The 134,596-nt window shown below is 38.7% G+C and overlaps 2 protein-coding genes and 1 pseudogene across 3 annotated transcripts; 2 read left to right on the top strand and 1 right to left on the bottom strand.

Annotated features, from left to right (window-relative positions):
• Positions 1–16,535: 16,535 nt before the first annotated feature.
• Positions 16,536–29,098, top strand: otub2.S (OTU deubiquitinase, ubiquitin aldehyde binding 2 S homeolog). The gene is given in 6 exon segments (NM_001095000.1): positions 16,536–16,590; positions 19,771–19,857; positions 23,721–23,839; positions 25,078–25,162; positions 25,896–26,090; positions 27,714–29,098. Coding segments are annotated over 6 exon segments (726 nt in total). The 5' UTR covers positions 16,536–16,587; the 3' UTR covers positions 27,951–29,098.
• A 19,734-nt stretch (positions 29,099–48,832) lies between these two features.
• ppp4r4.S (protein phosphatase 4, regulatory subunit 4 S homeolog) lies at positions 48,833–120,406 on the top strand. Of its 2 annotated transcripts, none has more exons than XM_018232404.2 (25): positions 48,833–49,921; positions 51,477–51,550; positions 73,432–73,534; positions 74,716–74,863; positions 77,738–77,811; positions 81,047–81,153; positions 83,602–83,709; positions 91,180–91,301; positions 91,973–92,095; positions 93,595–93,758; positions 94,915–95,034; positions 95,910–95,987; positions 99,712–99,795; positions 100,616–100,798; positions 102,982–103,087; positions 104,610–104,757; positions 106,051–106,195; positions 106,925–106,966; positions 107,054–107,128; positions 108,596–108,665; positions 109,660–109,740; positions 111,489–111,588; positions 114,690–114,739; positions 118,032–118,176; positions 119,479–120,406. In XM_018232404.2, the coding sequence occupies exons 1-25, from the start codon at positions 49,775–49,777 to the stop codon at positions 119,501–119,503; spliced, it is 2,622 nt and encodes an 873-aa protein (XP_018087893.1). In that variant the 5' UTR covers positions 48,833–49,774; the 3' UTR covers positions 119,504–120,406. The 2 variants fall into 2 exon arrangements, with proteins under 2 accessions (XP_018087893.1, XP_018087892.1); XM_018232403.2 differs by having other exon boundaries at positions 49,091–49,921; positions 114,687–114,739.
• Positions 120,407–124,625: 4,219 nt separating this feature from the next.
• LOC108700631 lies at positions 124,626–129,500 on the bottom strand (annotated as a pseudogene).
• Positions 129,501–134,596: the final 5,096 nt, after the last annotated feature.

The following is a 134,596-nucleotide window of genomic DNA, read 5'->3' as shown; positions in this document are numbered from 1 at the left end:
AGCGCAGTGGAGCTAATGGGTGCTATATTCTGGCTCTTTGGTATTCTTCGGGTCCTTCAGCAATTTCCGGCACTTGGTGCATGTGCAGTTGCTACAAACGAGAAGACTGCTCCAACTGCACATGCGCCAATACGGTGTTCACTTCCCCAAGAATACACAAGAGCTGCAAGATGGTGACCATGAGCTCTGCTGCGCTTACTCTGTACCTATACGTGAGTAATGAATTAGGGCCACTTTCATGGGTAATCACCTATGCGGGGGGAAGCAGGGAAGGGGGACTATGTAGGGTAGTGGGTGAGGCTTTTTATGGGTTCTTTATTAAGACCATAGTGAACTTTAAAACTTTTAACTTTAAAAATTCAAACATATAAATAGCTACAAGCAAGAGGCACTTACTCAACAGCCTGCCTCACCTACACCCATTTATTCACAAAGTTTCTGCACACTTTCCTTAGGTACACTTGTGGCTGCTTGGTCAAATATTAAATATGCAGATTTCAAAGATGGACCGGCAGGTTGTGTTTCTTAAGCATGTAAACGTTAAATCATCACTTGTGCATCCAAAGTTTTGGATAAAGGCCCCAATGTGGGCCTTTGTACTTAAAGGAACGGTAACACCAAAAATTTAAAGTGTTTTAAAGTAATTAACATATATTATAGCGTTAGCTATGTGTGATTGCTTTAGAAAGACAACTATAGTTTATATAAACAAGCTGCTGTGTAGCTATGGGATCAGCCATTCAAGCACAGGATATTCAGTATATAACAGATACGTTCTGAAGGATCCCATTGTATGCTGCATAGCGTATCTGTTATCTGCTGTGTATCCTGTGCCTTTTCTAATTTTTTAGCTTTGAATGGCTGCCCCTATGGCTACACAGCAGCTTGTTTATATAAACTATAGTAGTGCTTCTGAAGTAAACACACAAGTTGTACCAGTACAGAATGGCAGTATAATATATTTTTATTATTTTAAAAGACTTTTCTTTTTTAATTCCTTTAATAAAGTATATAATGGTTTAATGATTCAAAGCTACAAGTTTTCTAATTGAGAAAAAGTTTCTCTTTGTAACCTCCTTGGCAATGGACCTTTAAATATGGATATCTTAATAATATATTTAGACCTGCAATTTGTATTGCTATTTTGTATTGTACATTTAGATTATACCTAAGGGTCGTCTCTTATTAAAGCACCTTTAGATCAGCCAGTTAGGTACCTATTTAGCAGTGCACCTGTCAGCTGACATACATACCTATTTGGTGTGCATATAGCTACTGTACTGATTTAGATCCATACAGGTTCCTCCTTTGCAGTTTACCTTTACATTGAAGACACACATAGCTACTTTGTCATGGCTAGAAAATAGACAATATTGATAATTGGCTTTGCTAAGACACTTCATGTGGCAATTCTCAGAATGGTCTATATCAGGGTGTTTTTTGGCATTTTGTAGCTACAGCAAGTAGCTGCTACTAGTAGCTCTGTGTCTTCATCCTTAGATACCCAATATGGGTACCTCCTGGTTAAGTGAACCTTTATATAAGCCACACTAAAAGAGTGCTCCTATAGGAGCATATTTTGATCTCCTATACATATTAATTTTGTAACTAAGAACATACTGTACATAAAATGACACCAGTAAGGTAATGTATGTTGGAGAAAAAGCTAATAAAACAGTAAAATTATATTGATAACCATTCATTTGAAGTGAATGTGCTTCAAAAGCGGATTAGGCTCCTTGCAGCCCTGAGTGCAAGCCGTACCCCCTGCCAGGGCAAAATATGCATTTATCAAATAAAGCAGCAGCACTCCGTTATTGTTGAAAATAGTGAAAAACTTTACTCAAATGCCACAGGCAACGTTTTTCACTATTTCCAACAATAACGGAGTGCTGCTGCTTTATTTGATACATTCATTTGAAGTGAAATACCAGCTATTTTTATGCGATACACATATATTTTATTTTGTATTTTATTTTAAAGCAGCTATCTTTGTTTTATTGCATGACGTTTGTCAATCCAGTTGCCTAAATAACAACCCATCTGGTCTTTTGTGTTCGGTAGAATAATGCATAGTCTATGGCTAGGGTCAAAAAGCCCTACAAAAGGAAATAAAAACACTTCTTGATCCTTGATGAAGGCTCCTTGTGGAGCTTCCAATTGTTGTTAATTAGAAGCTACTCGTGGCAATCCTCAGCATTTTGAATGCTTCTTCTGAGCAGCAGAGAACAAAAGACTACATGAACCATTGATCTTAAAGCTCATTAGTCAGTGGAGTAATTAAAATACAGATAACAACCATAGGCAGGAGAAATAAAATAGCAATATCTTGATTAACACATATCTAAACAACAACAGAGTTTGTGAAATTATTATAGTCCCTCTTAGGCTAAGGCCACACTAGGCGATAGCGCCGCGATTTGACTCGCGGCGACTTTTCGCCGCGACTTTTAAGCCGCAATCGCTGGGGAAACTTTTGCGCTGGCGTCTATGGGGAATCGCGAAAAATCGCCAGCGTAAAAACACACGCGGCGATCTTTTTTCTATTGTCGCTCGAAATCGCCTAGCGAGGCAATTTCGAGCGACAGTAGAGAAAAGATCGCCGCGTGTGTTTTTACGCTGGCGATTTTTCGCGATTCCCCATAGACGCCAGCGCAAAAGTTTCCCCAGCGATTGCGGCTTAAAAGTCGCGGCGAAAAGTCGCCGCGAGTCAAATCGCGGCGCTATCGCCTAGTGTGGCCTTAGCCTTATGCTTTTCTTCAAATCTTGATCCATTCACTGGAGTTGTAAATGTCACTTAGCCGCACAGTTAATTAAAAGTTGGATTCATCATGCCCTGAAAGCATTTGTGGACAGGTCTGTTGAAAGTCATCCACTGCTGCAAAAGAATCAGCTATTGTAAAAGAAACCTGACTCCGGCTAGAGATGGCAAAGAACAGCTGTACTCAACTAGGCAATGAAACTTGAATTCATTGACTCTGCTATGTAAAACTGATTAGAACTCTGCTATTTACATTCATTTTGGGTTAGAGCAGTGACTGAAAAATAACAAGGTATGGAAATATATAGTCACCATGGATTTAAAAAATCTCTCTCCTGCTTTTAATAGCAACTCTTATGGTGGCCATACACTGAGAGATCCGCTTGTTTGGTGACGAACGAGCGGATCTCTCCACCTTGAGGTGGGCAATATCGGGCTGATCCGATCGTAGGCCCTAGGGCCCAACGATCGGATCCTAATGGTGGCTTTACAGGCGGTCGGATCGCGGGACTGCATCAACGAACAGATGCGGCCGCGATCCGACGGGATTTTTAGTCCCATCCGATCGAGATCTGGCCCTTGATCGGGGAAGCCCATTGGGGGGCCCCATACACGGGCCAATAAGCTGACGGCTCGGTCTGTCGGCAGCTTTTATTGGCCCGTGTATGGCCACCTTTAGTCTGAAGAAAGCAGATTTGATCCAGTCATGGTCAGTTCTGTGAATTATATCTGAGATCACATGTAGTGAGTTCACCTGTAACCAGTTGTAAATAGTTTAAATAAGTCAGGTTCTAGATGTAGTTTTGCGGGGTTTTTGGATGTTCAAAATGAATTTGAAGAAAAGAACAAAATATGTCATAAACATTGATCTGCCAAAAGAATCCAAAATTGCTGATTGCACAAAAAACTTTTTCAACATAGCCTCAGGGGTTTATCATAGTCAACACCCAAGCCTTACAGTCTGATTCATACCAACAGTATAAATTAGGTAATAAATACTATAAATACTGGTTCTGCATGTTCACATTCTAATATTTGGGAGTTATTACGAGGGTTTCTTAAAAGTTAACATTTGGTCTGCAGAGCAAGTAATACAGCTGTCCTTACAACAGCCACAGGGGTAACTGTCTCTCTTTCCGTTTAATTCAGCCTTTTCTCTTTACAAAAAGACATAAAAACCCAAAAGAAACATGTGCAAGATGACACTAATTAAATATCAGCTTTTTAGTTGGACCATTTTAATGACTGTTAGAGAGAACCTACCATTAATGTGGGACTTACCAGACATACAAAATGGATTTCCGAAAGAACAAAAATAGCACATGTACTGTTATTGTGAAATCACAGGTTTGCATGTTTTTATAGATTTACAAGAGGCGCCACAGCCTGTATTTCACTTTCATTTACCCCCTTACATGCCAGAAGGATAGTTGGCCACACACACATATATTTTTGTGTGTATTTTTAGTTGTATTTATGCCCTAACTACAGTATACAGTCAAAACTCTTCCTGAACTCTAGCTACTGTATCTCGTGAGCAAATTGTGTACAGTGCAGTACAGTGTTGATATCTTACACCGCACGGGGTCAGCAGCAATGTCTAATTTTAGCCTAAGTGCAAGTAGATATCACATCAACAGAAAAGATGCCTGTTATACAAGGTCTATTGGACTGGGAATTCAAACTGGCTAAAAATAAACAGGAGTCTGGAAAGCCTCAAGTCGTGCAAAAATAAAGGACAATAGTTGCGGTGAGTCAAACAAATAACATGAAGGGCTTCTAAGACAGGATTCTGAAATTTTATTTTTAGAGTTTTATATTAGGGAATCGCCATGCACAATCTGGGCCAGTCTGATTTTTTTGTCTCAAAAATGCATCCTTGTCGAAAAACATTCACCTTTTAAAATGCAATTGTGACATATACTGTAGTTTGGGGAGGGGGGTTTACAGTGCTGCATTGACATGCATACTTCCAGTAACATGAACAGTAGACCTTCACTTAACCCCCTTAGCAAACTTGTTTGAGGATTTAGCACTTTCATGAACAGACCGGCTTTCATAAGTACATGTATCATTCAAACATTTGCAGATTAGTGTATCAGTCAGTTGCCCTTACATTAAAGCAACCCTTTTAGACTAAAGGAGAAATCTTCTTTTCAACCATCTTACTAGATGTCATTTGTCTCATGCATTGTTGCTAGGGTAAACTGCAAACTGTACTGCTGCTGAATAAAAAGCTTAATAACTCAAAAACCACAAACAATAAAAAATCTAAACCAGATGCAAATTATCTCAGAATATCACTCTCTATATCATACTAAAAGTTAATTTAAAGGTGAAAAACATCTTTAATTAAAAAAGAATATTTCCCAGATAATTTATGTGTTACTGTCACAACACTTGCTAACCTAAACAGCTGTCATTTACATGTATTTAAGTGTCAGTTCTAAAAAAACTGAGCTGAGATTTTTACGCAAGAGCCGCACATGTTCAGGAGTGGGGGGGATTTTGTACATTTGTATTGGCAGTTTGATTACAGTTTGATTACAGTTTGATTACAGTCTATCTGTGGATTCTGGCAAATGCCAGAGGGACTGCTGTAAGACATCATAGATAGTCACTATTTATTGAAGCTGTTGGGGGGGGGGTTTGGACCTCTGTGTACTTGGAATGGTAGGGTCTATTTTACATCCTAGTCTGGGCTTGGACATATGTATCTGTCATGTCCTGTGAATTTCCAAGTAGTTTATCCATTTGTTGGGTGAATTTCCAAGAAAGTTGGTCAAACAGCCCAGTAGCAACAGCATCCATAATCAAACCTTTACATGTAGGTATAATTACATTTCAAAATGAACTCATACTGTATGTGATAATACTTGCAACAACAAAAAGTTTTTAAAGATCTTATTTTCCGCACACTGTAGATTGCTTCATGTAATATATTAATCAAAATTAATAAATCCTCAGAGAACCCAAAAATTGTTGATTTGATTTTTTTAGGTTTTTTAATTCCAAGTACAAAAACAGTGAAAAATGCTATACAAATATCAATTTAATAAATACAATTAATTATACCACAATTCATGTATATATAGCACCATATATGGTTTGCACCATATTTTTAAAAGAATAATTTAACTGCTAATCTTTGATTATGCAGATAATGAGGCTTGGAGGAGACGTTTAAAAATGCATCATTTGGATCAGCATTCCTTGTTTGTCAAATTGACTTATGTCCATGGTATTAACCTGCTAAAGTAAAAGTCACAATGAAGCGCTTGTTAGAGGTTTTAAACATTGTATGCAGGACATATTCACTTCGTTGATGATAATAAGAAACAATGTAGCAGAGTGTGGAAATATATTCAAAACACTTGCAGCCGTAGATACGAAGAGCTGTGCCTTTTGAAATACTGCGCTGAAAATCCAGATAGATAAGTAGTATGACCGGCTCACATAAATTTCAGGTAGTAAGTATAGGGTTGACTGTCAGTCGGCTACACGCCAAGCATACATTACCACCTTATCGGTGTAGTCTCTGTGGCAGTTACGTTGCTCGCAGAGCTGTCCTAGCTTGCACTTCCAGAGCCGATCTGAAGAGCCAAAGATCCCAGTCACTCCTCGTTCCACATATCTGATTTCCAGATTGTTAAATGTGCTCAAATGATGGCGTTTCTCTCCTCCACATGGCCAACGCGCGTTTCACCTTGAGCGGCTTCGTCAGTATGTGATAATACTCCCAGATACAAAGAGCCACAGCTGAAGGGAGGGCCAGCAAGATAACTACAGCAGTCATGGGTACACATATTCCAAGAATAGAGATGCCAGGCAATAAATACAACAAGTCAAAAGTTAGTGCTGGATATGACTCAGATAAGGGATATGTGTTATTGAACAGACACTCTTAAAAATACTTAAACGGATAGTTTTCCCCCTCCCTATTTCAACATCATTTCAATTAATAGGGTTTTAGCTGAACATACTTTTGCTTATTGTTATAAATAGGAAATGTATGTTTTTATATTTCTTGCACTAAACAGGGCAAGATCTGTTTCTATTTTAGGAGCTGGGTAATAACAAGTCAGAAGTTCATCAAGAAGCCCTCTGTATAAATAAACCGTGCCCTTTCCCTATAGCAATTCACGGAGCACCAGTAGTGTGAAAAAATGTATAAACTTTAATAGTCCATTTAAAAGATATTTACCAGCATGTCAGCATGTCTTATTACGGATCATACGCTTAAGTTGACATATTGGTAAATATCTTTTAAATGGACTATTAAAGTTTATACATTTTTTCACACTACTCCTGGTGCTCCGTGACTTGCTCTTGGGTATATGAATATTCTACGATGTGGGATGGAAGGTACTAGTAGCACAGAAGATAGTGTTGGAGAGGTGATGTGCTCCCCAATTTTGGACTTACTTGCCCTTTCCCTAGTATGGGCCAGCGGGGCCCATGATAAAGTATGGCTTATAATTATGGGAGTGGCTTATATTTAGCAATTCAAACACTGCATTAGGGCCAATTAAATCATTATCATATGTACAGTGTTCAGGGTCTCAAGAATTACTGTCTCTGTGCATCGTCCCCTCTTGATGGCTGCCATTGACAGATTAGTTCCATCCATACTCAGATTTCATGGGTGAGAACCAAGAGAGACACTTTGGGGGTTATTTTTTCTGGTCAGAGTTTTAAAGGGGAAAACCACAATTATTTTCAGAGAAAAAACCTTAAATTAGTCATGATTTATTAAACCCAGATGCTGCTAAAAGTCTGAGTAAAAAAGTACTCCATCTCAAACCTTCCAAGTTCATGTAGAAGTCAATGGCAGATGTCCTGTTTGCAATTGGAAGATATTGTGATCTGCACTGGGTTTCTTACAATAATCTGATTAATTTGTGGTTTTCAGGCAATAATCTGAAAAAATTGCACAATTTGGATTTCATGATTTTATTTCCCGCACCATCTTTTTTTTACGTTAATCTGCACTCAACCCATTATCAATATATTGCACCCCCGCCTAATGGTTTTAAAAATTAGTGGTGAGCAACTTTTCCTTGTTTCTTATAATCAAACTACCATTTAGACATACCATGCATCCACTATAGACATTTAAAGGAGAGCTAAACCCTAAAAATGAATATGGATAAAAATGCCATATTTTATATACTGAACTTATTGAACCAGCCTAAAGTTTCAGCTTGTCAATAGCAGCAATGATCCAGGACTTCAAACTTGTCACAGGGGGTCACCATCTTGGAAAGTGTCTGTGACACTCACAGTGGGCAGCTGTTGAGGAGCTAAGCTTAGGGTTGTTGCAAATTATCCAGCAGAAAATTAAGTTTGTCTGTAATATAAGATGATGCTACAGGGCTGATTATTACATTCTGATGCTAGTTGCACTGGTTTCTGTGCTGCCCTGTAGTAATTATCTGTATTAATTACTAATCAGTCTTATATTGTGACATTTATATTCTGAATATTGTGAGTGGGTCCCTAAGCTCAGTAAGTGACAGCAGCACAGATAGGGTTGACACTTGACCCGGACAGCCCAGTAATTTGAAGGGCTGCCCGGGTCAAAACTTCCTGCCCGGTTTTCCTAAGTAGGAAAACCAGGCAGGCTTCCCCATGATTGACACAACGATCGGCAAATCGCGGAGTTATGGCCCTCCCTGATGTCACAGCCCGCCCCTGCCGCATCATGGCCCTGCCCCCTGCCTGTTCTACACTGGCAGAAAAGGTGGCAACCTTAAGCACATGTACAGAGCATGTGCAGTGAATCAGCAGAAAAGAAGATGGGGAGCTACAGGGGCATCTTTGGAGACACAGATCTTTACTGCTGAAGGGCTGTGGTTGACTTGGGCTGGTACAGAAGCCCCAAATATAATGTACAATATTTCTAGCCTATTTCTTTAGTTAAGTTTTAGTTCTCCTTTAACAGGAAAAACCTGCCTTTGGTCTCTGGCCTTGCAATAAACACAAGGAATAATTGTCATTTTTGCCACCAGAGAAATAACCTTATTTCCAGTGAAACATGCTGCCACTGCAGCAGAACTTCTTATTGTTTGGAATAACAGCCTCTCCTCAGTTCTCTCTAATACAACTGTTGCTGGAGACCTGAGAATAGTTTTGGGCATACAAAAGAGTACTTGCACTCAGTACTGGCAGCACTAGGACGTGCAATTTTCCAGTAGCGTGGGCAGCGTCTCACTGTGGTGGCGAGACAGTCAGGCCTAGTGTGGTGGCAGGAAGGTGTTTGGCTGTTGCCAGGAGTAGCGCAGCTATGATTAGTACAATGTCCGCGTTGTTATAGAAATGGAACGCTGGCCGCGATCTCCCTTTTACTCCAGATCAGGCTGGCACGATGGCAGAATGTGAGCCCGGAGTAGCCACCAGAGACAAGGGCAGATATGAGCTTCCCCTGGACATCAGGAAGAGAAACGTGTTTGTCACCCAGTTAGGAGAAGCGAGGTGGGTTCAGGCAGGACCGCCATCAGAAATTGCAGGGCCCCATACGCCAAAATTTCCTGGGCCCCCTGGGCTGCACCCACCGCAAGCCCCACCTACAGGTCCGCCTTCCCCACCCCACAGGTCCACCACACAGTAAAAAAACAAAAAAAATATTGGTGGCTAGGGTTCCCACATGTTAATAAAAAGATATTGGTGGTCAGGGCCCCCCATAAAAAACATTTGTGGCCAGGGCCCGACCATTAAAAAATATTGGTGGCTAGGACCCCACATTAGAAAAAAAAATTGGTGGCCAGGGCCCCTTAAACGTCCATGCCTTCCCGAAGTCAGCAGCTCTCAGAGAAATGGGGGGCCCGGCTAATCAAGTAAGTGTGGCGTGGCCGGCCCCCCTTATCCTCGGGGCCCCCTACAACTCTCCCCCCTGTCCCCCCCCTGATGGCTGCCCTGGGTTCAGGACAAGCAGAGACTTTACTATATCTTACTTCCTAAGCCTGCTGTTCCTGGTGCGCTTTTGTCGCTGAAGTTCCAGCTGCTGCTGCAGAACCTCTTAGAAAGAAGTGTGTATCGGCTGCTAATAACTATAGGGAAAAAATTAGACAGAGATGGAGAAGCCAGAAATCAGTCCTTTAAATAACCTACTTCATATTCTTCTACTGTCGAAGGCCTGTCTCTGCTGGACCCTCCTGCAGTATAGTATCTAGACATATCCATCTGTATGAAATCTGCAAATATTTTATCAATGTGTTAGATGCCATAAACTGGCTGTAAAATCTCCAAATTCCTCTTCCAGATATAATGCTTTGATGCAGAGCCTTTAATGTTGTCTCAGAGATGTCACCCTGGAGAAGTAGGGGGTCAGGAATTCTTTGCAAAACTCACAAAAAATAGTGTGTTGCCTAGTTAGCATGAGGGGGGTTGCACTAATACCATCATTATACATGCGCACATCTTAAACCTGCCCGTTCTCATGACACAAATTGTGTACTGATCACAGACTCTTAAAAAAGGTAACTCCCAGCTAGTCCAGAACAGTTGACATGTACAATATGTTGTCTGCAGAAGTAACATCATTAAAAGGTCAGTATACCAATGTTGTTAACATGAATTCAGTGAATAGGATTTCTGATGAACATACTTGAACTTGCATCAGTTTTTAGCATAACATCAGGTTTTCCTTGTGTTCTGACTCCAGTTGCTGTAGTAGTGTAAGTATGACCTTGGTCACTAGGTGGCATTATAACAAAATCCAAACGTAAGAGAAATGCAATAGATATAAACATAGTTAACAGATTATATAAACTGCTAACTGCTGGTTCAGCATGATTTGGTTTACAGATAACAGTGAGAAAGCCTGCCTGTGCTGTGTATTTTCAGTGCATGGATGCTTGCCAGCAATATCAGAAGTTTATATTTTACAGGGTAAATGCCTTCAATTAAAGGACCAGTAACAGCAAAAAAACTTTTTTTTTTTTTTTTTAAAAAAATTTGTTTGTATGTTACAAAAAAAAGACACCAACACATATTAAACTTGTCTTTATTAAGAAATAACTTACCGAAACTTCGCTTGTGCTCCTCTTCAGAAAAGGCGATCCATCGTGCGGCACTCCATTTCTCCTCCCTGCCTTCCTTATAGGAGATAGCCAGGGAGGAGAAATCGAGCACAGTGCGATGGATTGTCGCCGTTTCTGAAGAGGAGCGCAAGCAGAGTTTTTAAAGATTAATGTGTTGGCGTCTTTTTTTCTCTCAGCATGCTAATGTTTTTTATTTTTAGAAAATTTTTGCTGTTACTGGTCCTTTAAAGGATTATTAAATGCTCATTCTTGTCTGGGCATAGGGTTGCCACCTGGCCGGTAAAAATTATGGTTGATCCCAATGTTATTCATAGGGAAAAAAGAGAAATATATAGGAAGGCCGGTATTTATATTTCCAGAAAAGGTGGCAACCCTATCTGGACAGTCTATCATTACAATAGATTTTTTTTTATACTTAAGTAATTAAATCCATGAAATACTGTTTTAGTTACGTAAAAGGTTATTAAAATAGCTTTGCCATTCACATTAACCTCTTTATAAGGAAGTTAATTTTTGCATTTCAAGAACTTTTACTGTAATTTACTGCTCGTTTACTTGAAAATATTGTGGACATATTTATGTGCTGGGATCAATTTGTAGTTGTTCGCAGCCTTCCAAACATTCGAGTGTTTGAAAAAAATCTAATTGAGTTTTTAAAATTTATATCAAATTAGATTTGAATTCCATTTGAGTTTTTGGATCAATCCTATTCACTTGAGTTTAGAAAATTACATTTTTATTTCTTAATAAAAATATTGTGGACATATTTACGTCCTGGGATCAATTTGTAGTTGTTCGCAGCCTTCCAAACATTCGAGTGTTTTTCAGATGAAAAAATCTAATTGAGTTTTTAAAATTAGATTTGAATTCCATTTCAGCTTTTGGATCAATCCTATTCACCCGAGTTTAGAAAATTACATTTTTTAAATAAATTTCTATTGGTCAAATTTCGAGTTCATGGGAGTTTTAATAAACTCCCATGAACTCGAAATTCGACCATTGCTAAATCTGCCCCTTAGTGTATAAGCACAGATGATTATGTGCACGGAAAAGTAGTAAAACGCTCTCTAACTAAAGATTTTTGCAGTAAGAAATTAGAGATTTGGTGGTAAGTATACTATTTTTATATGTGCAGGTCCAATTAATCGGTTTAATTTTAACAGAATTGGCAGATCAAGTGATTTTGTGTTGGGTTTATTCAACATGAACATGTAAACTGTGTTACTCTAGGTTTCCTTGCGCATTTGATTATCCTGATTGATTGATTGGTCCTTGCTATTGAATATACAAGTGTGGTCAACAGCAGAGAACATTTTCATGTTTTGGGCCCATTATATTTAATCATTGGTATCGTAAGCTTGTCCTGAAAAGTAAAGGAAACCTTAGAATATGTTTTCTTCCAGGGGTGAATGATACATATTCAGATGCTGTTTGTATTCCTTAAAGCAAGTGATGCTCAACCTTTTGAAGCCGTGAGCAACATTCAGAATTAAAAGGAGTTGGGGAGCAACACTAGCATGAAAAATGTTCCTGGGGTACCAAATATGGGCTGTGATTGGCCATTTAGTAGCCCCTATGTGGATTGTCAACCTACATTGAGGCTCTGTTTGGCAGAGCACCTGGTTTTTATGCACCAAAACTTTCCTCCAAGTCTGGAATTCAAAAACAAGCACCTGCTTTGAGGACACAGAGAGCAACATCCAAGGGGTTGGAGAGCAACATGTTGCTCACGAGCTACTGGTTGGGGATCACTGCCTTAAAGCAATGTCATGAATGAAACACTGACCAAATAATGACTGGTAACAGTTTACAGTATTTAGTACAAAATAAACTGCAATGTTTTTTGAAGCTCCTTTTCGTAGCAGTGGGTTTCTGGTCAGCAATCGTGAAAACAATTGACTTCACACACAAGATTTACTCTGTTTAAGAGAGTCTTGGTGTCATCAAAACTTCTAATTATTTTATATTCCTTCAGATGATGACCAGTGAGCTATCTCAACTTCAGATGTACTATGATAGATTACTGGAGAAGAACAAACAGCTCGAGCTAAAGTTTAACCTGGACAAAGGTTATTTTAGGAACCAGGTAAATCTGCTATTTTTCATTATATCTTATGCCTAGTTTTTGTTATTGCTAAGTTTCATTCCCTGTATCTTGTGCTGTTAGCGCTACTGAAGTGTATGGAATACTTTTTTCATAGGAATAATTTTACTTCAGTTAAAAAAAAGCAAGCTGATTACACAGCATATCAAATTAGTAAATATTTTTTTTTTTTTAAAAAAAAGTATAACTGCAGTGTACACAATATGGCTAATTTAATCATCACAAGGTACAGCCAGTCAAAATGACATTTAGGGGCAAGTTTATTAAGGTTCGAATTTCAAACTCCCATGAACTCGATATTTGACCTAAATGTATTGAAAAAAAATAGAATATTCTAAACTCGGGTAAATAGGATCGACCTGAAAACTCGAATCAAATTCCTCCGAAACCCCCCCCCCGCATGTCAGGAAGGCTGCAAACAACTCCAAATTGATCCCAGGTCTCCCATTGACTAAATTGAGTTCTTAAAGGGCCAGAGTATGATTTTATGTATAAATTTATACATATTTATGTATATATTTTATGAATCTTCAAAAAAAACTTGAATCGAATTTTAAAGGGCAACTCAGGCTTCCAAACCAAAATATAATAAAGAGGCCCACATAACAAAGAAACCCCTAATTCACCCATCACAGTAACCTGTTTATTCAAAAAGTATTAATAAATGGGAGGGACTAAACACTGATGTTATAAATTGTATCAACTAATCCATAGCTTACAGACAGCATGCAGGAACTACATAACCCACAACGCATTGCACTGTGATGTTCCTTTCCTTATGGAAATCACGTGTGCAGGGAATTGTGGGGTTTGGAGGATGCAGGCTAAGGACAGCTGGCTGTTGATACAAAGTAACAGTAGTCAGCCAGCTCAGCAAAGTAGTCAAATAGATCAGCAGGGGGCTAGACTTAGAGAACTGTCAGAAACCATTACAAATGAAAAGTCTGCATTTTTTTTGATGTATTATGCAAAGTTGCTTGAAATTATGTTTATTTTTCACTTTTTTAAAGTCAGAGAGAGTGAGAAGAAAAAATGAAGACCAATTGAAAAGATGCTAACAAATCCATCACATACTAAAAGTTAACATAAAGGTGACCCAATCCTTTTAAACTTACATAAAAGCAGAAGCCATGTTAAAACAAAAGATCATTAGATCATTAGATCATTATTCCCAAAAAAGTCCCCAGTAATTGCAGTGCGGTTCAAGAGGTAGGGTTGTTGGGGATGGCCTGACTTGTCAGAGGTTTCATCTCCTTTCATATAACACTTGAGCAGATATTTTGATTTTATATGCCACAAATGTTTTTTCCCCCCATGTGCAATAAAATATTTGCCCTTTTATACTTGTGTTTTCCCATTCATCTGTTCCTTTTCATGTATGGTAGGTCTGGAACAATCTCAGGCTTGAGCACATGGTAAACAATCTAATGTACATGCTTGCACTAAAGACCCCTGCACAACCATACCTCCTAATTGTCCTGTTTTCAGCGGGACAGTCCCGCTTTTGACAGCTCAACCTGCAGTCTGAAAATGTCCTGACTTTCTCTGCACTGAACAGCCAGAAAAAGATACAAGGTTTCTAACTTAATTGGCTTTTGGCAAAGAGCTCAGAACAGCCACCAGGTGCAACTAAGATACTTTTGTAACAATCTTGAGATACGCAAATAAGTAGGGATGCACCGAATCCACCCTGAATTCTTTGCAAAATATTCGGCCAAATACCGAACCGAATCCTAATTTGCATAAGCAAATTAGGGGTGTGAAGGGGAAAACATTTTTCACTTCCTTGTTTTGTGACAAAAAGTCATGCCATTTCCCTCCCTGCCCCTAATTTTTATATGCAAATTAGAATTCGGTTCAGCCTGGCAGAAGGATTCGGCTGAATCCGAATCCTGCTGAAAAAGGCAGAATCCCGAACCGAATCCTGGATTCGGTGCATCCCTACAAATAAGTAATTGTAACAATTTAGACTGTCTCTTGGGAGAATTTAGACTCACAGCTTAAAGGAGAACTAAACCCTAAAGTTAAAAAACCCCTACCCTATATAGACCCCCAGCGTAGTTCACAGCAGCCATCTTCATCTCTTTGGAATGAGACTGGCAAAGCGGAGCATGTGCAGTTGGAGCAATTTTCTATTCCGCGACAACGGTGCATGCGCCGAAACTCACTAAAATTGCTGAAGCGCCGGTCTCATTCCAAAGATTACCGAAGAGATGAATATGGCTGCTGCGAACTCCGCTGGACACAATCCGCACGGAGGGGTAAGTAAAGAGTTAAGGGCATTTGCCCAGGGTAGCAACTAGCCTGGGGTGGAGGAGGGAGGTCTATGTAAGTTTTTTGACTTTAGGGTTTAGTTACTTCTTTAAGGGCAATTCACCTTCATTAGCAAAACTGTAATAACTGGGGGGAAAAAAACAGAAATATGTTTAAACTTTCATAGCCTGCCAAATTTTGTAAAATGAGCATGGTAATTAGAGGGTGTGGCCACAAAAAATGGACATGGTTAAAAAAAATCCCCCCCCCTTTATATTTCCAAAATGTCGGAAGGGAAGCACAACCTTCCTATACTCTTCACCATAAAACAACTTCCCTTATTTTCGCTTCATATTATTACATTTAACACAAGTCTACTAATGTAACAATAAACGTAAATACAGGGGGCATGTGCCTCGTACCTCGAAGGTAAAAAAGAAAAAAGTGTTTAAGGAGAAGGAACCCCCCTATGCACAAAAATCCCTCCCCCCCCCTCGGCCTTCCTGTCCCCGCAGGCAAATGCCCCTAACTTGTTACTCACCCCTCTGCGCAGGTCCTGTCCTTGGAGTTCACAGACGCCATCTTCTCCTGAGCGCTCTTCTTCCTGGATTAATCGGAATCTTCTGGCGCATGCGCAGTAGGAGCATTTACCGGTACGGATCTACTGCGCATGCGCCGAAAGTCACGTAACTTTCGACGCATGCACAGTTAGGGTTGCCACCTTTTCTGGAAAAATATACCGCCCTTCCTATATTCTTGCTGTTTTTTTCCTATTAATAACATTGGCATCAAGCATAAATTTTACCGGCCAGGCCGGTAAAATATCGGCCAGGTGGCAACCCTATGCGCAGTAGATCCGTATCGGTAAATGTTCCTACTGCACATGTGCCAAAACGCCAGTCAAAGCAGGAAGAAGACCACTCGGGAGAAGATGGCGTCTATGAACTCCGTGGACAGGACCTGCGCAGAGGGGTGAGTAACAAGTTAGGGGCATCTGCCCAGGGAGACAGGTAAGCCAGGGGGTAAGGAGGGGAGGGGCAACACAGGGGAGGGGTTTTTGCGCCTAGGGGGTTTCCTTCTCCTTTACGAAGCCAACATAGGATCCCTGGCCTGGGGACAAGGAGGATCCCTATGGTGTTTGGTGTACAAAAGGAACAGTCATTTACGTTAAGCGCCCGCCTCCAGCTCAAAGCACATTCCGTGCATTCCCAAAAACATCAATTGTTTAACCCAACAACGGGAAACAGCTTCTGCTGTTATTTAGGCGCTATTACTACGCATGGACCTGTCCTGCGCAGTGACGCACCGTCACGTAACGTTGAATCAGGCGACTTCAGCGTATGGAGGCGTGGTTAGTGTTGGGAGGGCGGGGCAGGAAAAGAGCAGCTGCCTGAGTGAGTGAATGAAGGAAACGCAACGGAGAAACCATGGTGAGTGTAGAGAGCGGCGCAGTCTGGCTGGAGTCTGGACACGTTATCGTTGGCGACTTTGCAGCGGAAGTAATTCTAGGAAGAGATGAAGCAAGTCTAAGCGTCCTTCTAATATTTTGTTAAATAATTGCGTGAAAATTATTTGTAGAACGTACACGAGGCTTAGAGCAGGGTCTGCCTGTTCTTTTCTAAACCTGGCGATTGAACCAATGCAGCTTAATAATACAGCTGATTAAATCGGTGTTTCCCCTAAATAGTTTCTCCAAAAGCCCTTCATTTTTTCTTTTTCTGGTTTTTGAATAATTATCCCTTCAACTGGGAGGGTCGCCGACTCCCATGTAAAAAGTGTAAGCCTGTATTGTTATTGGTACTTTCTATTACTCCTTTTTCTATTCAGAGCCTCTCCTAATCACATTTCAGTGTCTCCTTCATCTCAGGTTGTGGTTGCTAGGTTAATTGGTCCTTAGCAACCAGATTTTTTAATTGCAAACCGAAGAACTGCAGGATACAAAGCTTAAAGGAGTTGATAACTTTTCGTATGATGTAGCGGTAGTGATACTCTGAGACAATTTGCAATTGGTGTTAATTTTTTTTATTATTTAAGGATTTTGAGTTATTAACCTTTAATTCAGCAACTATTCAATTTGCATTTTAAGCAATATGTTTGCTAGGGTGCAAATTCTCTTAGCAACCATGCATTGATTTAAATTGAATAAAAGAGGGGCTGAATAGAAAGATGAGGAATACTAAGTAGCAAAAACAATACCTTTGTAGCCTTACGGAGCATCTGCTTTTTAGAAGGGGTCAGCGTTGACCGTTTGAAAGCTGCAAAGAGTCAGAAGAAAAAGGCAAATAACTTTAAAACTTTAATAAAATAAATAAAAGAAAACCAATTTAAAAGTTGCTTAGAATTGGCCATTCCATAGCCAAGGTAAAAGTTACCTTATTGGGGAACCACCCCTTTAAAGGAGAACTAAACCCAAACTAATGAAAACGCCTACCCTCCATAGTACCCCTCCCTGTTTCTCCCCCCCCACCCACATAGGTGTTAATACCTGTAAATGCCCCATAGTCTTTAATTACCCCTCAATGCAGAGTCAGTGCAGCAGAGCTCACAGACGCCTACTTCACCGCTTCGGGGTCTCCAGCAAATAAGCGGCACATGCGCAGTTGTAGCAGTTTTCCCAAACAACTGTTCGTTAGTGATGTGCGGGTCGGGTTTTTCCCAGCCCAATATCACCCTCCCTCCACCCGCAGAACTTCAAAGTTCCTTTAATAGTCCTGCGCAGACCCGACCCGCTGATGACGTCACAAATGGGGCGTGGCGAGCAGGCTCCAGGCTATAAAATCAGAAGCCGGCAGTGTAGAGGGGTGCAAGGTCGGGCCGAACCTGCTTGACCCACGGGTATCGGCCCGGCCCACACGTCACTACTGCAAATGCACCAACAACCACAGAAATTGGCAAAGGGACCCGAAGATTCTCGAAGCAGTGAAGATGGCGCCTATGAGCTTCGCTGCGCTGACTCTGCATCAAGGATTAATTAAAGACTTAGGGCCAGTAAATGTAGATAAAGTGTGCTTCAAAAGCGGACAAGGCTCCTTGCGGCCCCGGGTGCAAGCTATACCCCCTGCCAGGGCAATGTATACATGTAGCAAATAAAGCAGCAGCATTCCGGTATTTTTTGAAAAATTGCAAAATCTTTACTCAAATGCCATAGGCAACGTTTCGGGCTACACAGGCCCTTTGTCAAGCCTAAAGACTTAGGGGCATTTACAGGTATCAACACCTGTGCAGGGTGGAACAGGAAGGGGGGGGGGGCTATGGAGGGTAGGGGTTTTCATTAGTTTGGGGCTTTAGTTCTCCTTTAACAACCTAAAGAACACAATTAATAAAAAAAATTAAAAGCACATTGAAATCTCTCAGAATATAACTCTACATCATACTAATTGTAAAGTAAAAGGGAACCAATGCCTTTAATACCCCCTCTAGAAGAGCGACCTTTACTTGGGGTCCCCTAAGCCGAAAACAAGGTTACAGGTATTGGAAAATATTACACTACCAGTCATTCAGCTGTACTTTTGATTATATCTTCGATAATGTTAACCCCAAATTTCTCCATTTCTTAATGTCAAAGTAAGTCAAAGGGGCAAATTCACTAAGATTCATAGTTGGGCCAGCGTCCGCTTCGCCGCACTTCGCCAGGCTTATTTTCGCCAGCGCTATAGCAAATTCACTAAAATCAGAAGTTGCGCTCAGGGGAAGCCTAAGGTTGTGAAGTTGCACTGGCTTTAATTCGCCAAGCAAAGCGAAGTTACGCTAGCGATGGTTAATTTGCATACGGCGCCAAATTGAAGTTACAATGGAGGTATATGTAGCATCACTACACAAGCCTGGGAAACCTTCAAAACAGCAAATAAAATTTTTATTTTGCCCTACACATGTGCCCACTGTATAGTTAAGGTGCCATGAGTTAGGAAATGTAGGGGGGAAGGAGGTTAGCCCCAAAAATGTTTTCGATCTTTTTCAGCCTATCACCCATAAAAAAAAAGAAAAAACGCCAGCATTTTTTGGGACTTTTTTTGAAGCAATCCCCATCTAATCTATTACACTTCACCTGGTCTGAGGTGGCGAAGGAAGTCTGGCGTAAAATGTAGCGTTCAGAACAATGCGCGCATCAGTGAATTTGCGTAGGTACGTCCGTTGCGCAAATTCGCCAGGCGTAAGGGTGCGAAGTAACTAGCGAATTTACGCCAGTGTCCGTTAGTGAATCGGCGAATTAACGAAAATGCGCTACGCTAGCGAATTAACGCTAGCGAATTAACGCTAGCGTTAGGCGCTTCGTCCTTTAGTGAATTTGCCCCAAAGACTCTAAATGTCCCCTTTCGCAGAAACAACCTCAAGTAGGTGTTTCTTATAACTGTCTCTGACTTCATTTAGGAGAATGTTTTTCCACTCCTCTATGAATAGGTTTTTCTGGGTTAACAGATCCCATACCTGTACTTAGTTTTTAAGGGTGGTTTTATGTATCTTTTTATTATGCTGTAGACAATTACCAGAGGGCTTAACTGTTTATAGAGTAAATGCAACAATGAATTCTGCAAAATATCTTTTCACAGCATCAAATTGCTTTGGAAACTTCCTTTTATTTCCCCGGTAAGTCTTTATTTTATTTTTGACAGAATGAGGAATTCATATCTGAAAAGTATGATCTTGCCTTGCTCATCGAGGAAAACTCCAAAGTTCCAGTTTATCAGAGGAAATTAAAGGTACGCCATTATTTGGAGCAAGTAGTAGAACAACAGTAAATTTATAGAGTCCAATACCATCTAATTTTTAAAAGACAATTTTAGAATTTGGAATTGGATCTCAGTGGTTCCTTGAAGGAGCGTTGCATTTGATTTCCATGTTACTTCATGAAAATTAATGTGATTTTTGGTCTGAATTGTAAGAATATCCTGCCACTTGTTTTCACCAGTTACACTTGGATCACATGGTGGACATGTGGCATGCATGGGGATACTTTGACTAGTGAGATCCGAGTTCCATGAACACTACAGTGGTGCTTGAAAGTTTGTGAACCTTTTAAAATATTCTATATTTTTATATTATTGTTTGTGACCTAAAACAACATCTGATCCTAAAAGTACATGGAGAAAACCTAACTAAAAACCTAAAACCTAATTAAACAAATGAAACAACATTTTGGTCATGTATTTATTTAAAAAAAAACAAAAAACGTTCCAATAACATATCTGCATGTGGCGAAAGTAAGTGAATTGGTATTAACTTATTTTTGCTCAGTATTTGGTGTGACCCCCTTGTGCAGCAATAACTGCAACTAAATGCTGATCAGTCCTGAACATTGTTTCAGAGATAATTTAGCCCATTCCTCCATACAGAACAGCTTCAGCTCTGGGATGTTGGTGGGTTTCCTGACATGAACCGCTCGCTTTAGGTCTTTCCACAACATTTTGATTGGATTAAGGTCAGGACTTTGACTTTGCCATTCCAGAACATTAACCTTATTCTTGTTTAACCATTCTTTGGTGTGTTTAGGATCTGTCCACTGTCTCTTGAGATTCGGTTAAAGGACAGATATCTTGGAATTTCCTTTAGTAATCTCTGGTATAGTTCAGAATTCATTGTTCCATCAATGAAGGCAAGCTGTTAAGGCTCAGCAAAAAAGGTCCAAATCAGAACATTCCCACCATGTTTCACAGATGGGATAAGGTTCTTAGGGCTCTTACTGACGAGCGGTTGTAGCTGCGCTCCCCTGCGTTCCGTTTTTCTGCGTTCAGCCGCAGGGGAGCGCAGGAATAGATGCATTACGTTTTTTCCAATGGGGCTGTACTCACACAGGCGCTGTAGGCGCCGAACGCAGGAAAAATGCAGCATGTTGCATCTCAACCTGCGTTCGGCCCCATTGGAAACACAGCATACACACCATTGCTGCTCATTGTTCTCCTGATGGTGGACTCATGAACATCAACATTCGCCAATGCGAGACAGGCCTTCAGTTGCTTAGAAGTTACCCTGAGTTCTATTGTAACCTCCCGGACTATTAGATGCCTTGCAGTTGGAGTTATCTTTGATGGTCGACCACTTCTGGATAGTGTAACAGTTTTGAATTTACTTCACTTGTACATAATCTGTCTGACTGTTAATTGGGGCAGTCCAAACTCTTTAAAGATAGACTTTTCCAGCTTTATGAGCATTAAAATATCTTTTTTTGCTGTCCTCAGACACCTCTTTGGATCGAGCCATGATACACATCCATAAATGTGTTGATGTGTGTGATCAGGCTTTGCTGAATTCCTGTTCTTTAAATAAAACAGGATCTTTCACTCACACCTGATTAACACATTGGCTGAAAACACCAGACTCTGATATGTTATTGGATCTTTTTTTAATAACTACATGACCAAATGTAATAATTTTATATCATTCACATAAGTCACGTGTTAACTAGATTTTCTTCATCAAATGATGTTTTAGGGCACATTCATATAGAATATTTTAAATGGTTCACAAACTTTCAAGCACCACTGTATGTGTATGAGGCAATGCAACGGTCTTATTGCTACTCTTTATCCTCTCTGTAGCCTCAGTTGCATCTGCTTTTCTGCAGGTGCAAGTGCAACACTCCATGTGTTTAAAAAGGCGACAATGCAGAAAATAGGATCTTGAAATGTTTTTCTTGTTCTTTTGACTCTTTCACTGGATTTTCCCATGGAATCATACACAGGGAAGTAAAGAAGTATTATTAACCTGTTTGCTGAAGGGTTGAAGGAGAATTAACCCCCCCTACAGCTAAAAGCCCTCATTAGCCTTCTCCACTGGCTTCCTCCCCGCATAGTGTTCAAAAAGAATACATGCCCCATCCAGCAACACTAAATTTGCAGAGTAGCACAGTGGAGCTCAGGGGCGCCATGTCTGGACGCTTCGGTATCTTCGTGATGTTAGCGTCGTCACTTCAGCCATTGGCGCATGCACAATTGGAGTCAGAGAGCTTAGAAAATTACTGAAAAGAAAAGATTATCCGGAAGATAACAAAGCGTCCAACCATGGTGTCCCTGAGCTCTGCTACTCTGCAAATTTAGGTCAGTGTTGCTGGATGGGGCACATATTATTTTTGAACATTATGCAGGGAGGAAGTCAAAAGGGGATTTATAACTGTAGGGGAGGGGTAGTACCCCTTTGAAGGAGAAGGAAAGCCACAATCACTTGGGGGTGCCAAAAGTCACTGACAGAGCCCCAGGCCAAGGCAGTTTTCTGCTGATTGGAGCAGTAGCCCAGGGTGTGATTGTTGTCTTTCCATCTACTTAAAGGGGACCTGTCACACTAAGAAATAATTCCAAATTCTTTTCCATCATGTTAGTTGAGCAAATAAAATACAGTTTACTTACACGGTAATTATGATTTAAATTCTGTTTCCTTCGGTCTTGGAAATACACAATTACAGCAAGCAGGCAGCTACCATTTTGTGGATACGGTTATTAAAGGAAATTGTATATCACACCAGAATCTTGTGTATGCACCAGAATGGGAGACCTATTGTCCATGTGCAGTATCCAACGCAATTATAGAGCCTTAAGAGGGAAGAGAAAATTGGAGGAGGACAGTGACATCTAGGAAGTGCTGAATGAAAAGTGAAAGTAATTGACTGCCCCTCCTCTACGCATAGAGGCGGGGCAGGTAATATTTGATTGACAGCTCAGATATTTAAACACCTTTGTAACAGTAATGGTTGGTTTTAATGTAAAAAGAATTTGTGTTCCATGTTTAATTTCTGAAGGACTTTCATTATGCAGCTTTTTATGTGTAGGTGACGGGTCCGCTTTAAAAAAGCCCAGGGTATTGTTTCAATAGGCCAGACACATTTATGGATGTCTCCATTCAGGGCAATCCATCAGAAGGCACTATGTACAAAATAGGGCTAATTGTCACTGGATGCTGTAAAATGGTTTTCAGGTAATGCAATAAGGTTGTATAGTTTGCAGCAGATCTAGTGACTATTATCAAAGAACCAGCATTTACTGGTCAAGTATTTGAAAGCACACATCTGATTTGTTTCTTTGGGTTGTTAGTTGAAAAAATCTCTGCAAGGTTTGTATTAAGAAAGGGACACCTTTTTATTAAATACATTTATAGATCGCTCATCAGTTGCCTAGTACAACAGAGATAATACCCCCTGTAAGGCAAATGTGTATGATTTAGCATGTGACAAGGTGCACAGACCACAACCAAACAATTTCCCACTGAATTACTGCCATCTAGTGGCCTACTCCAATACTGCATCAAAGTGCAATAAAACATTACATTAAGGGACAGATTTACCAAAATGTGACATTAGATCTCACCACAAAAACCCACTTTCTATTTATTCCTGTGGGATTTTTAGAACCATATTTATCAATGGAGTTCACCATTTCATAAATACGTTTCTAAAAATCCCATAGGAGTGAATAGAAATTGGGTGAATTTTTCTGTGGTGAGCTCTAATCTCACATTTTGATAAATCTGCCCCTAAATTTCAGCTCATGGAAATAAAAAGCTTTCTAAATATGTAATAAAACTTTATAAAATGTTAAAACATATGTCATTTTAAAAATTTTCCAAAAAAACACAGGATCTTCAAAACCAGTACCACAGTGTAAGGAAGACACGGGCAGATGGGAGTTGTTTTTACAGAGGACTTTGCTTTGCTTATCTGGAATTTCTCCTGGGCAAAAAGCAAGAAATTCTTAGGTGTGTACAACATTGGGATTATTGTGTAGATAGTATGAAAGTATCTATATTATTTATTTTTTTTTGTATGTGTTGTATGTGCCTTTTACTGATTTCACTTGCTAAAAGTTAAAGGGATTCTGTCATGATTTTTATGATGTAGATTTTATTTCTAAATTACACTTTTTACACTGCAAATAATTCACTCTACAATATAAAATGTAATTCCTGAACCAGCAAGTGCATTTATTTGAGTTGTAATATTGGTGTGTAGGCAGCCATCTCAGGTCATTTTGCCTGGTCATGTGCTTTCAGAAAGAACCAGCACTTTATGATGGAACTGCTTTCTGGCAGTTGTTTCTCCTACTTAATGCAACTGCATGTGTTGCAGAGCACTAATCACATGACTGAGGGCAGCTGGGAAACTGACAATATGTCTAGCCCTATGTCAGATTTCAATTTTTAATATAAAAAAATGTTTGCTCTTTTGAGAGCTCCAGTGCAGAGTTCTGCTGGAGCAGCACTATTAACTGATGCATTTTGAAAAAAAAAACTGTTTTCCCATGACAGTATCCCTTTAAGTTCATCTAGTTAAGAGATGTCGACTTCTATCATGCCCATGTCATTAGGCAAACTTGTATGATTCAGAATGCGATATAATGTAGAATGATTTAGTTCTGGATTTTCTTGAATGCCTAATTACTCTTCACTCTGAATAGTAACAAGAAAAAGGCATTTAAACCATTTAATTGTAATTGGTTTTTTAATTAGGGATGCACCGAATCCAGGATTCGGTTCGGGATTCGGCCAGGATTCGGCCTTTTTCAGCAGGATTCGGATTCGGCCGAATCCTTCTGCCCGGCCGAACCGAATGTGAATCCTAATTTGCATATGCAAATTAGGGGCGGGGAGGGAAATCGGCCGAATCTTTCGCAAAGGATTTGGGGGTTCGGCCGAATCCAAAAAAGTGGATTCGGTGCATCCCTACTTTTAATCTATTGGATATGAGAAGTACAATGTATTCCTTTATTTGATACAGCACAGTGAAGAAAAATACAAACCATAGCTAGAAAGGCAAACGCTGGGTTCAGTGTTTGTCATTAGTGAGTCAAAGTTTTGGAATTTCCAATAAAGGCGCAATATAATAAAATTTGCACATCATCAAGTAACCTATCCTGGCAACTGACATCATTGGGATATTTTTATGGCCAAATCATGACTGAAATCATAATTCAATTGTGTTTCTTTTTTTTCATTAGATTTAAACATCTTGTGGTCCAGAGTAAGAGTGAAGTCCTAATGGCTGGGTTTCAAGAACACTTGTTTAAACACCACTATGAAACTGTAAGTAATGTAAAAGCAAAACAGAAATGGTCACAAGGACTGACTCTGCTTAGTTTTTCTTTGCAAATAGGTATTTGGGTGTCACTATTCATTTTACTGAATGTGTGTAAGAATTTAGTACATACGTACAGGTATAATGATACAACTTTTGTTTCGGGAAAAATTAGTTCAGCATGGATTTAATGTACAATATATCGGCTTCATTAAAACCTATAGCTGTCACTGTTCCATGTTTATAACTTGCACCCTATACACGAGCAGATCTGGGGAGATTAGTCTTCCCAGTGACAAATCTCTTCTTTGGGGCAACAATCCCCCTGAACTGCCTTCCCCCTGCCCTCCGCCGGCTAAAATGAAAATCGCCTTCGGCAATGCACTAGCGGCGATGCGATTTCCGAAGTCGCCCGAAGTTTCCTTGTGAGGCAACTTCAGACGACTTCAGAAAACAAAGCGCCGTGAGTGCATTGCCGCTGGCGATTTTAATTTCAGCTGGCTGAGGGCAGGGCATTGTCGCCCCGAAGAAGAGATTTGTATCTGCTTGTGTGCCAGACCCTTAGTCAGAGCAAGGACGTTAGGACATTAAAGTTCATATATCCATGTTGAGCACATTATATATTGTGCCAGGTGCATGTTTTGCAAAAAATACAATAGCAGTAGTTAGAACAATAGCCTGATTTCAATCTTTCATGTCGTGCCAGTCTTTTGATTTTCAAGAGGATTGAACTGATCACAGTTTCTTAGCATTGTAGAGCTGGCAGAACTAGATGGGTCTATCTCCAGTCTTCTAAAAGCCTTCAACCAGCCGTGCTCCTCAGACAGCGTTGTGCTTTACGTGAGACTTGTAACATCTGCCTATCTTAGGAACCGCACCGAATTCTACCAGCACTTTATCAGAGAAGGAATGACTGTTGTGGATTTCTGTGCACAGGTTTGTTATGTATAGAATGACATTGTTTTCCTGTAACATTCTGTAGAATTTAGTATCTTGTATAACAGGAATGGATAAAGATCTAGTTATTTATTTGAATGATGTATTCATTCATTGGCTGTGCAGCAATATATAAAACTAGGGATGCACCAAATCCACTATTTTGGATTCGGCCGAACCCCTGAATCCTTCACGAAAGATTCGGCCGAGTACCGAACCGAATCCTTATTTACATATGCAAATTAGGGATTTGAAAACATTTTTTACTTCCTTCTTTTGTGACAAAAAGTCACGCGATTTCCCTCCCTGTTCTTAATTTGCATATGCAAATTCGGATTTGGTTTGACCGGGCAGAAGGATTCGTCCGAATCAGAGTCTTGCTGAAAAAGCCTGAACCGAATCCTGGATTCGATGCATCCCTATATAAAACATACAGGGAATATGTCTCTGCAAATATTTAAATATGCCTAATTTGTTTTACACTATTCATAATACAATCTGCAACAATTGTGTCATATAAATTTCTTCCAGTGATCTTGTGCGGACAGTTGCATGCCTTTTGAATTCAAAAGAGAAATCCATACTCCCACCTGACTGGTCAAGCTTTAAGTAAGATGTAGTGCTCATTTACAGTGGCCGAGCAGTTCTTTTGCACTTAGCCCACTGCATGGGGCACCTTTCACAAATGCAGTACAGGTATGGGACTTGTTATCCAGAATGCTCAGGGCCTGATGCTTTCCAGATACGGATAATTTGCATCTTCATAACTTAAGTCTTCTAGAAAATCACGTAAACCTAAATGAACCCAATAGGCTGGTTTTGCTTCCAATAAGGATTAATTATATCTTAGTTTGGATCAAGTACAAACTACTGTTTTATGATTACAGAGACAAAGGAAATCATTTTTAAAACTTTGGATAAAATAAAGTCTATGGGAGACAGCCTTTCCGTAATTTGGAGCATTCTGGATAATGGGTTTCCGGATAACTGTCATAGTCTGCACCTTATTAGTGAGGGGAGGCACGTAGGCATCCTTCCCGCCCTTATCTTGCACGTCATTGTGAGGTACAAGTTAGGAGTGGCAGGATTCATAGCCCACATTGTGGCCCTGTACTTACAGGGCCCTGACCTGACGTGTCCATGGTAATTCAGTCAGCTAAACAACCCAAACAAATTTGGCTATGTATTGCAATCTTAACTTCAAAACTTCGGGCAACTTCGGAAAACGAATCGCCACATGTGATTAGCGCCGGCAATTTTTCATTTTAGAGTGAGGGAAGGCGTTTGCCGCAAAGACGAGGCGATTAGTCGCTAGGCGACTAAATCTCCCCGAAACGCTCAGTGTGACCTTAACCCTTAGTGAATTTGCAGATTAACGATCATTCGCCTGAGTGAAAATTCGCCTGTCGACTGCACTAGCGACGGTCTCTTTCGCTAATGAATTGTCCTCTGCGCCTGTTAGTATATTGGCGATGTCCCTGCAGATTGGATTTCTGGCTAATTTTTGCTATTGACGGCCACTTCGCCCTTTAGTAAATCTGCCCCTTGCAGGAACATACAGGGGAGTGACAGGATTCTCAGTATATTTGTAATTTATCCGTAATTCCTGTGCTTGTCTTGCAGAACGTGGAACAAATGGCTACTGAGTGTGACCACATCCAGATTATTGCCCTAACGCAAGCTCTCGAAATTCCTCTTCAGGTGGAATATGTGGATAAAACAGATAACGTGATTAATCATCATATATTTCCTGAAGGACGTAGTCCCTCTGTTTTCATGTTGTTTCTGGAACATCACTTCAATATACTGTACAGAGAAGAGGTACAAAAAGAAGAGAATGCGGAGAGTTCAAAACATTAAGAAATGAATGAACTGAAATATTTTTATACATATAATGTAAATCATCTAAAAAATAAACAAATCAGTATTTTCTGTGTTTAACACAGTTCTCTACATAGCATACTTCTATAATTCTCTGAGGGAGTTATTTATCAAATAATGCAAAAAACTAAAGAAAATAAATATTTTTTTACTATAAAATCCAAATTTTTATTGGAAAAAAACCATAGAATTTTTCTAGATTTAATATTCCCCTGAAGTTGCTAAAAGTCAGAATCCAAAAATATTCCATCTTCAACCTGTCGAGGCCCTATAGAATTGATAATTTGGACATTTCTGGGTTTTCCGCGGATTTCATGAAAAATTCTGACTTTTCAGGCTTTTCTGACTTTTTTAATGATAAATAAGGGTAAATCGTGGATTCTAGTTTGGTCTGATTTTTTTTTTATTAATCAGAAATATTCGGATTTTAGTAAATAACCCCCTAAGTTAACTAGTTTGGTCATATAGAGAGATGGAAGCAGGACATTATAGACTGATTGAACTGAAACGCACAATCCATGGCTTTTGTACTGGCTCTGTACATTCTACTTAGTGCTCTTAAACAACCTAATAATTGTATGGAAAATAAAAAAAAGGCATATAAGCCATTATCGCATTCTGAAAAAGGTACCTTGACCAAAAGACTAAATTGATAAAAGTGCCTAGCTTTATTGCATACTAAAAACATAACAATTTAATGTGTCCTTCGCTAGAATGCCAACAAAATAATGATACAGTACCTGAATAAACAAACTGAATGCTGAAACTATAGTATCAGAAGTCTAAAATAACGAGGATGTATCAATACACAGAAAATTACGATAATGTGCTTGCAACAACATTATATAAGGGCCATATGCACTATAAATCTGCCCACTTATACCCAAATAACTATAATTTTGTCTTCTTTCTTTTCATCATTTACAGGTGCTACAGGGATGTTATTTACTGAGATGCTTTAGTTTTCATTGTCACTCTATATTTCTGCTGTTCTGTTGGTTTTTATGTCAGTTGTATGAATGTATCCCAACAGAGGGAAGGCTTTTTTTTTTTTAATGCATTTTGACATTTAAATTCATGGGCTAATTTTCGGCTTCCATTTCATAAACATATTTAAAGCACGAGCAGCCTGTTTCATGTTTGTGAGCTTTTTATTCTTGCTCCGATATGATAAATGTAACACTCTCTTTAACAAAGACAACATACTGTTGTCTGTATCAGATGTAACTTGTTTATGCTGTCTATTATTATACTGCTACGCTATCTTATGCCATCTAGGGTGCATATTAGTACTTGTATACTGCACTAGGCAAATCCATTATGGAATAGGACCTTGGAGTCCTTGTAGATGATAAACTTGGCTGTAGCAAGCAATGTCAGTCAGCAGCATCAAGGACAAATAAGATCTTGAGCTGTATTAAAAGGGGCATAGAGTCAAGGGAGGAGGGGGTCGTCATTCTTCCACTGAATAGAGCACTGGTAAGGCCCCATCTAGAATATGCCGTACAGTTTTGGTCTCCAGTGCTCAAACAGGACATTATTGAAATAGAGAGGGTAAAAGGTATGGAAAATCTTAGCTATGAGGAAAGACGGGCCACATTGGGGTTGTTCACGCTGGAGAAGAGGTGCTTAAGGGGTGATATGATAACTATGTATAAATATAAATACTATGTATAAATATATAAGGGGGTCATATAATAATCTCTCTAATGCTTTATTTACCAGCTGACACAAGGTCACCCATTCCGATTAGATGAAAAGAGTTTCTGCCTAAATATTCGGAAGGGTTTTTTTTTTTTTTTACAGTGAGAGCTGTGAAGATGTGGAATTCTCTCCCTGAATAAGTGGTACAGGCTGATACATTAGATAGCTTTAAAATTTGGTTGGAAGGCATTTTAGCAAGGGATGTAATACAGGTTTATGGGAGATAGCTCATAGTACAAGTTGATCCAGGGACTGGTCCGATTGCCATTTTGGAGTCAGGAAGGAATTGCTTTCCCCTCTGAGGCAAATTGGAGAGGCTTCAGATGGTTTTTTTGCCTTCCTTTGGATCAACTAGCAGGCAAGTTAAAAAAAAAAGTTAAAAGGTTGAACAATCATGTACCTAAACCAAGCATTATTGATTGGGTTTTAAAGTATATTTACACATTGTGACTACAAGCTATTTTTTCACCCTTAGTATAACTAAATGTAAACATACCCAGAGTGCTTATAGGAGCAATTTTGCAGTTTTAAAGTGGACCTGTCACCCAGACATAAAAATCTGTATAATAAAAGTCCTTTTCAAATTTAAAAGTTAAAGTTAATTGTGCTTGTCTAACATGATAAAATAGGACTTGGAATAATATTTTTGGGTGACAGGTCCCCTTTAATAAAGTTAATATCATGAGGTGCCCTCTGCTGCTCTGCCTAGATGCCAGACTGCTAATACCATAAAATACAGATGAAGAATGTAAAAGAACTCATAAGAACACTTCTATAGGCTATACAGTTGGGCCAGAAATTTTTTCTAATTTTGATTCTGTTCATTACCACAATGAATTTTAAATGAAACAACTCAGATGCAGTTGAACTGCAGACTTTCAGCTTTAATTCAGTGGGTTGAACAAAAAGATTGCATAAAAATGTGAGGAACTAAAGCCTTTTTTTAACACAATCACTTCATTTCAGGGGCTCAAAAGTAATTGGATAAATTAAAAAACTGAAAATAAAATGTTCATTTCTAATACTTGGTGGAAAACCCTTTTGCTGGCAATGACAGCCTGAAGTCTTGAACTCATGGACATCACCAGATTCTGGGTTTCCTTCTTTATTAATGCTCTGCCAGGCCTTTACTGCAGCAGCTTTCAGTTGCTGTTTGTTTGTGGGCCTTTCTATCCGAAGTTTAGTGAAATGCAACTCAATTGGGTTCAGATCAGGTGACTGACTTGGCCATTCAAGAATATTCCACTTCTTTGCTTAAATAAACTCCTGGGTTGCTTTGGCTGTATGTTCTGGGTCATTGTCCATCTGTATTATGAAACGCCTCCCAATTAAATTTGACTGCATTTAGCTTTTACACTTTTACAATGACCTCCAATTCAGCATAGGTTGGTAAATAAGAGGATAGCACAGAATTCTGTAAGTGGGCAGGTTGTGATGAGTTTACAGTAAAATTTGTAAGACATCCCACATCACTCAGCCTCCTGAATGCAAAGCATGTCATGAAATGGTAATGGCATACATTTCTTTTTTTTTTTAGAAATCTGCCTTTTGCTTCTCTGCCACATTAATCTCATTCTTCCCATCACTTGTTAGTTCCTCCTCGGTTTCCTCTTTTGCTGCATTTTATCCCAAATAGCTGAAGGCAGAGCTCGAGCTTGTATAGGAGTTGGACATGTGAACCCAAGGAAGCTCAGCGCCTTTAAAACAACCTTTGGTACATCCAAATTCTTTCAAGTAGAAACATCAGCATTTTTATAGACCTGTCATTTAAAGCATTTTCAGACCAGTTCTTGGATTTTTTTGCAGAGTGGGGTAGTGGAGCATCATCTTCAGCACCAGTATTGTTTTCCTACTTTTGCTTGTTTCGTTTCTTTTTACTTAATGACCGAGCTGGTCTTTCGCTACCTCTTTGCCATCATCTTCACTTTTAACAACATCATCATGTTCATCTTCAGGCTCAGGCAATGCATCCTCTGTTTTGGATACTTAGGGATCTGAGGCTGCTTTTGGATTTTTTCTTTTCTTGCTCTTTGAAATTCCTTCACTTTCCAGCTTTTCTTCCCCTGTGTGTTTTTTTACACCTTTCTTTAACTCTTTTGAAGACTTCACCAATTCATAATCTGTGAAACAGACAATATCATCTAGCTTCTCATCAGCAAAAAGATTTGGATCTAGCGCCACCGGTTTCCACTGTTCTTTTATATTGATTCCTTTCATTTCATGAAACCTGAAAACATAAATATTATTAGATTTCTTCCTCTGTCGCTGTTAGTGTTTAGTATAACGCAATCGCAAAACTGGGAATTATAATACGGGTTGGCAATAGAAGTTCCAAAGATGAGGCGTACCGAGATGGAGCAGAAATTCCTGCTGCCACCAAATGATCAGACTAGCAAACATAACTAAATATGTTCACCATGTCAACCTGTTCTATCTCTTACCAATTATCATACAGTAACGCGTACAGCCATACATTGATCTCCGCTGCTCAAACACATGTAGTTTGTCAGGAAGTCGCCATTACAGACTAACGTCATCCGCAGCGACAAGGAAAACTACTGACAAGGCGCATAACTACATACAAAAGATGATTTGCTCTGCTTACCTTCCTGGTTAGACAGATTACAGCTTCTATTTTTTGTTTATACTCCCCAAACTGTACTGGGGGCACTGAGCCAGTTATAGTGAGGGTTAGGCAGACTGTATATTCATACCTCCCAACATTTTGAAAGAGGGACAAAAATATTTGCCGCGCAGAGTGTGGCAATTTTTTGACCACGCCGATTGTGTGGCCACACCTCCTATTTACCATGTCTGTTTTACATAATTTGCCAGGATATTAAAGTTTGAACACATTTCCTTTTAAGCTGCAAATCAGTTTCACGAAGTGACCTCCTTATCTAAAACTATACAAAAGTATCTTAAGTAGCTATTCTGGGCTCTCTGCCAAAAGCCAATTAAGTTAAAAACTTATCTTTTTATAGGAGTGTCAACAATGCTGCACATGCTCAGGGAGCTCTGGGCTACATGGCTACTTAATTAATTACAAATTATACATATATGGAACCAGTATATGAAGTGTGTTAGATGAGCTTACCACTATGTACGGTGGGCCCGGGTGCACACGCCCCAGACCAGACCTTCAGCAAAGGGAGCAAACACTAAGAGAGGCCAGCACAAGCCTGAACCCACAAAGTATTAGAGCCAAAGTCAGATTGTAAAAGGTTAAAAGCTTACATTTTATCTCCATAATTAAGAACCAAGGCCTGACGCGTTTCATGTCTACCAAGGACATAAAATGTAAGCTTTTAACCTTTTACCAATCAGTCTTGTACATGTATATACTTGTGCCATTTATATGTGAAATATACAGCATTTTGTGAGTTAGTCATTTAGCTCCGGTAACTGACAGCAGCGTAGATAATGTGTTGTGAATGGGCTATCTCACTATTCAACCAGAGGCTTATGCAGAGGATTACTGTCATTTTGCAGTTCATGTGTGTGGCCAAAAATAATATTTAGGGATGCACCGAATCCAGGATTCGGCCGAATCCTTCTGGCCGATCTGAATACTAATTTGCATAGGGGTGGGGAGGGAAATCGCGTAACTTTTTGTCACAAAACAAGGAAGTAAAGAATGTTTTCTCCTTCCCACCCCTAATTTGCATATGCGAATTAGGGTTCGGTATTCGGCCAAATCTTTCGCGAAGGATTCAGGGGTTCGGCTGAATCCAAAATAGTGGATTCAGTGCATCCCTAATAATATTCAATCAAAATAATGGGACACATACTTCCTTTGGCAGATAATGCAGACATCACCTTTGGATCAACTAAGAATGATCACTTTGGATTTCCAAATTGATTTCCAGTGTCTGCTATTGGCAAAGTTTTCTATAAATGGGAAGTTAGTGCAGGTGGGAAATTTGCAGTCAAACTGGATGGTGTTCCATAGGACTTATGATCTGCAACTCTCCTCCTGTTGAAGTTTATAGGGAGACTCCCAGTGTAAGATATATAGCTTTAAAAAAATATGGTTGGGGCCTGCTACCACATGGTTCTTTCTTCTATGTAACAGGACAGATATTTCTAAAATGCGGAGACCATAGCAACCAGAGATGGACCTGGGAGCTAGGCTTGAAACATTGGTCATGCTTTTTAGGTCATTGGAACAACTCAGTGGAAGTGTGCTCATGCAAATCACCTATCATATTAGGGCTACTTTTATTTTACAATTCTTTCCATAAATATTCCCTTGAAGTCAGCAGAATCTATAATAGAATTAACAATCTCTTACTATTATACAACTGTCTGTTTAACAAATTACAGTGCTTCAGCTCTGTATTCATGCTTTATTGCCAAATGTTAGAGTATTATTATCTGTGGCTAGAACAGGTTTCCTTTTTCACATTGGAAAGTGCTTACAATAGGACATTGTTTTCTCCTGTGTTTGTATTCCTATCTGCAGTAATAATACAAGCGCCTTGTTAGTGAAGCTCACCAAGGAAACCAGAGCTGTGGGCCTGGCTCTGACTATCGCTGTAATTATATATACCCATTTTTTCAGCAATGGTCACGAGCACAGTGGTTTTGTAATTTAAAAACTGAACTACTGGGGTCAGCAATCAGTATTCAAGCTGAAAAGATATTGTTCCACTAATTCTTGAATACATTTCTTGCTAAAAGCTTACAAATGTCAGTAAGCATTCACAGAAATAATCTTTGCAGTATATACCCTTTCTACAGAGACTCATACTATTATTTAGCAGGCTTGTCATTTAATGTTTGCTGTTCTGTGCAAAATATCTTAATACATAACATTAGCTATTTCATAAGGCTTAAAATAATCAACTCATGCAGTTGAATATCATAAAACAATGTCTGCATAAGGAGGGACCAGGAACAAGGGTAAAATGGAAACTATTATCACAAAATCTCCTTATTGTATTTACATATTTCAGCCACAAAGGATGTCTGATTTTTACAGAAAATGAGTACATGTAAATAAACCTCTATTAAAGAAGAAGGAAAGGTTAAGGCTAAGGCCACACTAGGCGATAGCGCCGCGATTTGACTCGCCGCGACTTTTCGCCGCGACTTTTAATCCGCAATCGCTGGGGAAACTTTTGCGCTGGCGTCTATGGGAATCGCGACAAATCGCCAGCGTAAAAACACACGCGGCGATCTTTTTTCTATTGTCGCTCGAAATCGCCTAGCGAGGCAATTTCGAGCGACAGTAGAGAAAAGATCGCCGCGTGTGTTTTTACGCTGGCGATTTGTCACGATTCCCATAGACGCCAGCGCAAAAGTTTCCCCAGCGATTGCTTAAAAGTCGCGCCGAAAAGTCGCGCCGAAAAGTCGCCGCGAGTCAAATCGCCTAGTGTGGCCTTAGCCTAAAACTAAGTAAGCCTTATCAGAAAGGTCCATCTAAATATACCAGTAAACCCCCTAAGTAGTGCTGCTCTGAGTCCCCTGTCAAAAAAAACACTGCATTTCTTTCCTTCTATTGTGTACTCATGGGCTTCTGTATCAGACTTCCTGCCTTCAGCTTAAACCTCATTGCCCTGGGCAAGAGCATGCTCAGTTTGCTCCTCTTCCCCCGCCCCCTCCCTTCTCTACTGTAATCTGAGCCTAGAGCAGGGAGAGACTCAGGCAGGAAGTGATGTCACACCATGTTAATACTGCAGTTCCTATCCTAAACAAACAGAGAGTTTCTAGAGCTTTTTACTCAGGTATGGTAAAACATTCTACAGAATAAATTTAACATTCTAGCTTGCACTATTGCGGCTAATCTATTGGCAATAAAATGCCTCAGTAGCTTTCCTTCTCCTTTAAAGCACAAAGATGATTAACATTTTCCAACATTTGAATAAACATTGGGGCTTAGTTATTAAGAGGTTGCAGTATGCAAAGCTGCACCCCAGTTACCAAATATTTCCCCTGATAAATTATAGTGTCCTTTTGAGTTATAATTACTGTAATTATAACCTGTAGTCCTGCATAAAAGCAGGCAATAATTACAGCTCTCCTTTGACTCTCTTTAATACAAACAACAATGATATAGGGGTAGGAGTTTTGAACTAGTGGAGGCTGTAAAGGCACTTAACTGTGGTGCAAACATTTTGGCAAAAAGTGGGTGGACAATTGAAACTATTTTAGTCTAAATCCAATAAATAACAGGTTTGTACTCTGTAATAAAATGTCTGCCACTGAACTCATGGTCTTGAAAACCATTGCCTTGGTTTCTCACTTACTGCATCCCCTAGATTTATTTGCACATCTGATTGTGATGTCATGCTGTCACAAAGTGATGTGGCCGTATGCATGCAGGTTAAGCACCAAGTAGTTTGAAATGCGGTCAGTGAATGCTGCTGTACAGCTGTATACTGACTGTTGGTCTTCAGTGGAACAGTTACTTCATGGTTGCAGGCTTATTAACTACAGCATAGGGATACCGTAACTTCCTATAGGGATAGCAGTCACTTAGATAACTATTTGACAGAAAGATATACGTAGGTTGCCAAGAAAGATATAACACATTGATGTATGAGCTACAGGGCAATGCATAGGTGAAGTGCAACTACAGCAAGAGCCTGGCAGGTTATTAAAACTGTGTTAATGCTAAAGCACAGCAAATAAACATGGATGAAGGACATCCTATTCTCATTCACCATTTCTAGCCATGGTGTTCATCCTCTAGAACAGTAATCCCCAACCAGTAGCTCGTGAACGCTCTCCAACCCCCTTGGATTTTGCTCCCAGTGGCCACAAAGCAGGTGCTTATTTTTGAATTCCAGGCTCGAAGGCAAGTTTTGGTTGTATAAAAACCAGGTGTACTGCCAAACAGAGTCTCAATGTAGGTTGACAATCCACATAGGGACTACCAAATGGCCAATCACAGCACTTGTTTGGCACCCCAAGAACACTTTTTATCCTTGTGTTGCTCCCCAACTTCTTTTTCCACAGGTTCAAAAGGTTGGGGATCCCTGCTCTAGAAACTACCAGCCTACCGTTATGGTTAAATGGATTGCTTGTGGACAATGGAAATATCCTGAAGTGGAATGTCACCTTTCAACCCTATAGTTATACTGTTAAGATAAGCACTTTCACAGGCTACTTTGATCATACAGAGGTCCAAAAACAGTGGCGGAACTACCAGGTGTGCGATCGCACCACAGCCCACACCACCTCAGGGCCTGCAGGATGCTTACGCCAACGGGAATCCGGTGCCAAAATTTCATTCAGAGGGAGGGTGGGGGGGCCTGGCTGCCAGGCCTGAACCTGGGCCCCGGGTGCTCTAGTTTCGTTACTGTCCAAAAAAATTGAATGCTTGTGAGAAGAGAAGCTGCAGAGATGAGCTTTATACATGTTATAGCCAGCTCAGGTGATAAATGATAAGGTGTCAGCCCAATGTCTTACACTTCACCCAAAAAAATTATTCAAAATCCTATTTTATCACATTAGTCAAGCAAAATTGCTATATTACACTATATAAAATATTTAAATCTTGTTTCCTTCAATTCTGGGAGTTCATAATTACAGCAAGCAGGCAGGAGCCATTTTGTGGACACTGTTATTAAGACAAGCCTTGTATCATCTCAGAATCTTGTTTGTGCACCAGAATGGGGGACCTGATGTCCTGGTTACACAATTAAACAGTGAAGAGAACGGGGGAATGTGGGGAGAGCAGTGACATCTAGGAAGTGCTGAATGGAAAGTAATTGTCTGCCCCGCCTCTATGCCTAAGGCAAACATGAAACACGTAAGGTGTTACCTGTTGTGAAATAAAGACTTCTTCATTGATCTTACACTGCGTCCGAGAAGTTACTAGAGCGCGTGCCCAAGGTGGATTTGCAAAGCAAAGTGTTCTCCCCAAGCTACGGGTTCGGGGCGCAGCACCTCCAGCGGACATTGGTGAGTGCACCTGAATTTTAAGACTGTATCTAAGTTAAAGTTAGTGAGGGGTTCGGGGCAGCGGCACCCGAACCACATTCACTACTTGGTGAACGCTCGCAAAAATGTAAAAATTTAAAAAAGTATAAGCAACCAAGTGTTTAAGCAATTAAGCTAGCAGCACCTGCATCAATTTGGCATAGAGGAGGGGCAGACGATATTAAAATGACAGCTGAAAATGACAGCTGAGATTTTTAAATCAGTTTACAAAAGCTATGAATAGTTTAAAAAAAATAGAAATTGGGTTTCATGTTTAATTTGAAAAGGACTTTTATTATACAGCTTTTTGTGTCTGGGTGACAGGTCCACTTTAACATGTACCTCCTCAACCCATACATATTTGTCCAGACAGAAGGAAAGCAATTCCAAGGACACAATAAAACAGGTTTCCATAGCTAGCCTTTAACCTAGAATATATAATTATAGTCGCAGTGCACCTACTTTAAAAAAAAAAAACAGAATTTTGTCTTTGATAGCATGTCCCTTGATATCCCAGGGGATTACATGATTTCACTTTATTCTACATACAAAAGTAAACTGGTTACATAGCAGGATGAACAGTTGTATACAATGATAATTAAAGGATCAACATTTTACAGTGTAGGCGCCGAACGCAGGTTGAGACGCAACATGCTGCATTTTTCCTGCGTTCGGCGCCTACACGCGCCTGTGTGAGTACAGCCCCATTGGAAAAATGTAATGCGTCTATTCCTGCGCTCCCCTGCGGCTGAACGCAGAAAAACGGAACGCAGGGGAGCGCCGGTAAAATCGCTCGTCTGTAAGAGCCCTTAGAGTACATATAACTTGTTCTGCCCAGCACATACTGTACGTATAGACACCAAATATTACCACAATTATTTGTTTTAATGGCTTTTTTTTCCAGTTTTATCTCTCCCATGCCACATACGTTCTGACTGGACTTGGAAGTTGCTGCACATTGGCATGCTGGGTATACTGGCACTTAGTTTAAAAAAGGCATGACAAAGCTCTACATAGTATTTTTTAATTTCAGTGCTCCTCATCAGAGCACATTTTAAGATATATATTCATAAATATATATATATATATAAATAAGATTCAGAGAAGCAATTAATAAATGTATATGTGATGGACACTAAAATAATATGGCATTTTGGTAGGGTGTGAAGTTCAAGCCTATTTCTTATGGACATCAGATCAGAGTAAACCTAAGGTATTTCTGTAGCAAAGTAACAGTAGATTCTCATGTAGTGAGTCAGTGCTTCTAATGTTAGTTTATGGAGATGCCTGCACACTATCAGCCTTGATATTCTGCATAACGATAATAAAATAATTTATTATATAGACCTCTATTAAGCTGCTACCTGAAACTGATGCTAAACATAGATGTTCCAAATTAGGAAACACATGGGAGATGAGTAATTGGTTGTAACTGCTCTGCAGTAATCTTTGCTGCAGTAATCTTTACAGTATGTCAAAAAGAATGTAATCGATAAAATAATTGCCCTTATCTTGCAGAGATTTTAACCCTTTGGGTGCAACTAGCATTTTTTGTATGCACTGACTGTAACAATCAAAACTGTTGTTAATGTACTCTGAAAACAACTCTGTACATATCCTTACAAATGTATAGATCAATTATTTAATGTAATATTCAATAGACATTATAGTCAATCAAAATAATGGGGTATTTTTGTTATTCAGGCACATCCTTGTGAAAAATTCGCCATTTGGATAAATCTAAAAATGTTGGATTTGGTGCTTTCCTAGTTGGAATAGATACATAAGTATATCATGGGATAGTTTAGTTGGAGACCAGAAGGATTGGGAAACCAAAGTGAACCTGGATAGGACTGAACTACAAACTTCATGCTTATTATTGCATAATTAATGTGTCCTTTCTTAGGCATAGTTTTAATTTGTTTGTGTAAACTAACCCTATGAAATTATATGATTCCTAATCTGTGATTAATTGCTTATCATTTGAAATGCTGTAAATACAGCCTAAAAGTTTGCCAACACCTTATTAACAGCTCAAAAACCAAAGGCCATAACATATTTGAGACAGCAGGAAGGGAAATGGGATAACCCCCAACCCTGGTTAAACTGGTGAGATTAAAATCCTGTAATATCACAGCAACAAGAGCACATAAACACTGGGATTATAGCAAGGCTCAGGTGCAGGGAATCTAGAATCACTTTTTTAGATTCATATAATTAGCACTTCTGTATTTTCATATGGGTGGCACTGGTAGTTGCTATCAGAAACACTATGGATTGCTTCCAACTTAATTTTTTATGTAATCTCTTTATCCATATACAAACAGATACATGCAGAACATGCTGTCTACACAGTAGGCAAAATAGGTACTGGGTTGATTAAAGGGGTTGTTCACCGGCAAACAGCTTTTTCAGTGTTTATCTTTATTTCTGGTGAACAATCTGAAAGAAACTCAACTGAACTCTACTTTAAGCTTATCTTAAAGTCTTTGGAGCCAATTGGAAGCCCAGGGGCATTAAAATATCTACCCACCTCTTACCAGCCTATGTATAGTGAGATACAAAGGGTCCCTGGACCTTATAGACCTTGACATATTAATTGCTATGATGGAGCATCTATACACACCCTTCAATCTGCCCTCATAACTCTAATCCGTGTGATGCATTTTGCATCAAAGCAATTCTCCAGAAGGATTAACACAGACTGGTGGATTCCCTGCTATCTAACCCCTTAAGGGCTATTCCACACGGGGAGATAGCGACGCGTTTGCGGTCGGGGCGACAAAGCGCCGCGACCGGCGCAGGCGACAGTTTTGTATGGGCGCCTATGTAAAAACGCCTGTGCTAACCACACGAGGCGATGCGCTTTTCAACAGTCGCCTGAAAATGCCTCGCCAGGCTTTTTCAGGCGACTGTTGAAAAGCGCATCGCCTCGTGTGGTTAGCACAGGCGTTTTTACATAGGCGCCCATACAAAACTGTCGCCTGCGCCGGTCGCGGCGACTGTCCGCGACCGCAAACGCGCCGCTATCTCCCCGTGTGGACTAGCCCTAAATGCTGCAAAATACCTCCACCAGCATATGTAAGCAGAAATATTGATAAGAAGAACATTTTAAAGCTTAGCTAATTTCTTTGCAAAAGCAAGTAAAACAACTTGTTATTTTTATGCCTGGTTGTGCTGACTCTCCTTCCATGCAGAAGTGTGGGTGGGGAAATTCATCTTTAACGTGCACTTTTCTCACTTAGATGCCTGCATAGTAATTAATCTGCTTTGCTTAATGATTTAGATTCCAATCCCCACTTTTAATTAAAAAACCAAGGGATATACTCCTGGAAGTATTACTATTTTCAACAATTGTATGCAGTTGTGTCTTCTACTTTTAAGAGAGCAGAGGTTATATGGGCTTGGGTTTTAGAGAAGCCATCAAAGCTCCCCATGGTACCTAATGATTGTACACACAAGCAGTGGACCATTAGTGAGCAGCACCAGAAATCTAAGACTACATGATTTTATACCATCCCAGAAATCAGTGCAGTGAGTTGGGGAATGCCTAGGTGAACTCCGGAAGCACTGTATTAATGGAGGGAGCAGAGGTGTTTGCATTGCCCCCTGCCATGCTGCACAGTATGGGGAATTAATGCTGAAAAATATGGCATCTTTTGCAATTTGCCCTGCACTATATAAATGAGACTCTGGGGCAAATTTACTAAAGGGCGAAGTGGCTAACGCTGGCGAAATTCGCCAGCTTGACATCATTTTGTTACTTCGATGATTTACTAACGGGTGTTGGTGTAAATTTGCTAGTGAAGTGGACCTACTCTAGTGCTACTTCGCACTCTTACGTCAGGTGAAGTTGCGCTATGGGGAAAGGACGTAACTACGCTAATTCACTAACTTGCGCATTTTACTGAGCGTTACCTCTTGTGCCAGACTTGCCTTCGCCACCTCAGACCAGGCAAAGTGCAATAGAGTAGATAGGCTTCAAAAAAAGTCCTTGAAAATGCTGGCGTCTATTTTAAAGGTGATAGGCTGAACAAGATTGTTATTTTTTTGGGGGGGTACCCTCCTTCCCCCCCTACATTTCCTAATATATGGCACCTAAACTATACAGTGGGCACATGTATAGGACAAAATAACAAATCTATTTTATTCTATGAAGCTTGTATAGTGTAATGTATTTGCTGCTACATATACGTCTATTGTACTTTAACTTGGCGCCGTATGCAAATTAGGCATCGCTAGCATAACTTTGCTTTGCTTGACGAATTAACGCTAGTGCAACTTTGCTACCTTTCACCTCTCTGAGCGCAACTTCAGATTTTAGTGAATTAGCGGCGCCCTGGCGAAACTTCATCTGGCGAAATGCGGCAAAGCCAACGCTGGCACAACTTCGAAGGTAAGTAAATTTGCCCCTCTGTGTCTGGAACCTGCCCCCATTATTTTAAAGGGGTTGTTCACTTTCCAACACTTTTTCAGTTCACTTGGTTTCAGATAGTTCACCAGATATAAACATTTTTTCCATTCCTTTCTATTTGTAACCATTTTTCTAATATTGAGGTGTAACATTTCGTATTTTATCTTATTCTGTAAAGAGGAGGGAGGACGAATCTATAAACTTTGACCCTGCTGAGCAGAATCCCTGCTGAGAGTTTCATGAAACGGGAACTCCACAAAAACACAACTTAAGCTTTTTTCAAAAGTAAACATAATTTCAAGCAACTTTGCAACATGCATTATTTAAAAAATATGTGGACTTTTCATGACTTTTAATGCTTTCTGACAGTTCCCTAAGCCTAGCCCCTGCTTGCCTGCTGATCTTTCTGACTACTTTGCTGAGCTGGCTGACTACTGTTACTTTCTATCAACAGCCAGCTGTCCTCAGCCTGCATCCTCCAAACCCCACAATTCCCTGCACACATGATTTCAATAAGGAACGGAACATCATAGTGCAATGCATTGTGGGTTATGTAGTTCCTGCATGCTGTCTGTAAACTGTGGAGAAGTTGTTACAATTTGTAACATCAGTGTTTAGTCCCTCCTTCCCTGCCAGGATTTCAAATTATGCAGAAAGAGAAGAACTGTTGAACAGCTGGATTTCAGCATAGAAAATGGCATTTATTCATACTTTTTGATGAAACAGGTAACTGTGATGGGTATATTAGGGGTTTCTGTGTTATGTGGGCCTCTTTATCAAATTTTGGTTTGGAAGCCGGAGTTCCCCTTTAAAGTCAGCTGATGTAATTGATACAATAGTTGCTAATATTCCATAGATGCTGCTGAGAAATTAATCAATTAAAATGTAGCAACTAAGGGGCCGATTCACAAAAGGTCGAATATCGAGGGTTAATTAACCCTCAATATTCGACTGGGAATTAAAATCCTTCGACTTCGAATATCGAAGTCGAAGGATTTTAGCGCAAATAGTGTGTTCGAATGATAGAAGGATTATTCCTTCGATCGAACGTTTAAATCCTTCGAAACGAACGATTCGAAGGATTTAAATCCAACGATCGAAGGAATATCCTTTGATCAAAAAAACTTAGGAAAGCCTATGGGGACCTTCCCCATAGGCTAACATTGAGTTCGGTAGCTTTTAGATGGCGAACTAGGGGGTCGAAGTTTTTTCTTAAAGAGACAGTACTTCGACTATCGAATGGTCGAATAGTCTAACGATTTTTAGTACGAATCCTTCGATTCTAAGTCGTAGTCGAAGGTCGTAGTAGCCCATTCGATGGTCGAAGTTGCCCAAAAAACACTTCGAAATTCAACGTTTTTTTACTTCGAATCCTTCACTCGAAGTTAGTGAATCGGCCCCTAAATGTAGTAAATTGAAACAGTTCAGAATCTACACCTGGATCACTGAGCTGCCAGACTGAGACACCAGAGACAGGAAGATTCAACTTTAAGCTGTAATTTTTTAAAAACTGTAAAGAATAAAATTATAAAAACAATCTGAAAACAACTGAACTGAAAAAAGTGTTTGGAAGGTGAACAGGTTCTTAAATGCTCATGCAAACTTTGCCCATGCTGAAACAATTGAGGCCAGAGCCACTAATATTCATTTTAGTAAAACCATATTATTTATGTAATTAATCAGCCAAGTTCCTGTAGAAAGTAAAGTGACAATGCCAGTATATAAAATGCCATCAGTTGCAAGTTAATTTCACACATCAGTGAATAAATGCTGGTGTATAAAATGACTCAGTTCATTTACTGCTGATGTATTGAATAGACTTGGCTCCAGCTCCTAATTAGTTCACTATGCAATCACCGGGCCTCTCTTACATGTATTATTGTAAGAGCCTCATAAATGTCAAACTCCTTGAAATCCACCATGAGAAGCATTTCAGTTCATTATAATACCCACCAGTTTCCTGTCTGTGCACATGATATATGTACTGCCAATATTAAAGGGCATTTCATCTTCACAAAATGTAATATCTTCAAATAGTACTATTTTCTTAAAATTAGGGATGCACCGAATCCAGTATTTGGGATTCGGCTGAATCCCCGAATCCTTGGTGAAAGATTCGGCTGAATACCAATCCGAATCTTAATTTGCATATGCAAACTAGGGTCAGTAAAAGAAAAAATTCTTCTTTTGTGATGAAAAGTCACGTGATTTTCCTACCCACCCCCAATTTACATATGCAAATTAGGATTCAGATTCGGTTCGGCCAGGCACAAGGATTTGGCTGAATCTGAATCCTGCTGAAAAAGGCCGAATCCCGAACAGAATCCTGGATTTGGTGCATCCCTACTTAAAATACAAGTTTTACAAATTAAGTATGTTTGTGTACCTCTTCTCCTGTTTTTTATGTTGTTATGTTTCTCATTGGCAGCTCAGTAAGACCGATTGTTGACTTTCTGTTTGATATGTTACTTGCTACATTTATTAGCATGAGAGAAACAACTAATGCAGGGGTGCCCAAAAAGTAGATGGGGATCTACCAGTAGACCTTTAGTTGGTGATCAGTAGATCTCAAGACACTGTCAACAAACAGCTTGACTAAATCATCCTTCTGTTTTATTCTTTTCATTCAGATATTTATTCTGTTAAAGGGGTTGTTCACCTTTGAGTTAACTTTTAGTACAGCGTAGAGAGCAATATTCTGAGACAATTTGCAATTGGTTTTCATTTTTTATATTTTGTGGTTTTTGAGTTATTTGGCTTTTTATTCAGCAGCTCTCCAGTTTGCAATTTCAGCAATCTAGTTGCTAGGGTCCAAATTACCCTAGCAACCTTGCATTGATTTGAATAAGTATGAATAGGAGAGGCCTGAATAGAAAGGTGAGTAATAAAAAGTAACAATAACTATAAATTTGTAACCTTATAGAGTATTTGTTTTTAGATGGGGTCAGTGACCCCCATTTGAAAGTTGGAGAGAATCAGACGAAGAAGGCAAATATAAAAAATATATTATGAAAACCAATTGAGATGTTGCTTAGCATTGGTATAACATAAACAAAATTAACTTAAAGGTGAACCACCCCTTTAAAGCTACATAAGAAATAGTTGTTTTTTTAAATATAGTTATATAGATTCTCTTATAAATTAATATAATTAAGTAATATTTTCCATGGAATAGAATGCCAACAGTGATATTATGGATGTAGATCATAATGAGACAACATCACTAAAAGCAGACCCCACATTATTAGTATGTATAAGTATAAGTATGGGCACTCCTGAACTAATGTATCAAATATAACAGTTGCTTTGTAACAGAAGTTAGGAAATCCCAGGGAGCAAGCTCAATAGGAAAGTGTTTGTAGGTAAGAAAGAAACTCCACCATATTGACATAAGCGTTTGAGAAAGTTTCACAGTGTGAGGAGCGAAATGTGTCAGGCCCATGTCAGACCAGGCCCCTTCAAAATGATTGCTTGCATTTCTTCCTGCGCTGCCCTGCGGCTGAACGCTTTAAAGGACCAGCAACATCAAAATGTTTAAAAAAAATTTGTTTGTATACTACGAAAAAAAAAACACCAACACATATTAAACTTTAAAATCGCTAAGTCTTTATTTAGAAATAACTTACCGAATCTCCGCTTGCGCTCCTCTTCAGAAAAGGCGACAGGGCGACGATCCATCGTGTGGCGCTCGATTTCTCCTCCCTGGCTATCTCCTATAAGGAAGGCAGGGAGGAGAAATCGAGCACCCAATTGCCTTTTGTGTTGGTGTTTTTTTTTTCCGTAGTATACAAACACATTTTTTTGATATTACTGATCCTTTAAAACTGACCGCAGAGAAGCAAACTAATAAACACTAGTGTGTACGAGCTCTTAGCGAGAAGTAAAAGTTATGTTTTTACTTTGTGTCCCTGTGACGATCTGCATTAATTGTTGGGAAGGTGGGCTTTCTTTTCTATCCCTCTGTAGTGGGGTTTCTCTCTGCCTTAACAACACTTTCCTATTGATTCTACTTTGGGATAGTGTTGCACACAACTGTGACTTTTTGGGCTGTTAGTGCAAGAGATTTCTCTTGTTTTGTAGCATGCTCAGCAGGTCTGACATTTGTGCTGCCACAGATGTGCCAACTAATGTTGTCACAGTCATGTCTCCAGGGACAGTTCCTGGGGTAGGACACAGAATATGTATATGCCAGACTATGTGTAAAATAAGGACACTTGTATTTAAATATAGTTGGCACAGCCCAACAACTTGCATTAACTAAAACAGGGGTGTCCAACCTTTTGGTTTCCCTGGGCCACATTGGAAGAAGAAAAATGTTCTGGGGCCACACGCGAAATACACACAAACACTAATGCTAATTTTTGATTTATTTTATTGTAAATGAAAAGAGGGCAGCATAAACCTAGTGGGAATTTTGACATTGTGTTTGAGAAACGAATATAGCAATATCTGGTTGAATGGAAGTAGTTGCAATTCTCAAGGTGCTCATCAGATAATTTGGTTCTAATTTTACTTAGTGTGTTCATTCTTGAAAAAAGTTGCTCACAAATGTAGGCGCTGCATATATCCCTAGCAATGCAGGCGATGCCGCTGAAGAATGCTTAGCTGCCTTTGTAAGTAACCAAACTCTCACTTGTTAGCTGCTTTTCCTGCTCTAGGAAGCCACACACACTGCACACCCCATGTAAAATTTAAAGCACATATGCACACAATTAGCGACCGCGTACATACGCTCAATGTGCGTGACATTGCAACATGACATTTCCTGAATTGGCGGACGTTCAAGCTGTGCCACATTCAGATCCATCCTGGGCTGCATGCGGCCCTCGGGCCGCAGGTTGGACACCCCTGAACTAGAATTTGCCATGATAGCTAAGCCTTAGCAGAGAAGGAATTTGCCTAGGATTCTCATCAGTACAGGAGCCCCTTTAAAGGGATAGTGACACTTCTTAGATTTTAGCATAATTGAATTCTTCTTCAAAATATGCCTAAATGTCATTTAGACCATTTTCCGCAATGTGACCTCTTTCTATGTAAATTCGACATAGGTCACTTCTCCTTTAAGAGAGTGTCCAACTCCGACTCTTAAGGTCCCCATAGACGCAAAGATTACACTTGCCGAAGAACGATTTTAGCGAAGTCCGACCAATCTTTAGAAATTATCGTGCGGTTAGTGGGATTCGAACGATCGAACATCTTACGATTTTTCGGCCGACATCTGTCAGGAAATTGATTGGCCAGGTTAAAAAAATCTTTGTCGGTCCCAGTGCAATCTCTCTATGTTTGCAGGGCCAAGCAGGCAGCTACCCTTTGTTTTCCTGGCAAATTGGTCTTTTTAGTTGATGGGCAATTCGTACGATCGTTCCGAGATAACCGCGATCTCACGATGACGATCGGATCTTTTAAAAATCTCAACATCTTTGGCCAGCTTTATGGTCCTCTGGGGCTTGTCAATCAGAGCTGCAAGGTCGGAAGTTAAATGCCTGACTGAAAGGAAGAATCTGGCACAGTTAAATGGTGTTGGCCGCTTATACTACACAGCATCGGGATTTACACAGTGCTGCTGCTTCATTTCATGTTCAGATATGTGACTATACAATAACAATCCTCCTCCACCGGACTACAAAACTCCTCTTCTGCACTGCTCTGTGCTGCTAATTTCTTTAATGGTGCTTTTAACTTATTCTGCCTTAGTTAATTGTGTGGCCCTAGCCTGCCTTCTCTGCAGTACCAAGAACGATCTGTGCCAGGACTGCTTGCAAGATTAACCTTTTAACCCCCAGAGCTGGAGTAGATCATTAGTGCAGGAACAGTCAAGCAGGCAGGAAAGGAACACCATATAACCTAATAACACCATCTGAAAAAAAAACCAAACAAACCTGAGCAGTGGGGAGAGGAGATTTTCAGACAGAGGAGGCTTTTATTTTTTGTAGAAGTGGGTGTGAGATAAAAGAGGCTGAAAGGCAAGCAGTAGTACTCGCCCCCTACAGGAAGTAGTATCCTTCTCCATATGAGGAAGTGTAGTGTATATCTACAACAATATATTTTAATAACTTGTGGCTTTACATCAGTAATTTTGTGATTAATAATTATTATTGCCATCAAAGTAGAGATCTAAGCACAAAACTATAGGTGTCAATATCATTTTTAAGGGGAAATAAAGTCTAAAATAGAATAAGGCTAGAAATGGTGTATTTTGTATACTAAACATAAACATGAACTTACTGCACCACAAGCCTAATCAAACAAATGATTTATGCTTTTAAAGTTGGCCACAGGGGGTCACCATCTTGTAACTTTGTTAAACATCTTTGCAAGACCAAGACTGTGCACATGCTCAGTGTGGTCTGGGCTGCTTAGGGATCGTCATAAATTATCAAAACAGCACAAGTCAAATAATATCTGCCAGAAGCCGATACAGCAAGACTGATTAATAATCAGAATAGGCAGACTGCACTGGGTCCTGTGTTGTCATGTAATCTAATGTGGATTTTATAGTTTTTGTTTAATACAAACATTCTCCAACTCTGCAGAACCAGTGGCTGCAGCAAAATAATCCTCCAAATAGAATGCCAGTTTATCTGTTTAAATCTGGCTCCATGATCTTTGTCCCTGCAGCTGGAGTTGGAAACAGTAAAGGGGATGGAAAGGCAAAAATAAAATCCAATACAAAGTCGCCGACTGCTTTACAGGGAAACAAACAAAGCTGCTTGAGTTCTGCGTGGCTGGGAAGTACAAAATACATTATATTGTGTAGCTTGGGAGATAATTCCACCAGGATATAGAACTTGCTGCTGTCCAATCACGTTAAAATTTATAGGAGGATTATTAGTTTCTTATTCAGTCATTGTTTTTTAGACTGTAGGTGGTTAAACGACTCTGGAGCATTGGTTGCAATGTAAACTTGCACATAGAGGGAAGCACTTAAAGCTACAGGGGATTACTAGGAAGTTTAGATCAAATGAAGTCACCAGGGCTTGTACATGCACTCGTGTGACGTCGTTAGTAAAATAATAATAACAATGAGTGTGACTGGTGACAAGCAAGGGATAAGAAGTCTGTCAGAACACTTTAGCTTTAGCCTACAGGTGGGAGGGGAAAATCGAATCGCGCTTACTATGCTGACGTCACAGCGAGGAAGTTTGCGCCGCGGGGATCGCTGTAGCGCCGCGTTACTATGGGGACGGGAAGCACCGTAGCACGCGCTGCTCTCTGGCGTCTCATCCGCTTATACGAATCCGCCCTCAAAGCTTTCTGTGCTGCTCGCTGCCCCTGTAGTCGCGCTGCTGAACGCTACATACGCTGCTGAACGGATCCCATGTCCCTGGCACTGGGTGAAGGCGGCAGCCCACGGATCCCACGCGCAAGAGGAGGCGAAGGCGTCTGCCCACGCATGACAGCTCCAATGAACGGGTGAATGTTGAAGCCTACGGGACTCACGTCGGACTGGCATAGCTGTGGGCAGCCCACGCATGGCGCTCTTGTAAAGTCCACGTCCTTGCGGAGGCTGAAGCACGACGAGCATCACGGACAGGTGTAGCGGCAGAAGGGATCAGTTCTCTGCTTCTATCTTCCTCCTACACTGCACCAATACTGGTTGTGTCACTAGTGGGACCGACTGAGCCCGTGACAGTTACCCCGGTGGCGTCTCTCTGCTGCCGCTGATTTCCCCTCGCACCTTCTTTCTCCACCCCCCCCATTCCCCTGTTGGGATCTTCCTCGGGCGCTGCCATGTGAACGTCTCTTTGGCTCCTTCATGTTTTGCCCAGTCAGACTCGTGGATTCTCCCATGTATCCCACCGGTTTCTTCAGGATGGATTTCAGCCAGGGCAGCTTGTTTGGCTACATAGAGGACCTGGAGGGACTGACGATCATCGAGAGACCGGTCCGCAGAAGCCTCAAGGTATCGTATTTACAGGATGGTACTGCCTACGACAACCCGACTGGGGTGCACTGGATCTACTCCTTATAGGACACGGGCAGATGTAGTCGCCTGACAACTAATCGCCTCTTCTTCAGGGCGACAATCTCCCGAACTGCCTTCCGCCTGCTAAATGAAAAATCATCTGCGGCAATGCACTCGCGGCGCTTCGATTTCTGAAGTTTCCTCGTGAAGCAACTTCGGAAATCAAAACACCGCGAGTGCCATTGCGCTGGCGTTTTCTCATTATAGCAGGGAGAAGGCAGTTCTAAATCTCCCCGAATCTGCCCATGTGCTCCTGCCCATAAGCTGCTTCACTAGAATCTAAATTGCCAAGATGGCTCTCGGAGCGATTTCCGAAGTCGCCTGAAGTTTCCTCTTCAGGCAACGAAGCGCACCGATTGCCATCCCGCCGGTGATTTACATTCTTGCCAGCAGGAGGCAGTTCGGGGAAATAAGAAGAGGATATTTGTCGCTGGACGACTAATCTCCCCCAATCTGAGCATGTGTGTCTGCCCTTAAATTAGGGATGCACCGATTCCAGGATTCGGTCCGGGATTTGGCCAGGATTCGGCCTTTTTCAGCAGGATTTGTATTCGGCCGAATCCTTCTGCCCGGCCGAACCGAATCCTATTTTGCATATGTAAATTATGGGTAAGGAGGGAAATCTTGTGACTTTTTGTCACACAAAAAGGAAGTAAAAAATGTTTTCCCCTTCCCACCCCTAATTTGCATATGCAAATTAGGATTAGGATTTGGATTCAGTATTTGGCCGAATCTTTCGCAAAGGATTCGGGGGTTTGTCCGAATTCAAAATAGTGGATTAGGCGCATCCCTACCTTAAAGGGATACTGTCATGGGAAAAAAAAAAATATTTTCAGAATGAATCAGTTAATAGTGCTGCTCCAGCAGAATTATGCACTGAAATCCATTTCTCAAAAGAGCAAACAGATTTTTTTATATTTTTTTATATTTAATGTTGAAATCTGACATATTGTCAGTTTCCCAGCTGCCCCCGGTCATGTGACTTGTGCTTTGATAAACTTCTGTCACTCTTTAGGACAGAAACACACAGGAAGATTCGGGGAGATTTAGTCTTAGGCGGGTGGCTCTCGGAGCGCTTCGTTTTCTGAAGTTGCCTGACGAGAAAACTTTGGGCGACTTTGGGAAAACAAAGTGATCCAAGTGTCACCCCGCCGGCAATTTAGGTTCTAGTCAGCAGGAAGGCTTATCAGGGAAATTAGTCGTCTGAAGAAGAGCCGATTAGTTGCCGGGCGACTAAATCTCCCAGGATCTTCCCGTGTGTCTCTGCCTTTACTGCTGTACTGCAAGTTGGAGTGATATCACCCCCCTCTAGGGTTGGCTCCTGTCCGGTTTTGACCCGGACAGCCCGGTAATTTGAAGGGCTGCCCGGGACAAAACTGCCTGTCCGGTTTTCTTGATTTGGAAAACTGGCTAGGATTCTCTAAGACTGACATGGCGATTGGCCGATAGCCGCATTAGAGCCCTTTTTGAAACATGTTTTGTTACTTTTCAGACACCTGAAGAAATTGAAAGGTTAACAGTTGATGAAGAACTGAATGACATTGAAAGAGCTGTATTCCTTCTCAGGTATTTTCCACTGTAAAATATTTCAGCTTGGAAATTATAATTTTCAAATAAGGTGTTTTTAATTGAATTTACAAATTAAATAAAACAACCCTTATTTTTGGTTGCACAAGACCTGTTGAGTGCTGTACTTCACTATATTGTAGACAAAAAAGAGATCCTCTGCACTCAACCCATTATCAATATATTAAAGACATTGAGACATTTTGTACATACAGCTACTAAAAATGCCTTACCCTTTAAACAAAACAGGGATTGTTTGTCCATATATTACAATATATTTAAACTGGCCAACTACGTCAAAGTCATCCCATATCTGGCCAGTCCTACTCTCAAAATGCACCTGATTCATTAAGAATTCTATTGCTTCATTATACATTTTACAAAGGGACTAAGTTTTACCTGCAACTTACTTGCTGCTTTCAAAGTAAAACTCCCAAACTTGGTTGCCCTTTTATTAGCCACTAGAGGGATCACCTGACTATAGCTGGGAAGGGTGGGAGCTACAACATGGAGCTGGTCACTGCTCCTGTATAAACTATAACAAACAAGGAAAAGTTGTGCTCCCCATTCATTTTTAAAGCCATTAAGTTGGTGTGCAATGAGGCTGTGACCAGTTATAGTGTATATATCACACTTGTCTTTCAAGAACTTTAGGGGCAATGATAGACAGACATTTTGTCCATTGCTGTTTTCTATTGGATAACAAGAAGCAGTCAGTATCAAGCACACGGGCAAACATACATTGCGTGGCCATAGGCAGACCTCTGTGCCAAAATGCTTGTGCTGTTTTCTGCTGGAGCCCCAGACAACATGGTCAATTAGCCATTACCCAAGAATTACACTAAGAATATAAATACATAGTACCGTATTTTGAATATGTGCAATAGAGCTCTCAGAGAAAAATGAAATCACTTAAAAAAAATTGATATTATTTGGATAAAATGGAGTCTATGGGAGAAATCCTTTCCGAAATTAGGAGCATTCTGGATGATGGTTTTCCAGATAACGGATTGCATACCTGTACATGTAAAACATGACAACTATCAGCATAAAGGGTAACTATCGCGAAAATGAAAATTTAATAAAAGCTTCAGCACAATGAAATAAGAAACTTTCTAAATATATTCAATTAAGAATTCGGTACCGTTACTGAAATAATCAAGTTTATCTTCACTATTCCTCTCTCAGCATTTGTTTCTCTTCATTCTGTCTTCATTCAGGAGTTGGGTGTCAGATGAATGATCCAATATATCTTATAAGGGGGGCTACTTTTGCCTAGAAGATGTATTAGAGCTCACTCTATTAAAATCACCACAAATCCTGTCTCCCTACTTGCAGAATTTGTGCAAAAAATTTTTTTTTGTTAGATTTTGTTCGTTTGTCAAACAGTTGTTTGTCAAACAGTTGAATCAGTTATTTGAGTGGGCTCTAATACATCTGATAGGGAAGGGAGCCCCCACTACAAGATATATACATCTGACACCCAACTGCTGCAAGAAGACAGAATGAAGAGAAGCAGATGCTGAGAGAGGAATAGTGCATATAAACTTGATTATTTTAGAAACAATGCATAATTTTTCATTGATTGTATTTAGAAAGTTTCTTACTTCAATATGAGGAAGCCAGGGGCGTCACTACCGGGGGAGCAGGGGGTGCAAATGGGCCAGGGCCCGCACCCCTGCAGGGCCCCCCCGGAAGATCGTGCGCGCTGCAGCCGGCTGGAGACGGCTGCATCGGCACAATATAATCGCGCACATGAGGGTGGGGGCGGGCCCGTCTGCACGGCTTGCACCAGGGCCCGCCCCCACCAAGTTATGTTACTGGAGGAAGCTTATATTAAATTTTCATTTTCACAATAGTTCCCCTTTAAAGATAGGAAGTAAAGGCATATCTATCTTGATTTTATTGTTAATTATTTGGAGAAAATTGCATGGTTACTTTAAGATATTTATTGTTTCAAACTACAAAAGTTACTCTGCACACCACATCATTAATACAGACACTTGAAGGCACATTTATCAAAGGTCGAATTTCGAATTCATGTTCGTTTTTATAAACTCCCATGAACTCGAAATTGCAATTTGCAATTGGTTTTCATTTTTTATTATTTGTGGTTTTTGAGTTATTTAGTTTTTTATTCAGCAGCTCTTCATTTTTCATTTTAACCAATCTGGTAACTGGGGTCCAAATTACCCTAGCAGCCATGCATTGATTTGAATAATGAATAATGAATAAGAGAGGGACTGAATAGAAAGATGAGTAATGAAAAGTAGCAATAACAATACATTTGTAGCCTTACAGAGCATTTGTTTTTAGAAGGGGTCAGCAACGCCCATTTGAAAGCTGCAAAGAGCCAGAAGAAAAAGGCAAATAACTATAAAACTATAAAAAATAAATCATGAAGAATGGCTTAGAATTAGCCATTCTATAACATACTAAAAGTTACCCTAAAGGTGAACCCCTCCTTTAAGCTTTTCCCATCTTCTCTATGTTGTTCACCCTGTGGATTCTACACTGGACCAGTCCTGATCTTTTTGTGAGATTTTTCTGTTAAACTACTTTTTTTTCTTACATTTATCATTAAAAGTCACACTAAATTTATGACAGGACTGGGATATTGAGATACTGATAGCCCTCATAAAAGGGGCAGTATACACCTATATAGCTTTGTTCAACATGAGCACAAAAGCAAGAGCAAGTTGTGTTGAGAATGTATTCTGTACATTCTTTAATTTAAAAAAAATCATGTGTTTCAGAAAATTTAGCAAGTACTAAAGTAAGGAAGAACTTTGTAGTTGTACATTTATAAGCTGATGGCAGCACAGTTATAGTTGTTTATGATGTCGTTTTTCTTCAGACACTGTGATAATTAGCAGCCATTCTTTGTTAATCAAGGCTGTTTTTAGTAATTTTGCTCATATTCTACAACTTTGGAAAGGTGACAGAAATGTTCAACCTAAGTGTGCAACTCCCAGACTCCTCATAGCCTTTGGGGGGTAATGCAATAACATTCCAAATTTGCTGCTACTGTTCCAGTAGCCCATAGCAACAAATTAGCTGGTTAAATGTTTAGTTTGGTTAATTTTATTACATTAACATGTTTGCCTGTTATTTGGTGCTGGAAGCTGCAGTTCAAACAGAACTAAAAGGCCATAGGATGAGCAGGACTAATTGCTTATAGTCAGGCTAATTTATCAATACTGGACAATATTGCATCTGGGAAGTTACCTATATCAAGCAATCATATCTTTGCTTTTATTGTTCTGCTTGCAGCTGCCTGTAAGCCATAAATTGATTGGTTGTTATGAGTCACTTCCCATTTGCCCAGTGATGAGAAATGTCCCCCATTGTCTTTCTAATATGCTTTGACCTTTAGCTGCATTGTGAGGAGGCCACATTCTGTTTGTGGTCCAGGACATTTACCCATACTTGGTCCTTTCACAAATTGCAATTTTACGTATTTTATGAAAGGTCTTTTAACTTTGGGGTGCCACAAGTAAGACACCCCCAGGTGATCGCATGTACTTACCTGAAACCCTGGGCCGGTGCTCCTATCAGAAAAAAACAGCACCGGCCTGGGGTTCTTCCAGCGAGCATAACTTTTCGCATTACGAATAGTTTTTCCGTTAGCGATTTTTATTACATTCCCCCGTTTCTCTTTTAATGAGTATATATAGGTGTCATACAATACTTTAACAATGATTACCATCTTAAAGGAGAATTCAACTCCCTATATAATAAAACCCACTACCCCCCAGGGCTGGAACTAGGGGTAGGCACAGTAGGCCAGTAGTGGGACGCAAAAACTGGGGGGTGCCAGGCACGTAACTCCTCTGTCGCCTACACCATGTCCGGTCCCCTCTATCCGACTGTCTGTTATACCTTTTGTTTATTTGCGCTCCCGCAACCAGGCAGCTCCTCGACCAGCCAGGTTGCTTATGGCACCTGGCCGGCCTTGCCTGGCTTTGCTACCCCCTACCCTACATAGTCCCCCCTCCCTACTCCCATCCCCCCAGGTGATAACACCAGTAATTGCCCCTAATCCTGTAATTACCCCTCATTGCAGAGTAAGCGCAGCGGAGCTCACAGGCGCCATCTTCGGTAATTTTCAGAGAGAAGAAGATGGCGCCCTTGAGCTCTGCTGTGCTTACTCTGCAACGAGGGGTAATTACAGGATAAGGTGCAATTACCGGTGTTATCACCTGTGCGGGTGGGAGCAGGGAGGGGGGACTATGTAGGGTAGGGGGTAGTGGGTCTTATAATATGGGGGGACTGAATTCTCCTTTAAGAGAGAGGAAACAAATGACACTTAAGGATGTTGAAAACAACTGGGAATTCCTTATGGTATGTTGATTTCTGATGAATTAGATTGCATTAAATATATTTCTCTAAACATGTGGATAGTTATGCCAGTCCAGTAGGGATCATCATTGCATTTGATTCCACATAGTATCATTTTCTGCAGATTTTTCTAAAACAGTGTTACTTAACCTCTTTTTCAGGGGACCCAGATTAATTTGGGGAATCAGCTTTGAACCCGAAAGATGGGTTTATCACCATTTTCTGTTGTTGGAGGACCATTATAACTATGGTAAACAGCATGGGGAGCCAAATTTGGCTACCTAATCCCCGCATAGTGAGTGATGGTTTACCCAGGTATCTAATCTAAAAGAAATAGTGTTAGAGAAATGGTGTTAGAATAACTGTTTCAATTTTAGAGTATATACAGAAATATAGGTCAAGATAATGGTGCTCAGTCTGTGTAATGAAACACAGCATTGTAATATGTGTCTGTATAAGTGCTGAAAAAAATTATGGGAGGGAGATCTTACAGCGGTGAAAGTACTCCTATATTGCACAAACAACTGCTGCTGCCACAGTGCTCATTATATAAGATGCACTTGTTTTTAGCCCTGCAGAAACTATAATAGCCTGCAGTCAAAAGAGGATTTAATCAACACACAAGGCTTCTTCTGCTACAGAGTTTTTGTTCCATTGTCCTAGATGTGCTGTGCTATGTTCTGTTAATGATTTCAGTGCCGCAGAGAGCTGTAGTTATCCCCATTCCAGACAGTAGTAGGTTGGCCTTTCAGTGTAAGTGTTAAGCACTTAAATCTTTGGTTGCATAGGAACAGCAAACCATTCATACATTTTAGACAGATTTCTTAAAAGCAATGAACAGAAGAAAATTGGTGACCCCCCCCCTTCCTTGTTTCCAGAAATGATAAAATGTAGAATGGAGTTTCTTGGCGAGACACTAGAGAGGCATGTCATTCTGAAAACATACTGAACAGAAGTACCCTTTTCCCCTCATTCCAAAGTTCAGCCACTGCATGAGGCTGCCATCAAAACAGTCCATACCTGGACATGTGCACAAATAAATTATTTTGTCCGCCCCTTTTAAACTTGTGTTGTTAAAAATTGTATGCTTGGGTCAGAATTGATACAAAATGTTGTTTTTTCACATTTGTGTACATGTGCACAAGCGCATACCTTAGAGGGAACATTATGTCCCCATCCACTGTATCCCTGCTAGTTATGCAGCTAAGTACACATTGTGCCTCATGCACAGTACAGCACAGTACAGTTTGTGTTACAGGTGTAACACATACAGTGCTGCTGGTCCTCCAATAATCTAGCTCACAACTGTCCAACAGTTTCTTGGGCTAGATTATATCAAAATAATAATGTCATATAGAGCAGTCTGTGAATCTAGTTGTCTGGCATGGGGTATATAAAAATCTTGGAGGACCACATTTGGCTTTTGGGGCAGCCTTGTAAAGGATCATAACATGTGCGATATAGCCATACTTTGTGCGACCCTTTCTGTCTGCTTGGGCATTGGGGCAATCAGTTGGAGATCATAGCTGATACTAGGGTTGCCACTTGTCCGGTTTTGACCCAGACAGCCAGGTATTTTGAAGGGCTGCCTGGGTCAAAACGTCCTGCCTGGTTTTCCAAATAAGGAAAACCGGGCAGAATTCCCTTGATTGACACAGCGATTGCCAACCTCTGCGTCATAGCCCCACCCCTGACGGCATGGACACAGCCATCTATGTCACGACCCCGTCCCCTGACATCATGGCTCCACTTCCTGCCCAGTCTCCATCGTTTCAAAAGGTGGCAACCCTAGCTGATACCCCTTTGTATGGATGCATACAAGAGAAGGAAACATCAATAAGGGTTGCCAGTCACTAAGTTTTATTTCATTGGGTCAGTGCTCTTTTTCTTAAAAATGTAAAGGCCTGGGGAAAAAACAGTTCCATGCTACTTTTTTGTGCCTTATGCTGACTGACAATTGTGCATGCACAGAAGAATACATTTAGAAAATGTTACTCTATTCTACAAGTTAAAGTGAGGAGGTCGGGGAATACTGTAAGATAAGAGCTATAAGATTTTTTTCCTGGGTTGGTGCAGTGTTTAATTTACTGGGTGGTGCAGTCAAGACCCCCTACCTGTGAATTAGCCTTTTATTGTTAAAACAGAAGTACTGAAGCAACATAAAAAGGCACATGCAGTTATAGCCTCGAGTTAATTTAAAAATTAAGCATATTAGGCTTCCACTTAAGTATATAGTAATAACTTTTTACTGATGTTCAAAACATCTATGAATTGCTATTTATTTCAAATAATTGGTATTGATGTATGAGAATTCCAGAGGTTGATTCAGAGCTATCCAAGGGGTCAGTTCTTGGCCAGGAAAACTATTATATTCACCACAGGCAATAGCTCAGGGCTAAGGAACATACTTTTTACTGCTGGGCACCACAAGCAGGCAATGACAGACACTTCATAACCTGATCCTAATTAAAATCCAATTACAACTTACGGTAGGACACCTCTCCAAATGTTGGCAGCAGTGGATCATTAAATGCTAGCTGCAATTATTATCCATATTAAGTTGGCCATAGACACACAGATCCGATCGTACGAATCGAGGATTCGTACGATTTTCGGATCGTGTGTGGCGTGTGCCGACATCTTTCGTCCGGCGGAGATCGGTCGTTTGGTCGATCGGTCAGGTTTGATTTTGACCCGACCGATCCCGCCGGAGCTCATGGCACATCGTAATTTGATCAGATTACCCCCGATATAGCCATGCCTGTTAATGGCATATCGGGGAAAGATCCGCTCGTTTGGCAACATCGCCAACAAGCGGATATTTGCATCTATGGCCACCTTTAGTGACTGGTAATTGATGAATTGTGCAGAGGAAAGTCTGGTGTATAGTAGATTGCGATGGGAAATACCTAGGTGCAAAGGTGACCAGTTTTAGGGCTCTTACACACAGCTGATTTTGTTCAGCCACAGGGGAGCGCAGGAGTAGAAGCAGTCAATTATTTTGAAAGGGGCTGTACTCACACAGGCGCATGTATGCGCCGAATGCAGGTGAAATGCAACATGCATGCAACAAATCCGTAGAATGACCCGCACAATGCATTAATTGTATATTAATTGTAAGCATCATGAGATTTTCTATTGATTCACTGACACAGAGCAAGAGGAATGTGAGTATGTGAGGGATAAATGCATTGGCTGAAAGTCTGTAGCAGATTTTTATATGCCCTTGATATCAATATGATTAGTATTTATTTTGTAGACCTTTATTGCCTTTTAATATATCTTTTTAAAATGTTTACACATGAGAAATTATACTATTTTAAATAATGATTTTTTTGTTTGCAATTTGTGTAAAACAATTGTGTTTCTGGAAACTTCTGGAAACTTGCAGTGGGTATGTAGAAAGTCGATTTGAGTCCGCTCTTTAAGAGGAACATGACTATTTCCAAGGAAACATTTAGTTACACACAATGACCAATGTGACTTGCTGCAAGCACTATTGTTAAACATAATACATGAACTATTTTCAAAAGTGAGCAACAAGCAGGTAAAGAAGTTGCATTGTGTGGATAGACTGAACTCCACTTCATTATGGATAGTTACAAATGTAACTGCCAACCTCTTAAACAAATATTTTGAGAAACAGTAGTACAGTTCTATTGTATTGAGTTACATTTTAAAGAGCCCCATGGAAATATAGTGAGAAGTAGCACATTTATTGAAAGTACAATTGATAAACAGTGAATCTAGAGCAGTGATCACCACCAGTGATTTGCGAGCAACAGTTTGCTCACCACCACTTTTCATGTTGCTCCCATTGACATCAAAGCAGGTGCTTGTTTTTTTTTATTTTTGGCTTGGAGGCAAATTTTGGAGAAATAAAGACACTATTTTACTTCTAGAAAGAGCCCCTGAGGGCTACCAATTAATCAATCAAAGCACATTGTGTGACTCCCTAACAACTTAACAATTTAAATGTGGTTCATTGGTTAAAATTCTTGGGGGACCCTGGTCTAGATTTTAGATTTTCCTGCCCCTTTCTGCTTGTCACCTGCTTGTAAGGCTTTTGTCACCATCGTATGCCCTGAGTGTGAAGCCATCCCCATTTGCTCCACTGAGCAAATGAACTGTCATGTGCTCCTTCACGCATACACGAGCTGGCTGGGGCTGGTGAGCGATTTATGAAAACAATTCTGTAACTAGGGGATTACTTGAATTGCAGGGCATTGGTTCCACTAACACTATACCCTGGAACATATATAACATTATCTTTTTTCATAGAAAAGACAAAATGTGAATTCCAATATTGAGTAGATAGGGATCTTCCCAAGCAAAGGCAATCCCCTGCCCACTTGCTTGGTACACCCAACGAAGGGGTGTTGTACTTTTTGACCTGACACAATTAAACACGGGGTTATCCCCTTTTGCATTATACGTGTGCTGGAGTAAGTTTGCTCTATATTTATTGTGGAAGTGCCAACCTCCTATACCTCAAGCTTGTAATTGAACTGTTGGGGAGGGCATTTGTTGGAAGACTATAGTACAGCCAAGCCCAGCATGTGGATGGAAGCATCTGCATATACACATTCACATATGTAGCAAGTCCACAAGGTAGATGTAGGAAGGGCGGTACTGCTGTGTATAGCACTACCAACCTAATCCTTTGAGCCACTGAAGAATAATCACCTCTTCATTCCTAGATAGATAGGTAACATTAACCCTAATGTTCTCAATGCCTTAATGGGACTGCAGGCCAACAATATATTATACTTATTGAGTTAATAATTGTTTCCTGACCCCAGGTTGTAGGAAAATTATGTTAACACCCTGGGTATGCTTTATTACAGACAACAACTCTTATTACGGAAAGGGAGGTTAGCCGAGCTGCACGGGAAGCATCGTATCTTATTCCCTCCATATACAAAAGAACATATGGCAGCCACTTAACCTGAGAAGCTTTCACTCCTTTTTTCCATCTATGATGTGTTCAGGAACCTGATGGCTAAAATGCAATTTACTCTTCTTTTAAAGCCTTTTTTGTAATTTTTACCAATTATATGAAAACATTTAAAAAGAAAACTAAAAGGTTTTTGGATTTGTAATTGCGGTTCCTTTTGAGAAAAAAATAGTTAAGAAACCATGCTATGTTTGATTATTGCTTTCATGAATATTTACGCAGCAGTAAAGCAGCTGAATATGGAACTTTTCCTGGTTTCCCGTTGCAAGATTTCTCTCAAGTTCAGCGTAATATTGGCTAGAGATTATAGACTCTATGCAAACAACTTGTTTGAAAGTAACTCTGGTGGTTGGTAAAAGAATAGTGTCATACAAAATATAAAGGTTTAATGTGCACTTGGACTTTATGCTGTGGTAACGCTGATAATATTATAGACTATGTAACAGAATTTAATGGTAGAAAATAAAGTTAGTCTATCCTATCCATTAAATTAACACTGCAGTCAGAATTCTACAGGGTAGGGACCTCTTTCCTTTTGTCTCTGACACTTGGGGGCACATTTATTAATCCACAACTTTTTCAGGTCAGGCTTTTTGATGCAACAGATCCAAAAAAGGCTTTTCTGGGATTTATTATGTGACAAAACTGCAAAAATGCTGATGGCGAAAATACTCCAGCTAAAACAAAATCATGTAGAAGTCCATGACAGACCTTTTACAAGAAGATCTTGCTTGGATTCATGGTTTTAGAGGTTTTCAGGTGTTTTTTACTGGCTTTTGTGCAACAATATGAAAAAGTCGTAGTTATTGTGCGACAAGTCCCAAAAAGTTTCAGTTTTCGCAACTTTTCCCTATTGTGCTTTTTTAGTTCAGATCTTTAAATACATTTCATGACAATAATAGAGTAGAGAAAGTGAGTTTCAAAAACCTCTAAAACCACTAAAATGAGAATGTTGATAAATAGGCATCCACTCTTTACTGTCTTTTGTTCTGCTGGCAGAGAAAACAGCTCAACTGTCTTTAGTAGAAATAACTATTATATTTAAAGTAATGGCACATGGGTTATGACAGAACTGCTCTGCCATTGCCGGCAAAGTAAACCCTTCTGCCCATGAGTGAACCTTTCAAAGCAAGCAATTTCTCAGATGACAAAACAACCTGTGTGTCATTGCCTGCATTTTTTCAGGTTTAAAGAAGTGAATCTGCTCCATGCCCCAGTTTGGTTAATCTGTACAGATTTCACTTGTATGCTGGTACACGCGGTCGAGGTTGGCCCAAAATGCAAAAGAAGACATTTTTGTGTGCTTTCTATGCTGAAAGCATAGAAAGCACACAAATGTATTTCTTGTATGATGTAGAGAGTGATATACTGAGGCAGTGTGAAGTTGGTTTTTATTTTTACAAGTTTTGTTTTTTTAAGCTATTTATCTTTTTGTTGAGCAGCCCTGTCTGCACTTTGCAATTTCAACACTGATTTGAATATGAGACTGTAATATGAATAGTAAAGGGACTGAATAGAAAGATGAGTAATAAAAAGTAGCAATAACAGTACAGAACATTTGTTTTTCAGAAGCAAATAAATAAAAAAACGAAAAAGAAAAAATTAAGGCCAATTGAAAAGTTGCTTATAGTTAGGCATTCTATAACCAGGCACGTTTCAGGGGCTGCTGCCGCCTGAGGCAGCAGCCCCAATGCCGCCCCTCCTCCTGCTCCGCTTTTTGCCGCCCCTGGTAACTGGCCGCTCCGTGCCGCCTGAGGCAAGATTCTCACCTTGCCTCATGGCCGGAGCGGCCCTGTCTATAACAAACAAAAAGTTAACTTAAAGGTGTGAGTTCTGGCAAATGCCAGAGGGGCTGCTGTAAAATGCCATAGACAGTCACTGTGGAATGGGCTGGTGGGGGACTGGTTGGGCATCTGTGTACTTGAAATGCCAGGGCCTATTTTTACTCCCAGTCCAGACCTGGCCCTTTTCCCCCTTACATTTCCCTCAGTGATGATGTTTGCTTCAGGACTTGGGGTCCAGGGGCTAATTGCCTATTAAGGAGGACTTTCAAGCAGAAGCCTCATGTATTGGGTATTTTTCATCCACTTGATATGCTACTGCATCCCTGAATCAAACCCAGTGCTGTGCCACCAACTCCAGATACCCTCCAGGGCAGTAATTTGTCCATGTCAGAATGTTAAGTAGCCTTGCAAATGTTGTTTGTATAACAATGGCTTAAGGTATGGCTCAATTTCTTTGTAATATGTGAAAATCAATCGCTAAGAAAAAACACCCATAAATGCCTGCTTTTGTCTGTTTCGTATGTTCATCTTGATTGACTTTTTCTTAAGATTAGGAATCTCATATTCATAATGGCTTGTATTCTTAGTAACTTTGTTTATAAAGACCAGTTTGGTTAACTGAGAGTATATATTTGTGTTCTGCCTCAGTGGACACAAGTCAAAAGTAAACTGATCATCCTTAACTTATTCCATAGGAAATGACTAGCTTAACTTGAATGTTTGATACTTGATTCAATTGCACTGATATCATCAAGTGGAGTCTCAGTAGTAGCATTCTCCAGCATTTCCCATATTAATAGATTTTTTTTCCACACGTCCCTATAATGCATATCATGATGGCCAAAGTTACCAATAGGGAACCAACAGTCCCTTCTAAGGAATTGTTAGGTTATTTGTCTTCTTTTGTTTGTTTTCTTTTTCACATTTTGGGGTCTATTTATCTTGCTGTGTAAGGAGTCAAGAGAGACATTACCGGTGATGTTGCTCACAGCAACCAATCAGCAATTAGATTTCAACAGTTAGAAAACAAAAGCAAAGGTCTGATTGGTTGCTATGAGCAACATCACTGGTAATGTTTACCCCACTTTTTACACAGGATGATAAACATATTTGTGTTCTATTTCTACCCTCTGGTACTCTACCTTTTTTGGTGGTTAGGTTTCTGAGATGCTGTAAGTTGGGTTTCACCTGTAGGCAAGCACACCCATGTTTTAGTTAGACCGTTTTCTCCTTTATTTAGTATATTATGCAGAGTAGTTACTGTAGTCATGTGCTTTACTTGAAATTATATTCAAGTAAACCTGCACTCAAAACAGGTAACTCTTATATACCCTAAAAATTATATTCAAGTAAACCTGCACTCAAAACAGGTAACTCTTATATACCCTAAGGAAGATCTTTTAGACTTTTATGTGCATCAGTGATCTGTCTTTCTGTATGTTGTGATCACACTAATCTTCGAATCTTCACTCAAGAGAATTATGAACCTAAAACTTGCAACCTTGATACTAAGGGGCAGATTTACTAAAGGGTGAAGTGGCCGTTGCTAGCGAAAATTCACCAGAAATCCAATCCACAGTGACATCGCCAATTCACTAACAGGCGCAGACGACAATTCGCTAGCGAAAGAGACCGTGGCTAGCGTTTTTGCACACTCTATCACCAGGCGACTTTTCGTTCAGGGGAATGGTCGTTGTACTGCAAATTTTTACTGAACGTTACCTCTTTAGTCTGAGTTGTCTTCACCATCTCAGACCAGACAAACAGCTAAAATGAAGCTAGATCTTCATCTAAAATGAATCTAGATATCACTTACATCATATCCTTTCTGCCGGAAATGCATTAAAGTTGAAAAAACACTGGCAACTTTTTTTATTTTTTTAAGCAAAAGTCCTAACTTAAAGGGATGGTTCACCTTTCTGTTAACTTTTAGTATGTTATAGAATGGCCAATTCTAAGCAACTTTTCAATTAGTTTTCATTGTTTATTTTTTTATAGTTTTATAGTTATTTGCCTTTTTCTTCTGACTCTTTGCAGCTTTCAAATGGGCATTGCTGGCTCCCTTCTAAAAAAAACAAATGCTCTTTAAGGCTACAAATGTATTGTTATTGTAACTTTGTATTATTGATCCTTCTATTCAGTCCCTCTCCTATTCATATTTCAGTCTCTTATTTAAATCAATGCATGGTTGCTTAAGATGCAAATTGAAGAGCTGCGGAATAAAAAGCTAAATAACTCAAAAACCTTCAATAATAAAAAATCTCTACATCATACTAAAAGTTATCTCAAAGGTTATCTATAAACTTATTTGGGTTAAAAATTTTCCCCAGACATTTGAGGGCCATGGAACATTAATTTTACAGTGGGCTCATGTCTAGGGCGTGTCTTTTTTATGTCTTTTATTATTTATGTAATAAAAAGTGGCCACTTTAAGCATTTGCACCAACATATCTAATAAAGACGTCCATACAACTTTAATGTACCCTACCTATTCAAAATGACCTAAACGTAAGATCACTAACAACTTTTCGCTAGGCACATTGATCGCTACCGAATCTTCGCTATGAAATGCTCGCACTGAAGAAGTATCGATAGCAAAAAGTCGCCAGCATTCGACGCCCAGGACGCAACTTCTCATTTTAGTGAATTAGCATAGTTATAATGAATTTGCGCTTGGCAAAGTTTGCAAAGCGGTCACTGGCGATAGTTCGCCCTTTAGTAAATCTGCCCCTAAAAGAGGTATTTATTAAGGAGAAGAAAAGCCTAATTTTCACCTGTTGGCATAGATCAATAAAAATAAAAACCTTCCACTCTTTCTGTCTCTTTGAAACTATGTTCTGAGGTCTGCCATCCTAATTCTTGGAAGATGAATGTTCTCTCATTGGTACCACTATCCAGTAACAAGCTGGGTATCTACCTCAGTAGAATGTAAATTTTATTGATAGATATAGATAGAAATAAATAAAATGTTATTCCTTAGGTCTAAATAGGGAGGCGAATGCCTTTCTCTAAAAACTTCATCCGTCTTTTTTCATGTAGCAGTTCCTATGCATTGCTTATGTTGCTTTTCAACAGTTTCCCAACAGAAATAGATTGGCTTCACTAACTTGAAGTTAATGAATTGAGTGGCTGAATCACTGACATTGAATAAGTGTATTATTTTCATTTCAGAAACATTAGAAAGGTAGTGCAGGTTACTTTTAAATAGTGCAAAGTATGTAGTGCAAAGAAAGAGGTGAGGTTATACTAGCACATGTCATGACAAGGACAATGTGAGGGTGTACATAATGTGTAGCAGTGTCCCTTGCATTTCTGTATAAATTAGCAAATTTGTTGCCAACTTATACACCATGGTGGGTACATTGTGTATTAAGAGAATAAAACACTTTTTTCCCCGTAACATGGTTTTTAATTTTCCTAATGTTAAACAGAAGTGTGAACGTTCACGATTAGTAATACATCTTTCCAGAACATATTTTTTTTCACTTGAACAAATAAAAATTAGTCATATTTTGGAAAGCAATCATTCTCTGCCTCCCTCCCTATACTTCCTCTATTATGTGCAATGAGTAATTTGGTTAGATGCTAGAGCAGTTAGATTAAAAGGAAATACCGGTAATGATTTGGCTGCACCCTGCTGTTTTGGGGCACAATAAGAATACATTGCTTGGAAGAAACAAATATAGAACATGTCAATTTTAAACAAAGCTGGAAAAAATAGGTAAAGGCTAATTTGTTTAAAAGAAATGTTCTTCGCTTTTTATGAGCTATTCAGTGGAAAAAGCTGCATTCACTATTGCGTATTTTGTATTAAAGTATTTGTATAGATGCAAATACTTATCAGCAGGCCCAGACTTCAACCTTATAATACTCTTCATGTACAACTATTAATAGGCTTACCTGTCTCATCTTTAATCAACCATTAACCAAGAGACTTCAAGCTTATAGTGAATAGGGTATCCTAGTACAATACTGTATACTGTTTAAGTGATATAATATATTTTTAAAGGGGAAATTGTGAAAATGAAAATGTAATATAAGCTTCTTAACTGAAATAAGAAACTTTCTAAATACAATCAATTAAATATTCTGCATCATTTATGAAATAATCAAGCTTATGTTCACTATCCCTCTCTCAGCATCTGTTTCTCTTCATTCTGTCTTCATGCAGGAGTTGGGTGTCAGATAATCATTGTTAGATCCATTATATTTTATGGGGGGGGGTACTTTTGCCTAGAAAATGTATTAGAGCTCACTCTATTAAAATCACCAGACATTATGTCTCTCTACATGCAGGATTTGTGCATTAGGCAGTTAAAGTTTGTTTGCACTGGAATCAGTTATCTGAGTGAGCTTTAATACACCTGCTAGGAAAGGAAGCCAGCTTTTTGTTGCAAGTCACATCTTTTACTATTTTTATAGTAGTAGTAAAATACGTGACTTGCAACAAATAGCTGGCTGCTGCAATTTTTAAGGCAGCTTAAAAGGGAAGTATCACAAAAATGAAAATTTAATATAAGCTTCATCATACTGAAATAAGAAACTTTCTATATATAATCAATTAAATATTCATCATCGTTTCTGAAATAATCACGTATATCTCTTCACTATCCCTCTCCCAGCATTTGTTTCTCTTCATTCTGTCTTCATGCAGCAGTCGGGTGTCAGATATTCATTGACAGTTAGATCCAATATGTCTTATGAGGGGGCTTCCTTTCCTAGCAGATGTATTAGAGCTCACTCAAATAATTGGTCCTTTTGGTGTAAAAAATCTATAAGGGTGACCCATGCAGGGAGTACTTGGACCAACAGCATTAAAGGGTACAAAGTGCTTGCATCCATGGGAGCTTCGTTCTGCACATAGTAAATGGATTTTATTCCAGCAGTAATTAGACTGACAAATAATTGAACCCTCTTTAGTGTGAGGCTTAAGAGGAAATGGCATTGGTGTTTGCACATTCAGTTGATGATGGCGCCTAAGTGCCTGCCCCGTCTACCTCTATTTATACTTTGCTCACTGTGTGATAGAGTCCTGCACGGGTCCATTTTTTGGAACTCGTACCCGACCCATACCTGCAATCCGCAACCCGGACCCGCAACCCGCATTCTTACCCGCTTGGACCTGCTACCCGACCCGCAAGTACCTTATTCACAACCCGGACCCGCGACATGGACCCGCTGACCATCAAGAATCAGGAAGTGCGGTCATTGTAAACCGGAAGAAACATCATCAGAAGTAGGCGTGATCAGAAAAAAAGGAGTAAAGTAGAAAGTGCTGTCATTGTAAATCGGAAGTGACATCATCGGAAGTAGACGTGATCAGAAAAAAGGAGTTAAAAATCACTATTGAGAAGACCCGCAAACCCGCAGAACCTCCAACCTACATCTTTACCCGCACCCGGAACTTCTACCCGCAACCTGCAGGGTACCCCAGGTCTTTGCGGGTACCCGACCTGCTGCAGGACTCTACTGTGTGGGGCATTGTAAATGAGGGTTTTTTTTTATCTGTTTCATCTTGATCAGAAGTTCTTGAAAAGACCAAGACAATGAACTGAAGTGGAGTGCTAACTTCTTTACTTCAAGTTCTGGTGCTGTGCACCATTTTGTTTCCCAACATGCTGAGCAGTAGCTTTAGACTGCACTCTCTATGTAATGCCTATTAGACCACTGCAATGACACTGATGTGCAGTATTAATTGTTTCCCTGATAAATCAATTTACACTGTTTTCCTGTTAACTCGAATTACACTGGCCTCACCATATTCATATCTATCCACAGTACAGATGTAGATTACCTACTATCTAAAGGTCTTATCTGCCACAAGGCAGGTGAGTCCAGATGTTTCATCCAATAAAAGACTCAGATTTTGATTATTTTAACAAATGCTTGTATTTCATAGCTGAAGATGTTTTATGTTGCATAATCATAAAAATATAAATCTTGAGGTACATCATTTATATATATATATATATATATACACATATACATATACATATACATATATTTGCTTTAACAGAGTGTGAATTTTTTCTTAGAGAAAATGAATCAAGGATTCAGATTCCGCCTACTGTTAAGCAAAATTACAGTGCTCACTTTTGGTTGCTCTGCACTTTCTCTTAGCAAATGCCATGGTAACCTACTGTTACTAGACATTGGGACAATACAGTAACCGTCACCATGTGTTTTATGGCTCATCTAATTGTTCCTTAATTTAACTGATTAACGGCTGGAAACGGAGATGCAATAAATAGCTCAGTGCTTGGATTCTAGGGTTTGTATAATTAGCAGAGTGCTTTGGTAAACGTTTCTACATTATAGTAGAAACAAGTTCAAAAAACAAGTTTGATAACTTGCACCTGGCAATAATATAACATCATAAGCATGTCTTCAACTTCCTCAGTATTTATGGACACTTGTTATCTTGGATTCTTTTATAAAGAAATTTAGAAGTAGTTCTGGCACACTTGCAGTTAAATGTATGCCAAGGAAGAACTATGTACTATAACCTTTAAAACAACATTTGCTACTTATTTTTAAATATAATTGAGAGGCCATTATTATTACTATGCTTTATACAGTATAACACCAATATATTATGCAGAGCTTTACAGAGGTATATCAGTTCCTTTCCCATTAAAGCTTATAGTCTAAGTACTTCGGTAATTTTCATCAGGGTCTTATTAGCCTAAATGTTTTAGAATTTGGGTTATGGCAGGAAACTAGAGGACCTAGAGAAAACCCACACACAGGGAAGACATAAAAATGTCTTGCAAAAGGACAGAAAATGACAACAATAGATTTTAGGTGAACCACAGAGGGGAAGTAAAGAGGAGAAGTATTTTTAGATAAGGAAAGAAATTAGGTTCAAATAGTAGAGGCATATGTGAAATGTATCAGCGATAAAAATAATACATGCATAATTGTGGAAGTAGACAAATAATTAGGCCAAGTTAAAAAATTTCATTAATGGTGGCTTTAAAGGGGAAATCTTTATTTCATTTTATATTGTTTACATTAACAAAGCATTAGTGAAAATAAACTATGAGAAACATGTAAGTTACAAATTGGAAGCCTATAAGTTGGGTAATATGACTATGCCTCTTGCGTAACCACCTAGAATGATGAACAAGATCAAGCTGTTGTTGTGTGGAACGTATTGAAAAATTGTAAAACAGGCCATACTCTACTATTTGAATAAACTAAGTTGTTAAGGCACAAAATGTCTCTATGTCCTAAATATATTGATAATGGGTTGAGTGCAGAGGTCCTCTTGTATTTGTCTTTATGCTTTTGTGGTCACAGCCTCATTGCACCCCCGCTCAATGGTTTTAAAATTTTTCCCTAGTTTATACAGGAGCAGTGACCAGCTCCATGTTGAAGCTCCCACCCTTTCTAGCTATAGTCAGGTGATCCCAGTGGTGGCCAATAAAAGGGCAACCATGTTTGGGAGTTTTAACCTTCTCTTTAATAATAAAACAGTAGCTTGTAATATATATATATTTCATAGACAAACCAGCACTCCAGTTATGTGCGTTATTTTACTTCTATACTGCATCCAACGTTTCAGTCCCAAAAGACATTGCCAAGGATGTGCGGTTTCGAATAGTGATTGTTTGGAATCGTTCCTCATGTCCTTCTATTCTCAACCAATAGGTTGATGGCATTTTTCTGTTTTACATGGTACAAAAGAATCGGTGAAAACAAATGTAATTGTAAGGGTAACCTCTTACAAACTGTTTGGGATTTAATTCAGGTTTTTCTTAATTTCAAAGTAAAAGTACACATGTGTTTATGTCATTTGAGTACTTGAAAAATAGGTTACTTTGACACATTTTCCTAATTTTATATTTTCCAGGATTTAACACTTTTTATTCCTTGTCCCCTGAAAGACATAAAATGGGGGTTCTGCTGTATTAATTATCCAAAGCTGTATCCCCCTAGCAAAAGTCACTATGATTGGGCTCTCTAAGGTTTAATAACTATCTCAGTGGACGCAAAGGGTGTTTCAGTATCGCCACCTTCTTTTTGTACATTGGGAATTTTTGTTGGGCTGTCTTGATAGATGGTAAATTTCAATTTCAATTTTTGAAAAAAAATTTGGTCAAAACTCAATTTTGAATTCAAAATCACCATCTTGAATTTGAGATTTATCACAGCTCGACCCTGGAAACAGTTCTAATTTGATACTTCGCCACCTAAAACGTTCATTTAGAACCATTTGAAGATGTTGATTCTCTTCTTGACATTCAGGTTTTTTTTTCGGAGGAAAATTAGATTCAAATTCGATTCAAATTTGATTCGAATTTTTGGGTCGTTCCTATTCAATCCAATTAATCATAAATAACCTTCCATTCGAGTTGTGAGTACATTCAAATTTATTAGAGTTAAAAAAATTTCACATAACTTTCAAAATTTGAACTTTGATAAAAGGCCCCCTTAAAGGAATACTGTCATGGGGAAAAACATTTTTTTCAAAATGAATCAGTTAATAGTGCTGCTCCAGTAGAATTCTGCACTGAAATCCATTTCTCAAAAGAGCAAACAGATTTTATTATATTCAGTTTTGAAATCTGACATGGGGCTAGACATTTTGTCAATTTCCCAGCTGTCCCAAGTCAGATGACTTGTGCTCTGATAAATTTGAATCACTCTTTACTGCTGTACTGCAAGTTGGAGTGATATCACCCCCTCCTTTCCCCCCCCCCAGCAGCCAAACAAAAGAACAATGGGAAGGTAACCAGATAACAGTTCCCTAAAACAAGATAACAACTGCCTGGTAGATCTAAGAACAACACTCAATAGTAAAAACACATGTCTCACTGAGACACATTCAGTTACATTGAGAAGGAAAAACTGCAGCCTGCCAGAAAGCATTTCTCTCCTAAAGTGCAGGCACAAGTCGGGGCAGCTGGGAAATTCACAAAATGTCTAGCCCCATGTCAGATTTCAAAATTGAATATAAAAAAATCTGTTCGCTCTTTTGAGAAATGGATTTCAGTGCAGAATTCTGCTGGAGTAGCACTATTAACTGATGTGTTTTGAAAAAAACATGTTTTCCCATGACAGTATCCCTTTAAGTGTTTGATAAACCCTCATGTTTTTGCAGACAAATATAGATTTGATTTATTATACATTGAAAAAGGCCTGGCTGCAATAAGGTTATTTTAGAAACATTGTTACCTTGACAACTATTAAAAAATGCATTCTTTTTTTTTTTTTTTAAATTCTGATTTATTGAAAATTTTCAATAGGGTACAGAAAGAAGAAAAGGGGGGTAATACACACAGGGAAGCCACAAAAACAAAAAAAAAAAAAAAAACAGGAGAAGGCATAAAAAATGCATTCTTTTTGAAGAACCTGTAGATGAAAGTTCACCCATTTTGCAAACTAAGAATAAAATCACAAAATATAATCACAGATTATAAAAATGTATAATTTTACTTTTAAAAAAAGATTTTTTATTCTCCTATAAATAGATATTGTGTGTTTGGCTACTTAACCCTTACCTTTTATGCTACATGTTAGAAAATGTCATATTCCATTAAAGAGGTGGTTCACCTTTAAGGTAACTTTTATTATGTTATAGAAGGGCCAATTCTAAGCAACTTTTCAGTTGGTTTTCATTATTTATTTTTTTTAGTTTTATAGTTATTTGCCTTTTTCTTCTGACTCTTTGCATCTTTCAAATGGGCGTCGCTAACTCCCTTCTAAAAAACAAATATTTATTGTATTGTTATTGTTACTTTTTATTACTGATCCTTCTATTTAGGCCCTCTTCTATTCTCTTATTCAAATCAATGCGTGGTTGCTAGGGTAAGTTGGGCCTTAGTTACCAGATTGCTTAAGATGCAAATTGAAGAGCTGCTGAATAAAAAGCTAAATAACTCAAAAACCACAAATAATAAAAATGAAAGCCAATTGCAAATTATCTCAGAATATTACTCTCTACATCATACTAAAAGTTATCTTAAAGGTGAACAATCTCTTAATAGACAATAATTAAGATAATATATGGATGTATTCGGTTCAACAATGACCGCAATATTATTTTAACTGTGTGCATACAGATAGATAGATAATAAAACAACAACAATATATATATATATCTATATATCTATATCTATATATCTATATATAAACATAAACACACACACATACGTATTGGATTTATCATTTGTAAACCCATTATCCAGAAAGCTTCTAAATATGATTTGCCATTCCCCATAGATAACTATTTTAGTAGCTTTATGCATGGTAAATCAAATTATGGAAAACCATATAGTGAATATACACCCTATTATAAAATACAAATAAAAGTACAAGGCCGACAGCTGACTTCATATAGCCTCATATTTTAAAACGGGGGTACATTATTTGCCACAATACCTATGTTTCCGTGAGTCATAGGACACTAATTTTATATGTAACTCTGATTATAACGCATCATTAAGCACAATATTTATAATGTTTTGCAGGACAGCACACTAATGCCAAGGATTTTATTCTCTTTTTTTATACTTTGTTACTGCTATCTTCATAATAAATGTGCTCTAATGTGAAGCTCCTCTTTTGGGTCTTCGTGCTAATCAGCAAATGTAATAAAGTTCATTCATTAGCTCTATCAACAATAAATCTATTCTGTAACTGGAATCTGTGCCTTAGCTGTGAGTCATTTTCAGCTTAATAAATATTTGCTGGGTTATGCTGTAGATATGATACTTTCAATGATCATACAGTATTTTGTGTTCCCTTACCTTTTTTCTCATCTCGTGCATTTAATTAATTATTTATCATTGCAGTTCTGGCCAAGATATTCAGGGGACAAGTGTTGTTGCCAATCTACCAGTCTTAATACGTCAGAGTCCTACAGATACACTGCGGAGAGTGGTGCCAAAAGTCAGAGTAAGTTTGATACAAGCTGTACTGATTATGTTCATTCTTGTATCTTCAGGATGATTAACATAATGAATTGATATAGATTTAAGCATTTAATTAGGAAAAATAACAGGTCATCTACCCATTTTTTTATTCATGATCCATTTAATCATCCAGTCTGCTGGATAAAGCAGATCAGTGCAATTTCCAATCAACATCAAGGCCATATTTACCATATAGGCACCTGAGTGCTTGTGCCTAGGGCAGCAAATGTAGGGCCTTGTGGGCAGGGGCGATCCTGGCCCCTCCGCCACCTGAAGCAGCAGCAGTTGCTGCTGCCCCCCCTCCCCCAGAAATTTGCTCTTAAAGTACCAGGAGCAGCATTTTTACTGCTCCTGGTACCTAGTGGGGCGCTGCCGCCTGAGGCGACAGCCTCAACTCGCCTCATTGGCGAAGCACCTCTGCTTGTGGGCCTGTGCAGAAAATAATCTCTTGCTAAAAAAAAAGGAATTCCCCCTAGCCTGCCACTGGATAATTTCAACTAAAGCCAGGTAAACCCAGTGTTTCTTGATATAATATGGATTATGACCATAGTATTCATACAGTCTTTAAATCATGAGGCTTTACACTTTCATGCTCTGTTTTTACCTCAATTTTATTTCAATTATTTTATCATTTTATAGCCCTAAAAACTGGACACCAAGCATTAAATATCCATGTTAGTCAGGTCATTGTACCTGACCCTGTAAATGCCTGGCTTAGGACTAACAATATATACCCAAACATGTGCACATTTATTACTTCACCCTTATCAATCAAAATGTCCATTCCTCAAAGTAAAATAATATTTCAGAATTGGGAGCAAGAGATTTGAACTGCAACCAGCACAAAGATTTACCTCTCTTTGCGAAGGATTTGGGGGTTTGGCCGAATCCAAAATAGGGGATTTGGTGCATCTCTACTTACAAATATAAACCTGCAACATGTTTCACTAGCAGGTTAGCATAAAGACCACAAACTCTGTTTAAACATGGACATTGGAAACATGAAACTGACCTCTACTAAAGACATCTTTCTGATTCTGGCATTGAAGTGGCGTTTAGTCTGCACAACATCACAAACCGCCCTTCTTTTGAGTTTTCTGCTAAAAGATGTAAATTAAACTGTGCTATTAATGTTATCCCATTACATTATTCCCTTTTTGACAGGAGGTTCTCCATGTTGCAGGAGTGGAGATGCAGCTAACAGCTGCTTATTCGTTCCTGACTATTTTACAAGAAGAATCCGTATCGATCCATTCATACTGCCACTCTTTCCTGCAAATCATTTTACAGAATCTGGATCACAGAGACACTGGTGAGGGTGGCATATTGTTTATTGACAATTATATGTTATATATACAGTATTACTTTTTTCAAAATATACTGTATTATGTAGACATGTCTTCATAATGATAAATGAAAACATGTCTACCTAGCAATCAATAAATATAGAATAGATATCCTTCCCCAAATGTCATCCTCATACCTAGACTGGGCCCTCTCTCCACTTCTTTGGGCTCTGTATTTAGTCTAAAGATAAAATTGCAGCTTGCTGACAGGAGGTGGTTGAAACTGTTTTAATTTCCTCAAATATCTGGTTTTTAATATAATAAAGTTCTATAAAAATGTTCAGCTCTGTTCTTGTTTACTGTTCTCACCACCAATAAACAAAAACATTGTCATCCCCACGCTCCCACCATGTACCATTTGTCTAACTTAACCAGCAGAGCTTGCTTTTTGTGCACCACACCCCCCCAGCAGTTAGGGTTGCCACCTGGCCGGTATTTTACCGGCCTGGCCGGTAAAAATGATGGTTGATCCCAATGTTATAATTAGGAAAAAAAGCTAAATATATAGGAAGGCCGGTATTTTTTTCCAGAAAAGGTGGCAACCCTACCAGCAGTATATGTACCCACTTGCAGTGTATAACTTCTCATCTGTTTTTATCAGAGCATAGTACTTTTTCCAAACACATACCAAAGTGTGTACTCTCCCAAAAGTAATTCCTTCCTGTTTTCCCACAGCATTGTTCTCTCCCCTTCTGTTTCCCCTCCCAACTATGAACACTCTCCCTCTCATGCCTATCCACTGCATCCTCAGTTCTGCCTTCCTCCTAGTCCGAAACCTCTATTTATGTATAATCATTACTTTATTTCCAGACATCATACCGCCATCTTTACACATTCTGCCTCTTTATATCACTTTGTATACCTGCCAACTAGTCACAATATTCTGTTGAGGCATTAAACAGCTAGTAACACTGAAAATTAAACTGTTTTGTATGCCTATAAACCAGGCATGTCCAAAGTGTGGCCCGGGGGCCAATTGCGGCCCGTTTTTAAATTTACACCAGCCCTCAGTCTCCATCATGAAATTAATAATAATGCGGCCCCCCAGCACAGTGCAATCAGGAATCCCATAGCAGTAATATTAAGGCACATTAGTGAAAACGATCTGCCACTTGGTTTATACTGCTGCCTGTGTGCTGAAGGTGTTTAGCAATAGACACATACTGGCACATAGTGACGCACCGCTCTCACCTACTTCTTTGGTGTCGATAGACGTACTGACGTGCCAGTACAGTAAACTAAAGAAGTATGGCGTCACTACGTGCCGTTACGTGTCTATTGCTAACACCTTCAGCACACAGGCAGCAGTATAGACCAAGTGGCAGATCATTTCACTAATGTGCCCAAATATTACTGCTACAATTACTCGATTCCTGTAATTTAATGTTAATGGTTCAAAGAATGTCGGGCTGAATGGTCGGCCCCCCACACATTTTCACCTCAGCAAATCTGGCCCTCGTTGCAAAAAGTTTGGGCACCCCTGCTATAAACAGTTACCCTACACCAGTAAAACCTGTGTGTCTACTTCAGGAACACAACACTGCTACTACTGCAGCAGCAGCAGCTGTGTAGCAATGATGGAATAGGTAAAAAGGGGGAAGAGAAACTTGTTTATACAGCAGAAAACAGATAAACTCTGTAGAATACAGTAGAGTTAGTTCTCACATCAAATGAGATTAATGGCACTCTACAGGACAATACAATTAAAATTGTCTCAACATTTTTTGCCAAAAAATAGCTTATTTGTAGGCTCTCGATCAACCGTTACAATATTCAGTGTAAATTTACAATTAAAATGATATTTTCACTTTTGTGAGGTTTTTTTCCTTTACATTCTATATTAATTCTATTTAGCATTTTACACACTGCTGCATTTTGAATATTGCTTTTTGTCTCAGAAATACAATGGTTATTGAAATATCACACGGGTGTATTGTAGTCTTTTAGAATATTGCTGACTATGCTGGAACATTTTATAGTGTATTTTAAACTGGTCTTTAAAAATGTTAATGCTTACATGGGGGTTGCAGTAACTACTAAGGGGGAAATGTAATAAAATTCACAAAGAGTAAACCTTCGCGAATAAAAATTTGTCGATTGCAATGTAATATTCTTCATTAGGCTTTTATTGCAATGCAAATCTTAATTGAACCTTTAACACCTGCTCTGCAGTTTCGTTAAATATTTTGTCGCTAAAAATGGTTTACAGTTGCCAAAATTAATTACATATAATGCGAACGTTCGTAAGAGCAATTTGGTCGCAAACTTTGCGAGGAAGTTGTTGAGGTCTTTAATCAGTCAAAAATTGTGCAAACATGATCGCTAACTTTCACAAGCGTCTATATGAAAAAAATTTGTGCTAGCGAACATATTAATTTCCCCTTTAAGTTTTCTGCTTTAAAACCTGACTAGCACCCAAGCTGGCAGTATTCTAGTAACATAACCTCTCCTTTGACTCTTTACTTGATAAATGTAAGCTAAAACTGCTCCCATGTCAAACCAAACATTCATACAAAAGCCACAAGTGAGGCATACCTAAAGTAGAGCAAATATATATATTCATTGTTATCCCTTTTTAACATATCTATGCAGTGCTTTGCAGAGTTCATTAGTCCCTGCCCCAATGGAACTTAAAAGTAGATTTATCAGGGGGCGATTAACCTGCCTGTGGGATGTTGGAGTATGGGAGGAAACCCATGTAAACTCATTGCAGATAATGACCAGGTCTGAATCCACTGAGCCATGCACTTGTCTCTCAGACACTTGATTACCAATAAAGATGTTGTGATTGTCTCAAATTCCTTTTTTTCTGTTTTTTTTTGTGTGTCTTTGTGAGACAGGGGTTAGCAATGCATGGCTGGATACCCTTCTTGCAGTTATAGAAGTTTCACCAAAGGAGACCATCAGGCATGAGGTAATTATAGAAAGTATCTAATGTTTTAATTTAAAGGGATACTGTCATGGGAAAACATGTTTTTTTCAAAAGGCATCAGTTAATAGTGCTGCTCCAGAAGACGTCTGCACTGAAATCCATTTTTCATAAGTGCAAACTGTTTTTTTTTTATATTTAGTTTTGAAATCTGACATGGGGATAGACATATTGTCAGTTTGCCCAGGAGCCCCCAGTCATGTTACTTGTGCGCTGATAAACTTCAGTCACTCTTTACTGCTGTACTGTAAATTTGAGCAATATCACCTCCCCTCCCTGCCCTCCCCAGTAGGCTAACAACTGAACAATCGGAAAGTAACCAGATAGCAGTTACCTAACACAAGATAACAGCTCCATGGTACATTTAAGAACAGCACTCAATAGTAAAAATCCAAGTCCCACTGAGACCCCATTCCGTTACATTGAGTAGAAGAAACAACAGCCTGTCAGAAAATAGTTCCATCCTAAAGTGATGGCTCTTTCTGAATGCACATGACCAGGCAAAATGACCTGAGATGGCTGCCTACAGTCCAATATTACAGCTAAAAAAAATACACTTATTAGTCCAGGAATGATTTTTTTTTTATGGTAGAGTGAATTACTTGCAGTGTAAACAGTGTAATTTATAAATTAAATCCACACACCATAAAAATCATGACAGAATCCCTTTAAAAGAATCGGTTCCATGGTTATTTAAGATATGTGCATTACTGACAAGATACACAAACTCCAGCTTAATCTTTTAATGTAACAATTGAAAAACCAATGAATGGACGAGTAAGCTAGTGATGTGCGGGCCGGCCCGATCCCCGCGGGACCTGCGTGTCGGGTTCGGGCCAACCTAGCACCCCACCTTTCCGGGTTGCAGGTGGGTGTTGGTTGAGCTCTTTGACTACTCTCCCCACCCGCGACCTTCTAAATGCCAGCTTCCGACTAAAGGGTTGAACTTTTATGGGCGCGCCTGTTTGCCCTGCCCCTTTTGTGACATCATTGGCAAGGAGGGTTGGCACGGGTCTATAAAAGGAACCCAGAAGTCAGGTGGAGGGAGGGCGGGTCATGAAAAACTCGACCTGCACATCACTAACATAAGCAATGTATTCCTACAGCAATTTTTTTCTATGTTTGCTTCCTATTGTGTCAGCTCAGCAGGGGGTTTGTAATTCTGTTTCTTATAACGAAATACAATCATTTATAATTGTCCCTTTCGCCAGAACTTTCTAATTACACTTAATGCTGCTCCTTGGCAACAGGAAGTTTTAGCTGGAGGCATCTGCATTGCAAATAAGCTTTTTGTGACTTTATACAGTACTTATGAAATACATTTTTCTAGGCAGACAGAGTGAAATTGCCAAGAGACCAATTTAGGCCCATAAATGAATGATATTGTTTATGCCAACTCCTGCAGACTTTCAGATACAGAGGGTGTTCCATATTTAGTTGCACAAATGGACAATTTGTGGTTTACCAGTAAAAAATATAAAACCTTTATCATTTCTGTTTGTCTGCATTGAGTAGACTGGGATTTCATATTCTGAGCTGATGTTTGCTAGCTCTGGAACATAAGAGTTCAATGCATTTTCATTTGACACAAATAGAAATATACGCAAAATATTGAGTGTTTATCTCTTAAATTACCAGATAATAAGAGCATGTAATTTATTGAATTATTTACATAGCATTAACACAGTAAATATTGTGTTAAGTAAAACAGACTTCTGTGCTTATATCCGCTGAGTACTTAAAATCAGTTGCTTTGACACATTTGCCTGATTTTATATTTTCCTGGGTATTTTGCTATTTTCTGCCATTTAAAAGGGTAAAATGGGGGTTCTACTATAGCGCACTATGAGCAGATGACCCCCTGGCAAAATTACCACATAATAAAGTGATCTAAACAGCTGGAACACATTGCATCAAGAAGCAAAATTAATTAATTCAAAATTATATAAAATCAAAAGGTATAGACTGAAAATCTTATGTAAAATAAGCATTTTTCTAAATATGTTGTGCCCTTCATTTCTGTAACTTGCTACTGACAGCTTCCAAATTTTGTCTTTACTGACTTGAAGATGTGAGTATACAACCAATATAACCTGTAAACAGAGTTGGGGAACAACACAAGCATGAAACATGTTCCTGGGGGGTACCAAATAGGACTGTAATTGGCTATTTGGTAGCCACTTTGAGCAATATCCAAGGGGTTGGTGAGCAACATGTTGCTTCCGTGCCACTGTTTGGAGATCACTGCAATAGAGGATTCACTGTGAGGGACAAATCAAAGTGCTTTTTGTATTGTTTGGTTAGTGGTGGTATCGGACATCAGAATTTAGTGACATATGACTGTAGTTATTTGGCTGATAAACACTTTACAAGGCTCTGCATTTGGTGATCTAGTAATATAATTGTGCTGTGAAAAAAGCACATCAACTATAGTACCATCTAATGAAGGTATCTTTTTTAAGGCCCGAGGGAACAAAGCTACTGGGGGAGATAAGTCGCCCATCGAAAAAAAATGCTTCTTCGGGTGACTAATCTCCCCCCGAACTGCCTCCCCACTGGCTACAATCGCCGGCGGAATGGCACTCGGAGTGCTTCGTTTTCTGAAGTTGCCTCACAAGGAAACTTCAGACGACTTCAGAAAATGAAGTGCTCCAAATACCATCCGGCCAGTGATATAGATTCTAGCCGGCGGGGAGCCAGTTCAGGGGGATTAGTCGCCCGAAGAAGAGGCGATTTGTAGCTGGGTGACTAATCTCCCCTAGTAGCTTTGTGTTCCCCTGCCTTTATAGACCTAGTTCTGATAATACTGTTGATGTATGACTCACAAGGAAATTCAAAAGAACATGTGAAAAAGTAAACAAAGGTCCAAGACTAGATGGTATTTATCCCAGGGTTCAGATTTATTTTAGCCAGCTACTTGATTTGGCCCAATCATGCTAAGAAAGGCTGAATTCTGGTTGAATATTCTACCAAATCTTGGATTCGGTATATCCCTAATAAGCAGATATGTACAATTAGCAAGGCAAGTTTTACCTGGATATACCCCAACAGAGTCATGTCAAAGGAGCACTACATTGGATTATCTATGTGTTTTATTTCTGTGTAATCAGCCTTAGTGTGAAACACACTATATTTTACCTTGTCTTGCCTGCTATGGCTTATTCTTCTATTTGTTCTAATCATTATGATTTGTTCATGTATATCTGTATATGTTTTATAGATATTAAATCCACTTGTTTCAAAAGCCCAGCTTTCCCAGACTTTGCAATCTCGTTTAGCTAGCTGTAGAATCTTGGGAAAACTTGCAAGCAAGTTTGAAGCTCACATGTAAGTAACATCCCTGTATTTTTCTGTACTCCTTTCCCATTACCTTGTTTCATTGTTAGGACATTTACATGATTTTGTGCTGAAGGTTATTGCCTTATGCCATACAGTGATTACAATATTTTTAAATGTTGAATGGCTTGGTTGTGGGTCGGATTCGTAGAGCATTCTGACTGGTGTCAGTTTGCCTTTCAGATAAATGCTAAAGAGTTTGTGTGATATTCTCAGTAATTTAGTGCATTAAACAAAGGAGAAGCTAGACTGCAGAAACTAAGTATATGAATGTATTTATCGATAAGGCCTAAAATATTTGAGTGGACAGTATATTATTAACATAAGTGTAAATAATAGGGTATGTTAAAAAAGATTTCAGTGTTGTCAAACTATAATTTGCATATACAATTTAGGGGCAGATTTATCAAGGGTTGAATTTCGAGTTCATGGGAGTTTTTTTTAAACTCCCATGAACTCGAAATATGACCAATTAAAATTGTTTTAAAAAATTTAATTTTTTATTTTCAGGTGAGTAGGATCGACACGCAAACTGGAATCGATTCAAATCGAAATTCGATTTGAGTTTTTTCTCTGAAAAAACCTTGAATGTCAGGAAGACTTCAAACAAATTCAAATTGATCCCAGGACGTCTTCCGTAGGCTAAAACAGCAAATCAGTAGGTTTTAGGTGGCGCATAGTCGAATTAGAGTTCTTAAAGGGTCCGTGTATGATAAATTTTGAAAATCAAATTCGAATTTTTTTTTAAAAAAAAAAACTCTTATCAAATTTTAATAATTCCCTATTCTAATTTGACAGTTTTGGCCATAAAAACTTGAAAATTCGAAATTCAAACTTTCACTTCGACCCTTGATAAATCTGCCCCTTAGTATTTGGAACAGTGAAGAAATCCCTAATTTAAATGGAGCACTAATGTAGGCAGTGTTTAAATTCAAGGTGGAGATGTGCATACAAAAAAATATGGCAGATTGCATGTCTGGTATTAAAAAAAAAAAAAAAAATACATAAATTCAAATCAAATTAGTTGAACACTTTTGGACAAATTAACAAATATTTATGCTTTATTAATGTATTAATATTTGTTCATAAATGGAAAAAAAAAATCTGGGAGACCTTCTGTTATTAACTTAATAAATCTGCCCCCAAGCCCTGGGATCACTTCAGAGTTTTAAATTCTGTTTTGTACATTCCACCCCCATCACAGTGCTTAATTGAATCATGAGTTTGTAGCCTTTCTGCATATATGATAAAAGAATATATCTACCTAATACAGATTTCATAAGAAATTATACTACCATATTAGTTTTCTGCCTCTTTTAGCTGCATTTTCCAATCTGATTAAATTGTATTGATTGAATTGATTTCCTGTCACTGGCTCTCTATAGACATTGCCAAACAGGACCATACACCATGGAATCTGATATGTTCCTTGCTTCAATTACACATGCTTCTGGTTGGCAATAAAGTTAGAGTTCTGTGCCCTTTATATAAAACAGCTTGCAGCCTTGATATTCAGTGTTGGACTGGGGGACCCAGGGCCCACCAGGCCTGCGGCCTCAAGGGTCCCCCAGCCAAAAATTCCTCTGTGTCGCGATTCCTTCCTCCTCTTTCTGCAGCACAGCCGTAAAGTAGAGAGAGAGCAGGAGCAGGTCTGGGCCAGAGGGGCCCAAAAGAGCTGGGGCCCACTGAGTTTTTTTCATGTGTCCTGCCGGCCCAGTCCGACCCTGTTGATATTTTAAATGGTCAGAGACCTCCTTAGTACTCCTAGGGGCAGATTTATGAAAGGTCAAGGTGAATTTTCAAATTAAAAAAATTTGAATTTCAAGCTATTTTTTGTGTACTTCAACTAGGGAATAGTCCAAATTCGATTTGAATTTGAAAAAGATTCGTACTATCTCTTTAAAAATTCGACTTCGACCATTCACCATCTGAAACCTGCCAAATTGCTGTTTTAGCCTATGGGAGACCTCCTAGAACCTATTTGGAGTCAATTGGTGGACTGAAAAAATCAAAGGGTATTTTTGGGAAAAACTTTGATCCGAATTCAATCTAATGTTCTATTACTTCGATTCGTACGATTCGAATCCGGCCGAATACGGACCTATTTGATCTAAAACAGACCAAACAGGCCAAAAAAAAAACTTTGACTTTCCCTTGATAAATATGCCCCCTAATGATTATAATTTACAGCATAGCGTACATTAGCCTTTGGTTGAAAGTGTTCACCATTTGATAAGTATGCTTCTAAAAATCCTAAAGGAATGAAAAGAAAGTGGGTGAATTTTTCTGTGGTGAGCCCTAATTTCACATTTTGATAAATCTGCCCCTTAATGTATTTTATAATTAAGTGTTTGTTTTATAGGAGACCTACATATGCATTATTTATAACACACAACAGATATGTTTTATTTGCATTCAATGAATATCTGTTGCTTTCAGAATAAAGAGAGATATACTCCCACTGGTGAAATCCCTCTGCCAGGATGTAGAGTATGAAGTGCGATCGTGCATGTGCCGGCAACTCGAATTCATTGCTCAAGGTGTAGGGTGAGTACATTATTCGTGTATAGCAGCATGCATGTTTTTTATTTATACATAAACCGATTTTAGACCTTTTTAATGAAATCTACAGACTGCTAAAGGAAGAGCAATATAAGCTGACATTAAACTCCCCTTTGGACAGCCTTCATTAGTTCCTATTTAAGCAGCTAGGGTGCCCAAACTGGACAAAGATGTACTTATCTGGCAACCTGTCAAAAATAGCAGATCTTTAGGTCTATGGCCAGCTTATTATACTGCCAATATATTTCCAGTACTTTATGGCTTAACAAAAAATATAGCATTGAGATTGTTAAGAGAAAATGAGAATGGAATTCATTCAAGTTAACACGGTCATGTGGAATATTTGAAATATGTGGAAAAGCAACCAGGCAAGTAGAAAAGACATTTCTGAGACAAGTAAAACTTTTTCAGTCAACTAAATTGGTTGATGGCAGCAGAATGAAGGTAGAGCTTTTTGACTTCTTATTTCCTTCTCTTTACACCATTGTGGAACCAGATAAAAAAAGGCTTCCTCTTTATAGTCCCAGGTTTTAAGTTAAAAGAGACTAGATCATCTGAGAGCAAATATATAGAACCTGATGGTGTCAACCCAGCCTACTAATTTCGTCAGTGGTAGCCACACTACTTTACATAATAGTCCATGACTATCAATTCAGTGCCATTATTCAACAAGTAATCCTGTTCTCAGCCTGATAGCTAGAGGTCTGTTTGTTCAATATCTGTGGTAGAACTTTCTTGGATAAGATTTTGGAATACATATAAAATTACAATACTTAGATTATGTAAAATCCAAAAAACAAGAAAAAGGAACAGGAACTCCAGCAGTATTAACTGGGAAAAATGTTTATTCCGAGTTGTGGCACACTGTAAATGAATTGGAAATAATCCCCTTCTTCAGTTTATACTTAGATTATGTGCCAGCATGGTTTTATGTTATACAATTAGCAAACATTGTTAAATGCTATGTTTGTATATTTGCTAAAAGACAACACAAATTCTTGGTAGTAATACACAATGTGGACTTCTGTTGGGGGTTTCTGTAAATTAAAAGGATTCAGGTGCTAGTCTGCCAAGGCTTATAAATTCCTGTTGTGGATAAAAAAAAGTCTGACTCAAGGAGAAAGCATAATTTCGACTCATCATAGTTACCTACCTTAACTTGAGTGTGCCATGGAGTTTTGGGTGCCAGATCACGGGTAGGATAATTATCAGCAGCTAAGAGTCCCGAGATGTGCACCTAAATGGTAAAGGGGACAAAACAATTAAACTTGAAGGAAAGACTATCAGACTTGGATTTTAATTTTTTGTGGAGGAGAGCCACTTCTGAGGTAATTTCATAGTTCCCTACAAAGAGGACATTCTAGTCAAATGGTCTGGGAAAGTAGGAGGACCCTAGTGTGCCTGGGCTTGAAGGAAGTCCACCAGAGGCTATGCAGTACTGCCTGCAGCCCCTCCCAGGCAGAAAAGACTGTCTAGAAGTGCAGGATTGGGGGCTACCCCTGCTGAGCACAACCAGAAGGCAGGAGCTCCAACAGCACACAGAAAGATTCCCTCTCAACCTGCCAGGTTGCATCAGAAATATGATTCTACTATTGATAGGGCTGCAGATTGCCAATGGGATCATATTGACATAATTAATTGCTTGAGTCCCCTGTGTGTGTACAAGTCTTGCATTTAAGCCGTTACATGGGAGCAGCTACATTTTTGCCAAGGAAACAAACTTTGGGGAATACAACACTACCCAGTTTCCCAGTCTATCTGTCTGATTAACAACAAGAAGTTGTACCCTTTGTATAGCGGAGATTTGCTGTTTGGCAAGGTTATGCCAGGCCAATTATCATATTATACAGTGGGACAATGGAAACCCATTAAAATGAGGACAGCATCAATGTACCCATATGATTCTTCCCACCACTGTACCCATGTGATCCTTGCCCTACTGGATTTTCAAATCTGGCTGATAGATTGATATGTGCCAGATATTGGTCGGGCAGTCCTTTCTGGGGACCTCATTCCTCGACCGATAAGATGTTAATTTGATCTGGAAGTAGCTGCAGCGTTCATCAGACTGTATGGCCACCTTATGATGGATTGTGATTTTTTTCTAGAAGGATATACCAGAAAAGGCTAATCTGTGTGACATTATATCAAATGCTTTACCAAAATCAATCACAACCACTGCAATCCCAAAGTTTAGGTTTCTGTTCACAATTGTTTACAGTTTGCCACATTTTTAGAGGCTTAATTTAGCTGGTGACTTTCAAGTTTTTTTCCCATCTTTGTTCATGTGGTTTGTTTGTGTATGTGTTTGCAATTTATATAGCTGCATGGAAGGAAATGCACCAAGGCTTGCTGTATGCACTATTTTTCAATTTATAAATCCCTTGTAAAATGAATGTGCTTGTATCCATTAAAGAAATTAAGGATTTTGAAATGTCTTAAAATTGTCATTGTATTAATTAGGGCATACCCGCAATGCTGTTCTGTATAACAGAAAACAAAAATGGCTTCATCTTTTGAATTATTATATTATCTTTATTACAATTATGTTATAGTTAATATATGCATATTTTTATTTATATAGTGCTATATACACAGAGCTTTACATTTCAAGCCGTACCAGAAAGTATGGAGAAAACAGTCAATTGATTTAGCGAGTTGTAGTCAATACTTGGATTTAGTAAGTTATTCTTTGCTTCGGGAACCATGACAAACATTTTAATAGCTCACTTAAAACAGGAGGGTTATTCTAGCAGCAGACTTTTAATCAAACAGAAATAGAGACACAGTAGGTGGGAGAGCAGGCCACTAACTAGAAGAGTGCAGTTGTATAGATTATGGGTCTAGATTCATGTTTGAGCAGTTGCTTAAAAAAAGAAGATGCTTGGATCTCCACTTTATGGAAATAATTGGTGTACATGTAGTTAGAGAAGAAAAGGGTCAGTGAATTTGCTGAAACATGGTACCAGTAATGGTCTTTTATTCATTATTAGGAACAAATTTTGGGTTCAGTGTAAGTGCCATAAACAGTGTACCTGTGTTGAAAGCATTTGGATGTGTTGTGTAATGTCCAAATGGGTTTGGGGTAGGTACTGTATATTTACGTGACTTCTAATAGAGCCAAAGTTGGAAGCACATTGAGCAAATTTGGAGTCGATTTGGTACTGATCTGCTTGAAGTTTGAGATAAAAACATATATTTACCATTGGATTGGTAAATATTGGACCAGTGTTGTTAGCTGAGTACCGCAGGGCTCTGTACTATGTCCCTTGCTTTTCAACTTGTTTATTAATGACCTGGAGGTGGGCATTGAAAATACTGTTTCTATTTTTGCAGATGATACTAAATTGTGCAGAACTATAGGTTCCATGCAGGATGCTGCCATGTGTGATTTGTTTAAACTTGGGAAACTGGGCAGAAAACTGGAAAATGAGGTTCAATGTTGATAAATGCAGGTTATGCACTTTGGCGAAAATAATATAAATGCAAGTTATACACTAAATGTGTTTGGAGTTTCCTTCAATGAGAAGGATCTAGGGTTTTTTGTAGATAACAAATTGTCTAATCAGGGGCGATCCTGGCCCCTCTACCGCCTGAGGCAGCTGCCCCCCCCCCCGGAAATTCGCTCTTAAAGTACCAGGAGCAGCATTTTTGCTGCCCCTGGTACCTAGTGGGACGCTGCCACCTGAGGCGACAGCCTCAACTTGCCTCATTGGCGAAGCACCCCTGTGTCTAATTCTGGGCAGTGTCATTCTGTAGCTACTAAAGCAAATAAAGTTCTGTCTTGCATAAAAAAGGGCATTAACCAAGGGATGAAAACATAATTATGCCTCTTTATAGGTCCCTGGTGAGGCCTCATCTGGAGTATGCAGTGCAGTTTTGGACTCCAGTCCTTAAGAGGGATATAAATGAGCTGGAGAGAGTGCAGAGACTAAGTGCAACTAAATTGGTTAGAGGGATGAAAGACTTAAATTATGAGGGTAGACTGTCAAGGTTGGGGTTGTTTTCCCCTGGAAAAAAGACACTTGTGAGGGGACATGATTACACTTTACAAGTATATTAGAGGACATTATAGACAAATAGCAGGGGACCTTTTTTACCCATAAAGAGGATCACCGTACCAGAAGCCCCCCCCTTCAGACTAGAAGAAAAGAACTTTCATTTAAAGCAGTGTAGGTGGTTATTCTCAGTGACGCAATAGAGGTTGTGGAATGCACTGCCGGGTGATGTTGTGATGGCTGATTCTGTTAATGCCTTTAAGAGTGGTATGGATGATTTCTTGGACAGACATAATATCAAAGGCTCTTGTGATATTAAACTCTATAGTTAGTATAGACATGGGTATATATAATGTATGTGAAAGTATGGAGGGGTGTGTGTATGGATGCTGGGTTTTCATTTGCAGGGGTTGAACTTGATGGATTTTGTCTTTTTTCAACCCAATTTAACTATGTAACTATGTATCAAGTTTATATTTATCAGAAAGTATAATTTAAAAGTTATAGAAGAATGTGATTATTGGGGATTCATTCAGTGTTATGAGTGGTATAAAATCCACTCTGCTATTTTCAAAGTATTACGTTTAGATTCCTTCTCAGCTGATGACTCATGACTTACAGTCTTTTAGTAAATGGATTGGAACAAATGACTGTACCATCATGTTGTGATGTGCTTGAGATACACGCCACAATGTCATCCACAAAGGTATTGAAAGGCATTCAATTGTAATTGCATGACTACAGTTTACCTTCATTTAGATAGAGTGCCCTTGGCTCAGATGAACAGATGCCTGCATGTGTTGTATACTGATCAGATTCTTCATTTCATTTTCCAAGAACATTACTAGATATCCAGGCCAAATATATATTTCACTGTGGCAAATCAATAGCTACGCTGTACATCTAATCCTGTTTCATATTATATGCAATGTATTTTTGTACACAGGGCAGTTTCTCTAATTTTAGCTTCTATCGGAAGTAATTGTTATGGTGTTCAGTTCCTGCATATATGGCTTTGTCCTAAATTATGAAATGTAAATAGAAATAGAGTTTAAAGGAATATATCAGTACCCTTCAAATGTTTCTGGAAATATTTGGTTCCTAAAAAGATGCTTTATTATAAGGGATACAACATGCCAGATGCCTGTTCTGACCCCCTTTGTTTTAGAGGGAAAAAGAGTGGGATAGCTTTTAATGACTTGGGGAGGCAGATTTATCAAGGGTCGAATTTCAAATTCATGTGAGTTTTTTAAATCTAATGAATTAGATTTTGCTTAAAATTCGATTGGGTGGTTATTTATTAAAAAAAATCGAAAATTGGACGAATTTTACCGACCCGAAAACTTGAATCAAATTCGACCAAACTCTAATCTAGTTTTTTCTCCAAAAAAAACCTTGAATGTCAGGAAGGCTACTAACATCTTCAAATTGGTCACTGGACCTCTCAGGGCCGTATTTACATAGTGGGCGCCCCTAGGCCCAGTGCCATTTGTCGCCCCTGTCCCCTCCCCTTTATTCGTGCAAATTTTCATCATCTGGACCGGAGCAATGGGGATTGGCGCATGGGAAATTAAAAAAATTATCGTATCTTCAGTGTATCCCCAGTGTTTTTGAATCTATGTGGGTGTGATTAGGCAGCATGCCGCCCCCCTAAAATCCTGCCGCCCTAGGCTCAGGCCTTGGTGGCCTTTTCACAAATCCGGGCCTGGGACCTCTCCCATTAATTTATACATGAATTTGGCAGGTTTTAGGTGGCAAATAGTTGAATTTTAATTCTTAAAGGGCCAGAGTTTTGCCTAAGTTTCTAATTCTTAAAAAAATTCTAATCGAGTTTGGATAATTCAATAGTTGAATTTGACAGTTTAGACCATAAAAATAAAATATAATGCAAATTCGAATTTTCAATTCAACCCTTAATAAATCTGCCCCTTAGTCTAGAAATAAAGGCTTCAGAATTATACTGTCCCTTCTTTAGATTTCAACTTTATTTTACTAATCAAAGGAGAAAGATTTCTTAGGGAGTTATTTATCAAAGTCCGAATTTATCTCAATATTTTCTGCTACAAACTCCGATAAAATCTGCTCTGGTTTTTTTCACTTATTTATTATTACATTTTCCCAAAAATTTGCTTTGCGGGGGCAAAAAACTGATTTTCATGATTTTTTCAGATTTTCACAGTTTTTTAAGATTTTTCAACCGAAAACTCAGATTTCTCATGCTTGTTGCCTGAAAACTTCAGGGTATTGCATGAAACCCAGCGCACATCAAAAAATCATTGGGACTTCTCCCATTGACTTATATGCAACCTCGACAGGTCTGAGATGCCAGATTTTCAGATTTTAACTTTTCTATCCTCGGGGTTTAATAAATTCCCAAAAATTTGTGATTTTTTTAAAAGTCCGATTTTATAAAACAAAAATCATGAATTTTTCTTGATTTTTGCATTCAGAGTTTAGCAAATAACCCCTTTAATATATACATAAAACTATACATGTGTTTCATTGCTTATACACTGCAATAAAGGCAATCTAAGCTTCATTGAATTTCAGAGCCTTCATTGAATGGGGATTAAAGATTTGCTCCTGACAGAGGCAGGTGCAAATTTGCTTGAATGATGGAATAACAAAGTGCATTGTGAGCAGAAAAAAGGTTCTAAATCGTATCAGCTCTCAGAAATAACAGATTAGAGAATATGTTAACTTTAGTTGAAACTACAGCCCATTTTATGTCTAAAATCCATTGTCTGGAGGGGATGATTAAATGCTTTCTAAAGAGGTGTGATACTAATTGTGCCATGCAGTCAGGGCTGGTCCTATCACATGTGGGGCCCAATTGGGACCATGTTGGCGGGGCCCCTAGACAAAGTGTTGCTGGCTACTGACACACCAAGTATTTAGGAAAATAAGGGCATACAGGCACAAAATAGAAAGGAAAGGGGCAGACAAGGTAACATAATAGGGGCACACAGGGTAAGAGAGAGAGGGGGAGGAAATAGGAGAGTGGACTGGGCCAATTAGTTTGGGGCTGGGCCAATTCAGCTTGGGAGCAGGCTTGGTTGGATTGGGGGCAGGCAGGGCCTATCAAGGTTGGAGGAAAGCTGGGCCTATGAGAGTTGGGGGCAGGCTAGACCTATGGATTTGGGGATGGGCTGGACTCTCAAAGTTGGGGGCAGGCCAGGCAGCATCATGTGCTGAGGGAAATATTATCTGTGGTGCGGGGCCCCCCAGAGGTGCGGGGCCCAATTGGGCCCAATTGGTCCAATTGGCCTAAGGCCGGCCCTGCATGCAGTTGCTGCAGCAAGTTTGGTTAAAAAATATCCAGTTTTCATAAAATCATGTTTTAAAACCATTGTGTTTTTTTAACTATCAGCCTTAGATATGCTGTTTACCGACTTCTTAATTTGTTCACAACATGCATTTCATTATATAGTGTAATGTAACAGTTTATTTGTTGCAGGGCAGAATTAACCAAAACTATGGTTCTTCCTGAACTGGTCGAATTAGCCCGAGATGAAGGCAGTAGTGTGCGCCTGGCAGCTTTCGAAACCCTGGTTAATTTGCTACTTGTATTTGACCATGGTAAATTTTTTTTCATTGCCTTTTTCTTTCTAATATTCATTGACTTAATACTTGTCTTTTATTGCTAGCATACTTACCTGCATCATAGCTATGTTTATTTTATCTTGACGCCTGCAAGGCATTGGGGGGTCATTTATAAACTTTGCGCAAGGCAGATTGGTTCACAAAGTGAATATATTTGCCCTGTCCATGGTTATATTTATAAAGCTGAATAAGTGTGGTGCAAACAGAATTGCTAAATTTTCACAATGCGAATGTCTATAAGAGCTTTTTAAATATGTCAAAAATTGCAAATTGCGAATATTTATGCGCACAATCTGCGACTGAATTAAGTCACAACTTTGGTGGTGGAGAAAATATTGGCAAAACAGTTTTGCAAAGTGTGAATTTAAGTTACTGTCAACGCTATTTACGCACACAATTTCACACATTGGGTGTGCTCATGCAAACTCCCGTCTCATTTGCGAAAATTTATTCACAATGCAAATTCGCAAAAAACGGAAAGACGGGCTGAGCAGTGCAATATATTAGCGTTCAGGAAAAAACACTCCAATACAACCATTTGCAAAAAAATATGCACTGTGTGAACTTTATAAATGATCCCCAGTGTGTTTCTGACTCATTGAAATGTTTATCTCATTGTCTTTTTTCTGTTCTTTGTTTCCCTGCAGAAGACCGAAGTCAGATTGTCCTTCCACTAGTGAAGTCTTTCTGTGAGAAGTCTTTTAAAGCCGACGAATCAGTCCTCACTTCTTTGTCTTTGCAATTAGGAAAACTCTGCCATGGGCTGCAAGGTACATTTAAAGTCATGGCATCAGTATGTCATTAAATATATACCCACCCCTTGTTGAACTGTAGTGGATATTAGATAAACTGAAAAATGTTTACCCTTTCTTTTAGTTTTTAAAATTGTATACATATATAAATGTGGTTATCAACTTTGGTTTTTATGTATGTATGATTAAATATATAAATGGCAAGTTAAATAATAAAGACTACAAGCAGGGTTGCACATAAGGAACCAGATTGCACAAAATCACACTCCTTAGAACTGATATACAAAGCACTTTACCTTTGGTGCAATTCTGGCATATGGTAGCAGACACTGTGGGGCAAATTCACTAAGCAGCGAAAATGCGCTAGCGACGCCTTCGCCGCACTTCACCTCACTTCGCCGTACATTGCCAGATGAATTTTCGCCAGGGCGCTGCTAATTCACTAAAATCCGAAGTTGCGCTCAGGGAGGCGAACGGTAGTGAATTTGCGCAAGCGTTAATTCGTCAAGCAAAGCGAAGTTACGCTAACGACGCCTAATTTGCAAGTTAAAGTTGAATGGACGTATATGTAGCAGCAAATACATTAAACTACACAAGCCTGGGAAACCTTCATAAAATAAAATAGACTTGTTATTTTGCCCTACAGATGTGCCCACTGTATAGTTTAGGTGCCATATGTTCAGTGGCGTAACTAGTTGTTACTGGGCCCCATAGCAAATTCAATTTAGGGCCACAAAATATTTATAAGTTGGCCTATTTTACCAAGATATATTAAAATTGCTAATTAATTAGGGTCTCACTGGGCCCCCTACACTCCTGGGCCCCCCTGCAACCGCAGGGTCTGCTTCCTCTATAGTTACGCCCCTGCATATGTTAGGAAATGTAGGGGGAAGGAGGGTACCCCCCAAAAAATTTACGATCTTTTTCAGTCTATCACCTGTAAAAAAGGAAAAAACGCCAGCGTTTTTTGGGAGTTAGAAAAAATTTTAACTATTTTTGAAGCAATCCCTATCTACTCTATTGCACTTCGCCTGGTCTGAGGTGGCGAAGGCAAGTCTGGTGCAAGAGGTAACGTTCAGTAAAATGTGCAAGTTAGTGAATTAGCGTAGTTACGTCCCATTCGCCATAGCGCAAATTGGCCTGGCGTAAGGGTGCGAAGTAACGCTAGAGTAGGTCCACTTCACTAGCGAATTTATGGCAGCGCCCGTTAGTGAATTGGCAAAGTTACGAAATTACGTCACGCTTGCAAATTTGCGCCAGCGTTAGTCACTTCGCACTTTAGTGAATCTGCCCCTAAAGCCCCTGAAGAACTTGCATGTCATGGATGAGCTCCAAATTTAAAAAATGCAACTGTTATCCCTAGATGGGCAAGGTGCAATGTGGGCAAAAAAAAGTGCTTTTTGTTTTTTTGCACTTTGATGCTTTAGTTGGATGCTTCATAGTTTTGGATACTTTAATTTGTTGTTAAAATGACAGAATTTTGTAGATCGCCATTATATTTTGCAATTCTTTATAAGGGATATTTACCCAGGAGCAGCATATTTGGTTTCTGGAGTTCTATAAGAAACTCTGCAGGCTGGGCCTACACCAAGAAAATGGACACAGTGACAATCAAATTCAGAACTTGGAGCTGGAGAAGAAGTACCTATCAGTCAGAAAGAACTGCGCCTACAACTTCCCAGTGAGTTCTTCTCTTTTCTCTTTAAAGTAAAAGCATGGTCTAGCATTAATCATTACTCACTAAAGTCCCCATTTAAACAATTTCACAAAAAAGTGATGCAGCTATCCCAAAAAGTAGTAATCATATTGTATCTCACTGCTATAGGTCAGGGGGTATTCTGTGGCATAGCTACTGTAGATGCTATAGGGCTCCATAGCAAATTTAATTTAGGGCCCCACAATATTAATAAATTAGCCTAGCCTACCAAGATAAATTAAAATTGCTCATTAATTATGGCCTCACTGAGGCCCCTACAGTCCTTGGCCCTCCTGCAACAGCAGGGTCTGCTTCCTCTGTAGTTACGCCCCTGGTGATATTAGCTCCTGCCATCAGTTACCCCATTCCCTGAAACCCCTGCAACCCCTGCATGCTCTTGTGTAGTGCAACAAACCAGTGGGTAGAACATTCTCTCTACTTCTGTTAGACATAGCACTTCAGTCATGATGTGTAGCAAGTGGGAAAATCTTTATCAGAAGCCTGCCAATAATCCCACTTATTAAATCAGAGCATCGTGTCTATAAACAAAAGCACAAGACATAATGCAGGTGTACTGGAAAGGGAGACTATGTCATGATAAATCCATAATAGCGGTGATATGAAGAAGAGCATGAATGCCTTAATATAATGTAGTGCAGGTATGGGATCCACTTTGGGTTTATTTAATGTCTACATGATTTTCTAGTAGACTTAAGGTATGAAGATAGGTCCCCTACGTGTAATTTCATTTTGGTGAAAATATTCCAAATTGAAATTTTCGGCCCTCTAGTAAATATGCCCCTATATTTGAACATGGTCTCTTGCTTGAGATCCAGTGGCAGCAGCTTATCACTCAAACGCAAGACCAAATAATTCCTTTGAGATCAGGGTTTTTTTTTTACCTGTGAGTCACATTCAAATGTCAACTATGTGCTATTTATGAATTTCCAGCCAGGATGTGCATGACCTGGTTAAATAAGGGACCTAAACATTTCTAATAATTCCAGTGCCTAATGTTATGAAGTATCATTTCAAAGCTACTTTATTCAAGTTTGCTTACTTCCTCATGTTTGCTCAGATAATATACAATTAAAGGTATAAATGTTTATTTGTTACTTATGTTACAAAATTGTTTCTCCAGGCGATGGCTATATTTGTTGGTTCCAAAAACTTTCACATAGATCTGTATGCCACATTCTTTTGCCTTTGTCATGATCCTGATGTGCCAGTGAGATACACTATGGCCGTTGGCTTCTGTGAAGTAAGTATCCTTCTGTTATATGTCCTTTTTTGTCCAAAATATTAAAGTATTGGGAGAAAAAGAAAACAATTATAACTCCCTTAGCTGACAATAAGGCTGCAGTCTAATGTCTGTGCTGCTTTCCATCAAATATTAAATGATGGGCAGAATTGTAGGCAAACGTATACAGAGACACCTCATCTAAATTACATGCCATTCATTGAAACACACTCTGCTGAGTTCCAAACCGTCTCGAAAAGCACAAAAACTATTGTTATTTTTGTATTGTTGGGATTACTAACTAAGAACCAAATTTGCCGGTTTTTACAACCTAGCAGTGTGTTTTTATGTTACTCTTTTTAATATATCATTCTGAATTTATTATAAAAAGCTCAAAAAACATTCACTTCTTAGTTTATCCTCCATTTATAGAAATAAATGTAACAAGGGCTGTACTTTTAGTTGCATATTTGCAAAAAAAAAAAGTGTATTTCAGCTGGCACAGAAATGCCCAAATCTGTTGCTTCGCTTCATTCACGTGGATAATATTGAGTCAGATAATCTGCTGAAATGTTTTCCCACTGGCACTATTGTAATTCGTTGATGGGCAAACATACACTCCGGCTGTGATTTGCTTGGTGACCCAAAGTTCCCTTGTGAGTGGTGTATACATTTTCCACTGGTGATTTAACTTAATGTTGGTGGGAAAGCATTTTCAGGAGATTAGTTGCCCATGGTAGAGCAGATTTACAGCGGGTGAGTAAACTCTGTAAGTACCATCACCCTAAGATCAACTGGTAGATCACAATTCTCCTTAAGCATCATACTTCAATGTCTAAAATTGTATTATCTGCTATCTCTTTCCTTTTTAATCACATTCTTTCTTCTTTTCTCAGGTCAGTAAACTTTTGGGGGCTAGTGTGTATATAATACACAAAGAGCTGGTAGCTTTATTACAGGATGACTCATTAGAGGTATGGCTACACATTACTTTATGTGGACCTGTTTGTCATGTTTGTTTAATGTTTTATTTGTGTTAGGGCTGTTGTTATGGCAGTTCTTAGTTAAAGGAGAGCTAAAGCCTAACAAAATAGAAATGGCGCACATTAAGGGTAGAACCACACGAGCGCTTTGATCTGCGATAGCATCTGTTCCCACACGCTGAGATCAATCACAGGCCTTATGTAGAATGCGCGAATCTAAGGTAAGTAATAGGAATGTCGGACGTTGTTTCTGCGTGCACCCATCGACAACGTCCGACATTCCTATAACTTACCTTAAATTCGGCGCCTGCGATTCATCTCAGCGCATCGGAATAGATGCTATCGCAGGTAAAAGCATTTGTGTAGTTCTACAAACACAATGAGCCACTTGCACTTTTCCTGCAGTGAGTTGGATCAGGATTAGGGGGCATTTACAGGTGTTTTTACTTGTGCAGGGGGGGGCAGGGAAGGGGGACTATGTAGGGGTAGGGATTTTCAATAGTGGGGGGGGTTGAATTCTTCTTTAAACCACTTAATTACATGTATTTGTGTCAGAAGTACAAATCTGGATCTGCTCAGCCTATTGACAGTGGGGGTACCTTACAGCTCCCACCACTTTCTAACTAAGCAGTAGCTCCAGGTTTCCCACTGTGTCCTCTATCAATAGGAGCTGCACACTTGAGAACCAGTCACAGGTGTCACTCTAACTTCAGTAGATATGACACGAGACAGAATTTTAAAATATTCAGCACAAATAATGTTACAGTACAAATCTGATTCGTAATTAATTTTTTTATTACAGGGCAGCTCACAAACCAGCGCAATTAGCAGCATCATTTAAAAATCAGTCCGTAGCATCAGTTTCTATTTTCTGCTTTATATCCAGGATGGGGAGCTCCTGTGGCAACTTTGAATGCCTGGATCATTACATAGATTAAAGAGATGCTGAACCTTTAGATGAATTAAGCTTAGTGTAAAAAATATAGTATTTCTAGCCATATTAATTTTTAAGGTTTAGTTCTACATTAAATATAGTACAGTACTTGCACATGATGCATATTTACTACCACCTGACACTTCTGTACATGAAGTCTACATCAGAGGAAACACAGAAGGTAAAGGCGAGAATTAGAAGACTTATAGAAAGGAGTTGGGCTTTGGAACTATTTTATTCAAGATCTGTATTTTTAACTGTACAGTAATAATGCGCACTGCTTGGTTGAAAATAACAATGCTTTCACATTTACTGTATTAAGCTCTTTTCTATGTAGGAAAACTTCATAACATTTGAATTGCTGTTAATTCCTAATTTATTCCTTTTTTTTAAAGAAAGCTGATTTAAGTTTTAATTTACAAATCATTTTAGGCCATCAATCAAATAAGTACAAGCTGTGTCTATGTGAAGAGAAGTATATATTTAAGTATTTACAGAAGGCACTTTATGTTCTCCATAATAAAAGCCCTTCTCTTATAGCTTTTCCACATTTAAGCACTTCTATGTATGTTGACTTTTATGTTGACAAAATGCAAAAACAGGAGCAAGCTGCCCTGTTTTTCCCACTTTATACCCTGCCCCGCCATCAGCACTTGTGGATAAAGCACTTCCCCATGAATAGGGCAATGCCTGCGTTCAACAACACTTTGCGTACTTGTGTCCAGGGTCATCATACATTAGCCCTTTTATCTGCATTATCAAATATTACACTATTTAACCATGTAAATTGCATCATTCTTATCAAAGAATTAAAATACCTAAGTACCTAATTACATAAATACCTAATCATCTAAGGCTAATGGTACACAGAACTTCATAAAAATGCGGTCTAATGATGAAAAGCAGCAGGGAGATTTTGGGCCAGATGAAAATTGCCCCATACACTACACCAGGGATCCCCAACCTTTTAAACCCGTGAGCAACATTCAGAAGTAAAAGGAGTTGGGGAGCAATGCTAGCATGAAAAATGTGCTTGGGGTGCCAAATATGTGGATTGTCAACCTACACTGAGGTTCTGTTTGGCAGTACACCTGGTTTTTATACAACCAAAACTTGTCTCCAAGCCTGGAATTCAAAAATAAGCACCTGCTTTGAGGCCACTGGGAGCAACATTCAAGGGGTTGGAGAGCAACATGTTGCTCACGAGCTACTGGTTGGGGATCACTGCACTATACTAACATATATTTTCTTATATTTTTTCCGACACTCTCCATTCATTTCTATGGGATTTTGAAAAGAGAATTTATCAATGGGTGAAAGTTCACCCTTTAATAAATACACCTTTACAAATCCCATAGAAATGAATGGAGAGTGGTGGAATTTCACTCTAGTGGACTGAGGTGATCTCTAACTTCACTCTTTGATAAATATACCCCATAGTCTAGATAAGTTTATATATGTTTATTTATATATTTATATGCACAATTTGCTTTACCTTTGGTTCGGGTAACCTTACAGGAGCTGTACAATTGAAGGACAACACCATCTACCTGTTTAACAGATTTTGATTGTATCTGGAAATCTGTTTCATCTTTGCTTTATTTGCCAGCATTTCTGCGGGTTAAAGGGGACCCGTCACCCAAAAAAATTATTAAAAATCCTATTTTATCAGATTAGTCAAGGAAAATGAACTTTAATTACACTATATAAATTATTTGAATCTTGTTTCCTTCAGTCTGGGATTTCATAATTATAACAAGCAGGCAGCAGCCATTTTGTGGACACTGTTATTAAGACAAACCTTGTATCATCTCAGAATCTTGTTTGTGCACCAGAATGGGGACCCAGGGTCCATCCCCATGCCCTGGCTACACAGATATATGGTAAAGAGAACTGGGGGAATGTTTGGGGAGCAGTGACATCTAAGAAGTGCTGAATTGAAAGTGAAAGTAATTGTCTGCCCCGCCTCTATGCCCGGGGCATAGAGGCGGGGGAGACAAAATTTGATTGACAGCTAAGATTTTTAAATGCGCTTACAACAGCTATGAATGCTTAAATAAAAAATAGAAATTGGATTTCATATTTAATTTGAAAAGGACTTTTATTATACAGATTTTTGTGTCTGGGTGACAGGTCCACTTTAAATACACTTAAAGGGATACTGTCATGGGAAAAAAATTTTTTTCAAAATGAATCAGTTAATAGTGCTGCTCCAGCAGAATTTTGCACTGAAATCCATTTCTCAAAAGAGCAAACAGATTTTTTTATATTCAATTTTTAAATCTGACATGGGGCTAGACATATTGTCAATTTCCCAGCTGCCCCAAGTCATGTGACTTGTGCTTTGATAAACTTCAATCACTCTTTACTTCTGTACTGCAGGTTGGAGTGATATCACCCCCCCTCCCTTTCCCCCCCAGCAGCCAAACAAAAGAACAGTGGGAAGGTAACTAGATAACAGCTCCCTCACACAAGATAACAGCTGCCTGGCAGATCTAAGAACAACACTCAATAGTAAAAAACCATGTCCCACTGAGACTCCTTCAGTTACATTGAGAAGGAAAAACAGCAGCCTGCCAGAAAGCATTTCTCTCCTAAAGTGCAGGCACAAGTCACATGACTGGGGCAGCTGGGAAACTGACAATATGTCTAGCCCCATGTCTTTTTTTGAAAAAAACATGTTTTCCGATGACAGGATCCCTTTAAGACCAAGGTCATTGTTATATAAAGGTATACAATACAGATCTGAATTATGTTATTTGATATTTCCTATTATTATAGGTCTTAGATGCTTTATTAGATCACATTCCTGAAACGCTGGAACTAATGACAAGTGGTGGTGAAAACTCGGCATTAGAGAACAAGGTGACTTTTATCATAACATTTATATTTTTAACCTACTTGTGTCTCATTTCTGTAGCACACCAAGGCCTTCAGCATTTCATGTGTGTGAAGTCCTCTGTACCAAATCATTATGTTCCCCACACTGCCCTTTTTATATAGGCATTCACTGAACTTCATAGCCCCCTGAACGTCATTTCCTTATTCAGGTTTTCCATGGCTACCCAAATTGCTGCGTCTCATGCAAAGCTTTATATCTAAGCACTGCATATATGTACATACAGTAACATTGCTATTTAGCTTTCATTCTAAAGAATACTTTCATGCACTTGTTCTAAGGAAATTGGATATAAACTAAATATTAAATATTTACACTTTATCCAGGGAGTAGACTATAATTGCCAAGAAATCCAAATCCAAATCCAAGCATAAGTCTTAATATGTCATTAGGATAAGCTTACCGCTTTCCCAGTTGGCTCTGGGTGCACATGCCCCAGACCTTCAGCATAGGGGAGTACTTCACAACACTTCACATTAGGCAGGCACCAATCCGCAACATCCAACGAAAGTAGATTCCAAGAGGCAAAAATTATATATAAAATATAATACTTTATTTTACATCACATCTAAAAAAGAAGAGTAACGCCTGACGCGTTTCGTGTTACAAGAACACTTAATCTTAGGCCTATGATTAAGTGGTCTTGTGACACGAAACGCGTCAGGCGTTACTCTTCTTTTTTAGCATTGTTTGGTTTACTGAACATGCCTTATCGTTAGATTACAGCATTCATTGTTGTGGCTTGTTAGACACTAAGCTGAAACTCCATTCTTTGTATATTTTTAGCTTCTGATTGTTCCAGATCTGATTCCAGCCCTGACATCTGCAGAGCAAAGAGTTGCAAACTCTTTAAAATGGAGGAGTCATGAGAAACTACTACAGAAGTATTCCTGCCTTCCACACATCATTTCCAGTGATCAGATATATTACAGATTTCTGCACAGAATGTTTATTATCATTTTAACCAATGTGAGACCTTGAACAATTGTGTGCTTTATATGTAAAGGATTAGAATGCATCTACCTTCCAGCATTGGCAGCATTGTTCCTTTTAAGATGTGCATGTGGGCACACATAGAATGTTGGACCATATTTAATCCAATGCGAAAACATTATTTTGTTTATCACATGAAAACTTATGGACGACAAAAGAAGTAGGGCAGAAATGTTATAAATTATGGTTTGGGTTTATATACAAGTCCAAGACAACCATAGCCCTTTTGGAGATCTGTGCCTCTAAAAATGCCCCAGTAGCTCCCCATCTTCTTTTTTGTCAATACACTGCACATGCTCAGTGCTGCTGTGTCAGTTACTGAGCTTAGGAACCGATGCAATGCAATATAGTGTGTGTGTGGATAGATAGATAGATAGATAGATAGATAGATAGATAGATAAATGCAAGAGTCCTCTGCACTCAACCCATTATCAATATATTTAAGACAGAGACATTTTGTGCATACTGCTACTGAAAAATGCCTTACCCTTTAAACAAAACAGAGATTGTTTGTCCATATATTGCAATATATTTAAGCTGGCCAACTACGTCAGTCATCCCATATCTGACCAGTCCTACGCTCAATTTTCATCTGATTCATTAAGAATTCTATTGCTTCATTATACATTTTACAAAGGGATTAAGTTTTACCTGCAACTTACTTGCTGCTTTCAAAGTAAAACTCCCAAACTTGGTTGCCCTTTTATTAGACACGAGTGGGATCACCTGACTATAGCTGGAAAGGGTGGGAGCTACAACATGAAGCTGGTCACTGCTCCTGTATAACTATAACAAACAAGGGAAAGTTGTGCTCACCACTAATTTTATATATATATATATATATATATATATATATATATATATATATATATATATATATATATATATATATATATAGGGCACAAATATAAAGCTAATTAATTTTTTGGTACACATCAATTCAAAAACCAGTAGAATTAGCACCAGAATTTAATAATCAGCCTGCAGAATCAGCTCATAACAGGCAAATCGAATTTTCCACTTGATAATTTGCAATGACCCCAAAAGCTTCGTTTCTCAGCAGCCATTAAAGGAAAACTATACCCCCAAAATGAATACTTAAGCAACAGATAGTTTATATCAAATTGAATGACATATTAAAGAATCTTACCAAACTGGAATATATATTTACATAAATATTGCCCTTTTACATCTTTTGCCTTGAACCACCATTTCGTGACTCTATCTGTGCTGTCTCAGAGATCACCTGACCAGAAATACTACAACACTAACTGTAACAGGAAGAAGTGTGGGAGCAAAAGACAGAACTCTGTCTGTTAATTGGCTCATGTGACCTTACATGTGGTTTGTATGTGTGCACAGTGAATCTTACGATCTCAGGGGGCTGTCCTTATTTTTTAAAATGGCAATTTTCTATTTATGATTACCCAATGGCACATACTACTAAAAAAGTATATTATTATGATAATGGTTCATTTACACGAAGCAGGGTTTTACACATGAGCTGTTTTACTCAGTATCTTTTAATAGAGACCTACATTGTTTGGGGGGTATAGTTTTCCTTTAAAAATCAAACTGAGCATGTGCTTGTCAAAGACACTCCTAATGAAATCCAAAATGGGAAACACCTGGGACAACTTTGAAGGCCTGCATCATTACTTATATATTACATGTATAAGATATAGCATTTCAAGCCATATTTGTTATTAAGGTTTAGTTCTCCTTTAAAACTAAGGGACGCTTTAAGTAATTTAAGGGGCATATTAGGCAAAGGGGAAAAGTTTCTCTCTGCAGAGAATTGGTAGTGATATGGAGCATATGCTGGTAGGTGCACATTGTTTAGTGTGGGTCCCATGTTATTGATTGCAGTAGCATCTTGCTCAGCTTGCATCTTTGCATCACACATTCACAAGCCTGCAAAAGTTATTCAAATGATAGCCATGACAAAATGAACACTTTTTCCTACTACTACCTCTTTTACATTTGCATCCTGAGCTGGTAGCACCTATGTTCTTATTCACGTATTTTTGCATACTTATATATGAAATATGTGTCCAGCCAAAAATGACAGTGGGGTTTATTTGTTTTAGTTAGATGTTTTAAAGGTGCTTTGTAATGTTTATTGGAAGTAAGTCAGAAATATCTTGTTCTGTCTTTAGAATGTCTTGCCTGTTCAAAAAGCAGCAGCTCGGACGTTGTGTATATTCCTGCGTTACAACCGCAAACAAGAACAAAGACACGAGATTATTCAGAAGTTAATTGAACGTAAGTGTCATTTCAGAGATTGCCACCAGTAGCAATGATCATCATTCCTTCGCTATAGACTATGAAAATTCAGTTATCCAGTCATTTTTCTCCAGCTGCCATTATTTTTGGAATTGTTTTTTCATGTTCAATATAATTCTCACCCAAATCTCTTTGTGAATGGGGCTTAATCACATATTTATTGGAATGGGTGGACTCAAAACCATACTGGACTAAGGAGGAATCCATCAACTCTCAGATCTGCACGGGTTCCCATATGATCTGATTTTTGGCTTGCATATATATGGCTTCAAGCACATCAAAATAGTTTGGGAAATAAAAAATCAGTTGTGCTTTCAGTAGTAAGAAAACATGCAAACATGCAAACACACCACACATACCATAATATTCTCCTCCTTTTTCTTTTCTTTTGACTGTCTCACTTTTACCATTACTCTGGTACTTTCACTTTCTGCTCCCACACTGTTCCTGGTTACTCATTTTGTCCTTTATTCTTTGGTTCATCCAATAGTACTTGTTTGCTGCAAATTCCGTTATGGCTATTCAGGCATTCTACCCCTTTTGGCTCCTAATTATTCAGCCTGGTTTGTTTTTTTTACTCCTACCAAAATACGTTGTGATATTCCAAAATGCTGTAAAATTTTACTAGGGATGCACGAAATCCACCATTTTGGATTCTGCTGAATGCTTTGCGAAAGATTTGGCCGAATATCGAACAAAATCTGAATCATAATTTGCATATGCAAATTAGGGATGGGAAGAGGAAATCAGTTTTTACTTCCTTGTTTTGTGACAAAAAGTCACGAGATTTCCCTCCCCGCTCCTAATTTGCATATGCAAATTAGGATTCAGTTCAGCCAGGCAGAAGGATTCAGCGGAATCCTGTCTGAATCCCGAAGCGAATCCTGGAATCGGTACGTCCCTAAATTTTACCGCATGCATGGGCAAATCCACCCCTTTGGCAAGGTTACGAAGGTAGCCAATGTTTTGCTTGATTTGGCCCTGAGGCAATGATCATATTACATGGGGGCCTGTGCAGACATCTTGGGAGAGTTCTTCATGATGGCCTGATAACCAGATGAGATTCTCCAGCCCTTTTAATAGCTCACGAGGAAACTTCGGGCGACTTCGGAAAACAAAGCGCTCCGAGCACCATCCCGCCATCGATTTCGATTCTAGCCAGTAGAAAAGCTTTTTGGGGAGATTAGTCACCCGAAGAAGAGGCGATTTATCACCGGGCGACTAAATCTCCCTGAATATTAGCATGTGCCCTTACCCTCAAACTCTGACCAGAAAAATTCTCACCTTTATAAATAACCCCCACAATGTGCAATAGTTCTACAGCTAAAAGGATGCGGCTTCAATCTTGTCATTTTCTCCTACCTCCATAAACCTTATCGTAAACAATATCACTGCATGCAAAGACAGTGTTAAAAAAGGTTCTGCGATAACTAACCACCGCCTTATTTCCTGCACATTGCATATTACTTTATTGTCATTAACATGTTCTGTTGTATTTTAGAACTGGGACAAGGAAAGAGCTACTGGAACAGACAACGTTTTTTAGACACCTGTGAATACATTCTGGAGTTTTTTTCAAAATCTTTTTTTTGTAAATACTTCTTTTTGTCAGTCTTGGAGCTCACAAGTGATCCAGTTGCGAATGTCAGGTACAAGAGTTATTTTAATTCTGCCCTTATACAAATAAATCAAAGGTAATGCATGAGGAGCACTTAGATGCACTCTGCAGCCAGTAAAAGCATTTTTTAATTTAATCAGAACCTTTTCTAAAGAGCCTCCTTCTTTGAAAAATTGTTCCTTTTAAATAACTGCATAAACCATCAAACCGTGTAATAATTATAAAAGCGCAACTACATTCTAAATAATTCCTGATTAGTTTTATAGAGTGCCTTTTATCTTCATAGGTAGAAAAATAATCTTCAATTAGATTTATGCATTTTAAAATAGGTGCTGTGGAATTTAGCTTTAAAAAAAGCAACCTTTTCATGTAAGAAAGTTATGTTGCAGTACTATCTGTTGATACATCCTCCAGAAAACCCATTGTACTGAACAATATCACTGGCCTTGGCATTTCATCTGAAATAATAGCAGGTTCTAACTACTGAAGAACCAACATCACTAGTAAATAACAGTGTAAAACAGGGAGCTTTCTCTGACTGCAAAACGCTTTTATTGACAAATACGGAAAATGTTACATGGCTCCATGTTTCAGCATTATAAAGTTATATTTTAGATCTTAGCTGAATATATTTATGCATTCTTGTATATGACCGTGCACTTGCTAACAAGATAATCTCTAAAGTTCACATTTTGAAAGGTGCCTTCTATGTTTTATTTGATTTGGGTGATGTTTGCTGTTAAATAATTTAAATGAGCAATGCTGGCACTTCAGAATGCCACAGTACTTCAGAAATTCTCTATGCAAATCCCTCTTCATAGCACTGTGCCCTAATGCATGCTACTCATTATAAAACCAGAACATTCTTATTACTATATAATTATAGTGGCAGTATACCATTTTAAACACCAAAATGTATATGTAAAGCTAAACAGGGTGACTCATTCATCAATATTTGGTCCTTGTGTGTCAGGCAGTAAGGACAGGGCCCTGATTTGGGCTTCATCTCCTGCACTCTCTGCCTAGCACCACTAAAGTAGCGCAAGGTACGGTTCCGGATACTAAAACTTATGTGCACCCCCCACCCAACTCTCACCAATATAAGGCTAACTAATCAGCAGTGAATTAGTGAGGGGAGCTTCACGTCTTTGCACTACAATAGAGCGCAGAGTCCCGTGTGCAAAATGCAAGAAATTTGCAATTGCTGCCTTTTTTTGCACTTGACTTTATATGTACAATGGTATGCATTCCTAAACCTTGTTTATTCTTGACTTTCCTTCTCTTCTAACTAAATTAAATGCTATCAAATAACCTTTTTTTATAGAATGAAAGTTTGCCACATGTTGCCAAAGTTGAAATCTACCCTAAAGCTCCCTGCGGATAAGCATTTGCTACAGCAGTTAGAAATGTGTGTGAGGAGACTGCTATGTCAGGAGAAAGATAAAGACGTCCTGGCTGTAGTTAAAAAGGTGAGTGATGTTCCAGTTTATTCGGTTATCATGAGCACAGTAAAGTATATGAAACACTATTCTTTCCATTAATTGTCTCTAATGTGCAGGGAAAACAAGGGAAAGTTTTGCGGGTCAAACCTGTCCCTGTGTAAAATGTATAATGAAGCAATTCAATTCTTAATGAATCAGATGAAAGATGAAAGTTGAGTGAAGGGCTGGCCAGATATGGGATGACTTTGATGTGGTTGGCCAGCATAAATATATTGCAATATATGGACAAACAGTCCCTGTTTTGTTTAAAGGGTAAGGCATTTTTAGTATATATCAGCTTAATCCAGCAAAGGAACTCTGGGGGTGGGGTACTGCTTCCTTCTGCTATCAGGGTATTCTACATACCACTGAAGGCATTTTTATTTTTGATTTGGTGTTTTTTTTTCTGCAGCTGTAAAATTTCATTGAAAAAAGTACTACTCTGGCTTTAGCATGTAGAAGCAGGAGCATGATTGTCTGGTGTTTGTTGATTTGCTGTTCTGAATACTGCTAAAATAATAGTACAATGTTTTCATACATGTGTAACTGTTTTATAAGCTAAGATAGGACCAAATACAATGTTGGACCACAAAGGGGTGACTTAAGATTTGAAAACTCTGCTATACAGTATGAATTTTGTTTTTAGTGCAACAACTTGCTAGTGCTTCTTATTCCTTCATGCACAAATAACATTTAAAAAACCCCACATTTTTGCAGACTGTGCTGGAACTAGACAGAATGGAGCTCTCCATGGATGCAGTAAGTACAAATAATTGTATTTCTTGAATAGTTATCTGTTCATTATTCATTGTGATACTCATATTTGTACCCTATGTGCTTAACTAGTTCCAGAAACGCTTCTATGAAAAAGACTTGCTAGATCAAGAAAAAGAGAGAGAGGAACACCTTCTTGTGGAAATGGTAAATTATGACTGATGCATAAAGACTGGACTTTGTGTCCTTTATAAAGAACTTAACATACATTATATTAAAGTCCAAAAGCTAGATCGGATTTATTCACAAAAACAACCTAATTTTGTGCTTGTGCTTTTCCCAGTGCTAAAACTGAATACCCCCTTTCAATTTGTTTGCTTTATTTAAATTAAAGGGAAAGCAAAGTTTGTCTGTTTTACATGAGAATACAATATAATACTGTTTTGGGAGCATAGGAAAAGGTCAGGCAGTTAATTGGTTTCCAGGTATCTAATTCAGCATATTGCACATATTGTTGTGTCAAGACATTGCAATTAAGGGTTTGGCACTTTTTAATGAAACTGTATGGAGCTTGCCTTTACAGAACAATACTCAATAATACTGGATTATTAACATGGTGCAACAATAAAATATATATATATATTTTTTTTTATGAGATCATAGTTCATTAAGCATTGTAATTGTACTATGGTTATTAAAAACACATAGGCAATAAAATTAATGTATATAAACAAGTACTTTCTCATTAGGGCTAATGTGTGTCCATTTTTATCTCTAGGATGCTTCCTTTTTGGGTGCACCTCTTCCCCCAAGTTAAATCAGTGGCACATCACATATTTTGTCTCACATTGGGTCATATATATATATATATATATATATATATATATATATATATATATATATATATATATATATATATATATATATATATATATATATATATATATATATATATATATATATATATATATATATATTGGCAACCCCAATAATTAACCCTTTCTTCACATCCTTTAATTATAAAATATTGCAAATGAAGGTCAAAAACTTCTTTGCTCTGTACTGTCTGTCCTTCTTTACTCGCATACTGCTGATCACTTCCAGCTAACAGGCTGAATAGCAGTCAAGTAACTATAAGGAATGGGAAGGACTCTGGCCTTGGGAAACTTCCCTTTAGTTTTCTGGAAGCTACTGCTAAACAAATGACAATTTACCAGGCTGAATTGGTAGGTGATGTGATGGCAATCTGGTCTAGAAAAAGTCTCTGGGCCTGAGGATCTCCAGCAAAAATTGCAGAAACGAAGATAATGAGCCTGAGTAGTCAGGAACAGTGAGAGGGAGAATGATCAAATGCAAAAGAAAGGGGAAGGTTGAGAGATGAGCAGAACAAAAAATGTAGGGTGGGAGGGCAAGAGAAAAGTGGAAGGTGAGGAAAGGTTAGAACAAAGAGAAGGAACAACAGGAAATAACGAGGGCTGGATATAATGGAAGAGCAGATGAGTAAAAAGGTTGTTATAAATAATATACAAAATACATAAAACAATTTATATGTATTGTATACATTTATAGTTATTATAATAATGAATAGTGTCTGAAATTGCATTTTGCATACCACTTAATGACCCCTTATATTTTCTTCACTTGCAGTTTTGATAAATCTTGTTCTTTTCTCAGGAGCAAATCGAGAGGGAAAAACAGCAGAGTGAATCGCGATCTAGTAATGAAAAGAGCTTCGACAAGAAGCGTAAGTGCATTTATTCATTTATTCCTTATACAATATGTCTCCCGTTTTAAGAGCTAAAGAAACTTGCCTGCCCGTAAATAGAATTTATCTTCCATTACCTACTATTAAACAGACAGCTAAGTTTGCAGTATATCCTACTGTAGGTCTGTAAGTATGCACATAGCTACTGCGCAATATATATTTTGAGCCAATTGTTAAATTGCCTTAAGATTTTCAGATTAAACAACAATTTGATCCCATTTATGAAAAACCATTGTCAAAATCCATTCTTCCTACATGCAAATAGCATTGGTTTTGGACAGGTGATTGTGGACAGCATTGCCCTAAGCATTCAAAAACATTCTGGTGAACTGACACAGGTATCAAGTCTGATTAATGTGTCAATTCTTTAAAACAATTTCAGGAAAGTTTTGGTTAATGGGGGTAAATATGGAACTGCCAAAAGATTCCCTAGATTTTTTTCAATTTTAATTCTAAATATTACGGACAAATATTTGATTTCAGTTTATATCATGATTTTTCTGTATTTTATTTTCTACTCCTAGTAAATAACATACAGGTATTGGACCTATTATCCGGAATCATCGGGACCTGGGGCTTTCCGGATAATGGGTCTTTCCGTAGTTTGGATCTTCACACCTTAAGTCTACTAGAAAATCATGTAAACATTAAATAAACCCAATAGACTGGTTTTGCTTCCAATAAGGATTAATTATATCTTAGTTGGGATCAAGTACAACCAACTGTTTTCTTACTACAGAGAAAAAGGAAATCATTTTTAAAATTTTGGACTGCCTGATTATAATGGAGTCTGTGGGAGACAGCCTTTCCGTAATTCGGAACTTTCTGGATAACAGGTTTCCGGATAACGGATCCCATACCTGTATAAGACTAATTGCTACGTTTGTATACAGTAGGCAAAAGTGGGAGGATTTGTTTATATTTTTTTTCTTTGGATATCCCAAACAGGCACTAACATACACATTTGTTTTAGGCAGAGACAGTAAAACAGGATTAGGATTGCCAAAAAATCTCCCTGCTGTCATTTCAGGAAGCTCGTCAAGCACACCGACAGGTGAGTTAAAATGTCTTAAAGCACAGTAAGTTAATGCCATCGACCAGATCAGGTCCTTCAGTGGTTCTTTGGCATCACTTGTGTTCCAGTTATATTGTAAGATCTACTGGGCAACGACATCCTTCCTTTTGTCTCTTTAAAGAGATACTGTCATGGGAAAAATTATTTTTTCAAAACGCATCAGTTAATAGTGCTGCTCCAGCAGACTGCACTGAAATCCATTTCTCAAAAGAACAAACAGATTTTTTTTATATTTAATTTTGAAATCTGACATGGGGCTAGACATATTGTCAGTTTCCCAGCTGCCCCAGTCATGTGACTTGTGCTCTAATAAACTTCATTCACTCTTTACTGCTGTACTGCAAGTTGGAGGGATATCACCTCCCCTCCCCCATTAGCCTAACAACAGAACAATGGGACGGTAACCAGATAGCAGCTCCCTAACACAAGATAACAGCTGCCTGGTAGATCTAAGAACAGCACTCAATAGTAAAATCCAGGTCCCACTGCGACACATTCAGTTACATTTAGTAGGAGAAACAACAGTCTGCCAGAAAGCAGTTCCATCCTAAAGTGCTGGCTCTATCTGAAAGCACATGACCAGGCAAATTGACCTGAGATGGTTGTTCATTTTATCATGTATTGTCTCTTTAAAAATTCGACTTCGACCATTCACTGTCTAAAACCTGCTGAATTGCTGTTTTAGCCTATGGGGGACCTCCTAGAACCTATTTGGAGTCAATTGGTGGACTGAAAAATCAAAGATTTTTTTTTTGGAAAAACGTTGAATTCAATCGAATGCACTATTGCTTAGATTCATATGATTCGAATTCAATCGAAAACGGACCTATTCGGCCAAAAAAAAACTTCAATTTAATTTCGGTTGGTCTTTTTGAAATTTTTCAAATTCGAAATTCGACCCTTGATAAATCTGCCCCTTAGTACTTAATCTTTAATTTAACTGTACTTCGTATTTATTTGGGGGTAAAAAATTAGACTTCACCCTTTGGTAAATATGTTCATAAAAATGAATAGGGGGTTAAAGGAACAGTAACACCAAAAAATTAAAGTGTTTTAAAGTAATGAAAATATCATGTTATGTTGCCCTGCACTGGTAAAACTGATGTGTTTGCTTCAGAAACTCTACTATTGTTCATATAAACTATAAAGGCTATATGGCACAGGTTAACTAATGGATAACAGATAACACCATTATGTTCTACAGAGCTTATCTGCATGGACAGAGAAATCAACACTGAAGTGTGTGAGGAGGCAAATTAAAGTGTTTGCTGTCTCTCAAGCTGGAAATCTCCCAGTTGGCAAATTTACCCTATGTGCTGTAGTTTATTTTTTTTTAATTGTTATTCTTAATGCCTACTGTATGCTTAACGTGAGTGCGATAAATAATGGTATTATAAAATATTTCTGATAATTTCCATTATTTTATTTGCATCAGTTTATTACTATTAAGTGGTTTTCGTTTTTAGATCTGCCTACATGTAGTCCAGTTCTCTGAATTGCTTTAAAACGTTTTTTTTAGTATGTATATATTCGTAATTTGGTATCATGATTCACTAAAAGCTAAATTATTTCGCTTTTTTCTCAGATTACTTGACAAAAAATACTGCTTAGCCGTTTAAAATATGTAATGTGTGAGGCTTGAGTGTTTGGCATTATTACTGAGCTTGTCCATGTAACATAATACAAATGGTTCCCATGTGTAATGACATGACTCCCTTTCTTTGTAGTTGTAAGTAGAGAAGGCAAGAAGAGCAAGTTAATGCGCAGCCAGTCTTTCAGTAGCAACGTGATCCATTCCAAGCAGAGCACCATCGAGAGATGTTCAAAGTAAATACTTTGTCATATGTTGTTCTTTAAATAGTTACATCATAGTTAAAGATGGAAGAAATTCTCCTGTTCAACCTTTTGCTCCTCCCAATGATCCTTTGCTCTTCAGCTATTAAAACATCCAAACTTATTTAAAGGGGAACTATCACAAAAATGAAAATTTAATATAAGCTTCAGCATACTGAAATACGGATATTTCTAAATGCAAACAATTAAAAATTCGGTATTGTTTCTGAAATAATCAAGTTTATCTTCACTATTCCTCTCTCTGTATTTCTCTTATTTTCTCTTCATGCAGGAGTTGGGTGTCAGATTATCATTGACAGTTAGATCCAATATATCTTATAGGTGCTCCTTTTGCCTATAAGATGCATTAGAGCTCACTCTATTCAAATCACCATAAATCATGTCTCTCTACATGCAGAATTTGTGCAAAAGGCCGTTATTTTGTTTGTACTGGAATCAGTTATTTGAGTGAGCTCTACTACATCTGCTTGGAAAGAAATCACCCCTATAAGATATATTGGATCTAACTGTCATTGAATATCTGACACCCAACTGCTGCATGAAGACAGAATGAAGAGTAACAGATGCCGAGAGAGGGATAGTGAAGATAAACTTGATTATTTCAGAAACAATGCAGAATATTTAATTGATTGTATTTCTTATTTCAGTATGCTGAAGCTTATATTAAGTTTCCATTCTCCCAATAGTTCCCCTTTAAAACTCAGTTGTTAATTTTATATTAATAAAGGAAACAACCATTCAGTCATTATATAATTATATTTTGCCTGACTAATGCAATAGATGGGATTTGGAATTATTTCTTACAGTGACGGGTCCCTTTTTAATTTGTTAAAACAATGCTTTGTTAAAATATCTTTAAAAATAACACATTGCTATTTTAATTCAGATGAGAATTTTAGCCCTTGGGTTTCCAAATAGATCCCCAGCCAAGGAGAATTCCCATCTGCGCATCCTTATATCCATGATAGGCCTGTATAAAAACATGTTCCATTTGGCACTTTGTATAATTGCTGTGAGCTCAGGTTAAAAAATGACATGTTTTTCAAGAAACATCAAAAGTGTATAGCAGAGCTAAAGCCAAACCCTAAAGTTTAGAAAAACCACAAAGACAGGCCAATAGGAGAGAGTGTACCTTTAATGGCATCAAGGTCTATACATCAACTTTAAATAGTCAACGATTTTTAAACTCCTTTAAATTCAAATATACTCAAAAAATCAATTGCGGGTTATTAAATAGAAAAATCTAATATCTAAAATTCGCACTCATTTTACCAACTCGAAAACTCGAATAGAATTCGACTAAACTGGATTCAAGTTTTTTCTCTGAAAAAAACTTGAATGTCAAGAAGGCTAGTATCTAAATTGGTCCCTGGATGTCTTCTATTGACTTATACATGAACCCAGCAGGTTTTAGGTGGCGAATAGCCGAATTCGAGTTTTTAAGGGGCCAGAGTATGATAAATCTCGGAATTCGAATTAAAACTCGAATCGAGTTTGGAGTAATTTCACAATTCGAAATTGAGAGTTTTGACCCTAAAATGTTTTCGAAAATTCTAATTTTCAATTTGACCCTTAATAAACCTGCCCCATAGTAACATCACAGAAAGCATACTAAATATGAGTGCTAAGTTTATTAGAATAAACCTCTATGGTCCAGCTACACAAATAAACAATCAGGAAGATTTTTAAGATACACCATAATACCCAGCCATATAACAAAAGAGAAAAAAAAAAGTTCAGATCATATTGGTTAAATGCAGAAACATGTATACATTGAAGGAATTATCTGGCACAGAAGGTTATAATGCCTTAAGGCATACAGATACCGAGCTCAGGCTAAATCATTATTCTCTCACAGGGTTTTAGGTTCACCCTCCTCTTCCCACCATCTCAAGGCTTCATTTGTCACTGGGCATAAATTAGCAATCTAGACAGCAATGCTTCTAATTACTGCAGAGCTAGGTGCCTCACCTCAAGTGAACTGTCACAGCACATACAATAAGGAGGATATTTGAATAAAGTGCTCTGACTCTGTTTCACACCCCATAATGCACTGCAGCCAGTGTCTGTTAACGCCTCCAAAGTTTTTTTTAACCTAACCATTATTTTCACAAAGTGAATAGGAATCTATAAAGCTTGAAATTGACATCATTGTTGAGACAAAGTACACTTTGCATGAGACATGGCTGTTCCTGGGGGTAGCTGTGGCTTACAGGCACTTATTCATTTAGTAATTAATTGGAGGGGCGAATAAAGACTAATGGGCTTAATTCTGCTCTGTTTCATTGACAAACAGCAGACAGGACGTACACCTGGAGAGTTTACTTTATGGCACTACTGAATTGAAAATCAGTTTTTTAGAGGTTAACAGTATCCCTTTAAAGTGGACCTGCCAACCACACATAAATATCTGTATAATGAAAGTTCTTTGCAAATTAAACATGAAACCCAAATTCTTTTTTCCATATTTTTTATAAAGTCGTTTAAATGTTTCAGCTGTCAATCAAATATTGCCTGCCCTTCCTTTATGCCTCAGGCATAGAGGCGGGGCAGTCACTTCCGTTCACTTTCCATTCAGCACTTCCTAGATGTCACTGATATTCCCCCTCCCTCCTCACACTCTATAATTGTGTAGGGTACCATGCATGGGCATTAGGTTCCCCATTCTGGCACATACACAAGATTTTGGGGGAACAAAAAACAACTTGCCTTGTCACAAAATTGCACCTGCCTGCTTACTATGATTGTGAATTCCAAGACTATAGTGTGATTAAACTTTATTTTGCTCAACTAACATGATAGAAAAGAATTTGGAATTATTTCTTAGGGTGACAGGTCCCCTTTATGAGATGCTGTATAGGAGCTCTTCTCCTATAATGCAGCCTGTAAATTGGAAATCATGTTTTCGTGTTCATCAAAAGTAGCGCAAACTTTCAATCCATAGGTTTAGATAAAATGTGGATAATGTAAAAAGGTATTTTATCTCTTTTAATTATCCTATGTTTTTAATGCAATGTACCTACATTAAATGAGTAGTATGATGTCTCAACCCTCCCCTTCTTTTTTTACAGCAGAAGTAATTCCATGTTAAGTGTGGGGAAAAATATGTTGCTTCCATATGTAGGTAAGTATATATTTATATTTTTAGGTTTTGTAGCCTGGTGATGGTTTGTCCTTGTGTGTAATTTTTGCCCTATGTATATGCCTCCTGTAGAGCACTTAGTACATGTAATCATGTATACCACATTGGATGAAGCACACGAATAGTAGTCCTGAATTGTGTAGACTTTTTGTGTATTTGGAATTGCAACTTGATCCTTGTACAGGATGTATTTGCATGTTTCACATCTGCAGGGCAATGTACCTGCTTTAGTTCTTGAGGAAGAGCACTTGTAACAAATCTTTTTTCTCAGACTAGTTTACATAGTTACTGTCATATGAAAAAGTTTGGGAACTCCTCTAAGCCTGCATAATAATTTACTCCACTTTCAACAAACAAGATACCAGTGGTATGTCTTTCATTTTCCAGGAACATCTACTGGGTACTGGGGTGTTTTCTTGAACAAAGATTTTTAGAGAAGCAGTATTTAGTTGTATGAAATGAAATCAAATGTGAAAAAATGGCTGTGCAAAAATTTGAATGCATGTAACTGCTCGATATTGATTACTGGCAACACCAAATTGGTTGGATTAGCTTGTTAAGCCTTGAACTTCATAGGCAGTTGTGTCCAATCATGAAAAGGTATTAAAGGTGGCCAATTGCAAGTTGTGCTTCTGTTTGACTCTCCTCTGAAGAGTGACAGCATGGGATCCTCAAAGCAACTCTCTTAAGATCTGAAAACAAAGATTGTTCAGTATCATGGTTTAGGGGAAGGCTACAAAAAGCTATCTCAGAGGTTTAAACTGTCAGTTTCAACTGTAAGGAATGTTATCAGGAAATGGAAGGCCACAGGCACAGTTGCTGTAAAACCCAGGTCTGGCAGGCCAAGAAAAATACAGGAACGGCATATGCAGAGGATTGTGAGAATGGTTACAGACAACCCTAAGATCACCTCCAAAGACCTGCAAGAACACCCTGCTGCAGATGGTGTATCTGTACATCGTTCTACAATTCAGTGCAATTTGCACATAGAACATCTGTATGGCAGGGTGATGAGACAGAAGCCCTTTCTGCACTCATGACACAAATAGTCGCTTGTTGTATGCAAAATCTGATTGAGACAAGCCACAGTCATTTTGGACCAAAGTGCTTTGGACTGATGAGACAAAAATGGAGTTATTTGCATGGCGGAAGAAGAACATCGCATTCCAAGAAAAACACCTGCTACCTACTGACAAATTTGGTGGAGGTTCCATCATTCTGTGGGGCTGTGTGGCTGGTTCAGGGACTTGGGCCCTTGTTAAAGTCGAGGGTCAGATGAATTCAACCTAATAACAAATTCTTCAGGATAATGTTCATGCATTCAGAGGGAGAAGTACAATATTCTGGAATGGCTGTCACAGTCCCCCGACTTGAATATCATGGAAAATCTATGGGATGATTTGAAGCAGTCTGTCCATGCTCTGCAGCCATCAAATTTAACTGAACTGGACAGATTTTGTATAGATGAATGGTCAAAAATACCACCATCCAGAATCCAGACACTCATCAAAAACTATAGGAGGCGCCTACAGGCTGTTACATCAATACTGAGCCTCCTTTTGGAAATGTAATATATCTGTTGGGGTGCCCACATTGATGCACCTGTCTAATTTTGTTATAATGCATATTATATATTTTCTGTTAATCCAATAAACTTTGTCACTGCTGAAATACTACTGTTACTGTTTCCATGTTATATATTAAAAGGAAGTTGCTACTTTGAAAGCTCCGCCAATGATAAACAAAACTTCAAAGAATTAAGAGGGGTTCCCAAACTTTTTCATTTGATTGTAGTAAGTTAGGTTGAAAAAAGACACCCGTCCATCAAGTTCAACCTTTTAGGTCTATATATAACCTGCCTAACTGATAGTTGATCCAGAGGAAGGCAAAAAACCCATTTGATTTTGAAGCCTCTCCAATTTGCCTCAGAGGGGGATAAAAGTCCTTCCTGACTTCCAAAATGGCAATCGGACTAGTCCCTGGATCAACTTGTACTATGAGCTATCTCCCATAACCCTGTATTCCTTCCCTTGCTAAAAAGCTATCCAACCCCTTCTTAAAGCTATCTAATGTATCAGCCTGTACCACTGATTCAGGGAAAGAATTCCACATCTTCACAGCTCTCACTGTAAGAAACACCTTTCCAAATGTTTAATCTGAACCTTTTTTCTTCTAATCGGAATGGGTGACCTTGCGTCAGCTGGAAAGACCTACTAGTAAATAAAGCATTTGAGAGATTATTATATGATGTATTATTTCTACATAGTTATCATATCACCCCTTAAACGCCTCTTCTCCATAGTGAACAACCCCAACTTGGCCAGTCTTTCCTCATAGCTGAGATTTTCCATACCTTTTACCAGCTTAGTTGCCCTTCTCTGGACCCTCTCTAATTCAGTAATGTCCTGTTTGAGCACTGGAGAACAAAACTCTCGATGGGGCCTAGGTGGTTATCTAGAATACAGGAGAGGTATTCCGGGAATATTTCTTTTAGTCTGGTTTCTGAATGGAGCATAGGTTGCAAGTCTCTGGCTATTTGTCTAATAATGTTCAGTTGTAGATTGTCAGTGTTGGACAGGCCCACTGGGATACCAGGAAAACTCCCGGTTGGACAAGGTGTCAGTAGGCCCTCCTGCTTCTAACTATTTGGCCTATTTCATCGCCATTCCTTATTTCCTTAACAAAGAGGGTAAATAACTGGAATTATAGATTATAGTATGTAAAGACTAGGGGAATAGAGGTTGAGTGAGGAGAGAAAGAAAATAGAACTGAAATGTAATGACAATAGGCACCCTGTTGTTTTCTGTCCTTTCTTTGTATGTTAGTCCTGGATCATTGCTGCTATTGAGAAGCTGAAACTTTGGGCTGGCGCAATAAGTTCAGTATATAAAATATGGCATTTTTAGCCATATTCATTTTTAGGATTTAGTTCTCCTTTAAGGTTAAATTTGATAGTGGGGTCGAACTGGTTAAATCTTTGGTGGAATGCCAATAGCTCTTTTTTGATGATGCACATATTATAAGTGTGTAATCTACGTACCATAAATAGGTCAAGGGCTTCATGTTGCAGGAGGCCAGGACATTTTCCTGTAACTGAGCAATACAGATTGGCAGACTGAGGTGCCACTACGCATTCCACCAAAGATTGTTCCAAATGTTCAGTAAACTATCCACTCATGAATTGCACTGATAAATGCTGTATAAATGGAGCACAGTTTTATGAACACCATTGCGTCACATTTTGCCTATGACATTCTACCTTTTCCCCTTTCAGATGATTCAATTAAAAGTCGTACAAGCCATGCTGGTGGGTCGGTCACCTTCACTAACACTACAATATCTGCTCCACGGAACTCTGCGTCATCAATTGAGCAGAAGTCAAATGGCAGTAAAGATTCTCAGTCCCGAAAGCTAAGCTTGTAAGTTTTTAACTATTGATTTTACTTGATAATGTTTTCTGTACAACCTTTGAATTATATACACGGGTGTAAAGAGCTGTTCTACGTCTGAGTGAATACTCTGTGCTTGGTACAGTATTTTACGTTGTATACGTTGAAGACAGAGTATCTGTTCATTTTCAGTTAGGGATGTGGGATCTAGTTCAGATTCTCCTTCACTATCTCGTTTTGTTTGCTAGGAAGCAGGCCATATTCGATTTTCATTTTATAACAAAAAGAATGTACAGAAATATACAGATATGCATTTTTGAGTGTTTTCTTTTTAATTATTTTAGAGGCAGATAACTAAGAGTTTGGCTGCGCAGCCAGTTATAGTAATGCGTCGATAGTCAGTGTAGAAACTACCAAAGACCAGTAAAAAGTGAAAAGAAAGGAGAAACGGTACTTCTTTGTTAGAGACTTACAGCCTGTTGTCTATATGTGACACAATGTGAAACACTAAGGGGCAAATTCACTAAACGCCGAAGCACCTAATGCTAGCGTGAATGCGCCAGCGTAGCGCATTTTCGTTAATTCGCGAATTCACTAACAGACGCTGGTGTAAATTCGCTAGTGTTACTTTGCACGCTTACGCCTGGCGAATTAGCGCAACCGATGTCACTACGCAAATTCACTGACGCATGAATTATTCTGAACGCTACCTTTTACGCCAGACTTCCTTCGCCACCTCAGACCAGGCGAAGTGCAATAGAGTAGATAGGGATTGCTTCAAAAAAAAGTTAAAAATGTTTCTAAGTCCCAAAAACGCTGGCGTTTTTTCATTTTTTATGGGTGATAGGCTGAAAAAGATCGAAATTTTTTTTGGGGGTACCCTCCTTCCTCCCTACATTTCCTAACTCATGGCACCTTAACTATACAGTGGGCACATTGCTAGCGTAACTTTGCTTTGCTTGGCGAATTAATGCTAGCGCAACTTCGCAACCTTACGCTTCCCCTGAGCGCAACTTCGGATTTTAGTGAATTTGTGTAGCGCTGGCGAAAATACGCCTGGCGAAGCACGGCGAAGCGGACACTGGCGCAAAAACGAATGTTAGTGAATGTCCCACTAAGAGGTATACTGATACCTAGTTAATCTGACCGTTTAGGATATAATAAATGACTGTTGAAAATAAGTGAATCATGAATGACAATCAGGCCACTGAAGTTGGTTTAAAAAAGAAGGTCTGTGTGTCATATATTGTAATCTGCAGTGCTGCGAGTCAGCTGTAATGTGTCAACTGTAATTTTTCTCTTTTCTTTCTCTTTTTTTTTTTTTTTTTAAAGAAAAAGCAGAAAATCAAAAGCATAATTGTTTGGCAGGTAACAAAGGAAACCAAAGAAATGTCGTACCCACAACTGCTACAACAACAGCCAGTGCTAGCGCTCAATGGAAAGATGAGCTGTGCTAAACAATATCCTTGCTGATCTTTTTTTGGAAGGAGAAAATTGCTTGCGAATAGTGTATTTGCTTGTGAGGATGGCTATACTAAGTGAGCAATGGTAATCCAAAATGCAGCCTCTTGTTACGGGTGCCTCATTATCGTGTATGCATTCTTTATCTCAAAGCCAATAGGTGGGCCTCTAGCTTGGACATTCCTTCTTCTTGCTACAGCAAAACTATAGAAGCATTTCCTTAGCAGAGGTTTTCCTGTACTTCAACTATTAGGAACATTGGGAACACAGGCCATCGATCAGAAGCACAAAGGCAACCGAAAACATACCGTGACGTCTAAGTGCAAATATCTTTTCTACAAATCATTCCCCTTTATCACCAAACAATTATTTTGTATATACATTATTTAATATTTTGGAGTATTTCAGATAGTATTTTCTCTTTATCTAGTGGTTAAATATACTGAATATAGTTTTATCTGTTCTTAATACAAATGACTGTACCATGCTTTAGCTATGTCCATTACAATTGCTTGTATTAATACATTTCCTGGTTCAAAGAACATAGTTTACCTGGAAATACAAATCTATACAAAACATGAAGCTATTGTCAGCTTCCATCTTTGCAGTCAAACCAGAATAGGTTTATTCATATGAAAGAAGTATTTTTATTTTCCACTGTATTAAGATTCTGCGGAAAAAGTCAGTCCAGTCTCTGAATGTTGCTCTTGCTTTTTGCAAAGTGAAAAATAAAGCACTGGTTTGCTGAATACTTAGGACAGCACAATGCATGATTCCAAATAAAACACACATTAATACAGCTTTTAGTTATGAATCATTCGTAAATAATTACTAAAAAAGCATTTTCTTGTCTTAAAGTGGACCTGTCACTCAGACACAAAAAGCTGTAAAATAGAATTCAAATTGCATTTTTTATTTAAAGGGATACTGTCATGGGAAAAAAAAATTTTTTCAAAATGAATCAGTTAATAGTGCTGGTCCAGCAGAATTCTGCACTGAAATCTATTTCTCAAAAGAGCAAACAGATTTTTTTATATTCAATTTTGAAATCTGACATGGGGCTAGACATTTTGTCAATTTCCCAGCTGCCCCAAGTCATGTGACTTGTGCCCGCACTTTAGGAGAGAAATGCTTTCTGGCAGGCTGCTGTTTTTCCTTCTCAATGTGTCTCAGTGGGATATGGGTTTTTACTATTAAGTGTTGTACTTAGAGCTACCAGGCAGCTGTTATCTTGTGTTAGGGAGCTGCTATCTGGTTAGCTTCCCATTGTTCTTTTATTTGGCTGCTGGGGGGGAAAAGAGAGGGGGTGATATCACTCCAACTTGCAGTACAGCAGTAAAGAGTGATTGAAGTTTATCAGAGCACAAGTCACATGACTTGGGGCAGCTGGGAAATTGACAAAATGTCTAGCCCATCTCAGCTGTCAATCAAGTATCGTCTGCCCCTCCTCTATGTCCTGGGCATAGAGGCGGGGCAGACAATTAATTTCACTTTCCATTTAGTTGTTCCTAGGAATAGCTGCTCTCCCCACATTACCCCTGTTCTCTTCACTGTTTAATTGTGTAGCCAGGACATGGGGATGGACATCAGGTCCCCCATTCTGGTGCATAAACAAGATTCTGAGATGATACAAGGCTTGTCTTAATAACAGTGTCCACAAAACGGCTCCTGCCTGCTTGCTATAATTATGAATTCCCGGACTGGAGGAAACAAGATTCAAATAATTTATATAGTGTAATTAAAGTTAATTTTGCTTGACTGATGTGATAAAATAGGATTATGAATAATTTTTTTGGGTGACAGGTCCCCTTTAATCAAAGGCATCCTCTTAAATCATGGGGTTGACAACACAGTTAAAACATGTATGTATTTAAAACATGGCACTATAAAATGGGCATGTTACGTTACCCTCAAATGTATCTGCACAGTGGAAACCTATGCTGGCTTATCTGTAAGGGCTGTGAGAAAACCTACAAAGTTCTCCTTGTTCCCCAGCGTTTGGTTCAGAGCTGCCTATACCTGGATTTGATAGGGCACATCAATCATTAAAAATGGGTTAGATTTCACCATTTGATAAAAATCCCATAGGAATGACTAGAAAGTGAGTTTTTTGCAATGAGCTCTAGCCTCACATATTAATAAAGCTGCCCCCTAGTGTAAAATTATGTCTGTGCCTGATTTTATAGGCTCACATTCATTGCATCAATTGGTTTAGGCCTCAGTAAGAACCCGCAAACTACTAGAACCTTCGGGGGGGGGGGGGCAGGTGGAAGCTCAAGGATTCCTTTTTGTTAATAGTTGCAGTGTGCGTGATTCACAACAGGAGGTAATAGTACACATTCACAACTATGCCAAAAAGCAAGGAGCAGCAGTGATATTTATTCAGAGTGGCAGTTGTGACAATGCCCGATCAGCTCTTAACGTTCCCATGAATTAATGCTGAAATAAAGCATTCCTTTGAAACAAATGTACCATACAAAAGTCGTTCTTAAAAACGGTCATCTGTCAGTATTAACGTTATACTGTACATATACTTTTTTATTTTGTTTGCACATGTATATGTTTATGTGGAAACTATTCCAGTACTTGCTGCTTTCTCTGTGAGTTTATCCATTGCATAAAATGGTGTTGTATAGTCGGCTCATTTAGATAACTGCAGAAGGCTTAGTGGGCTTTACCATGCAGCAACATTTGTATTAGGCTTCTCTTACAAGTGGAAATAACCTTGTTTAACTGTAACGTATGGTTTCCCAAACCCAGGACAACCCAAAAGTCCTGGTCTTGGATCACATTTGTGCCAATATGAGCCGGCTTTGGGAGGAGCCCCCCCTCTACTCAGATGCCGCTAGGACTTAACGTGAGAGCACCAAGGGGGCAGCTCTGGGCAGGCAAGGGAACCGTAACTTATTCAGTAAGAATGGGAAAAGAGAGTGCTGATGTGGAACAGGCTAGGACAGTACCAGTCAGACAATGCAGCACAGAATCAGTAGTGTAGTCAGGATAAGTTAAAAGGAAACCGCTGCTTTTTACAGCACAAATCATCCGACCGAGTGCAGGAGTGTCTCAGCGTCCCACGCTGTGCAAAGTATAAAGGAGAAAACAGCAGAGTTCCGTGCACCGGACACTTGATTTTTAAACAAGCAGTCCTTTATACTGTGTAGTCAGGATAAAACCAAGTCAGAAGAGTGGTCAAACAGGCAAGGGTCTGTTCAGGCAGTGATACAGCAAAAGGTAAAACCAGGAAAAGGTCAGGAATGGAAGATCAGACAGGAATCACACCCAGGAACTACGTTGGGCAATGAGTCAGTGCAGTGTAGGGGGTTTTATAGCCAGACTAATGGCTTACACAGATCACCTGTGGCCAGATTGGCAACAGGTGAAAGAAGCCATGCTTACTGCAGTTACAAAGCATAGCCACAGGAGTGAACCAGGACCTTACCTGTCCGCTCACATGGAGCAGCGGCAACGCAGACAGCACAGGAGCATCAGCTCCCGGCTCAACTCCAGGCAGGTTATCACATTAACATGGCACAAATGTTGCATACAGCTGTTGTTTTTAAAATCAAGAACTAAAAAAAGAATTTCCCTTTACCTACGAGTAATTCATGAGCATTTAATGAATAGTTTGCACGGAAGGGACATGGCAGGCTATGCCCATATACAAACAATCTGCTTGTAGCACTTACACATAGCGCATTTAGGAAGCACAAACATCAACATCTAAAGGTGGGTGGCTCTACCTCTGCGTGGTATGTACACTTATAAATGAGCCCTCTTGTCTCATTTAAAGCATATATTCTGTGTACAGATATGGTATGGATTTTTCACAGATAGTGTAGGAAAAGAAGTATTACAACGTGTTTAATATTTTTCACATTACTTGGATACAGTGGTCTCACTTTGCTCCAAAAGTTTGCGTTTTCAAGTAAATACATTTAAACTTATGCCTGCAAGTCATACATCCTTTACCTTTCTAGTTTGCTTAATGCCTGCATTTGAGATTGTGTACATGTGGGCCTTCACCATGCTATTTTCATGATCTCTGCCCCGCCATTACTTGTACAGTATAGTAGCAGCATTAACTTGAAGGAAAGAGATCTCATTTCTATTTTCATGTGAGGTGGCGGCTAGGCACTATTTTTCTGAAACGTGGTTAATGAAAAGCTCCAATAAAAAACAATATACATTTTCATAAGGTCGCAGCAGCCTTATGGGCAGATTTATCAAAGGTCGAATTGAAAATTTGAATTTTTAAATTCAAATTTCGAGTTTATTGTAGTGTAATTCAACTAGGGAATAGTCCAAATCCGATTTGAATTTAAAAAAAATAGAATTTTGAAATTCATCACGTACTGTCCCTGTAAGAATTCAAATTTGACTAATCACCATATAAAACCTGCTGAATTGGTGTTTTAGCCTATGGGGGGACCTCCTACAATCAATTTGGAGTCGTTTCGTGGACTTGAAAAAAAATTCGATCCTATTCACCGTTTTTAAAAAAATTTCTTTATTTTTTTTTAAAATAAATTTCAATTGGTCGTTTGTTTTTTTTTGAATTTCGAGTTGATGGGAGTTTTTAGAAACTCCTATAAACTCGAAATTCGACCCTTGATCCAGGACTTCAAACTTGTCACAGGGGGTCACCATCTTGGAAAGTGTCTGTGACACTCACATTCTCAGTGGGCTCTGAGCAGCTGTTGAGAAGCTAAGCTTAGGGGTCGTCACTAATTATCAAATGAGGTTTGTCTGTAATATAAGCTGATGCTACAGGGCTGATTATTACATTCTGATGCTAGTTGCACTGGTTTCTATGCTGCCATGTAGTAATTATCTATGTTAATTAATAATCAGCCTTATATTGTGACATTTCTATTCTATATGTACTGTATATTGTGAGTGGCTCCCTAAGATCAGTAAGTGACAGCAGCAAAGAGCATGTGCAGTGAATCAGTAGAAAAGGTGGGGAGCTACTGGGGCATCTTTGGAGACACAGATCTTTACTGCTGAAGGGCTGTGGTTGCCTTGGGCTGGTACAGAAGCCCAAAACATAATGTACAACATTTCTAGCTACTTCTTTAGTTAAGTTTTAATTCGCCTTTAAAGAGCACGGAATGTAACTAAGTCCGTAACTTACTTTGGATAATTTCAAACGGCTGTCTTCTGAAATCCCAGAGAAATCTGCCGAATCAGTGAAAATAATTCCCATTCCCATGTCAGTGAGGAGGTCTTTCAGTTGGAGAGAGGAGCTGATTGAAAACTTGGGCAAGTAAAGTTCAAAGAATCTGAGATACAGAGGAAATGGGGTTAAATGGCATATATGGTACTTGTATGAACTTATAGATGTGACTGAGCATCAGAAGTAGGGATGCACCGAATCCAGGATTCGGCCTTTTTCAGCAGGATTCGGATTCGGCCGAATCCTTCTGCCCGGGCAAACCAAATCCGAATCCTAATTTGTATATGCAAATTAGGGGCGGGAGGGAAATTGTGTGACTTTTTGTCAGAAAACAAGGAAGTAAAAAATGGTTTCCCCTTCCCACCTCAAATTTGCATATGCAAATTAGGGTTTGGATTCGGTTCGCGAAGGATTCGGGGGTTCAGCCGAATCCAAAAAAGTGGATTCGGTGCATCCCTAATCAGAAGCCTGGCAGCCCATTGTAATTAGCAGATATTAGTAGATAAACGTTTGAGGCTAAATACAAACTAGACTGTAACACAAACCTGAACAAAACCTGCAATTTCTATTTTCTGTCTTCAAGGTTATAACTCATACTTGTGTTTTTTCTCTGCTACGTAGACCTCTGTCAACTGCTATTATGGTTTGGCAAACAAGAGAATCTATGGCCTGTTTCTCATTAGTAAATGTTCAACAATGCGTTTTTACCTCTCTGTCCCTGATTTTTATTTCTTGCTCAAAATCATATCTGTCGTTCTTGTGGATGAGCCCAGGAATGAAGGGTTCTCAACATTTCTTTTCTTATGTCATAGATAACTGCTAAGCCTCTGTCAAATAACATATGACTAATTAAAGTTACACTGACAAGTTCTACACGTTACTGTGTTTTGCAGAAAAAGGTAACAGGTAGTAGAAATCCAGAAGCAATTGATTTGAACTTATGTGTAATGGCAAAAGACCTTAGACTTTAGACCAACATTGTAAAGAATCAGCCTCAGCAGATTGCGGTTCAGAAATACTGACCTGGATATCTAATGTTGCAGATCTGCAGCAAGACATGGGCCAAATATAGGCACTGCTATTTTACTCTATTGCAATGTGCATTTAAAATAATTAGTTAATACTTTTTTTTTTCCAGGGCCTTGGTTACCTGTTCTACATGTACACAGTTGTGCACAGACAATGTATATGTTTGATGTTTAAAGCTGACACCAGGGTCGGACTGGGCCGGCGGGACTCCGGGAAAAAACCCAGTGGGCCCTGGCTCCTGAATTTCTTCGCAGGTCTTCTGCCTCAGGGCCCCCCTCCAGACCCTGAGGGCTACTGCCTCAGGGCCTCTCGGTCGGCACCTGTGCCACCACGCGTGTGTGCAAGTGCGCAATCACGCATGCTCGTCAGCACAGCTTTTTGCCTCGACCAAACAGGGTGGGTTGCAGGACGGGAGGCAGTGAGGCAGCAGCCCTCAGAATCTGGAGGTGGGGCCCTGAGGCAGAAGCCCCGGGCCCCCAGTCCGACCCTGGCTAATAAAAAAGGCACTAAGTTTGCCCAGGTGTAGCAACCCACAGCAACCAGTAAGATGTTTGCTTTTATACAGGAGAACAGAAAGTATTACTTACTGATTGGTTGCTATGGTTTACTGCACCTGGGAAAATTACATAAACCCATTTATTAGAAGATCTGGAGGGCATTAACAGAAAGACAAAGGGCAAATTAACTAAAGAGCGAAGCACATGTTTTTTAACAAAAATTCACCAAAATGACAATTTGAAGGGACATCGGCAATTTACTAAAAGACGAAGAAGACAATTCGCCAGTGAAACAGCTCAGCGCAAGGATGGTTACATTTTTGACCAGGCGAACAATTGTTAATCTGCAAATTTATCAAAGTATGAATTTAATAAATTGTTAACCTTTTCGCCAGGTTCTGGCTGGCGAATTGATAAGATGAAGCTACATAACATTATAATGGCTTGGATGATTTCTTGGACAGACATAATATCAAAGGCTATTGTGATACTAAACTCTATAGTTAGTATAGATATGGGCTAACATGTCATACTGCTCCGACATCTGCCAATCCTACCTATAACCCCAAAATGCCATATTTTGTATTTTTTTACCAAATAAAAAAAAAAAGCAAAAAACATAATTTCAGTGAACTCGTTTTGGCATTTGCTATAAATCCTCTATAGCCCAAGGTCATATAGTTCCACATAGTTTTCAATGAGCACTCTGATAAGATTACTGAACCCAGAGGTAGTATATCTTGTCTAGTAGTCATGCTACACTAGGGGGCAGATCTATCAAAGGTCGAAGTGAAATTTGAATTTAAAAAATTTGAATTTCGAACTAATTTTTGTGTACTTTGACTAGGGAATAGTCCAAATTTGATTTGAATTTGAAAAAAATTTGAAAATTCAAATTTTGAATTTAAATCTTTAAAAATTTAGCTTAGACCATTCACAATCTAAAACCTGCCAAATTGCTATTTTAGCCTATGGGGGACCTCCTAGAACCTATTTAGAGTCAACTGGTGGGGGCAGATTTAAATATGGTCGAATATCGAGGGTTAATTAACCCTCGATATTCGACTGCCGAATGTAAATCCTTTGACTTCGAATATCGAAGTCGAAGAATTTACCACACATAGTTAGTTCGAACGATTAAATCCTTTGAATCGATCGATTCGAAGGATTTTAATCCATCGATCGAACGATTTTTCTTCGACCAAAAAATTGTTAAAAAAGCCTATGGGGACCTTTCCTGGACAAATTCGATACTCAAAAGTCCACCAAACTACTCCAAATTGATTGTAGAAGGTCCCCCATAGGCTTAAACACCAATTCGGCAGGTTTTAGATGGCGAATAGTCAAATAAGAACCGTGCATGATAAATTTCAGAATTCTAATTTCGATTTTTTTTTTTTTAAACTCTAATCGAATTTGGACTATTCCCTAGTTTAATTACACTACAATAAACTCAAAATCTGCCCCTTAATGTATGGAGATCCAGATTAGAGAAAGATCCCTTATGGGGAAAACCCAAATCATTCTGGATGTTAGATCCTATACCTCTATATCAGTAATTAATTTATTCCTTTCTCTTAACAGATGGTTAAATCTTCCCCTTGTGTTTCTTCTGCTTTTATACATGTGTTTAATTTTTAAATGTGTTTACGTTCCTTTTTTATTTTTCGTGGTTTTGTTCTGCAGCTCACAGTTTTGAATTTTCAAGGGCTACCTGGTTGTTGAGGGTCTCCTTATCAACTAAGTAGCAGTTTGGAAATGATAATGAGATATTGATAGGGAAGACCTGACAACTAACCAACAAAAATTTTGAATTGGAATTCCAGAGACGTGAAGATTGGGACCTGTACCTTGTCTTATTCATCTCACTTTTCCTTGTACTCGTATCCAATTATACAAGAATACTGATGGGTGAATTTGTCCCGATTCGCCACAAAATTTGTGAAACTGGCGAAGAATTTGCTAAAAGCACATTTTGCCGCCGCCATCAATTCATTGGCATCAAAATTGACTCTGGCAACAATTGATGCTCATTAACGTCAAGGGCCATCTGTTTAATTGCCGCCGACGTCGGAATTACTTTGACGCTGGTGAATTTTCGCTGCAACTTCGCAAATTATTTCTGAAATTCACCGCGAATTTGCACCTGCCGGATAAATTCCCCCATCACTATACAAGATGAAAACTGCTGACCATGCACAGTTATCAACCTGCAGAACACCTTTACTGTGTGGATCACAACATGTTTCAGGATACCTCCCTTTTGGATTCATTTGATAAAGGGAGACATCCCGAAACATGTTGTGATCCACTCAATAAAGTTAATATCCATGCATTGTCAGCAGTTTTCATCTTTAAGTTTAAAAACAATGCAGAATAAGTAATAAAGGCCAGCTAAAAACATTCACAGAATCGGCCCATATAGAACATACTAACTACTTATTTAAAACTGAACATTAATATGCAGCTGGAGAACTGAGGCAGTAATAGTAAACCTTCTGTGTTTCTGGTTATTATTTTGGTTTGGGAACCAGTTCACTAACCTTTAAAGAGTATGTAGTTGATCAGAAGCAGCTTTGTTGACTCAAGTCTTTGACCAGCTCCTGTATCTTCCCATCTGTTTTATTACTTACATAGTCATTGATCTGCTTCTCAGCCTCTGCTGGGTTCTTGAAATGAGAGGAGAAGATGTTTGCATGGTAATGATGTTCTATTTCTTGAACAAAACTGTCTAGGATTTTCAGTGAATCTTCTACAAAGACCGCATTCCCAATGTTGACTTGCAGATCACTCTTTGGTCTATTTAAGACCTGCAGAATGTGTTCAAATGCTTCATGCATATCTTCTTCTGGGACCTGTGTTTGGTTTAAGCTTAGACCATTTAAGATCTGTTGGTGAGATTCAGATTTAGCTCCCAGCAGAAGCATAGAAAATGCTGTTAAAATGCTAATAGGAGAGAAAACTAGGTTTTTCGGTGTGGATTTTTCTTCTGCTTGTGTTTCAGTAACAAGGTGTTTATAAAGATTCAGTGCAAAATCTATATTTGTTGACCCTATTGCTTCTTGGGCTTTTGCAATTTTGTCTTCACCATGGCTATTAGCATGTGCTTGATGTGAATCATCATGAGAGGCCTCACTGCGCGATGCAAATATACAGGTAATAAAGAACACAAGGTAAGGAAGACGTCCCATCTCTTCTCACTTGTGATTCACCTGCTGAATAAATAACAAAGATTATCAATATACAATATATGATGTATCTATCTATTCAAAGGTAGACATATTCCACTAATCAATATTTTCATTAAGAATTTGAATGTCATAAATACAGTGATGTTTATAAAGGAAAAGTGCATTGCGAGAAAAAGGAAAATATAAATAATATTTTTGGTTATTTTTATAGTCGTTTAGTGATGTCTACGCAGCAAATGAACAGATGTTTATAAAGAGTGGTACTTGCCCTAAATCTCAATGGAGAAGGAGGCAGACACCACCACAAAGTCCAAATTTATATTAATATTTTCTGCTTGAAACTCCAATCAAATTCACTCTGGGGTTTTAAGCTTATTTATTATTACATTTTCCCATAAATTTTCTTTGCAGGAAAAAATATGTTTTTTTCCGGATTTTTTCATCCGATTGAATTCCACAAATTTTTTGGAATTTTCCCCCAAAAAACTCGGGGTATTGCAGGAAACCCAGCGCACATAAAAAAATCATTGGGACTTTTCCCATTGACTTATATACAACCTCGACAGTTCTGAGATGCCAGATTTTCAGATTCCGATTCCATTCTCTGGGTTTAATGAATTCTGAAAAATCTTGATTTTTTTAAAAGTCTGATTTTATAAAAAAAAAAAAATCTCGAATTTTTCATGATTTTTGCATTCAGAGTTTAGTAAATAACCCCCCATGTCTGTGTAGGAAGGGTAATATGGGATAGGCGATTGTGAATGTTGGAAAAGTCTCTTTTCTTATAGCACAAAATCTATAGTTTTTTAATGCTGCCCAACAGATAATTACATTAAAAAAATGATTCCATCACTTTTTTTAAAATTAATTCCATATATAAACAATTATGTACATTCTGTGGCGGATGTATCAAGGTTCGAATTTCGAGGGGTTAAATCCCTCGAAATTCGACTGGAGAATAGAATTGAATAGGGAATTCGGGCGAATTTACGCGCTGGCGAATAGTCGAATGGGCGAATATTCACCCGGCGAATAGTCGAGCGATCGAATATTAGATCGATCGAATGCCTTTTTATTCGATCAAAAACTTTCCCATAGGCTTTTAAAGCAATTTGGTAGGTTTAATCTGGCGAAGTAGGCAGTCAAATAATTTTTAAAAGAGACAGTACTTCGACTATCAAATGGGCGAATAGTCGCAGCGTTTTTTCGCTCAATCTATTCTAATCATTCTACTTAGGCGAATTTACGCCAATTCGATAGTCGAGGAGCACAAAAAACTCCTCGAAATTCGAGTTTTTTTCCCTCTATTCATTCACCCGAATTATTTCCCAACCATAAATGCTAACATAAAAGTAGATTATTTAGGGAGAAGAAGCTTACTATTATAAAGCTGACCAAACATTTTTTGAAATTCAGTGTTGAAAATCTATTTACTTAATCGAATTACCCAATGTTACCTTTGCCTGTTTGTAAATTATTTACTTGGATTTCTGCAGTTCTTTATCCCTTTGCAATCTGAAGGCTCATGTATGCAATGGGTCATCTACAGCAACAGTCTCCAACCTTTTTTGGTCCAGGGACCGGTGTAGAGCCAAATGTTTTTGCAAGGACTGGGGGAGGGGGTCGGGGGTTGGGAGGGGGTTGGAAGGAGTCAGGAGGGGGTTGGGAGGGGGTCGAAGGGGTCAGGAGGGGTCGGCGTCCAATTTGGCGCACCAGCGTCCAAATCCGCATGCCGTGTTAATTGTCCCCTAGGCTCGGCGGCACAGTTCAGTGGTTGGGGACCCCTGATCAACAGGATGAGGGCACCATAATATGTAGCGATTAATATGTGGCCTTTAGTATGTACTCTCCTTTGACTAAACCTTCAGGGGTCCCCGAACTTTTTTTACCCGTGAGCCACAAAGGTAAAAAAAAGTTGGGGAGCAACATGCAAAAAGTTCTTACAGTTCCAAATATGGACTGTGATTGGCTACTGGTAGCTCCTATTTGAACTTGCAACCTACATGACTCTCTCTCTCTCTCTCTCTGTTTGACAGGATACATGGGTTTTTATACCCACCAGTTTTGAAGTCACTGGGAGCAACATCCAAGGGGTCAGAGACCAAAATGTTGCTCAGGAGCCACTGGTTGGGGATCACTGCTCTAAAAGATAATGATTATTCAAAGAAGCCTTTTTATTAAGGCCATAATTGAATGTAGTAAAAGTCGTTAACGGAAAAATATTTGCAATGACTTTGTGAGAACAAATTTTCCTTTGCGGAAATTTAATATAGCTTATGCGTAACTGGAAACTGTTTAGTGACCACTTGTGAATGTAATAAAACTTACTAGACTAAAAGTCATGTTTGCTCCAAAAGAATAAGACACCTTCAAGCACTTCTTAAAAGTAGACAATGTGCAATTAAAATTTGCAATGTAATACCAGCCTAAGGAAGAGTATTACATTGCGAAATTAAGACTTTTTTTTCGAATTTGTGCAAATTGTGCAAACACTGACTGTATAGCACATACTGATATATTAACAGGGGTCAATAGAAATAAATACACAATACAGTTACATTAAATATTTAGTACTAAGGGGCCCATTTAAAGGAGAACTAAAGCCTAACTAAAGAAGTAGCTAGAAATGCTGTACATTACTTTTTGGACTTCTGTACCAGCCCAAGGCAACCACAGCCCTTTGGCAGTGAAGATCTGTGTCTCCAAAGATGCCCCAGTAGCTCCCCATCTTCTTTTCTGCTGATTCACTGCACATGCTCTGTGCTGCTGTCACTTACTGAGCTTAGGAGCTGGTGCATATTATACTGAATAAATAAAATATAAATGTCACAATATAATTACAAGATTATTCAGATTAGTGGCAGCAAAGAAACCAGTACAATTAGGAACATAAAGGATTTGTTCACCTTCCAAAACTTTTTTTCAGTTGAGTTGTTTTCAGATTGTTCACCATAAAAAATTACTTTTCATCTTTTAATTTTTAATATTTTCCCAAAATTTAAGTTTAAAGCTTATTGTTCGTGTCTCTGGTGTTTCAGTCTGGCAGCTCAGTGATCCAGGAGCAGATTCTGAAATGTTACAATTTGCTACATGTAGGGGCAGATTTATCAAAGGTCGAATTTCGAAAGTGATAAATACTTCGAAATTCAACCCTCGAATTCGACCCTCGAAGTCGAAGTATTTTTCACTGAATTTGGCCATCGTACGATCGAAGTAAAATCGTTCGATCGAACAATTAAATCATTCGAACGATTTTAGTGTACGATCGAACGATTTTACTTTGTTGTGTAAAGACTTAGAAAAATGGCATAGAAGGTCCCCATAGGCTAACATAGCACTTCGGCAGGTTTAATTTGGCGAAGTATTGAAGTCGAAGTTTTTTAAAGAGACAGTACTTCGATTATCGAATGGTCGAATATTCGAACGATTTAACTTCAGAAAGTCACTCGAACCTTAGTAAATTTGCCCCGTAGTTAATACAATTAGTAATCAATTCTAACAGATTAATGAAGCTCAGGGATTCTGCTCAGCAGGGACACAGATAACAAATGCATCAATTTAGAACAGTTAAAGATTCAACGAAAATTTACACTTCAATGTTAGAAAAACATTAACAAATAGAAAATAGAAAGTAAATGAAAAAAGTCTTTATTTCTGATGATCTATCTGAAACCAACTGAACTGAAAAAAGTGTTTGAAGGTGACCAACCCCTTGAATAACCAGCTCTGTAGCATCAGTTTATATATGAGCCAAACCTCATTTTCTGCTTGATGATTTGCGACGACTCCTAAGCTTAAAGAGGTTGTTCACGTATTAATTAACTTTTATTGTGTTATAGAAAGTACAATTCCAAGCAACTTTTCAATTGGTCTTCATTATTTATTTTTTAAAGTTGTTTTAATTATTTCCCTTTTTCTTTAGATCTTCTCAGCTTTTAAATGGGGGGGTCACTGACCCCATCTGAAACAAATGCCCTGTAAGGCTATACATTTATTGTTATTGCTACTTTTTATTACTCGTCTTTCTATTCAGACCCTCTCCTATTCATTGTCCAGTCTCTTATCCAAATCAATGCATGGTTGCTAGGCTAATTTGGACCCTAGCAACCCGATTGCCGAAATTTTGCAAAATGGAGAGCTGCTGAATGAAAAGCTAAATATCTCAAAACCCACAAATAATAAAAAATGAAAACCAATTGCAAATTGTCTCTGAATATCACTCTCTACATCATACTAACAGTTAATTTAAAGGTGAACAACCCCTGTCTCTTCATGTGTATGTCGCAGACACTCCTAACAATATCCAAGGAGGGAAACCCCTGTAACAACTTTAAAGACCTGGATCATTATTACTATAGAGACACTCAACCTTTATGCTGGTTCAAGTTCAGGATATATATAGCATTTCTCGCCGTATCCATATTGTTCTTCTTTAAGATTTCCAGTGCCTTGTGCACAAGTAATTTTACTCCACCTCTATTATTATATTTTCCTTTTCCATCTTTTTAATACGGGTAATTTCAATGAATTGACTTTTTAACGGGAATCAAGTTTTTTTCCCATAAAATTTTTATTTTTTCAAATAAACATCAAACAAATTGCCCATAACATTAACCCCATGTACAGGCGATATCAGTACAGGTATAGGATCCCTTATCCGGAAACCCGATATCCAGAAAGCTCCGAATTAAGGAATGGCTGTCTCCCATAGACTCCATTTTATCCAAATAATCCAAATTTTTAAAAATGATCTCCTTTTTCTCTGTAATAATAAAACAGTAGCTTGTACATGATCCAAACTAAGATATCATTAATGCTTATTGGAAGCAAAACCAGTCTATTGGGTTTATTTATTGTTTAAATGAATTCCTAGCAGATTTAAGGCATGAAGATCCAAATTACAGAAAGATCCGTTATCCGGAAAACCCCAGGTCCCGAGCATTCTGGATAACAGGTCCCATACCTGTAGTACAGAAGTTATATACAGTATATAAACCAACATGACATCCAGATTAGCCTTTCCATTGTGCCGGACATTATTTTCATTTATCTTAACCTAAGGCAAGCAAACCTATGTCAAGGACCATCAATCTGTC

This window comes from Xenopus laevis, chromosome 8S (assembly GCF_017654675.1).
Source record: "Xenopus laevis strain J_2021 chromosome 8S, Xenopus_laevis_v10.1, whole genome shotgun sequence".
Taxonomy (NCBI): domain Eukaryota; kingdom Metazoa; phylum Chordata; class Amphibia; order Anura; family Pipidae; genus Xenopus; species Xenopus laevis.
Note: the sequence above shows the minus strand (reverse complement) of the source record. Positions and strands in the feature narration are given on the sequence as shown.

Excerpts from the sequence above, each read along its gene's own strand:
- ppp4r4.S (XM_018232403.2), top strand. The coding sequence starts at position 49,775 with ATGTTTTGCCCAGTCAGACTCGTGGATTCTCCCATGTATCCCACCGGT. Across the intron at positions 81,154-83,601 it reads AGCAAGTTTGAAGCTCACAT|AATAAAGAGAGATATACTCC; the intron begins GTAAGTAACATC and ends TGTTGCTTTCAG. Across the intron at positions 108,666-109,659 it reads AAAGAGCTTCGACAAGAAGC|GCAGAGACAGTAAAACAGGA; the intron begins GTAAGTGCATTT and ends CATTTGTTTTAG.